The sequence below is a fragment of the Pantherophis guttatus genome, chromosome 2, assembly GCF_059756535.1.
Source record: "Pantherophis guttatus breed Tessera chromosome 2, ASM5975653v1, whole genome shotgun sequence".
Classification (NCBI taxonomy): Eukaryota; Metazoa; Chordata; class Lepidosauria; order Squamata; family Colubridae; genus Pantherophis; species Pantherophis guttatus.
Genome location: NC_142064.1, coordinates 30,264,501 through 30,386,396, shown reverse-complemented (window position 1 = coordinate 30,386,396; position 121,896 = coordinate 30,264,501). Strand labels below are relative to the sequence as shown.

The 121,896-nt window shown below is 38.5% G+C and overlaps 4 protein-coding genes across 10 annotated transcripts; 2 read left to right on the top strand and 2 right to left on the bottom strand.

The window, feature by feature from the left end:
- The first annotated feature begins 338 nt into the window (after window positions 1-338).
- SMIM15 (small integral membrane protein 15) lies at window positions 339-8,282 on the top strand. Of its 6 annotated transcripts, none has more exons than XR_015732085.1 (4): window positions 339-425; window positions 1,550-1,604; window positions 4,428-4,490; window positions 6,613-7,028. XR_015732085.1 is itself a non-coding variant. In XM_034440959.3 (3 exons), exon 3 carries the CDS (start codon window positions 6,641-6,643, stop codon window positions 6,866-6,868), a length of 228 nt encoding a protein of 75 aa, XP_034296850.1. In that variant the 5' UTR covers window positions 403-425; window positions 4,428-4,490; window positions 6,613-6,640; the 3' UTR covers window positions 6,869-8,282. The 6 variants fall into 6 exon arrangements, 4 of the variants coding, with proteins under 4 accessions (XP_034296850.1, XP_034296848.1, XP_034296849.1 ...); XR_015732084.1 differs by lacking the exon at window positions 339-425 and adding an exon at window positions 1,079-1,283; XM_034440959.3 differs by lacking the exon at window positions 1,550-1,604 and having other exon boundaries at window positions 403-425; window positions 6,613-8,282.
- Window positions 8,283-8,662: 380 nt separating this feature from the next.
- Window positions 8,663-66,394, bottom strand: NDUFAF2 (NADH:ubiquinone oxidoreductase complex assembly factor 2). Of its 2 annotated transcripts, XM_087885715.1 has the most exons (5): window positions 66,127-66,353; window positions 36,350-36,439; window positions 27,726-27,766; window positions 8,962-9,185; window positions 8,663-8,920 (listed from the first exon to the last, which is right to left on the bottom strand). In XM_087885715.1, the coding sequence occupies exons 1-5, from the start codon at window positions 66,251-66,253 to the stop codon at window positions 8,863-8,865; spliced, it is 540 nt and encodes a 179-aa protein (XP_087741841.1). In that variant the 5' UTR covers window positions 66,254-66,353; the 3' UTR covers window positions 8,663-8,862. The 2 variants fall into 2 exon arrangements, with proteins under 2 accessions (XP_087741841.1, XP_034296846.2); XM_034440955.3 differs by having other exon boundaries at window positions 8,663-9,185; window positions 66,127-66,394.
- LOC148115061 (uncharacterized) lies at window positions 19,497-22,950 on the bottom strand. The gene has a single exon (XM_087885714.1). It carries the CDS (start codon window positions 22,265-22,267, stop codon window positions 20,528-20,530), a length of 1,740 nt encoding a protein of 579 aa, XP_087741840.1. The 5' UTR covers window positions 22,268-22,950; the 3' UTR covers window positions 19,497-20,527.
- Window positions 66,395-66,740: 346 nt separating the features above from the next.
- On the top strand, window positions 66,741-101,751 carry ERCC8 (ERCC excision repair 8, CSA ubiquitin ligase complex subunit). The gene is made up of 12 exons (XM_060690682.2): window positions 66,741-66,896; window positions 72,183-72,278; window positions 73,934-74,035; window positions 75,437-75,560; window positions 79,246-79,327; window positions 80,282-80,350; window positions 81,634-81,700; window positions 85,369-85,472; window positions 87,021-87,145; window positions 96,930-97,127; window positions 100,271-100,360; window positions 100,994-101,751. The coding sequence occupies exons 1-12, from the start codon at window positions 66,820-66,822 to the stop codon at window positions 101,063-101,065; spliced, it is 1,206 nt and encodes a 401-aa protein (XP_060546665.2). The 5' UTR covers window positions 66,741-66,819; the 3' UTR covers window positions 101,066-101,751.
- The last annotated feature ends 20,145 nt before the right edge of the window (window positions 101,752-121,896 follow it).

Sequence of the window (121,896 nt, the reverse complement as noted above, 5' to 3'; positions counted from 1 at the left end):
TCCCACCAAAAGTTGCATTATACTGGGTGGGACATCACCCACCATATCCCCACAGCCAACTCGCTGCAGGACAAGAGTTATACACACTAATATCCACGAAATGGTGGGAGACAATCATTAAAGAAAGGATGCAAAAGGAGGGACAGAATGAAATGCGAATGGCAAAAATTAAGATATTTTTTTAAAAAATAATGAAATAGAATTGTTAAATTATCCCGCAGCAAGTCGGCCGTGGAAAATTGACTCACGGCGAGTTGTCCCGTTTCGCCAGGAATACTACAAGCTCTTTTCAGGGTGCCTTCTGCTTTAAATAGTCCCACGTGCTCGCCGCCCCCTTCACGCCCCCTCCCTCCACCCAGCGCTCGTGGCTCGGCGCCCTCCGGAGAGACTGCCGCTTGGGCCTACAGAGGTAGAAAAGATTAGAGGTAGAAAACGGCAGCTCACTTCTTGGTTCAATTTGTCTTTTTTTTCCCCCCAGCCGGCCGAATGCAAGAAAAGTGTGTGTGAGGGGGGGATGCTTATAGAAACAACGAGACATTTATTTTCCTGATCTGAGAGTGGTTCAGGCCAGGGGTCTCCAACCTTGGTAACTTTAAGACTTGTGGACTTCAACTCCCAGAGTTCCTCAGCCAGGTTTGCTGAGTTGTGTGTGTGTTTTCTCCTCTTGTCCCAAGAAAGCCCCCGTTCCCTTAAAGGCAGAGAGGCGGGGTTTCCTATCCGGAAAGGAATGACGTAATTCCTCTCTTACGTCCACTCGGGAATACCGGTGAAGGGGGGGCTCCAGTCGGAAGTTGGCTTCCTTTTACTTCCTCTTTCCGGTTGGCCGGTGAGCGAACCCTCGAGCCAAGATCTTGGGGAAGGGGGAGCGAAGAAGAGAAGGGGGGTGGGGGTCAGGCGTCCCGCATCAGGAGAGGGAGGGAGGGAGGGAGGGAGGGAAGGTGGCCGCGCGCGCTACGTCGGGCCGAGCCGCGGGGGTGGGGGTGGCGCACCCGCGTCCCATCCTTGCTCTCTCCTCGCCTGCGCGAACCGGAGCCTTTCCTCGGCTTACCGTCCGAGGGGGAGGGGAGGGGGGAGGAAGGAGGGAGGGCCGGCCGCTGGGCTTATTAAAAGAGTCTCAGGCGACCTTCTCGTGCGCCTTGGTTAAGGTTGCCTATGTTTTGTGGTCGCGCATCCCACTCCTCTGCAGACATTCAACAGGTGAAGCCCTCCGCACGCAGGCGCAGTACGGAGCAGAAACCTGTGGGGCAAACGCCCGGGAACTCCCGGGCCGCTCTACTCTTTGGGTCAGTCTTTCTCAGCCCCGCCCAAGTTAACTCTGTGTGTGTGTGTGTGTGTGTGTGTGTGTGTGTAAGACAAGAGTATTAAGGTGTGTTCCTCGCCTGGATGGATAATAAAATTCAGGTTTGTCAATTGCCTCACTTTCTGAGGCTTCGCGTTAGGACTCGCGGTCTTAAATTTACATTGTAAGATAACTTTTATTGTTTTGGTTTTTTTTACTGCGACCACACGGACCCACATTAAAAATGAAATTCTGTTGCCTGCTCTCCAGAGAAAGCGTATATCTTACCCAAAAGTAGGCGAAGATACTACGTGGCTGCGTTCAGGTAGCTGCCTGCAAATCCTTCTAAATTCCGGGAATGTCAGCTGAGTCCGAGAGGGCTTCCCAAGAACCAGCCTTTCCGTCGCCCAAAACGGGTTGCCAACCTTGGCAACTTTAAGACTTGTGGACTTCAACTCTCAGAGTTCTTAAAGTTGCCAAGGTTGGAGACCCAGTCTGGCCTGAACCACTCTCAGATCAGCTTTGCTGGCTTTGTGGACTTCCAACTCTCCTCTGGGAGTTGAAGTCCACAAGTCTTAAAGTTGCCAAGGTTGGAGACCCCTGGCCCAAAAGACCCGATTTCAGAATGAAAAGAAAACAGGGAGTGACGGTTGTTCATGTTGCTCAGTAGGCACTAGATGCAGGGAGACTGAGGCAGCGTTGTTCAATCTTGGCAACTTTTAAAGATCTTGGCAACTTTTAAGACTCCAACCTAGCACTATGGATGTTTATTAGAAATAATTCCCACTGCAATCCATGGGACTGTTGAAGTGTATACAGTATTGATTTGCAGCCCCTTTGGGAAAGGGTTGCCTTCAAGTTTCTCTTCATTCTTGGAGATTGCCTGCACTAGTCTGCTGTTTTCTTTACTGCCTCCTTCCTAGAACTGAGATCACTAGCCCAACACAGTTGGGTTTGTACCTAAGGCCCAAAAGTGCTTTTTCAAGAGGCAACTGGACTTTCTGGTTTTTCTTTGATGACAAAGATGATGAAAGTCCAGTTTTCTCTTGAAAAAGCACCTTCGGGACAACCATGACCTGGATGACTGAGAATCTCCATAGACGGTTGTACCTAAGGCAGGAATAGAACTCAACAACTCTCCTGGTTTCTAGATAGATGCTTTAACCATTACACCAAACAGGCTCTTGATATATATAGAATACAGATAGAGCAGTGTAAAAATATAACCTCATGATCATCATTATCATCTCTCCTCATCTGGAAAATATCAGTGAGAGAATTCTGTCAGAGTTCAAAGAGCAGGAATCCACATATAGAAATGCAGGCCATTTAACAGAACAGAATAACAGAATTGGGAGGGACCTTGGAGGTCCTCTAGTCCGACCCCCTGCTCAAGCAGGAGACCCTATACCATTTATTAGAATGAATGTGTAAATCTCAATCCTGATTGTTCCTTTGGGAGTGATATTCTAGCGCCAGGCATTTCCATTTGAGTTTTTGCTCATTTAAATGATGCTCTTTAGTTTGTTTGGGCAGTTATAGCCTCATTGTTCTTTAGAATGTAGTCAGTAGTTGTAAACGTATTAACTCTACAATGGATTATAAATTATTATACTTGATTACCCAAGTCCACACACACAACTTTTGAATGGACAGAGATTACAGTGGGCCCAATGACTGATACAATGTAGGTTGGGAAGGTTGAATTTTTGGAAGATTCATGGGTTCTTTTTAAACTCTGGTAAATTTTCAAGATTGAGCTACAGACTAAGGATTTACCATCTTGAATGACAGGAAAATATGCCACCACTTTTCAGTAATTGTGATCACTTACTTAAGTGGCCTCAGACTAATTTCCGTACCCTGTCTGCCCCCTGGCCTGCTTCTAGTAGAGCAATAGGAGTAACTACAATTTGTAGAGAAACAGTGATGACTGCAAAATAGGGTATTTTTAGTGGCTACTCCTATTAGCTCTGGAAAATAGATTCAATAGAATTTGAGCATGGATCTGAGAATTTTGATATTAATGATTATTGCTACTTTTATGAGTCTGAACAGAAATAAAGAGGTAGCAGGTATTTTTTTCTCCCAAATATGAGAACAGATACTAGGTTTAGAATTAAAAAAATAGCTTGTTTATAAGCTTTAATACAAAGTGCATGAGAGGAGAACATTTTAATAGTAGGCAATTGCCATCTTTAACAAATGGAAATTATTGGGTTTGCTTATCATCTCATAGTTTTCAGCATAGATGTATGTCAAAGGCCATTTCACATGAAGACGTACCAGATATATAAATGATATAGAAGCTGTATTGTTATTAAAATGGAAACATGATTGAGATAGAAATGAGAATTTCAAAAATCATTTTGCATGCAGCTTGATGTACCGTAAACAAGTCTTAACATTTGATTCAATTCACTGCCTTAATGCAGACTTGCTTACGCAAAAATCTATTTAGAATTGCTTTTAAATGTTTTCCTCAAAAAAGGATAAAGAAAACAAGTTGCTATAGTCCTTTTGTGTTAAATTATCATTTTACTAAGAAAATATGCAAATTTGCCTGAAGGGAAAATGTTTATTTTCCTGTTTCACTGGATCTATTTTTTCTTTTTTAATTTATTTAAGTTTAATAGATGGAACACTGATGGAAGTTGTCATTTTTGTGAAAAGTTTAGCAAATTACTATATTAATCAGTTCCACATTTTTAAGTAGTACTTAAAATATTTTAGAATTTATCAGAAACTTAGCAACTGAACCTTTGATATGTTGATATATTAGCAACTGAACTTTTGATATATTGATTTAAAACAGTTCATTTAGTGACCATTCAAAGTTACAATGGCACTGAAAAAAATAACTGACCATTTTTCATACTTATGATTGTTGTAGCATCTCCGTGGTCATATGATCAAAATTCAGATGCTTTACTTAACAACTGTGGCAAGAAATTGTAAAATGAGGCAAAATTCACTTAACAACCCTCTCGCTCGGCAACAGAAATTTTGGGCTCAATTGTAGTTATAAGTCAAGGACTACCTGTACAGTATGCAGTATTATTTAATACCACAATCTGAACTGTTTTTATTACTGTACAACTTCTACAATCAAAAGCTGCTTTAAATGTCTCAATGTTTTTTCTTGTAGTTTTTTATGACAACGATAACCAGAGTTGCTGTGTTGCTACACTGGAGTTGCTTGACCTCTTGGGTAAGTTGTGACATCTTTTACATTGCTGGAAGAATTCTAAACATATTTCTGATGATTAAAATTATAATATACAGGGTGTCAACTCACGAAGCATTCCTGACCTGCTCTCGAGTTGCCATAGACAGGGGGATGGGGAACCGAGCTCACAGCTGCAGTGAGGGAATTGCACTTCAGTCAAAACAATAGCACATTCCAGCCATCTCTATGTCAAGGCCATCTCCAGGGAATCCCACAGTGGCTGGAGGGAGGGACTTCTACGACCCACAAAATTGCTTCGTTGGGGAATGTAACTGATGACACACCTTGGGGAGGGGGGAGAACAGAGTCAGAGCCAGGGCGTGAATTAAGTGAGGTCAGAGTTGGCTTCACTTGAAATGTGCCGATATGAAACTCCTAATAATTAACTGGATTTTTTTTTTTAAGCTTGGCTCAAGGCTTATGATTTAATTAGGGCATTGGTCAGGACCCTGACAGTGGGTTCTTTTTATCCTAGTAGTGTCGGGCACAAAAGATCAGGACCATACATTAAGTTGCAGTTTAGAAGATTTATTGCGCAAGTCTATGCATAAGAATCTAATCAACTAACAGTCAATACAAAATTGGTGCTAGATAAGAGTTGATGGAATGGGGTGGGGGGGAGAGAGAGACTTAGATCACTTATGGCAAGGAATGAGTCCAGACTGATCACTCTTAATTCTGCCCCTGGCTCTGTCTCTTCTTTTACAACTAAAAGGATTTGAAAATAGTGGTAATAGTCATGCTAGTTGAAGAGGTACCTGATTTAGCAATGTCTATCTTTCTACGATGAAGAGAAAATGGTGGTGAAATGTCTGAAATCATCCCAATCCCCATTTATGATGTGGTTCCAACCTCTTAAAGACCATTTTAAAAATGGTTGATTTTTGGCCATCAAAGGGTTCTTAAAAACTGGTGGGGGTTTTGGTTATATCTATATTGTAACAGTCTTTGTTTTGTAGAAGATTCTGTTCTTTTATTGCAATATGAAGTTTTTGTTAATGTTTGTATCAAAGTAGTTTTTCCTCACCAATTGGAATCTGTGTTGTTTAATATAGTACAATGTGGTGCTGCTTTGCAGAGCTGCCTTGACTCAAAACACAATTGCTGGAACGAAGTGACCAGTCAACATTTTGCCTAGTCATTTTGCTTTAGTGGAAACCTTTTGCACAGAGGTGCCTATAGGTAGAATCCCGAATCCCACTGATGTGATGCTTTGAAGCCTCAACTGAAACAAAGCCTCAACTGAAACAAAGTCCTTCAAGGCTCCATACAAGCTGAATCTATTGATTTGCGACATCTTCTCAAGAGATACAGCAATCCTGCCTAACATTTTGGAGTGCTGTGACATTAGAACTACTGACAAGGCCAAAGATCTACTGGGGCAGACCTGCAAAATGGAGGGAAGGGAATAATTTCTTACACCTGTTTCCTCCTCCAAATGAGGGTATTCTGTCCCAGTGAAATCAAGCCAGGGTTAGCAAAGATTAGAAACTGATTTGGAAACATATCATGGAAGCTTTGGATTCCCACTGATGTATTATTTTCCTACCTGGGTACAACATAATGGATCAATTCACAACATATTCCTGCAGTGGTTCAGGAATGCCATTGTAGTCTAAACATAAAATTAAAGATGTATTAAATTTATATTTCACATACTAAAGTAGGGGTATACCTTGTCTTGAATGAAACAAAGAACTAAAGGTGACATGACAGCAGTGTTCCTGTATCTAAGGGGTTACCACAGAGAAGAGTAAGTCAACCTATTCTCCAAAGCACCTGAAGGCAGAATAAGAAGCAATAAATGGAAACTAATCAAGGAAAAGACCAGCCTAGAACTAAGGAGAAATTTCCTGACAGAACAATAAATCAGTGGAATGACTTGCCTCCAGAGATTGTGGGTGCTCTAACACTGGAGGATTTTAAGAAGAGATTGGACAGCCATTTGTCTGAAATGGTATAGGGTTTCCTGCCCGAGCAGAGGGTTGGACTAGAAGACCTCTCCAAGGCCCCTTTCAATGCTGTTATTCTGATTTTCTTTCTGCATTATTCAGTAGGTGTCTGTTTAATTTTCTGTGAAATAATAGTATCACTTTTTTTTTAGGATTTTCCCCTATTAGGTAGCAAGAAGGATGTTTGAAAATATCAAATCTTGGGCTGAGTATGTTGTGGAATGGGCTGCAAAAGATCCATATGGATTCCTTACAACAGTGATCCTTGCTCTAACACCTCTATTCTTGGCAAGTGCGGTGCTGTCGTGGAAACTGGCAAAAATGATTGAAGCTAAGGAACGGGAACAAAAAAAGAAACAAAAACGCCAAGAAAACATTACAAAAGCTAAACGAACAAAGAAGGACTAAGACTTCAATTTCACTGGGCCAAATTTTTCTGGCAATGCACTGTTACTGTATGTGTACCTTTTTTTGTTGTATCCTTACAGAAATGAGACATGACAGATTTTTTCCTGGAATAATGTATACTTAATTTGTGCTATTAAACTTCTGTAGTCATGAACTTTAATTGCTTTTTTAAGAACTCTGATTTTTTTTCTAACCTGGGATATAAGCAAAATATAAGTTTATAATACATGTGTAATAATTATATAGATATGAATTATTATTTTCATTACAATCTGTCTTATGATTTTATACCATGGAAAATAATTGTTTAATAATTTGCATATTATTTTGTTGTATTGTAAAATTTCCCTACATTGTGAAGAATCCCAATTTCATACTGAAAACCAGTATTTTCACTATTTCCCCGGCATAATGGTTTGTAAGAACCAGATTGTCTCAATTATACAATCCATGATAGCTTAAATTATCATTCGAGAGATTCTCCTTGTTAAATGTAAATGATAGCAACCTTATCTACAATGTGCTTGGGGAAAAAAGAACATAAAATATGATTAGTGGAATAGTCTGTGGATAAGCCATAGCTGTTGGATAATAGTTTCTTATTTGTGTTGCAGTATATTCTTGGTGGCAACACTCTGAGCACAAAGCAATAGTGAATGTTTCCAGCTGAATGTAGACAACCACTAAGTTTGGTAACAACCAGAATCAATGGTTACAAATGCTCTCACATGTTTATTAGTTCAGCTAAAGCAGACTGAAGGCAAATTTTAGGAATCTTGGCCAGTTCAGGCCAAATGACAAGCATCATTCTCCCTGTAGCAAGCCTCTTTGGCTGCTGTCACAAAGTTGCTATAGAGGCGCCCTGAAATTCCTTTTATATATTTCTAGTCAAGCCTTCCTGTTTCAACTCTTCAAAAACCAAGGCTTCTTAGGATCATCTTTGAAAATCTTGTACCATTTTGAAGCCTATTTACATCTAGTTAACTTATAACATAAAAGAGGTATCTTACCTATAACATTGGTTTGGTGAAATTATGACTACTAAACCAACATTGGTTTACTGATCTAAAAATAAAGTTAGGGATTATGTACCCTGTTTCCCCCAAAATAAGACCTCCTCTGATAATAAGCCCAATCGGGCTTTTGCGCGCATGGCAATAAGGCCAAGCGCTTATTTCAGGGTTCAAAAAAATATAAGACGGTCTTATTTTCAGGAAAACACTGTAGTAAGATAGAAAGCTAATAATTCATCTAGTAGTGACTGCATCTCCTGATGCAAAGGACGCCAAGCACAAATATGCATTTTAAACAAAATGTATAGGACATTTAAATATGCTCATGATTGCACATTGTTACTGATTTGTTAAGCTATGAAACATTAAATTTCTACTTTAAATAAACAATGTTTAAATTAGCTTTGTTAACTTGCACAAGTCCTGACATTTATTTACAATGGGAAATTTTTAACTGTAATGTGCCCCGTCCTAAATAATTAATTATTGTGTTTAGCGACATTTAGAGCCTTGTCAAAATCTTATTAGACAAAATTAGCAAATAAACATAGCTTTTCATAAGCAACATTTTGGGTCCACTTCCATAAACAAATCATTTTTTAATATGTTAGGAGAAGCTGTGAACTGATATGACTAAATTTCATTAAGCAGTTTGGAATATGAGAAGTTATAATAGTTTGACAGGTTTAAAGAAAATATCTGCATACATTGGATATGCCATACACTCTCTTTAACATTAATTAACAGCCAAAATATATACAGTCATGTAGGACACCATCTGTAATGATTACAGCAGCATTAAATTTTATTGAAGCATAACTTCACTGAAAACATTGTCAAATGATTTAAGAGGCAAAAGAATTAGAGATGGGACATTTTATAAAAAGCAATTAAACATTTCCACAAGAAACAGCAGAATCTAAGCATTTTGAAAATGCTGCTAAGCTTTTAAGTATAACCTGGAATTTTAAAAAAGTATCTTCATTCATGTTGCTCATTAACCAAATGGTGCCTCTTTCCTGATGCTTTGCATGGGGTGGGGGTGGGGGGGTAGAGAGGCTTGGCTTTTATTTTTTACGGTCAGGAGGCATCCAGGCTCCAGGCTGAAATGTATTTGCTGTACTAACAGGGTCTTCTGAGCGTTCGGGCTTTCCGTAGCTGGAAGCAGATGCATGTCCTGTAATCTGTGTTTGAAGTGGTCCTACCTCAAGACCCTCTTTGTCCTGAAGGAGTTTGGTTTTTTCACCCAAATCTTCAACTTTAGCTCTCATTTCTTTTCTGTAGTTCATATTCTGGATACATTCCTGGGGAAAAAAAGTAACGCATTGAACTGACTGAAAGAAACAATGAATGCTAAGGAGATGCACTTTGCTTGAGTGGGTAGGTTGTGTTGCTTTCACTTTTCACAATAGAAGAGCTTGCCTCATTCAGCAAGTAGCATTTGAAGAGGCCAGGGAAGGCAGCCCCCAGCCCAGCATAGGCGACTTCATCCAGATTCAACTCATTGGAGTTTAGGATGCTAATTTTCACTTTTCCGGGCATGCTCCTACCTTGAATTGCTGGAGATCCCTCTAAAACAGGGGTCTCCAACCTTGGCAACTTTATGCCTCAGCGCATTATGGCTGAGGAATTCTGAGAGTTGAAGTCCACAAGTCGTAAAGTTGCCAAGGTTGGAGACCCCTATTCTAGAAGGGCGTGGCAGACTTGCCCCAAAATTTCATACCCATTCCCATTCCATTGATGAGCTAATCATGGATTAAAACCCTTCTATCAGTAAATACCAATTAAGAATAAACTATATACATAAATTTTTAATGAAAATTTTAAACACCAGGATGGGAGTACTACAAACTAAAATACTATAGGGTCAAAGGAATAAAGAAAAAACTAAAGATGCAAAAAGAAAACATAGCACAAAAATAGAAAAAGTGATACAAGGAAGTGGCTTCTGATTTTCTCTACAGCAGCAACTATGATTTTAAACTGACCTCTCTCTCGAAAGTTGTATCGTAACTCTCCTTTCATGATCTATCCTAGCTAATCATCAAAACCATAAATCACAATTTCATTTATCCTCTTTTAGACAAAAAGTCCATAGAGTTTCTAATCGCCAATAAACATAGCGATTCAGAGGATTTTAAACATTTCAGTGAAACCATGAATGAACTTGTTTAATTATGAAGATTAGTTTGAAGTAACTACATTTTATATTTGTCAGAAATGTTTAAAATTTTCTTGTTTCATCAACACAACAGTCCCAGTTGTCTTAACTACAGCTTGGAAAATATCTCAACCCATGCTCGAGCTTGATTTTAATTTGGGCACCTTTCCATCTAAATCTATGGCTGGATTCACAAATTATACTAAGTTATAGCATGTTTATTTTTAGGTTAGCACAGCATACAGACCTAATCACTGGATGTAAGTCATGGTTTATTGCTAGCACCATGTGAGAAGCAGCCTACTATACGTTGTTCAATCTACTGCTTAAAATGCATGCTTCAGAATGATGAGTTACCTCATATGATTTTGAATGTAGACTTAAACATCTCTTCCCCCAGCTTTTTTGTTGTGAACTTCATCCACCCTTCTTGAGAACTCAAAAGTATACTCATTTGTATTCCTGAATTGGCTTAATAAAATACTTTGTCCTAATACAGTTGTCAGAATTTTGCTACGGCTAACTTAGATTCCTTTGCTTTTTGTTTTAGATGTGTGTCCAAGATTATCAAACTCTGCATGCTAGAGGCTGTCAATCACCATAATTTCTCTTAGAAGCACGCAGCACATTACTTTTTCTTGGTCACTATTCTTTCACGAGCGCATTCAAGGTACATTCAAGGTAACCTAAGGATTCCTAAGTAGGTCCCCATCTAGGCCCTTAACAAAATCAGAAGATATCCTATATCCCGTGTCTTCAAGTTACATTATTCAAATATATGGACTATGCAGAATCTATGTGGCAGTATAAATAATGTATCAAAATGCTGCAATACTTTTTCAAAACAAGGACTTAAAATATTGTCTGCCCATCATTTAAATTTATAACCATGTATTTCTTTAAAAAAAAATAATGGAAAAAACACAGAGCAAATGTATCAAATAATTTTACAAAGATATGCAACAAGATATAATTCATTATCCATGTATAATCAAAGGACTATTTGCAAAACACAAGCTGAAAAGGAAACCAAATTCCCATATCAAAATGAAACTGAGATTGGACAATAATGAATCTCTATAATCACAATGTAATAAACCTACTGAGTCTCTAATGCTAGCTGAAAACAATTCAACTGACTTCAATTAACTTTCTAATTTTTCTGGCATTCAAAGGTCAGACCCACAAGGAGTACATATAAATTTAACAAAGGCTCCTCCCCCCTAACATTTGGCCTCCAAGGGAAAGATGACATTGACCAGATATTACAGAGGAGCAGCACAACAGCACAGCATGAGATTCTATTGCATTTCATCTGTACAGCTTATATAATTATTTCCTATTCCTTTTCACGGGAAGGGCAAAAATGCTGCAAGGTGGATTATTGGGAAAATTAGCTTGTAATGGCTGCTATTCCCCTAGCAAAAAATCTTATCTAATTTACTGGGGACGCAGAGGCTCAGTGGCTAAGACGCTGAGCTTGTTGATCGAAAGGTCGGCAGTTCAGCAGTTCAAATTCCTAGTGCTGCATAACGGGGTGAGCTCCTGTTACTTGTCCCAGCTTCTGTCAACCTACCAGTTCAAAAGCACGTAAAAATGCAAGTAGAAAAATAGGGACCACCTTTGGTGGGAAGGTAACAATGTTCTGTACGCCTTTGGCATTTAGTCATGCCGGCCACATGACCACGGAGACGTCTTCAGACAGTGCTGGCTCTTCGGCTTTGAAACGGAGATGAGCACCGCCTCCTAGAGTTGGGAACAACTAGCACATATGTGCAAGGGGAACCTTTACCTTTACTAATTTACTGGTTCTGAGATACAGAGCATAATCACAGTATAGAACCCAATCCACATATAACACTTGGAGCAGTCTGGAGGTGATTTGCTATTGTCACTGCCTTCTTGTCAAAAAGTATTGTTAACTTGCTCATCTAGCGTACAACCATGCCTCTTGGTCATCCATTCAAGTATTTATCAGGTCCAAACCTCCTTAGTTTTTTTTCCAGATTAACCAGGGTTGGCTAAGTGTTGCTATCTGCTGCAGAAATTACTTTTACAGAAAAAATTATACAACATAAGATGAGGCCATTCCCTGACAAAACATCTGTCGCTATCTAGGCTTGTACTCTCACCAGCGTTATTGTCATAGCTTAGGAGTCACTTTCATGCAGAGCGTTCTTTTCCTGCTTTTCTTCAGTGATGACTGGAGAAATCCCAGTTCCCTAACCGATGGTTCCCAATCAATATGGGAGGCAGCCATGGCAAGCTATTTCCCCCTGCATTTCTCCCTTGGTTAAATCCTACTAGATGTGGGAGTCACATTTGAGTATTGCTTCTGTACAGAACATATCCATGTGTGCATAGGACATGATAGCCGGGATGGCAGTTGATACCCCCAGACTTATGGTTATGGGGGATTTCAACCTGCCATCTGTCGATGAAACGTCTATGGTGGCTCGGGAGTTCATGGCTTCCATGACGGCCTTGGACCTGACCCAGTTAGTTCAAGACACTATTCACATTGGGGGACACACTCTGGATCTGATTTTTGTCTCTGGTCAGTGGCAGAGTGATCTGGAAATAGGGGATCTAGTCATTAAACAGTCATTAACTAGTCATTAACTAGTCATTAACCACCCAACAGCCCTGTTTAGGGTGACCCGCTCCCTCCTTCATTTGGGAGCGAGGGAAGACTCCTTACAGGGAAGGGCTGAGGATTTTGTGCAATTCCTGCATGACAAAGTCACTCAGATTTGGGAAGGCCTGGACTCTGATTGGGTAGATTCGGATGGGGTGACAGAGGTGGGTCTTGAGAATGTTATCTGGGAGGGGTTTGACCCTGTGACTCCCGAGGACGTGGACAGGATTCTGGGTAGGCTTAGCGCTGCCACATGTTTATTGGACCTGTGTCCCTCCTGGTTGGTGCTGGCCTCCCGGGTGGTTACACAAGGCTGGCTCCAGGGGATTATTAATGCTTCTTTGAGTGAGGGTTTCTTCCCTCCCTCGCTGAAAGAGGCGGTGGTGAAGCCCCTCCTCAAGAAGCCTTCCCTGGACACGGCTATATTAGCGAACTATCATCCAGTCTCCAACCCTCGCTTTGTTGCGAAGGTTGTTGAGAGTGTGGTGGTGCAACAACTTCCTCAGTACCTGGATGAAGCTGATTATCTAGACCCGTGATGGCGAATCTATGGCACGCGTGCCACAGGTGGCACGCAGAGCCATATTAGTGGGCACGCCAGCTCAGCTCTTGGGTACATGCGCGCGCCGGCCAGCTGATTTTCAGGCCTTCTGGGCCCACCAGAAGTAGGGAAACAGGCTGTTTCCTGCCTCTGGAGGGCCTGGTGGCGGGGTGGGGAAGGCCCGTTTTTCTTTCTTACCTGGCTCCAGATCCTTTCTGTGTATCTGGGAACGGTGAAAACAGCCTTTCCCACTCCCTTGGAGGCCCTACGGAGGCTGAAAGGGCCCATTTCCCCACTCCCGGTGGGACAGGAAGTGACTTTTTTCCTGTCCCCAGCCTCCAGAGACTCCTAGAGAGGCTCCTACAGACTCCTAGAGAGGCTCCTACAGACTCCTAGAGAGGTTCTGGAGGCTGGGGACAGCAAAAAATGTCACTTCCTGTCCCACCGGGAGTTGGGAAATGGGCCCTTTCAGCCTCCGTAGGGCCTCCAAGGGAGTGGGAAAGGCTGTTTTCACCGTTCCCAGATACACAGAGAGGATCTGGAACCAGGTAAGAAAGAGAAACGGGCCTACCAGGCCATCATATGCCAGGAGCGGGGGGGAGGGGGGAGGGGGTTGCGCACACATGCACGTGGGCACGTGCGCATGCGACCCGCCCCCGCCCCCCTCTCCTGGCACGCGATGGCAAAAAGGTTAGTCATCACTGATCTAGACCCATTCCAGTCGGGCTTCAGGCCGGGGTACAGCACGGAAACGGCATTGGTCGCATTGGTTGATGATTGCTGGAGGGCTCAGGACAGGGGTTGTTCCTCTGTCCTGGTCCTATTAGACCTCTCAGCGGCTTTTGATACCATCGACCATGGTATCATGCTGTGACGATTGGAAGGGTTGGGAGTGGGGGGCACCGTGTTGCGGTGGTTCTCCTTCCTCTCCGACCGTACACAGTTTGTGTTGGCAGGGGGACAGATGTTGACCTCAAGGCGCCTTGTTTGTGGGGTGCCTCAAGGGTCGGTCCTCTCGCCCCTTCTGTTCAACATTTATGTGAAGCCGCTGGGCGAGATCATCTGTGGTTTTGGAGTGAAGTTCCATCAGTACGCTGACAACACTCAGCTGTACCTCTCCACCCCAGACCATCCAAATGATGCCCTTGACATGATGTCCCGGTGCCTGGAGGCCGTGCGGATCTGGATGGGGAGGAACAGGCTTAGACTTAACCCTTCCAAGACCGAGTGGCTGTGGTTCCCGGCGTCCCGGTATAGTCAGCTGGTTCCATTGCTGACTATTGGGGGTGAGATCCTGGCCCCCTCAGAGAGGGCTTGCAACTTGGGTGTTCTCCTGGATGCACGGCTGTCTTTGGAAGATCATATGATGGCCGTGGCCAGGGGAGCTTTTTATCAGGTTCACCTGATACGCCAGTTGCGTTCCTTTCTGGACCGGGATGCCCTGCGCACGGTCACTCATGCCCTCGTCACGTCCCATCTGGACTACTGTAATGCTCTCTACATGGGGCTCCCCTTGAAGAGCACTCGGAGGCTCCAACTGGTCCAGAATGCAGCCGCGCGGGTGATTATGGGGGCGATTCGTCACACCCATGTGACACCTCTCCTGCACGAGCTGCACTGGCTCCCAGTGATCTTCCGGGTGCGATTCAAGATGTTGGTTTAAAGCGCTCCATGGCTTAGGACCGGGATATATACGAGACCGCCTTCTGCCATTGACAGCCTCCCACTGGCCAATATGCTCCCACAGAGAGGGACTCCTCAGGGTGCCGTCGGCCAAGCAATGTTGACTGGCGACGCCCAGGGGGACAGCCTTCTCTGTGGGGGCACCAGCCCTCTGGAATGAGCTGCCCCTAGATATGCGTATGATCCCCGACCTGCGCACCTTTCGCCACGCCCTGAAGACCGTCTTGTTTCAACAAGCCAGGCTGGCCTAACACGAATATGAATTTTAATGGGTGTATGTTAGTTTTTAATTTGTGGGCCAAATTTTTGTATATTTGATTTTAATGGTTTTTAAATTTTGTAAATTTTATGTTTTTTAATATGGCTGTACACCGCTCTGAGTCCTTCGGGAGAAGGGCGGTATAGAAGTCTAATAAAAGTAAAGTAAAGTAAAGCATATACATTCTCCAAACATCTCTAAGTGTAATTGCCCACAAACAGCCAAGCTTAGTTCCTTCTGAGATGAAACATTTTATAGATACCTTCAGAAATTCATACTGGATGACTTCAAAGACTTTAAACTGCCTGGGTTATAGTTAAGTGTAGTGGAAGCTACATTAACATTTGTTCATTGTATGAAAGCTGGCAACTACTTTTTAATATAACTGGCCTATTGCAATAACAAGTGGCATGTTGGCCTAGTGGTGAAGATGTTTGTCTCTCACTTGGAAGGCTGAGAGTTCAATCCTAGTAGTGACAGATGTTTCCTATGAAAAAAATATCTGCTGTGAACTCCATGTAGGTGTCAGGGAGGGCATGCCACCAGTAAATGCTCAGCATTATCCAGTCGCCCTGATTCTACACCAAATAGGGATTCTAAGATTGTAAAAAGGGAGTTTGGGCTATTGCAATAATATGTACAGAATAATTATCTTGCAAAATACACTAAACGATATTTCTGATTTGGAAAAAGAGACATTAAGCAAGCCAACATGGTTGAAAGTGAGGAAGCATGAAATAAAGCAAATCAAGGAAAAAGATGACAGATGCATACTGATGAGCTTGCAGCAAGAACCTGAATATGAACAATTTCATATATGATATGATCATTGTTATATTAAAAAATGAGTATTATAGAGGTGGAAAAGGTTGAGCCAAATAAGGCACTTACAAGAAAAAATACAATCATCTGAGTCATTTTGATTAAATAATCAGGTAGTCGATGATGGTGGGAAAATGCTAAAGACATACCAAATTATGTGCCCCGTTGGCTATATGAATAAAGTTTTTTTTTTATTCTTATCTTTACAAGCAAGGGCTAAACCACTGAAGACTCAAGATGGATGAAGTAATTCTTAACATCGAGCATTTTGAGTATAATGGATGTTAGTGACCAACTTAGCCAGCTTTAAAGGATGATACTGTATGAAAAATTCATGTGAGATAAGATTATTTGCATCTAATCAGGTATACAATAAATTACACTTAATATCAAAAGCCATATGCCTCTGTATGGTGATTGCTGAACAATGTTTCTGCCTTCCCATCATGTTTTAAGCCTCCCCAAAGTAACTGATCAACATTTTTTTTAAAAAAAAAGGATTTGGCTTGCTTGTGTCTTGCAGAGCTTGTATATTCTTAAGTGATAATACATTAGAAAGACATTTTAATATGCCCACACAAAAAAGCATTTGCACAGCAAACATTGCCACCATGTCCAATACCAGGTAAAAGGACTTAAGAGACAAAAGGACTTATCCAAGACTTAATTTCAAAGTTAAAAGGCACTAAACATAGCTTATTTGTACCAAGAAAAAAACCTCTGACCTAGCCTTCTATTAGATTAAAATACTATTGGCAGTTTATTCTTTAACATGTAGAAACTCAGACAATTATTATTTAATAAACAAATAGTTAAACAAACTATAACTTAGTGTAGTATTTGTACCATTTCATACAGTTCAGAAAGATAAAAAACCTTTCATTTTAATAAGAAAGGTAAGTTATATGCTCTGGGCACCATCTTACAAAGGCACAATTTCTTCATGCGTCTGCCATTCTCATAGGTGATTTACTGGAAGTAAGAAAATACGCCTGCTGTTTTAATTATAGAGAAATTAATTAAAAGCTTTTAATTGACTAGTCTAGTCAATTAATCTACAAAAACGTTGCAGCCTACATTTAAGAAACAGAATATATAAACAGGCAAGCATAAATAAAGTATGCAGGCAAAGTGTCACTGAAAATATAATTCTTAAACCATCCTGCAGTTGGATGATAGGAACTTAGAATTCAATGAAAATGAATCACCGTGATTGGAGTTAGTTTCTCTCATGCTATTCCTGAAATGGGCGTTGTCTTACCTGAACGCCCCTTCTGGGGACCGGGAAGACAGCGGTCAGGAAAGGGTTATCTGCTCCTAATCCAGCGAAGATCGGGTCAGGAAGTTGATAAGCTCCTCCTCCTTTGCTTCTCCAGCTTTCGGACGAGGATGTGATGCCTTCCTGACGACGCACTAGCCCACCTAGAGGAATTGAGAAAGAAGTGGCCCGGCCGAAACGAACCGGCGGGGAAAAGGGGTGGGGCTGACCGCTGTCTTCCCGGTCCCCAGAAGGGGCGTTCAGGTAAGACAACGCCCATTCTAGGGAAGCGGGGAAGACAGCGGTCAGGAAAGGGACATGCCAAAGCCCGAGCACTATAGGGTGGGACCCGCCCGGGACGTGGAGGCCTGGTCCACACACACCTGTTGGAGAACTCGACGGCCGAATGCCGCCTCAGCCGAAGCGAATGTATCAATTCTATAGTGGCGGATAAAGGGAGTAGGGGATGCCCAAGTGGCGGCCCGGCAGATGTCTAACAGGGAAGCTTGAGTTGCCCAAGCTGCTGAAGTGGCGGCACTGCGGGTGGAGTGAGCAGTGACACGCCTAGGGGTCGGAGTGGAAGAAGCCTCGTAGCATGAAGCAATGGTGGCACGGAGCCAACGACCCACAGTGTGAGAGGAGACCTTAAGACCCAGAGTGGACGGTTGGAAGGAGACGAAAAGTGCCTCCGACCTGCGGAACGAGGAAGTCTGCCTAAGGTAGATGCGGAGCGCACGGCGAACATCTAGGGAATGCCAAACCCGTTCCCTAGGGTGGGAAGGGTGGGGGCAAAAATCGGGAAGAATTAATTCCTGGGACCGGTGAAACGGGGAATTGACTTTTGGCAAAAAGGTAGGATCCAGGCGAAGGACCACCCTGTCCGGGTGAAAAACGCAGAGATCAGCCCTCATGGAGAGGGCAGCCAACTCTGAAATCCGCCTGGCAGAGGTGATTGCAACCAAGAAGGATACCTTATAGGAGAGAAAACGTAAAGACACAGTACGAATAGGCTCAAAGGGTTCCCGCGTGAGGGCGTTTAACACCTTTGGGAGGTCCCAGGTAGGGTAACGGTGCACTGGAGGGGGCCGAAGATTCGAAGCCCCCCTGAGGAACAAACGAATCAGTGGACGATGAGCCAGGGAGTTACGGGACCCCAAACAGAGAATGGAAGACAGAGCGGCTACTTGCCTGCGTAACGTGTTTGGCGCCAGGCCGGCGGCTAACCCCTTCTGAAGGAAGATGAGTACCTGGTTAGTAGAAGCCTGCTTCGGATCGATCCCGTGAGGCATACACCATTCCGCGAAGGAGCGCCATGTAGCTGCGTAGATGCGTACCGTGGCCGGACGGCGCGCCGCCAAGATGGTGTCTATCACGTCGTCGGGCAGGAGAGACTCTGTCAGGAGCTGGCGCTCAACCGCCATGCGGTTAGTTGTAGCCAGGAGGCGTCCGGATGGCGGAGCGATCCCTGGCGAAGGACGACGTCGGCGGAGGGAAGACGCCACGGAGGACGAATCGATAGAGCCTGAAGGTCGGCAAACCAAGGCCGACGGGGCCAGTAAGGAGCGATGAGGATTAGCTCTGCCCGTTCCTCCAGAAGTTTTCGGACGACCCTGGATAGGAGGGGGAGGGGGGGGAAGGCATAAAGTAGACCCTTGGGCCACGTGCTCAGGAGCGCGTCCGTGGCCTCTGCCATCAGGTCCGGAAATCTGGAGACAAACCGAGGTGTCTGGCGATTGTCCCTTGTCGCGAACAAGTCCACCACCGGTTCCCCGAAGCGACGTGTGATCCGTTGGAAAAGGATCGGGTCGAGGCGCCACTCGCCGTGATCCAGCATGGAGCGGCTCAGCCAGTCGGCCTGGGTGTTGACTAGGCCGGAGATATGGACTGCTCGCAGGGAGCGCAGGTTGGCCTCCGCCCAGGTCCCCAGTCGCTCCGCTTCGTCCATGAGGGAGCGGGAGCGGGTCCCCCCCAGGCGATTGACATTGGCCTTGGCTGCCACGTTGTCCGTCCGGACAATTACGTGTCGGTCCTTGACGATGTCCTTGAAAACCCTGAGGGCCAGGAAGATGGCCCGGAGCTCCAGCCAGTTTATGTTGTGCGATCTGTCCTCCGAGGTCCAAGAGCCCTGGGCCATGCGTGAGTGAACGTGGGCCCCCCAGCCCAGAAGGCTGGCGTCCGTTGTTAGGACGACCGGGTTGGGCTCCCTGAACTCCCTCCCCTTGAACAGGGACCTGGAGGACCACCAATGGAGGGACTGAAGGACAGAGGGGTTAAGGTGAACAATTTGATTAGAAGCCGAATTGTGGGACTTCTGATACGGGAGAAGAAACCACTGCAGAGGCCTGCAGTGGAGACGGGCCCATGGCACGATGCCGATGCACGAGACCATCTTCCCGAGGAGTTGAGAAAGGGTCGCCAAGGAAACAGGGGATCCCTGGGCGACCGAGCTGACCAGAGACCGCAGGCTGGACAGCCGCTCCTCGGAAAGGAAGACCCTGCTCTCGACCGTATCGATGACAGCCCCTAGGTGTTGAATGCGGGTCGTGGGTACCAGGTGGCTCTTGGCCCTATTGATGGAGAAACCGTGAGCCGTCAGGATCTGGAGGGTGGTGTCCAAATCCTGATGCGCCCGATCCTCCGAGCTCGATAGAATGAGAAGGTCGTCTAGATAACAAAGGATCCGAATTGGTAGAGCTCGAAGGTGAGCCGCAATAGCGGCCATCAATTTAGTGAACACTCGGGGGGCCGAGGAAAGGCCGAATGGAAGGGCGCGGTACTGGTAGTGGCGACCCGCATGGCAAAACCGGAGGAATTTGACATACGCCGGATGAATAGGGACATGAAGGTAGGCCTCAGTCAGGTCAATTGACGTGAGGAAGTCCCCGACCCTGATGCTATCCAGAATCGAGGAAAGGGACTGCATCTTGAACCGCCGGTAGGGAACCCAGCGGTTCAAGGACTTAAGGTCTAGAATTGCCCTCCAACCTCCCGAAGATTTCTGAACGAGGAACAGGCGGGAATAAAAGCCCTGTCCCTGCTGCTCCTGTGGCACCGGCTCGATGGCCCGAATGTCAAGTAGATGTTTGATAGCAGAGGCCAGCAGGAGCCGTTTATCGCGATCCCGAGAAAGAGGGCATCGCAGAAACCGGTCGGGAGGAGTGGAGGGAAATTCGAGGGAGAGGCCCCACCTAACCGTCTCCCGGACCCAAGCATCAGAGGAAGAACTCTCCCACTGGCTGGCAAAAAGAGCCAGGCGGCCCCCAATGGGAGGAGAGGGGAGAGGGCTATCTGGACCTGCGGAAGGGACGACCCCGGGAACCCCGGGGAGGACGTCTGGAGAATCCCCTTTGATTTTGATATCCCTGGTGTTCCGGAATTCTGGAACGGGGAAAGGAGGCCCTGGGGAACCTACCCCCCGAATAGGGAAACTCCGGCTGACGAAAGGAACGAAAATTAGCCGGGGAAGGGCGATGCTCAGAACGCCTAGAGACAGGTGGAAGGATACGTTTCTTGTCTTTTGTTTCAATTAAGAGAGGTTCTAATGGTGCCCCGAAAAGGAGGGGGCCCTCAAAGGCTGCGGAGGCGAGGCGCCACTTTGATTTGGCGTCCGCCTGCCAATTCCGTAGCCAGAGCAACCGCCGGGAAGTTATGGCTGATCCAATTGCCTTAGCTGAGAAACGGGACGCATTAAGCGTCGCGTCGGCGGAAAATTCCAGGGCAGCTAAAATTTTGTTAAGGTCCTGATGGGTCCTGGAATCCGACACTGGAAGCCTGTCCTGCAGTTGTCGAATCCATAAAATGCACGCCCTATTAAAAAAGGACGAGGCCATAGCAGATTTAGCTGCCCAGGACGAAGCCAAATGAGATTTAACTAGCGACTGCTCCAGTCGTTTGTCCTCCGGCCGGAGGTTTTCCTCAGGAGGGCCAGTAGCATTAGAGGGCGCCGGAAGGGCTGCTACCGGAGGATCCACAGTCGGGAGCTGGAGCAGGGAGCCCAACTCAGGGGCCATGTTGTAAAAGCGCCTGTCAAGCTGGTTAGGGTTAGGCCCCGAAGCAGGCGCCGACCACTGTTTCTTAAGAACGTCTCTAAAAAGCTTGGGACCCGGAATCTCCTCGGTTTCAATCTCTGGGACCTCAAAGAGGGGAATAGAGCTCTGATTGTCCCCGCTGGAAGAAGGGACGGCCTGAGGGGTACCCAGGCGGGTAGTCAACTTGGCTTTGTGTAAGAGGGACCTAAAAAGGTGGGGTTTAAATAAGCCTATGAAGGATGGCTGATCAGGGGCAAGGTCCTCATCGTCTGAGAGCTCCCTTTCCCTAGCATCCTCATCATGGTAAGATGGATGCTCGGATGGTGCCCCCGAAGAGGCAGCAATCGCAGGGGTGGCCTGAGCCTCTTGCAAAAGGGAACCCTCCATTTCCAGATTCGAGCAGGCAGATTCAGCCACCCAGGAGGATGTTCTGCGCTGCTTCATTAATTCTGCTTGAACTCCTTTTTGAATAGCAGATTGAATGAACGCCAGGATTTCAGGGGTAACAGAGGGCCCCGGGGGTACATTACTCCCCAAATTAGAAGGTGCCGTTTCTAAAGGGGTAGAAGAGGCGGGAGCCTGGTCTTGGGGAGGAGTATCGGGCTGTGCCCCGAAAAGGGCTTCACAAATCCCCTTTTGTGGAGGGGCAGGTAACTGACCCCCATCCGGAGATAAAGGGCGTGATTCCTGGGCCTGCAATTCCGTTGGCCCAGGTGGAGTGGCCACAGAGGCCTGGGGGGCCAGTGGGGCTAGAGTGACAATACCCCCTTGAAGGCTTGGGGCCTCCCTAACAGAGGCCTCCTTGATGGCTTTCTGAATGGAGCGCTCAATGGCCTGGTGCAGGCGAAGCTCCTCTTTAGCCTTGGCCGCCGCCTTCTTCTCCTCCCTAGAGGCCTGAGATTTTTTTGATTTTTTTGGTGGCTCAGCTGATGAAGAGCCCGGAGCCGGGTCCTCAGAGGCATGGCGTTTATTAGCCCTAGGAGGACGCGATGCCATGCTGTTTAGAATTAGGCCTCTAATGCCACGAGGTGAGGCAAAATGGCGTCCGTTAAATTCAAGCGCTCAGTGGTGGCCTAGGGCGACAAAATGGCGGCCGGTATAAGATTACTCTCCAGACGCCGTCGAAGCCAGGAGGAAAAGCCCCAAATAATAGCCCCGGCGTGAAAACGCCTTCTTTACAATACCGCTTCTTCGCTCCGTTGATTTGGAGCCGGGGAAGGTCTGGCGGCGAGCGCAAGCGATGGCGAAGCGATTGGACGCTGAGCGGCTCAGGGGCGGCGGCAGGCACGAAGCGGCTGCTAGCGGCAGCAATTTAAGCCGCCGAGAGGTGCCTTCGGCGAGGGAGAGATCGTCTCGCCGGAATACAAGGGCAGCCGCTATGAAGAGACAGAGAGCCTCAACTCCACGAGGAGGCTCTCAGCGGCGGAATCCGGCGTGAACCGTTCCCACCGAGCGGGAGAGACCCAGCAAGGGGCCTCAATCCACAAAGACCGCAAGCGGTCGCAGCGGAGTTGGACCGAAGCAGCCCTTCTCGCTGTGCACCTCAGCAAGCGATTTGAAGAAATTTAGAAACAAAAGGACCAAATTAGAGTTAGATATCAAGACTGCAAGGCAGGAGAAAGGCTATGTGCGTTCGATCCAGCACAGATCGAGTCAGAAAGCTGGAGAAGCAAAGGAGGAGGAGCTTATCAACTTCCTGACCCGATCTTCGCTGGATTAGGAGCAGATAACCCTTTCCTGACCGCTGTCTTCCCCGCTTCCCTAGAATAAATAATATTCTTACAATCAAATAAGGAAGATGAGCATACACTATGATAACTAAATATAATGTAATTTTCAATTTAATTATTCTCTTCTAGGGATGATGGTGGGGAGATAATAATTGAAACTTTATGCTTATTACTACTCAGTAAAGTACATTTTCCTTCCTTGACAAGAAGGCTGTCAAAACAAATAATTATGGAAATGCTCGAAATAGTTTGGAAGAAGACAGGAGCTGTCATGAAAAGTTTCTCTTCTCTTTAACATTTCACCTTGTATCCAACTGTGCAATTCAAAAGCCACTTAGTTTTTATTACTGCATAGCAAACACATAGCACATTAGAAATGAAAAATAGTTCTTTACCATACTTTTTATTTTTAACCATTTTCAGACCTCCCATACCAGCTAAGAAACACATTAATGAATTCAATTTCATATTAAAACCTATCTCCTCATAAAAAAAAACTGTTGGGGAAAATCAAGAGAGTATTTTTACTCTAATAAGATCAGTAGTCTTTAACTCACCCAGCTTACAGCATTCCAATGAAAAACAGGGAGTCTAACTGAATGTAACAGTCCAGCAGACTATTATTTAAACTGGGTTTAAGGCTCAAGATGCATGGAAAGAGAAGAATAAAGACATGAAAAAAGACATTGAATGCAAAATCATTTGCCTCTGTCCATTTCTCAACTCCAAATATTACCTCAAGCCACTGGTACTTACAGGGATAACATGAATTCCTGGCATTCCAGGGAAATATTAAGATGTTTGGTAGCACAGTCTGCCAGATTTTTAAGCTGGATTTGGCATTTTTATCCACTACTGAATCCTTCCCAAGAACCTGTGGTAGGAAGTTATTGTTTTAAGGTGGTAAAGATAACCTCACAGGATGGAAGCTGTTTCAAAATCTGCCTTTTGCAATAGTTTATTATTAGCATTCAATGGAGCCCATTTGATCAATTGTTTCTGAACCTTGTTTGAAAAAACAGATCCAAAGAAAAAAGGTATGTTTTGTCTTAAAATTAATAGCTCATGAAAAGATATTTTGTAATAGCCAGCCCAAATCTGGCAACCCTCTCAATGTGTTGGACAATTCTTCCTACCTCTCCTAGCTCTTATAATCATTGCTTACAGGGAGAGGACATGCTGGAAGCAGGAGACCAATAAATCTAGAGTCCATGGTAGAGGAAGACATTTATGCGACCAGAAAAATCTGGAACTGAACACACTCAAAACCGTAGAAATGGTGGTGGACTTCAGGAGAAACCCTTCCATACTACCACCTCTTACAATACTAGACAACACAGTATCAACAGTAGAGACCTTCAAATTTCTAGGTTCTACCATATGTCAAGACTTAAAATGGACATCTAACATCAAAAACGTCATCAAAAAAACACAACGAAGAATGTTCTTTCTGCACCAACTCAGAAAGCTCAAACTGCCCAAGGAGCTGCTGATCCAGTTCCACAGAGGAATTATTGAGTCTGTCATCTGCACCTCTATAAGTGTCTGGTTTGCCTCTGCAACCCAACAAGACAGACACAGACTTCAGAGGATAATTAGAACTGCAGAAAAAAGAATTGCTACCAACCTGCCTTCCACTGAGGACCTGTATACAGCACGAGTCAAAAAGAGGGCTGTGAAAATATTTAGACCCCTCGCATCCTGGACATAAACTGTTTCAACTCCAACCCCCAAAACTACGCTATACAGAACAACTAGACACAAGAACAGTTTTTCTCCGAACGCCATCACTCTGCTAAACAAACAATTCCTTCAACACTGTCAAACTAGTTATTAAGTCTGCATTACTATTAATCTTCTCATCGTTCCTATCACCATCTCCTCTCACTTATGACTGTATGACTGTAACCTTGGTCTGGTATCCTTACGATTTATATTGACTGTTTCCTAATATGATTTGATTGCTTATTTGTTCCCTATGACTATTATTAAGTGTTGTACTTTATTATTCTTGACGAATGTATCTTTTATGTACACTGAGCGCATATGCACCAAGACAAATTCCTTGTGTGTCCAATCACACTTGGTCAATAAAGAATTCTATTCTATTCTATTCTAAAACACAGAAGAAAATTAAAATTGAACACATCTGATTTTTTTTAATCGTACTGAAATAGAATTACCGCTAGTTGCACAAACTTTTCTTTTTCTTACAATTTTCCCTTCTTTCTTTTAATTCTTCTGTTTTTTCTCTTCGGCTTTTCTTAATTTAATAGCATTGCTATTTTTAATGTGGCAGGTATCAGGAGAGTCTCCAAATGTCACTACCAGAGCTTTCTTCAACTCAACCAACTAAGTGTCACAATCACACTAAGCTATATTCATTCATCTTATCTACTTGCTTATTTTTGGCTTAGCATAATGTATGAACACTCATTCATTCGTTCGTTCTTTCATTCTAACTGTATTCTGCTAAGTCAACAGACTCATCCCATTTTACAGCAATCCAATAAAAAGCATACAGCTAATTAAAACATCCACAGTAAGCATCACTTAAAATCAAAATTGTAGCAAGAGTAGAATAACAATAGTTGTAAGAAAAAAAATATCACAACCAAAGTGCAAGACAAATAAATAAAACAGTTACATTTAAAATTCAAACATGCTGACAATCAAGTAGTCATCACGTATACTGAAGAGTAGCTTCTGAAACATTAACAGAAGTGGCTTGAGTTTTAATTGCAAGGAAAGGCTATCTCCTATTCCTTGTGGAGAAACCAAGAAACCGCATCTCCTAGTCTCCATTTTCCCTTTCCTTGCAAAAGTACATAAAAAATAACCAGAAGCTTCCAAGAACCTACCAGAAAGGCTATTTCTAATAGATGAAGGCAATCCTGAAGATACCTTAGCACCAAGCTGTATAGCACTTTAGAGACAAATATTTTGAATTACACCTGGAAACCTGCTGGAAAGTAACGCAGGGCTCAAAGTGCAGTTGCAAAATTCTCTTGGCAGGTAATCCCCACCAACAATTTATACCAACTGCAGTTTCCGATCGTCTTCAGAGGCATCCAATGAGTTGAGTTGAGGAAGCAATATGAGGAAGTGATTAGGGCATAAGTCACTGTGAGTGTAATGTGTAAGGAAAGCCACTACAGCTTGCTAATAAGTAAATGTAATTTCATACAGTCAAGTATTTTAAAATATGTTAATGATGAAGCAACCTGAAGAATGCCAGATTTGGGAAGTATGCTGTAATGGATCCAGTACTCATCCATTAAGAGGGAGATTCTAATGTATTTTGGCGTCATCCTTTCCCATTCAAAACCTTTGCCACTTTTACAGGGTTTTATTTTGTTGTTTCATAGCCTGATTACATGATAAGGAGTTCCTGCGGATTTTACTCCACTAGTCGTTGCTGACAAGAGGGGGCAGGTGCTCATCTCCATCTCAAGGTCATTGAACCAGAGCTGTCTGAAGACATTTCTGTGCTCATGTGGCCAGCATGATGTCACAGAGCGCTGTTACCTTCCCACCAAAGTGGTACCTATTTATCTACTTGCATTTGCATGCTTTCCAGCTGCTAGGCTGGCAGGAGCTGCGGTGAGAACATTGCATGGCGCTCGGGTCTCAATCCAGGGCTGCCGGCTTTCCAGTCAACAAGCCTAGCGCTTTACATGATGCAGATTACATAATGATTATTACATAGTGCATGATTACATGGTGCAGATATAGGATTGCAAAGATACCAACAGAAGAAAGCAGGAAAAGAGGAAATTCTGTTTGTCAGTTCAGAGAGTAATGTTCCCAGAAAAACAGTGTTAAGTATAGTGGCAAGATTTGGGAATGAATCTGTTGGGGCAATAAGTGAGACAATAGAATAGAGGCTCAGTAAAATACAATAACTGACATTTCAAATTCTTTCCACATCTCCCAAAAAGTGGGATCTGGGGGAGGATAATTTGTCACTTGCCTCAGTGAAAGATGTGGGCAGGGAGATTTGCTATAGAACAATTTCAACAAGAAATATGGTCACAAGCATCCCTCCCTTCAATAGCTGTCAAAGAGCATTTACTGTATCAGCAGGTGTTGTCAGAGGCTGTCTAATACAGAAACCAAATCAATCTATCTGGCAGCCATTTTAGAAAAAAAAATGTCTTAATAATAATATCAAGATACAAATGACCTGCCACACAGATTTACACATGCCTTAGAGAAGGAGGCAGGGAAAGGAATAGGTAATTTCTTTGGACTAGGTTCACCGTTCAGATTTTAAGATCACTTATCCTTTAAATTCAACAACACACACACACGCGCGCACACACACACACATTAACACGCTTCCTATATATTCCAGCACCACCTTTCTCCAAGTTTTTTGGGACAAATGTATCTAGTAAAAAAGATGTAGTGTTGCCGTTAGCTGTAAAATGGAAAAAATATCACTTAATTATTCCAGCCATTCTTGAAGAACCTGGGAAAATTCAGCAAAAAAACCCCCAGAATTATAGGCAATACTAGAGGATCTTTTGGGGGCCCTGAAGAGACAGAGATAGGTATAAAAGCCAGGGAATTATCTTTATTGAGCCAGTTAAAAATTAACAACCACACTGGGATGATAGTAGTAGACAAAAGATTGAGTGAAAAGTCTGGATGTTCAGCCCGGGACATAATAAAAATACAGTTGAAACAATTGATACAGTGTATGTAATAGCACACCTTACCTCAAGTGTAGGTGGATTGTTTCTTCTTTTTTTCATCCATGCTAAGAAAATTAAAAACAAAAAATATCAAATATTTCCCATTCTTTTATTTCTTTTGACACCTACTGTATATCAACAATATTTTATGAACTTATAAGCTTCCTTTCTATATAACTTTTTTAAAAAGTAATTTAATTTATTTTTAACTTTTACAAGTAATCCTCGACTTAAGGCCACAATTAGGACCAGAATTTCCATTGCTAAGCAAGGTGGTTGATGAATTGTGGTTGATTTTACAATCTCTTATGCCATGGTTCTTAAGCGAGTCATTGCAGTTGGTAAGTAAATCATGTGATTGTTATGCGAATTCAGCTTCCTCCATTGACTTTGCTTGTTGGAAGCTGGCTGGAAAAGTCGCAAATTATCATTAAATTTGTTTGCCACCCATCTCAGGACAATCACATGACCCTAGAATGCAGCAACTCTCATAAATACATGCAGGAGTTTAAGTGCTTGAAATTTGATACTGTGATGGTCGTAAGTGCGAGAACAGGTCATAAGTCACTTTTTTCACAGCTGTTGTATCTTCAAATGGTCACTAAATGAATGGTTGTAAATTGAAGACTACCTGTATACAAAATTATGGTGAAAAAATCAACAAACAATAATATCCTTCCATTATTACCAGTGAATTTAGCACTAATTTTAAAACAGCCACAGAAGCAACATTATAAAATCCTAAATTAAAAAATGAACTTTTTTTAAAATCCAGAACAAATCAGCCCTATCAGAAATATTCCATCAGAAAAGAGCCGAGGTGGCGCAGTGGTTAGAGTGCAGTACTGCAGCTACTTCAGCTGACTGCTAGTTCAGCAGATCAGCGGATCAAATCTCACCGGCTCAGGGTTGACTCAGCCTTCCATCCTTCTGAGGTGGGTAAAATGAGGACCCAGACTGTTGGGGGAATATGCTATTTAGTATACTGCCTTTGGTGTAAGCCGCCCAGAGTCCTCAGAGAGTGGGTGGCATAGAAATATGAATAAAATAAAAATAAATAAATATAACAAATGTTTTTTTTCATTACCAAAGATTAAAACTCAAAACTTTGACCAACTTTACTATAGGTTTCATGATAAGCAGCACTCAATATGAACTGTTCCACATGATAACATTTTTTTGGGATCTAGGACAACAACATCAACAAAAAAAGAATCTGAGTTTGTTTCAAGTTCCTCATAGCTCTTTCTAACGGAAAAGTTAAAGTAGGCTCTCCCAGGATAACCATTCAATTTTCACACCCCTTTGCAGCAGGCAGTACTTGCCTTTAAAGCTGGAGAAATATAAATATTTTTTTTTTAACCTCTGAGAGTGAAAGGCATTTATAGCCATTGTTTCTTCTTTATAAGATTAACAGATAAACATCCTAGATAAGCTATCTCATTAGAAAGCTAGGACATCCTGATATGAGATAAGGAATTATGTATGTATTACTATACATAGTAGGTAAAAGAGGTAAAAAGTGGTGAAGTCTGTGTTGGAGCTCTAATAACAGTAAAAAGACAAGCAGGAAAAAATATCTTTGGGTCTGTTTTATTAATTTTCTGGTACTAAACTAGATTGCTAAACTGAGCCTTCCTCTTCTACTCAAGATAATGGAATTGGACACCAACGGAAGGGATCAATCTGATCTTTTCATTTCAGGATTATTCTGGAAAATATGCTTCAACTTTTCGTTAAACAAGAAAACAGATATTCTTTGCTTTCCTAAGATTATGGTTAAAAACTGATGTGGATGAATTTGCTTATCAGATCATAATTATAACTAATGTTGTAGCAAAACTAGTATTAAAAAACCAAAGTGGTGCAGTGGCTAGAGTGCAGTACTGCAGGCAACTTCAGCTGACTGCTAGCTGCAGTTCAGCAGATCGAATCTCACCGGCTCAAGGTTGACTCAGCCTTCCATCCTTCCGAGGTGGGTTAAATGAGGACCCAGATTGTTGGGGCAATATGCTAACTCTGTAAACCACTTAGAGAGGGCTGTAAAAGCACTATGAACCTGTATATAAGTCTAAGTGCTATTGCTATTGGACTTTTAGAGAGTTATTTCTTTTTATTATAATATGTTTCCAAACATTTAACTATTCCTGTCCCACCTCCTAACTCCACTTTGCTTTATTTTTACAGCCTTAAAAAAGTATTGATAAGATTACCATCTTTATGATCATAATCTATTAGATTTATTATGGCCATGGACTCCAAATTAATTATGTTCCTCCTGTATATAGTTTTAGTTCAACATTTGTATCCTGTCTTTGAGAGACAATTCGGTCTAGCAGTTAAGACATCAGACTAGAAACCAGGAGACTAGGAATTCTAGTTCCATCTTAGGTATGAAAGCCAGTCAGGTGACCTTTAAGTTTATCCAGCTGGCTTTCATACCTAAGTTCAACAACAACTTGGGCCAGTCACTGTTTCTTAGTCTGTGACGTTGGGCAATTCCTGTTGCAATCAATACTTGGTTGATCTAAAAAAAGAAGACCCTAAATTTGTGGGAAAATGCTAAGACAAAAGAACATACATTGTCTTTTTCTGAAATATCATTCTTAGAGTGCAGTATGGCAGGCTACTCTGCCAACTGCCAGGAGTTCGATCCTGACTGGCTCAAAGTTGACTCAGCCTTCCATCTTTCCGAGGTCGGTAAAATGAGGACCCAGATTGCTGGGGGCAATATGCTTACAAATTGCTTAGAGAGGGCTGTAAAGCACTATGAAGCAGTATATAAGCGTAAGTGCTATTGCTATTATGAAGTAAAATGAAGCATCTCTACATTAAACAATCATCATAACTGTTAAAAAACAATACATTATAAAACAATTGTCTTCAGAATGATTTTAAGCTGGGCAGGATATGTGCAGACCAGATTTTATTTTATTTTTTTTAACAGGTCACTGAAAAATCTATGAACATGAGAAAATTTATTGTATATTTAATTTAGATAAAATATATATTAAGGTAAATTCTATGAATGAGGAGGTGAGAGAGTGAATTTACCTGACAAAAAAGGAGGTAAGAAACAGATAAAAAGACAATGTGTGATAATCGTTTCCTTCTTTTGTCTCTTATCTAGTGGGCGAAAAGGCTCACTGGTACAAAGATGATGTAATCTCCAACAAAGGAAGGTGGGAGAACATAGTCTATCGCAAGGAATGAATCTCAGTTGAAAGAAGTGAAAATAGTTGTGTACAAGAATGTACTTTTGCCCGCTTTGATATATGGATATGAAAACAGGGTGCTGTTAGAAGAAACACTGAAGATGAATGTTGTGGGAATTGATTTCTTAAGAAGCAAATGTGATAAAACAAGAAGAAATAGGGTCAAGAATGATTGGAAGAAGAATTGGATAGCAAAGCGAGTGATTGTTATAAAAGTACTGTAGTACGCTGAGATGGTTTGATCACAGAGAGTGAAAGACAATTAACTCAGACAAGACACACAGGAAAGAAGTATGAATGAGTCAAGAGAAAGAGGAAGAAAGAACACGATGTGGTTTCTAAAAAAAGGGATAAATGAGAAGGCAATGTATGAAGTACGTTTACTTACAGTAAACAAAGAGTTTGTAAGGACCGAAAGATATAGAGAAATATGGTGAACAGCACTGAAGTAGTATTTCTTTTGTTTTCCTAACTACAATATGTATGTAAGTAAAGTAGTGTGCAATATTTGGATCCAAACATGCTCAGATACTTTGGAGTTGGCAGGGAGACCTTCACGGTACTTATCAGCAGCTCTTTAAATAAGCTGTGCCTTTTCCTCTCACAGTAACTATACAGGCTTAGGAAAACATGTTTTGATTTTTAAAAAGTTTATATAACTTGAGCAAATGCTGATAGGTATTGTGAAGTGCCAATGCCAGACCTAAATTATCTCTGCTCACCCTGAAACTGAACACGGTACATCTTTGTATGCTGAATATTTTCATTTTTAATATTTTTCTATTTTTTGCATTAAAGATCAAGCTGCTTTAATTAAAAGACTGAGTATATAAGCTGAACTAATAAATATCTTAATCAACACTTTATTTCTATCCTAGACTTTTTAAACTGCAATATCTAGTTGTAAATATATCAGGAAGCTATCCTGTTTCCCCAAAATAAGACATCCCCTGATAATAAGTCCAATCGGGCTTTTGAGCGCATGGCAATAAGGCCAAGCGCTTATTTCAGGGTTTAAAAAAATATAAGACAGAGTCTTATTTTCGGGGAAACACAGTATGTTTTTTAAGTTGTTTTTTTAAGCAGGATATAAAGCAATCCTAAAAAGTGACAATTATCTGCTTAAGAAGTGATGACGTTGTTTAAAAAGGCCAGAACTGAAGCACCGAAGCAGAGCTTTGCAAGAAATTATATGCATAATTGTCTTCCATTTTAAAAAAATATAAAAATGTATTTTATTCATCCAAATTATTTTAATTTGTTCTGACTTAAAAATGCCAACCTGAATAAGATAGGCTTATTTAAAAGAAAGCAAATAATTCACAAGAAACTCCTCCAATAAAATAGTGTATAGTTCAGATCATTTTCTTTTCTATCCCCATATACAGTTCTGCTGGGAAAGAGACAGTGAGACTGAAGATCAGCATAAAATGAGAAAGAAATGGTTTTCATACTAGATTCAATACCAGACCAATATGGGTGGCTATTTTTACTGTTGATTTCTCTGATATTAATTCACACATCTTTCACAATCAGCTACGAATGAACTTAAAAATGAGTAATAATGCAATATCATTATAATAAGAAGCAACCTCACAGATTTCGTTGCTTCCTTATTCTTCAAAAACATAGTATCCCAATATATACTACTCAGTATACTCAAACATGGCTACTATTGATTGATTATCTGTCATCAAGTCATTTTTACTCCTAGCGATCGCATAGACAGATTTTCTCCGTCCTTAACTTGATCGTTCATGTCTTCCAACAGTGCTGATTGTGAAGGATGTTAGTCTATATAATCCACTAAAATAATAAATCTCCCCGCCCACATGAATAAATCCAATGCTTTTATTAGAAGTTAGTAATTTTCAAAGAATTTCTGCTACAGTATGTGAATTGCACAAGAAATCTCTAATTCAGTTTAGGAAAAAAAATGGTGAAATAAAACCAGACCCAATTTTAGTAATTGTTAGTAGAACTGTCCCTTGTTCTTCAAATTTTGAAACACAGCCAATGTGTCATCTGTTTTTAGAAAAAACTTTGTAAGTTCTATCCTAACAAAACAAAGCACTTTCATGGAACTGCAGCCAAAATAATTTCTAAGTGGAACAATACCCTCCCACCCAAACTGAACAAAGAAAGTGTAGAAATGTATAGACAGAGTCCAATTTTGCAACATGCTCTTCCAGTTTTGTAAATCCACTGTAGTTCAAATCATTTAATTAAACAATTGTCTTTAATTACAAATATGGTATAGCATTATCTGCAGCATGTGTTCATGATAATGCTACCATTTTCGAAGCAGAATGTAAGCAAGATAAACTGGACATTTCCAATCTTGAGATCTTGGCATGCTTTCATTTCAGTGCTCATCTGCATTCTCATTAGTATGCATGAGATTTTCATTGAACTTTAAGACTCCTAGTGGCATATAGCGCATTGTAATAAGCGTAAAAGTGGGCATGCAAATTAAAACTCCCATTAATCACTAAATGTTACCCATTAAACAAAGAGGGACCAACTTGAACACACAGACTGTAAAATACAGCATGAAAAACACAAATGCTGACGTCTCCAAAGACACTGAAAGTGACTATATTTTTCACGAAGATTAACAATATGGAAAACGGAAATAGCACCTTCTATCTTCGGATACAATCAGTGTCCACTGAGAATTAAAAGCCATAAAGGTTATGACCATTTTCTGCACTGAAAAAATAATGCTTTGCATTTTCTCTTAAAAAGAATCCTAGGCAAAGTAAATATGGATGTTCCCTAGATATGTCAATAAAAGCATTCCTAATCCTCTATTATTATGTTCCTGGTTTGAACAAGGAACACTCATGTTCAAGCTTCCGATGGGAGTTGGGAGTTTTGTGGGAGTTTGGTAAAAATCATCAGCTTACTTTTATTTGAAAGGATTGTAAGTAAAATGTACCCAGATTTTATGACACAAAATATTTTATAGCACATATACAAAGGAAATACAATAATAATAATAAATTGAAGTCAGGGTGGATTTGATTTAAATCGAGTTGATTTAAATCACTAGTAAAAAGGCTTGATTTAAATCAACTCAATTTAAATCATAATTTTTAAAGAGAAACTGTCATCTCTGCTACTCCTTTGACCCACTGTTGACTCACCGATAGTCCCAGTGTTGCAGAATATACAGCCTCAGGCTACATAACTAAGCTCCATTTCATGCTGAATAAACTAAATTATTTATGTATCTTAAATAGAAAACTATCTTACGATAGATTTTTACCCCAAAAGTTTTTTATTAAAATAAATTCGATAAAAATCAAAAAAATCCGATTTAAAATAAAAAAAAATCTGATTTAAATAAAAAAAATCTGATTTTTTTGATTTTTTTAAAAAAAATCATTGATTTTTATCCACCCTGATTGAAGTAAACATCCTATGTTAATTTCTATTCATCTCGAGCAGAAAGATGAATTGTACACTCTTTGAAGAATTCAGTACTGTAGTTGACTATTATCTATCAAGAATATCTTGCTATGTATGAGCAATAATGTAGTCCTATAGTTTAGATGTACTCTTTGCTTATCTTTACAGAGTATGAATAAGGAGAAGGAAAACAGTTTCTAATGTTATTTTATTTCAAGCTTTATTGGGCAAAATGAGCATGAAGAAATCTGTAAAACAGTTATAAGTGCTACTTCATTTTGAGAAACATAGAAACCCATGCGTTCTGTATCAAGTATCAAGTCTAACCTGTGAACTATTGAGAGTCTTACTATTCTATGGTTATTGTATTTTATTTTATGGTACGTTATATGTTATGAGTTGTGATTACAGTACAACTATAAACTTAGTTATTTACTTAGTAATGGGAATCCTCTGGCCCGTGAATTAAATGCAGCTTAAGAGGTATATATAATAATTAATAATAATTAATTATAATAATTAAGCTTGAGAAAAGCTTGTTTGTGCATGTTTCTGCACCAGATATAAAATATGCCCACACCTTCAATTCACAGTTTGCTTTTCTGTTCATTAAATTCTCAAGATGCTTACTCCATTAAAGAAATGCAAAAAAAAATAAAAAGAATTTCATCCACAAACATGTGCAACAACAGGTTCCTGTAATGTATGTTATATGCAAAAAGGCACAAACTCTGTAATGCATGTAAACTATAATGGACACTCCACATTAGCAAGAATGGGAAAAGATAAATTTCCACAGCTTCATATAGGGAAAAATTTTAAAAACTGGAATAAATGTCTTCATTCATTGGAACTGATGTAGTGAAATAATGTTTTGAACACTAAGTTATATAAATGCTGCAGCTGTTAAAACCAACCCAACCAAAAAGCAAAACGTGGCCTGCAATTTTTTTACATCACAGTCTCTAAATGGAAACATTTAGCAGTTGAAATGCTAAGTAAAAAATCCAGTTAATGTTGCTCTTCGTGTTTAAGCACCTGGGTTCTTATCTGTTCTCTGTCACAAACAAAAATACATTGCATACCTTCTTTGCCTAAATAATGGATAAGAAAACAAAGCACTCTGAACGTTTTCTCCACTTTCCCTAAAAGGAGCTGAGTTTAAAGAAGAAGAAAAAAGACTATTCATAACACTTTATTTCTATGCTCTTCAAAAATCCTTTCAATTCAGTGCCGCAATAATCACAAAGGGGAGAAAATGCTATAGTAATTATAAGGATGTTTAAGTGTTGTGTTAAAAAAGCAAATGCAACTAAAAGTGTATCTTGCCACACATGGCTTATTTCCTAGGTAATAAGAATCTTAGATGTGCAAATTTACCCTAATCTTGGGGAAACCATCTAAAAAGTTTAGCTTACATGCATACTTGTCAAGGGTCATTCGATCAAAACTGCTTTTCTTACTTCAAAATGCATTCAGAGCTGAGTCTTGCATTTTTCTATCCAACTTTCAGACATTATATTAACTTGCCCAGTTTGTTCTTTTTTTAAAATTTATTTAATTTGATTTATATGCCGCCCTTCTCCGGAGACTCAGGGCGGCTTACAATGCGTTAAGCAATAGCCTTCATACTTTTGTATATTTATACAAAGTCAGCTTATTGCCCCCACAAACTGGGTCCTTTTTTAAAGTTAATACTTTAGAACTGAGTTTTGGAATCTAGGTTTATGTATCTAAGGCTATGGATCAAGTTTATACCAATCTGCAAGTTCCATTTTTCGGGGGAGGGGGGAAGGGGGTTGTATCTATTAAAATGGAACAGCACTGTACAAGAGAAAATGATGTCTGGACAAACTGAAGAGATAAAATGTCAAGAAAGACAAACTTGTGCCTTCTTAAGTATTCTTACATTACTAAGGGTTAGGCTGAAAATCTTGTCTTGTGTCTTTTCTATACGGCTTGGGAGAGGTGGGCGTCAGTAAGTCATGCTTTTCCCCAACAATGCCAATAAAGTCTTACCTTCCCACTCTGTTGGAATGGCTCCAGATTCATACTGGTGTTCTTTTAGATTGAGAGCTTTCACAATTCTTCTCTCTTTAATGTTCTGACCTGTTTCATGGGGGAGAAATTGTGGACGATTAAGAATGATTCCATAACCAGTGGTGGGCTGCTGCATGGTCGCCCTTAGCTCTGATCGCTGGCTGGGCTTTTCTATGCTATCCATTTATAACTTACTTTCTAGCTCGTTGGCCCAGCTGCGTTCCGTGCCGCCCCTGCTGTTCATACAGGAGCTGATTAGGAGCCTGTTTGAAGCTCCGCTTCTCCCCCAAAGGGGCGCATGCAAGTGAAGTGAGTGTGCGTGCATGCGCGCTCACAACCAGTGAACCCTTTGTTAAAGAAAGTGCAGCCCACCTCTGTCCATAACTGATATAGAAATACTTTTATTGTATTTTTCCAATAACTTGAGAATTGTAGTATGAAATAGTATATACATATAGTATACACTGTACATGGTACAATGGTACTTCGATATTCAACTGCTTTGAAACTCATCAATTTTGGTATTTAGTGCATTTTTTGCAAAAGGTTTGTCCTGGTACTCATTGTTCATTTGGTGCTCAACGTACAAGAACTTATCTAATGTTTTTATTTATGATCTAGACCAGGAGTGGGCAAATGTGGCTCATTTACAACCTGTGGACTTCAACTCCCAGAATTCCTGAGACAGCCAAGGTCCCAGCCAAGCTGACTCAGGAATTCTGGGAGTTGAAGTCCACAGGTTGTAAAAGAGCCACATTTGCCCACCCCTGACCTAGATAATAGAACGGATGGGCTGCTTATCAAATTATGATGACAAGAATTGTCCAGGCCATCCAACACCAAGACTGCAAACCAGGGGTGAAATCCAGCAGGTTCTAGAGAACCGGTAGCGGAAATTTTGAGCAGTTCAGAGGACCGGTAGCAGAAATTTTGAATAGTTTGGAGAACTGGCAAATACCACCTCTAGCTAGACCCAGAGTGGGGTGGGAATGGAGATTTTGCAATATCCTTCCCCCAAGAGTGGGGAGGGAATTGGGATTTTGCAGTGTCCTGGCCCTGGAGTGGAGTGGGAATGAAGATTTTGCAATATACTTCCCCCAGGAGCGGGAAGGGAATGGAGATTTTGCAGTATCCTTCCCCTGTGACACCCACCAAGCCACATCACACCCACCAAGCCACGCCCACAGAACCAGTGGTAAAAAAAATGGATTTCACCACTGCTGCAAACTAATGTGATTGAGAAACTGGTCTGAAATGAATAAAATATCCTTTGGCAGGGAGAAAGTAAGGTATTAAAATCAGGAAAAACAAAGTATATAAGAACCACATACAAGAAGCAGGATCCACGGTTTGGAAGCATTACGCTGGAGGACTTGAGTATGGCCTTGACAAGCTGCTATGGGAATTAACACATTTCTAGATTGCACCAGAAGAAACACTGTTTCAAAGACATACGAAGCCCTTACTGCCTTCTAATACTGCATTGGTGAGATCACACCTGGAATGCTGTGTCTGATTCTGGACATCGTATTTTAAAAAAGGATATTGAGGGGTTAGAACAAGATGGTAACACAGGAACAAAGACTTGAAGACATGCCTTTTGAGGACAGTCTGAAGAAACTTGGTATATTCAGTTTGGAGAAAAGAGATGGTATCAGTTACATAAGAGGGTGCCATAAAAAAGATGGTCGGAAACTGATTTCCAGTGCCACAGAAAGCAGAATCAGAAAAAAAAAAAATGGCTATTTAAGTTTCAGCTACCAAGATTTCAACCAAGTGTGTAAGAAAACATCTTGACAATCATACAAACTACTCTATGGAAGTGTGGGGTTTTCCCTCTCTGGCGAGGTTTTTAGGAAGAGACTGGTCAGGCAAGTCTCAAAGACAGCTTAATTGATTTACCTGTACATTGCAGAGGTTGGATTAGACATTCCTTGTGTTCCCTTCCAACTCCACAATGAATGTGGCCAATGGTAAACTTTACTGGTTCCTTAGTCAAACAATTTAGAAGGCTAACTGAGGTAAGTTCCCTTCCCATTAATCTTGAAACATTCCACTGCTTCTTGCTAAAGCACAGCCAGCACAATTTGAAAATGATGCTTAAGCAATTTAGCCAGCTAAGGTTATTTGGGTATTTATCTTTCTCTTTTTTCCCCGATAGCTTTCCTGCAGTAAAAATTAGGAGTGGTACTGAGGGCTTGATCGCTTGGGAGATCAAACCTTGTTGGGAGTGGTTTTTTAATACAGCACCCCCTCATTACCAAAACTGTCCTCTGAACAATATACCATTGAAAACTGTAGGATATAGGATTTGCCACTTAATGGCACAACCCAATGCTCAATTGAAAGGGAAAATTTTTCAGAAATAATTACCTATGCTGCTCTTGGCTACTACAATTTTAAGGAATGTCATTTTAATTCAGTTATCTGCATATTTAAAATTAACAATTTTCTTCATATGCAAATACTTTTAAGTTTCTTGTTCAGTTCTTAGGTGTTCTAGGCCTTAACATTGTTAGGCCTAGAGAGAGCATATATGAACATTCAAAGCACCGTAAATATATTTTGGTATTTTGAAAAACTGGACATGTTTACCCATGACCATTACGTTTTGGCTAGCGTAGCAACTAGATAGAAACCTGTGTTCACTTCAATCCTTGTGTCTTCTCATTTGTAAATTAAGTCACTTTCAGATGTAGACAGAGTGGCATTCAAAGACTCCACAGACTCTTTCCTTTGTACTTTCCTGAAATTAGATTTTATTTCATATTTTAAGTTTTGAAATTTAAACTATAAGATGGAATTTTGCAAAATTCCAATTTATAACATAGTCTTATTTATTGAAACATTCTAGATATAGGACTATATATATATTTGAAAATAAAAACATCAGGTAGCTGCAATTATTTGATTGAAAATGTAGAAGCTAGCTCAGAAAAAGTATAAGGTAGGCATCTGGGAAGAAATACTCTACTGCTAAAATCCTGGTGCCCACTAGATGGGAGCAAAGAAAATAGTTGTGTTTATTTACCATCTTTGTATCTCTCATGTGGTAGCTTTAATGGGTTTCTAGAAGGTGTCTGCTTGTAATATATTTGTATATATATGTGTGTGTGCCGTGCACAGTCCATATGAAAACTATTTTATAAGGACATCTACAACACATCTCAAATTTATCCACTACTAAAGGTTTGCTTTTCTGACTTGGAAGGGCGCTCTGAGCATCAATGAAATCCAGCGTAAGGAGGAATTCTGCATCCATTAGAAAAAGTGTGGGTGTTTGGTTCAAGACACACTGAAAGAAAAATTCTGATTTGGCAACTATCTGCATATTCATTAACGATACAGGTTCTCTTTGTCACACATATCAATATCATTACTGAGAACTAAAGGCAGAAGGAAATGCTGTAATAGAAACAGAAATGATGGCTGATGGGCTCAAGTTGCAGCTGTAGCACCAAATGGGTTCAAATGAAATTAGATTTTTAAACTGAAGTCTGTCTGCACTGACAATAGTTTGCATCCAGACACTGCAAACCTTAGAAGTATTTAAATTGATGGGACCTGTTACTTTAACCTTCTTTAATTTGAATTGGGTCTATAATAATACTTTCAGTCAACAGTGTCTTTATTAAAGCTGTTCATGAAGATCTCATTCATTGCAGTCAGTGCTAATCACTTAGTAGCAAGAAGAGGAAATCATTACCCCATCTTCCAAACAGGTACAGTTACTGTCAATACATTTCAAGCAGTGCACATATAGCATAGATATGTAACAAATTTTTTTATCAAAGGTTGAAAGAAAACCTGGAGGAAATGCAATTGGGTCAAAAGGAGGGAAGTATAACAAATACAGCAAATCATCTTGCTAAATCATCTTGCTAAAGATGATTGGTTGACTTCACTAAACAAAAAGAAAAGCCAAAAAAGAAGGGAAACAATAAGTTGGAAAAAGATCATGTGACCACATATCTACAGAGTGCCAAAAATATTCTTAATATCTTAGACTATTTAGAACATCTTAATGAAAAAAACAAGCCATGTCTATTTTTTCGATGTGGAGAAGGCTTTTGACAATTTGAACTGAACTTTCTTATTTTAAATTTTGAAAAATATGACAATTTGGAGAAAACTTTATTAAATTGAAAGATTTAATACAGGTAAAAAGCATGAACAACATAACATTAAATATGAAACTGAATTATGTACACATAATAAACATATAATTGAAAATATATATAAACTTTATATATATACATACATATACATATACATATACATGTGTGTGTGTGTGTAGGTCTTTGGTTATTCGGGTTTTCTCCCGCGTAAAATTGGAGGAGTCTTGGCAACGTTTTGACGAAGTCTCATTCGTCATCTTCAGGCTGGTGTTCTCGGCTTTGTGCTTCTAGGAGCAATGTGTGTGATCACAGCTGTTTCCTCCTTTTAACTGCCAGTGGGGGTGTGAACTGATTGGGTGGGAGCTTGGCTGTGTTCTGATTGGGTGGAGGTGTATTCTGATTAGGTGGGGGTTTGGCTGTGCTCTGATTGGATGGGGGGTTGGCTGTGCTCTGATTGGATGGGTGTGTGTTCTGTTTAGGTGGGGGCTTGGTTGTGCTCGGGTTAGTCTAAGTAGCAGGGGGATTTGAGCTGGTGAGCTGTGTTGCTGTTGTTTGGCTTCGTGTTCATGGCCGTGCCATCTCTTCATGTTGGGTGTCAGTCTGCTTCATGTATGGATTGGAGGGGTTTAAAGTGGCTAATGATGCAGCTGTGGTCTGGCTTCTGGTCCATGGTCGTGCCTGATCACCAGTGTGGGTTTGAGTCTGCTTTCTGCGTGGATGTGTGGTGGTTACATCCTGTGTGGCTCTCGTGAGTGTGGATGTGGGTGTGGCCTATTGATGAAAGCAAACGAGCTGGAAATAGATCTATATAGGTCTCCCACCTAGCAGGAAGAGCTTGCTGGCTGCTAGAAAAGAAAAAAGCCCAGAATCGAGTGGATGTGATTCTACTGAGCTGGGGCTGCAGAAAAACCTTGGTTACGTAGGGAAAACCTGGCTAGAGGAAACACACACACATATATATATAAACGCTGAGATTTGAAATGGAAGAACAAGTTAATGTTTGCATGGTAAAATGGGCTAAGAACTTTGGTTATAACATGCAGGCAGAGCAATGGAAATAAAATGGATTGAAATTTACATTGTGTAATCATTTAAGAGAGCATTTTTATAAAATGATATATTGTTGCTGTATGTTATGAGAGAAATAATTTAAGATTAGAGAGATAAATCTGGTCAATGCTGGAAATGTAAAACACATTATTTATTTAATGTATGACATAGAGTATGTGGCTAATATCCTGTTTGCCCCAAAATAAGACATCCCCTGATAATAAGACCAATCAGGCTTTTGAGAGCATGGCAATAAGGCCAAGCGCTTATTTCAGGGTTCAAAAAAATATAAGACAGGGTCTTATTTTGGGGGAAACACGGTACTATGGCACATGTATGATAGAAACAGGTAGTCCATTTTGTAAGGTTTGAGGAATTCAAGAAATTATGTATTAGTTATAGATTACATTTCAAAATACTTTGACTCATAAGAATAGAATAAGTGTTCTATATATTTTATATATGGTAATTGCAGCAAGTTGGAGAACAACGCTATATAATAGAGGAATGAATTGTAAAGATGGCAGAATTAGCAGAAATGGCAAAACTGCCCTCTCTGGTCAGGGATAAAACAATAAGTACTTTTATAAAAGACATAAAGAAATCTTTTATTGGCCTTTAATTGAAATTGAAAAAAACTGAAATCGTAATTTCTATATTTACTGATTGGAAAAAAGGTTGAATATAGGACATAAGGAGTCTTTGTAATGTAATCTTAAAGAGGGATAATAAGCTTGTTTGTAGCTGTTGCAAAGATTAGAAGTTGCTTCTTCATTTTTTCTTTTTGTAATCGAAAAAGACCTTTTCTTTTACTTTCTTTTTCTAACTAACCTCTTTAATCATAAATAAAAAATCATCATTTTTACATAGATAAATATTAATATGTATCTACTTGTTATGCATAAATATACAAGAACTTTTGGTAAAGAATAAAATCTAATTCCCAATTCCTAAAATGTCTTGAGATACATAGTTTTTGAAAAGTTTGAAATTAAGGAAATTAAGGAAGTATTAATTATTACAATATTATAGCCATAATAATGCCTAATGCCTAATAAACCACTTACAAACATTTTCCCTTTTCCTTTATAGGAACAGAGTTTGTAAATGCCCCATTTAATATTACAAAGTATGAATAAATCTTGTTTTAGTTTACTAATTTTTTTATTAGTATTAGAACATCAAAGTAATCTCTTTTTTGTTTACAGGTTTTAAATAAGCTTTTCCCCTGCTTCCCTGAAAACCAATTTCAGAGCTGAAAGGGAAAGAAAAGGCAGATGATGGGGGGCACGGGGGGGGGATTTCTATGAAGATGGCCTACTTTTGTGAGTATAACATTCATCTTCAAACGCAGGACATTACTATAAAATAAGATTATCTGTATGACAAATTCTCTATAATTACCTGCAAATCCTTCCTTTTTTTTTTTTCTAAGGTGAGAACATTTCTGATTTGTGGCTGCATTTAGCATATCCTGCAGATGACTAAACATATATTTAGATATCAGCTCTAGATGGTTTTAGTTCAAATCAATGGGGGAGTGGGGGGAGGAAAGAAATAATTCCCTTCTGGCTGCCTATATTTTTCGTTTAATCCTGGTCAGTGTAAGACCTTATTACAAGTAATTTGTCATTATAACTCTGAAGAAAAATGCTAGCCTCACATTTTTTGTCATTTCCCCCCAACACTTCCCTTCAGGCTGCTACTGTTGATGGGCTTTATGGAAATATAAATTCAATCAGCAGCTGCAAATTTCATGAGACGTCCATCTTCATGCTGAATTTGTAACTGGATGTCAAAACAATCTGTGAATTCCTCCCTGATGAAACACACATTGAATTGTAAATTTCTGCAATTTTCTCATGTTTGAATTTAAAGGGCACTAAAATAGAAGTAGCTCATAGAAAGCATCTATCAGTTTAAGACAGGTAATTTCTTTCATTACTTCTTCATAGCTTTCAAGGAGTTAAATCATAAGAACCAGTGAACGTGACAAAATTGAACTATATAGTATTTTTAATATATGCAGAAATGAAATAATACATTAAAAAGCTTTCAAATAAGCTTTTTAATCTATCCTAGGTTTTTTCATTTTACACAATCCTGCAACAATAATAATTGAAGAATTAAAAGATTCAGTAATGCCAACACGATCCAATATTTGGGTTTAAAAATTCTAGTAAAGTTACTAATAGCAGCTATCTCTAGCCCCTTGATATGAATTTTATTCTTATTAAATATTGGTAGAAAAGAAAATAATACATAATGGTTTAAATTCCTAAAAGAAAAGGACAATTGGCTCAAAGTTGTAATTCAGACAGTTTTCTATTCATTTGCAGTTTTCTATGCATCTTCTTACACTAGCTTATAAAAATGTGCAAGAGACACAGAATACTACATTAACTGAAGTATTTTATTTTATAAATGAATTTTCCTTTATAGAAATTAATGCCAATATTCAGTCCCATTTTTCATTCTTTCTTCTCATTACTTTCTACTCCAACCACCATGCATTCCTCTAAATGTAGTTTCAATAACGCTACTTCATTCTCTCCCCGCCCTGCCTCCGATTTTTCTCCACCCAAACCACTCAACTTTTAGTTTTTAACACAAGGTGGAATGCTATTCTGATGGCTCCCAAATGGCACACCTGCACATCCTTTATTTGCAGAAAATCTCTGCAAATAATACTGTGCTATTTCATAGCCTGCACTGTAATAAAAATAATACTCCCTATCTTACCTTCATTGAAAACATTAAAACACATTGGGCATTCTTCGTCACTACAAAATATCTCATAAATAGGGGAATACCACAATTCTATATTTCTTTTGTATTAATATCTGGATACTATCATATCACAGTGTGTTTATTTGACTTGAGCTTTATGAACACTATCTGAAACTCTCAGGTTTTTGCGGGATAGTTTCCTTTGAAAAGGAGAAAATTAAACTTGAAGATTTTGAAATGATGCAGTTTTTTTACATGCAAAAGATTCATTGAATGGCAGCACTGGTTGGAAAAATACCTCGACGATCATCTAGTTCACCCTCTGCCTACATCAGGGATGTCAAACTCAAGGCCCGAGGGCCGAATCCTGCCCGCAGGGTACTTAGATCTGGCCCGTGGGGGCCACCCTGGAAACAGTGAAAGACCAGCCCGCAGTGCTTCTGCCAGTGAAAATGGAGCTCAGGAGGGCCGCCGTGGCAGCTGAAAATGGAGCTCAGGAGCCCATTTTCACTGGCAGAGCACTTGGGCCACCACAGGTGCCCCTGACACGAATGATGTCAAGCTGGCCATGCCTACCCTGGGCACGCCCAGCCCAGCCCCGAGGTCAAACACAACCCTGATGTGGCCCTCAACGAAATTAAATTTGACACCCCTGGCCTGTATAGTAATCCATTATTACAGCACACACAGAGATTATCATCCTCTTCAGTCAAAAAGAATCCCCACTTAGAGAGAAAATTTGTTTCACTGCTGAATAGCAAAATTACTATAACATAATGTCTCATGTCCAACTGAAATCTATTTCCTTGTTTTTTTAAACTATTGCTTCTTATTCCATTTTCTGGAACAACTATGAACATTTCTCCCCATCTTCTACATAACACTTCTTCAGATACTTGGAGACAGATATAAAATCTTTGGAAATTCTTCTTTAGACTTAAATGTGCCCATTGCCTCCAACTGTTCCTTATGAGTTTTTTTTTTTCTTCCAAAGTTCCTTAGCTTGGTTGTTCTGCTTTGGACTTGATCCAATTTAGCAGTGTCCTTCCAAAACTGTTCTCTGAGCTGAGTAGATATTCTTGATGAGGTATGGCCAACCAAAAATCAATGTCAGTTCTTAGTTCTTCAAAGACAGGTCTAATTTCAATAAATGAACTTAGAATGTAGATCTATATTAACATGGTCCTTGTTACAAGCAGTGCACAAAATGAATAAGTAGACAGCTTTATAAGAGACTTGAAACTTTTGTGGACTTTCTATGTGCTAAATATAATAGATGGTTAACAGAGGGATTTGAAGATTAGTGTAAAAAAACCTGCTCTTTCTTTTTTCATTTATCTATCTATCTATCTATCAAAGGGGAGGAGAATTTTTCTTTTCTTTCAGCATCCAGCCATGGTGGATCTTATATGTTAAATGTTAAATTTAATTGATCACTTTTTTACTTTTTTTGCACACTTTTTTGTCACTGTTAGGATTGAATGTATGCTTTTGTTTCATTTTGTTTTACTGTTTTGTATTTTATTTTTTATGATAAAATATTAAAAAATGAATAAATCCTTGAAGTATTAAAAATCAAATTATATACATCCCACTGTCATATACTATAGTTTTCATATCTCAACAACATAAAATGGATGGCCTTGATATGAATTTAATAACACCTATTGCATTACAATCCTGGGTAGCAGACTGCATTAACACGAGAAACCAAAAATTTGAAATTCTTTTCTGTTGAATTATCCAGTAATCAGCATATATAAAACGTGTACACAATAATACCTCTCCCTCATTTCACCCCTTGATCAGAAAAATTCTAATTTGGCAAAGATCACTTTTCAAAACTGGCACAGGGGCAGGGATGATAGCTTTTGTATAACTGTATGCAGAAATATTTTGAGATAAGATGAAAACTATTAGTGACCATTCTAATCCAAGTATGGTTTAGTGAAGAGAATGCCAACATAAGGCAAAACATCTATTATATTTATTAGGTGCCTTTCATCTAGTCATTATGTAAAGTTCTCTACATGGTTACTATCATAGAAGAACATGGAAGAGGAACAAGATGAAATTAAATGCAGTACTTTTTAAACCAGTCACTGAAATCATTCTTAACTAATAAATTCAAGTACTTTTTTCATTAAGATCTTTTTGGCCTTGCATGCCCCTTTATAGAACAATTTGCATCTATTTAGTCATCAATTCTGGTAAAAGAATGAAGAAGTTAAGTGGCTACAAAACACCTTTAATTTTTGGTCATGTCCTCTGTTGGAGCTGAATGGTGATGTTAGATCAACACTAACTTATCCACAGAACCTACTATCTGTATCACAGATCATCAAGTCCCTGCACTTGGTCACACATGCTCTGGTCATCTCATGTTTGGATGACTGCAATCACTCTACATGGGACTGCCCTGAACAGTATTCAGAATGCCAGGAGGACAGTTCTAGAGGCTCCTATCCAGGCCATATAAGATTGCTGTTGCATAAGCTACACTGATTGCTGGCCTGCTTTCAGGTCCAATTCAAGATGTTATAAACTTTACAGCCATTTATTGATGGGCCCAAGCGACCTGAGGAACTAAATCACCCCAATGGGATTGGCCCACCCCACTCATTCCAGCAAAGGGGCACACTATGGACCCTGATGGTCAAGGAATTCCAGTTAGCAGGGTCCAGGACAACGGCCTTTTCTGCTGTGGCTCCCACTCTCAGGAACATCGTGCCCCTTGAGGGAGAGATCCACCCCCACCTTCTTGGCCTTTCATAAGAGCCTCAAACCCGGCTCTGCTGACTTGCCTGGGGCCCCATCGGAAGAATTCCATGATAGAGGTGTTTATTGGACTGGGAAGAAGATCCCATTCCACCCTGTAATAGTCTATATATAGATATATATAGGTGTGTGTGGATGTGGGTGTGGGTGTGGGTGTGTACACACACACACACAAACATACATACATAAACACACACACACACACAAACACACACACACACACACATATATATATAGGGAGAGAGAGAGAGAAAAGTATAAAGGTTTCACTGTCCAGTCGTGTCCGACTCAAGGGTGTGGTGCTCATCTCTGTTTCTTGGCTGAGGGTTCATTCATTCATCATATATTCATTCATTTTAAATGCATTTAAGGATACTATTTGTGCACTTACTGTAAATGCTCACTTGCAAAATAGAAACAGATAAATCATAATGTAAAAAATAGAATAGATCACACAGGGAGGAACTTGACAGTTCATTATTTCTTTCCCAACTCAATATTGACACTTTCTTCACACTAAGCACACAGCTTTTTTCTCCTCTTGAAACTGATGCAAGCCAGCCTTGCCTTATTTTATATATTTTTTCTATCCAAGCCACTGCCAATACATTTTAATTTTGTTTTATAAGTCACTTTATTAAAAAAAACCTATTTGCTCATATCCTACAATTCAAGCTAATTTTCATATATCGTGAATATATAGAGTACCTTATACTCAGTTTACATGTAGACTTAATATAGAGTTTATACTCAGGCATGCAGCTTTGTCGCTTTCATTGGGCTCCTCTGGCCAAATTCAGGGTAAATGAAATATTCTTTTTTCCTGCTTGTACAGCAACATTTTTCATTTTGGTGGTATTACCTAGTCTAATATATCTTTCATTGTGAAAAAAGATACATAGCCAGAAAGAAATAATAAATAGAAGCATGGTGCTTACATTACAAACTTTTCATTGAAACTCAAACTAATTAACTGTTTTCTACTATAATTTATTTCTGTAATTTCTTAACTCTGATAAGCCTGGGACTGTCAGATACATATAAATGACTTTTTCTATATTAAGTTTCCACTTAATTCAAGCAATCTTTGAAGATCCCTTTAAATTTTTTATGCAAGAGAGTTTGGAAAACCCAGTACAATCTTGGTGGATCAGAGGTGTCCTTAACATAGTAAAAATATGGCTTTTCTAATCATCATCTAGCTTTAAATTTAACTGTAAACCAAACACATTTCTTTTCTATCCACATCTTGACTACAGCAAAAATCACTGACTCTCTCTCTAAAGTGAGCAGAAGAGAATATATTATGGTTTATTCAACATTACAGCAGCCTGTATATCTATAGATCCAGAACTAGTGAAAGAATCCATGGCAGTACTACTACACCACACACCCACCTAGCCAAGTACACTAAGATAGAGAAATACAGAATAATGGACCTCATCAACCTCTGCCTCACTACTTTCAGTTTGATGGACAAATATACCAACGAATCAGAGGAACACACATGGGATCATCACTCTCAGGGCTCATAGCAAAGACTGTAATGCAGCTTCTAGAAACTATAGCATTCCCATGCATACAACCAAAAGTATAGATCCAGTACGAAGACAACACCTTTGTCATAATAAAAAAGGGAAAACTGGAGAAAGCATATGAAACAATCTACATCATATTCAAATGAATGAAATTCACAAAGGAAGGAGAAAACAACAATACACTACCTTCCTGGATATCCTATCAACGGAGGAAATGGTGGCAAATTAGAAATTTCTATTGAAAACCATGCAAATTAACCAAGTGCTCCATTACTAAAATAACAACCCAACCTCCCTCAAAAAGAGCTGTGTAAGAACATTATTCAGATGAACAGAAATGCACTGCAGCAACACAATACACCAGAATAAGGAAATAGACCACTTATGCAAATACTCACACTTTATCCAAAAGTACCTGACCACTTAACCCAGTACAGCATAATTAACATATGCCATGAAAAGGCTAACACTACATCAAAAATATTTCAGGAACAACCAAGAAACTATTACAACCACACAGCATTACCATAGCACATACGCCTTCCAAGTCATCTTAAGAAAACTGAAAAACCCAATAGCCCAAGAAGAAAAAATAGAAGTTATCTACAACTTATAGTATAAGAACCTTGACAGCCACAATGTGGGTTAGACAAGTAGAAGATTAGCAGAGCACATCTATGAACAACTAACAATCAGAAGACATTCCCCCCCGCCATGTCAGAAATGCTTTCAAAATTTATTCAAAAAAAAAAAAATGCTTCCATGTTGAAAGGATTTGCCAGTGGTATCACTGTTGCCTGGGAAGCGCCCAGTTGGGGGATCCTTTTGTGTCCCCTTGAAGTTGCCCCCTGAAGTGGTAGCCATTAATCTACTCACAGTCGTCCACTTTAAAACTGCTGGGTGAGCTGGAGCGTGTGATGGGAACTCACTCTGCCCCCCAGCAGCAACGTCTTGAACATGAGCCTGACAATCGGCAGCCCAGCATTCTAAACTCTTGAGCCACTGCACTCCTTAGAAGACATGATGAAAACAAAAAAAATACAACACCTGCGCCAGCCAACACTCAAATAAGCAGGGATTAACACAAACAAACCATTAAGCAGAGAACTATCTTAATCAAGGAACTACCAAGGGGTTACCAACACTGGCAGGGCAAGCTGTTGTATACAAAGTTGGATAATGAAACATCTGCAAACAACCAAGCTCAAAGATCACCAAGGACTCCACAGTCTCTCTGAAGTCTTCAATACCTCTTGAGTGTGTGTACACAGTGACTTCTAATACAGAATTTTTTTCTCCAGGGGACTTCTCTCAGACAGATTAGAGTTTCATTCACACACATTTTTCTTGATTTCTATTTAACTTCTTCCACTCTAGTGCTTTGCTCAGGATTGTAGAACCAGAGGCCATTGTCATCTTACGCCCCTTGTTAAACATCCACTAAGACTTTTAGCGATGATATGGCACAGTACTGCTCAGTACACTGTAAGTCAAATCCTCCTGTCTAGAATACTGAAAAGCTTTTCCTTCTAAGCATGCATTCAGAATCTTGGCAATTACTCTTACCAGGCCTCTGCGAATCACAGGGAGCAGTGTTTCACACTGGATTATGTAAATATTTATAGCCTGTTGGCCCTAATTCCAGTATTGTACTCCCCCAAAAAGTGAGTGCTGGAATTACTTCCAACTTCCTGCCAGCTTCCCCTTGGAGCTCGCTTGTGGGAAGCTGTCAGGGAGCATTAGAAATCAACCTTCTCTCCCATCCCTTCCTGTCACTCTGTTCCCCCAGCCACCCTTCCTCCCTCCCTGGAATTTCTGCTGGCTTCCCAATTTACTTTGCTTGTGGGAAGCTTACAGGGAGAAAGTCAATAGGGAAACCAGCAGGAAGTTGCCAAGTTGAAGGCCAGCAGGCAAGTAAATGGGAGAGGGAGCCAGAGGGTGTAGGTCAGGAACCATAAGTGGGGATGCATGAGAGATGCTGCATGGGTTGGAAAGGGTGTTGAGTGACTCAGAGAAATGCTGCGCAGGTCAAGCAGGGTATGCTGGTGGGCAACATAAGTCAGCAAGGATGTCCAGACTGCTGTATCACTCAGGTCAGGAATTTGGGATGGGGGGGAAAGTAAAGAATGATGCATGGGGGTCACAGGAGTGTGTGTGAGGTGCCACATTGATCAGGGATGGTGCACAAGGTGGTGTGGGTGGGAAGGGGTGAAGGAAAGTGTACAAGAAATACTATGCAGGACAGGGAAGGTACACAGAGAATAGAGTGGCTTGAGAAGGGTGCATGGCAGGAGTGGGATCCTACCGGTTTAACAACTTTTTGATACCATCGACCATGGTATTATGCTGCGCCGACTGGAGGGGTTGGGGATAGGGGGCACCGTGCTGCGGTGGTTCTCCTCCTTCCTCTCCGACCGGTCGCAGTTCGTGTTGATGGGGGGACAGAGATCGACCTCGAGGCACCTTGTGTGTGGGGTGCCACAAGGGTCGGTTCTCTCGCCCCTTCTGTTCAACATTTATGTGAAGCCGCTGGGTGAGATCATCTGTGGTTTCGGGATGAAGTGTCATCTGTACGCTGATGATACTCAGCTGTACATTTCCACCCCGGACCACCCCAACGATGCCCTTGATGTGATGTCCCAGTGCCTGGAGGCCGTGCGGATCTGGATGGGGAGAAACAGGCTCAGGCTCAACCCATCCAAGACCGAGTGGCTGTGGCTTCCGGCATCCCAATATATTCAGTTGGTAACCATTGCTGACTTTTGGGGGCGAGTCGTTGGCCCCCACAGAGAGGGCTTGGGTGTCCTCCTGGATACATGGCTGTCTTTGGAAGAGCATATGACGGCTGTGGCCAGGGGGGCTTTTTATCAGGTTTGCCTGATCCACCAGTTGCGTCCCTTTCTGGATCGGGATGCCTTACCCACGGTCACTCATGCCCTCGTCACGACCCGCTTGGACTACTGTAATGCTCTCTACATGGGGCTCCCCTTGAGGAGCACCCGGAGGTTCCAACTGGTCAAGAATGCGGCCGCCCGGGTAGTTATGGGGGCGACTCGGCGCTCCCATGTAACACCTCTCCTGCACGAGCTGCACTGGCTCCCAGTGGTCTTCCAGGTGCGCTTCAAGGTATTGGTTACCACCTTTAGAGCGCTCCATGGCTTAGGACCCGGGTATTTACGAAACCGCCTTCTGCCGCCAGTAGCCTCCCACCGACCAGTACGCTCCCACAGAGAGGGGCTCCTCAGGGTGCCGTTGGCCAAACAATGGCGGCCCCCAGGGGGAGAGCCTTCTCTGTGGGGGCACCTACCCTCTGGAATGAGCTGCCCCCGGAGATATGGCGGATCCCTGATCTGCGCACTTTCCGCCATGCCCTAAAGACGTTTCTGTTTCATCAAGCTGGGCTGACCTGACTTAACTTCTTTAAATTATTTTAATTTTAAATTGTTAAATTATGGGTTTTAATATAGGGGTGTTTTAACTGTGGACCAAATTAATTTAATTGGATTTTAATATTGTTTTAAATTTTGTATTTTTTGTATTTTATCTGCTGGCTGTTCACCGCCCCGAGTCCTTCGGGAGAAGGGCGGTATACAAATATAATAAACATAAACAACAAACATAAACATAAACTGGTTCGTTGCGCGCGCATACGCAATTTGAAGAAAACTCACCTTCCGCATTGGTGCCGGCAAGAAAAACAGCTGAGGTGCGGCAATCCACTCTGCCACGCTGATCAGCTGGGCTTCAGGAATGGAAATATAGGTGAGTATAACCCAGGGGCAGCTGGGCAGGCCCACTTCAAAATTGGAGTGAACCAGTTCGCTCACGGCTGAAAGTCGGAGCTAACGGTTCACCCGAACCAGTCCAAACCGGTAAAATCCCATCACTGGTGCATGGTTGCTATACAGATCAGAGAAGGTATACAGGGGCTAGCATAGGTCAGGGAGTGTCATGGAGGTGCACAAGAGGTGCTTCATGAGTCAGGGAAAGCACACAGTGATTAGTACAGGGTAGGGAAGGCAAGCAGGTGGCACAGGTTGGGGAAATGCATGGAGGGGTGGCATGGGCTATAAGGGTGTGTAAGAGTTTCTTTTTCCCAGTTCCTCTCCTCTCCTCTCCCCTTCCCTTTCCAATGGGCAGGTAAGTGCTCAATCTCAAAGTGCTTGTTATTTTCAAGGGTTTTATATCTCAATCATTTTTAACAATACATTACTCCTCCACTCTGAGCAATTCCAAAGATCAGCATTGTATCTTTCCTTTTCCCTATCTTTATTGCATTATGCTTGAACAAAAGGCACAATGAAGGAAAAGAGGGCGGCTGTCAATATTCTTTGCATTATTTTGCCCATTTGGTTTATGACAGCATTTACCAGGTGAATGGCTTCATTATATTGTATGCCTACCTGTGTGAATCAGAATTACGTAGATCCATTGTCAATCTATTAAGTAAAAAGGTTTTCCCATTTGAAATATCCTATATATCATTTTATTTAGTGTCCTCTAACATAATTTTAAAGATGCTGATATTGTTTCCATTGTATTAATTTTACTGCCTAGGGTTTTTTTACTTTATTTATTGCTGTAAGCCATCCTGAACACTTACATAAGCAGAAAGCAGTAATAATTCTAACATTGGATGATCCTTTCAGCAGTTATGTATTAAAATTTTTGTCTAATTTCTTATGAAAAATGTTTTACGTCTCTCATCTCATGATGACCTTATGGCCCTTTTAACTTTATTTTTAAAACTTTGATTGAGTTTGACCACCTTTCACTTATGCATCCTGCCTTATTTTTCTATACATTTGATCTTTCTAAACTAGAACAGTATCCCTGCCAACATCAGGCTTCAGTAGCCAATTTGCAACAAGCCATTATAAAAATGTTCGAGATTACAATTGAAGTTTGTTTCAGAGATTTATAATTGTTACAATTATATTCGTCTTACTTCAAACTAGAAACATTACTCAAATTATTCCATTTAGATGATGCAAATATAAATTTTCAATTAAAAGAATTTCCGTGTGAAAATGAATTTTAGAAAAATTAGAAAGGTACAACATTCAGAGTGTGGAGTATTTACTTCTTTGAGAAATCAGCCTCAACAACAAAGTTAATAATCAAATTTAGCTGCTGCATTACAAAAGAAGGCATGGAATCATGTACAGAATGTTCAATAGCTGTCCATGTTTTGCTGAGCTAGTAAATTGTCAGGAGCAAACAACCAGACCAACACGTATAGAGTTCAAACTAGCTACTTTATTGTTCTCTGTTTATAATACAGGAATTTTCCCAGATGACAGCTGTCACCTGGGAAAGACTAGATAACGTTCAAGGCATTCAGATGGGTGGTCAGACCTTGTTCCTCATTTGTGTACATAGTGAGTCCATGCCAATTTCCCACTTGATTCTCCTCCTGACTGGGACAGTTGCTCTCTAACATGGAAGGCAATAAGAAAAGTGCTAACTAAATGAAAAAATGCTATTTTAAGCAATATAAAGGATTTTTATTTCCTAATAATATGAATTGCATTCCCAAGTTCTTTCCCCCAAAATACATAAGGTGAGAGAAACAGTCAAGCTGTTAATTTAAAATACACATACAAAAGCAGTTTCATTGCTAAAATGTGCATCTCTGTGAACAGATGGAATTGTGTTTTTTTTTTTTTTTTGTTGAAAAATGGGCCAACGCCTAAATGAAAATACAACTTAAGGAACAACTTTCTTATTTCTAGGAAGAAATGTTGGAAGTTTTATATAAACATAGGCACAAAATGGCTGCCGAGGACAACAGCAAACAATACATGACACTCATCTCACAGGCTCCCTTAACTTCCTGGCCCATATGCCCAAGAATCCAGTCATGTTTTCTTTCTAGAATGCCAACAGCGTCGGAGCCAGCTGGATCTCAATGGCTATGTTATTCCAGCAGCAGGCACACCAATAGAATAATAGGCATTGTAGCCAAAACAGAATGATTATATTGGAAAGGGTAATTTTTCAGGATTATGACACCTTCACTGAGTCTCTGGCATCAGCAATTCCCCTCCATTCCTAAACAATTCCAGGTCCCTTCTTTTAAATGTTGTCATCTTGTCGGGCCAAGGAAATGTGCCTTCTCCCCCATCGTATTCCCAAATGGCATGTTCCCCATTATTTTTCATTGTTGTCTGAAGGCATTGTTTGAATCTTTGCTTAGTACAGAACCTTATTCTCCTGAGATTATAAAATTCAAATACACCTTAAATTTCTTGTCTTAGTTTGGTCAGTTGATCTGCTCCTTCATAGATCAATAACTATATTGAGCATTCTCAGGCAGTGCTTTGAAAGAATCATGCAGGAACTTACCAAAACATCATCAAGAAAGTAATTTCCTGAAGCAATGGAGTGCAAAAATTAAACTACTAATTAGGAATTTAATACAGTATTAACTTGAATGGTTAATCAATTTATAAGAGTCAGATTAAAAGAAAATTCCAGAACAAAAACTACTTTGTGATTCTGTATTATACCACTGTAATATAATTCTGAAATCTGGAAATACAATTAACTGGAACAATGACATTTGTGGGTCAAGAATTTGTATCATGTACATGACCACTTCTAGAACCTAATGCTTTAAAATTAAAATGACATTGGTTGTGTTAAGAAACCATTGCACTTAATCATGGAGAACTTTAACAACAAAACAGGGCAAATAACTTTGCTTACAGCACGTTTAGCACCATGTAAAGTATCAGAATTGTCAGAAATTAGAGGCAAATTACAGAAAAGAACTTCCAGCAAGTGTTCCTTTGCATCTATCACTTGTAAAGAGAAAAGGCAATTCCTTTCCTATTTGCAAACAGTTAGTTCCCAAACTTTTTTTTAATGATTCACCTGGAGAAGATAGGGAAAAGAATCATCATCCATTGACATTAGAATAGCAAAGTTGAGATACTATATTTTCACTAGCATTTAAAATTTATTTTAAATGATATGTAGTTTTTCTGAACATAAATACTGATGCTAACCCATATTTTTTCAATACTATATGCAAGAATACTCCACAAAGTAGCTGATTTTCAGTGACACAATTTTTATTTTTTGTCCTTTAAAAGTTTGTAGTAGGTGTAGAAACTGAAAACCATTTCATAATTTACTAAAAAGAAAAAGAAAAATAAGACAACAATATTTGCCAATTAGAAGAGCTAAAGGACCAGGTTAGGGACAGATCATCATGGAGAAAATCTATGTTGCAAGATCCACTCTGGGTCAGTCAACGAGACAAGAGATTTAGTCTTCTGAGCTTTTGGATTCGTGCTAGAGCCTATCCTCAGGGAACTTCTCTCTACCAGAATATGTGCTTTGGGCTATTCTATGCGTCCTATTTCTATGGTGCCTTCCTATTGATTGATTGGTTGGTGGTTAGCTTCCTCCCTGTCTGTGCTACATAGTCACGGGGGCAATCCATGCAGGAGATCCAGTAGATATGTAAATAAAAATTTATGTTGTCCATAAGAGTAAACAATGAGTTAATGGCACATAATCATCATCAACATCATGTGATGTCATCATGAAACTGTACAAAGCTCTCTGTGGCCATCAGAAGACTAAATAGCAAGAACTAATGATATGTGAACCAGAGGTGGTATTCAGCCGGTTCGTACCAGTTCAGCCCACCCGCCCAGGCTCTATGCCATCCTATTTAGGCATGTTTTCGAGATCCAGGTGCGTGCGCAAAAGACGCACAAGCGAGCAAAGCGCATGTGCGAAAGGCCGGGCGCATGCATGGAAGGGGCGCGTATGAAGCAAGTGTGCGTGCGGGGGGGCGAACCAGTGGTAAGAATATTGGAAACCCACCGCTGATGTGAACATTGACCAAACCAACTCATCTCCATTACATCTTATAACATTACAAACTTGTAGTTATTTTATCATGGCAAAAATATTACCATTGTTGGTAAATAGGAATAATTATTACAGATCAAATGAAACTGTCAAATTTTCTTCATATTTCAGAGGCCAACAAAGTTGCCAACAAAGAATTTTTATGAATTCATGGTTATACTTAGTAGCTATTAGCATAGATTTGTCCACAGAAAAAGCAATATAAGGACATAGCAATTCAAATTATGTTTTATTTAAGATAAAAAAATGGGAGAATGAAGACATTTGACCCCAACATGAGATTAAAATAATTTATTTTTAAAAAGCTAGCTGAAATTTTGAAATCACAAGTTTTTAATGTTCCTGCCTGAAGTTCTAAAGACTTGGAATCCTTGTAATGTCACATTTTGGATGGGCACATGCAACTCACATAAACTATATATAAACCAAATTTAAGGACAATGAGTTATCCTATAGCAGCTTACAAATGAGAATAATGATGCTGAGATAAAAAATAAAAAAAAATGAACTGCAATTCAGCTAAACTGTCAGTTTGTTTTGACCCATGAATAAGTTATCAACATTTGTTAGACATCAAAATTAACAGTATATCAAAATGACTGGCAGCAGTTCATATTCTAAGAGCTATGTTTAAGATTCCCTGTGCATTCTTATGAGTGATTTGAAAGAGTTTTTGTTCCCAACTTTGAATTTTAAGCTTCCATGACAACTCTTACTTTTTTAAAAAAATAAAAGACATCAAAAGGAAGAACAGAGGGTTTTTTATAAGGAGGTAAATGTTTCTTTGTTCCTACTCAAAAAACAATGAAATTTCTATTTTTTAAAAAGTTCTACAGATATAAACCACATGTCCATACAAATTGATCTGTAAATGAATAAGAACAAGAGTATAGCATTAATATACTGTGCAATTATGGATTTTCACTGTTTTTATTAACATCTCTCTAAATTAGTAAGAAAGAGAGTTTGATTCTCCAACTAAGATAAGCTTATTTTCATTTTTAAAAAAAAATTGAAATAAGGATCAGAACATCTACTTGTTGTGTACACCTTTTAGTTGGTGAGATGTTGTCCACACTATTTTGATTTACAAGGTGGTTAGGAGTCTACCTTGCCTAGAATAGCATTAGCATACGAGAAGTAAAACTGGGATTTGATTGTAGTTGTCAAGACATACTGCCCAAAAGTGCCCAAACTGTCTAGTACAGCCTTTACCATTAGCAGGGTAGCATTTGGTATGGATACAATGAACTCTAGTAACTTAGTCAACACTTTTTCTTTCTTACTAAAAAGCATTATGTAAAAACCTTGACTGATCAAAGCTATGATGGTAACAACAATGGTATACAGCAAACTGTGACTTGGAATCTAAGAGCAAATAAAATGACATAACATGTTGTGTAGCAGTGAGGAAGGATATAACAGAACTCAATGAATTCTGTCTGTTCAACCATGAATAAAAAAATTCAGTGAGCTTTGTGCTTCTTTACCTTTCTTGACACAGTTGTTAAGTGAATCACTGCAGTTGTTAAATTAGTAACACGGTTGTGAGGTGAATCTTGCTTCCCTATTAACTTTGCTTGTCAGAAGGTTGCAAAAGGTGCTCATATGACCTTGGGCACTGCAACCGTCACAAATACGAGTTAGTTGTCAAGTGACTGACTTTTGATCATGTGATCCTGGGGATGTTGCAACAGTTGTAAGTGTGAAAAATGGTCATAAGTCACTTTTTCAGTGCTGTTGTAACTTGAACGATCACTAAATGAAGTGTTGTAAGTAGAGGACTTAAACTGTATATAATTGGGAGTTGGGCATTAAAAGGATAATTTTTAAAAAATTGTCGTCGTCATTGGAATATCTGCAAGAAATAGAAAGAATTGGAAAGACCACAAATTAAATCAAGTAATAGAAAATGAAGAAGCTCTGGGATTTTAGAATCCCAGACAAGCAGACAAGCACCTCCACATATCCTAGATTTAACAACTGTTGATAAGAAAGACAAAAAAAAGGCTGGATAGTGGATATTGCAGCACACGGAAACAACAAAACAAAAAGAACTTTGGGGGGTGGGGGGAATCACAAAACACAAAGACCAGCAGATAGGAGTACAATAACTTGACGAGAGAAAGCAAAGTGAATACCAATACTAATATTAATAATAAAATAGTAACAATAGTAATAGTAATACTATTATACTATCTATACTAATAGTAACAGTAATAATAAAATAGTAATAATACTAGTAATAACAATAGTAATAATAAAAATGCTCAATTCAATCTACACATTTTGGCTAACTGTGCAATCAACCATAATAAGCATAATAAGCACAAATGGTGACAATAGAAGGACCAGAGCTGAGTTTTAAGAAAAATTGTGCAATGTTCCGAATGGATATTATTCAAGGAAATATTTTTTTTCCAATTTATTGACAAGAATAGATAGGTAAGAACAAGAAAATTGAAGAGAAAAAAATGTCTGGATCAGATACTAAAAAAAAAACAAAAAACCCAATGATAACAGATGAATCTTTAGAAAAAGGTCAATATCAAATACATGGTTTAAGCATAGATCTATTCAGATATAAAAATGACAAAGAAATAAATATAAACCTTAAAAGCAAGATTGGTTTGATTGCTCATGAAGCACTGAGAAAAATGGCGATGAAGATATGGATGATGAAAGACTGTGATTGTGAGGCAGATCATTACTTGGTGATAAAGAGTGATAAAGAGTGGATCTTGGGAGAAAAATGAGAGTGAATGAAAAGAAGTGAAAGATATTAGCCTGAAGGAATCATTTGTAACAAATATTGGAGTAAACTGTACTGTGCCATAAGAACTAAAGAAATGAAATTCCAAGTAATGTAGACCAAAGTAGTTGGGTTTGACAGGAAGAAATACAATGAGAAATTGCAAATAATACAATGGAAGAAAAAATAGAGCAAGTAAAACAAATCTGAGTTCCTTCATCTTTGACATCTTCACCTTTGACATCTTGCTTTGGTACCTATGAAGTGTTCCTGGAACAAACTTTGTCCCCAGCCCCCAGATATGAGGGGCCCAAACTCTGCATGCTTTTAGAAAAACTGTTAAAAACTGTTAAAATATTTTTCTCCAGGCCTGTGTGTCCCCATTTCATTGTCTAATTATCCTGTTTGGTTGCCATTTTATATGTTATATATTTTTAATATTGCATGGTATTTTTCTTTTGTTATTAACTGCTCCTATTGTACACCACCAAAAGTCACACTGAATTGAGAGGCTCTATATATCCATTTACTAGACAAATGCTTATTGAAGATGAAGAAATGTTAAAAAAACCAAATCCACGTGCGTGGTCTGCTGAAAGGACAGTTTATCAAATAAAGTAGAAACGGTTATGCTATGAGAACTTGTTTCTGTTCATTTTGTTATATGCAAGTGAGAGTTGCATAGCAATATTTCATAAGATGCTATGAAATGGAATTTATTTATTCTTCATACTTCTAGATCAGGGTTGTCAAATTCGCAACATCATGGCGGTGTCACGTGACGTATCGGCACTTTTCCCCCTTTGCTAAACAGGGCGGGGGCAGAACCAGCATGTGACGCATCCGTTCCACCAGCCACAAATTTGACACCCCTGTTCTAGACCATCTCATCTAAGTGGCTCCAGGTGGGTTTAGAATAGAAAGTATGTACAATGAAAGAATAAATGTTTGATTAGTTAATATGGATTGAATACAAAAGTGAATAATCTGTACAACAGTTGTATATTGAGAGAGGTTAAGATTAGGATTTAAAAAAGGAAAGGTAGTGTATGGATCGGTGTACTGATATGGTAGAAGCAAGTATTGTTTCCAAGGAGAAAATGACAGAGAAATATAGTGAATAGTGTTAGTATAAATTAGATCTAGCTATGTTCCTTTTCCCCTCCCCCCACACCATTATCTCAGGCCTTTAATTTTTTACTTAGCATTCCTTATTCCTTAGTCTACACTCTCCCTAATGTTGTTTACTCAATGTTCCTTACTTTCATATATATGAAAGATAGGGATAAATTACAGGAAGAAAATCTGTAGTGAGAGAAGAGTTACAGAAAACTGTGATTTACTGAAATACTATTATTCAATAACTTTTCCCCAGCAGACTATCGAAAGAGTATTATTTGTCACTGAGATCATACTCTATGCATGCCCTCTTTTATTATGTTTAATTATTGGATTACATCTACTTCATGCTATAATTCTAGCTAAATTTAGTTACCATCCTCATGCAGCCTGGCAGCTTAACCATTCTAATTTTACAAGCTCAGAGTTTCTTGAACCACAAGATGGGCGGCAAATAAATTTGACGAATAAAGAAATAAAAATATTACTTGTCATAAATAACATGGGATAGTTTAATCATATATATCAGACTTTTTCTTTCTTCCAATTTTTTCATGTTATTAAAAAAAATGAAAACAAAAAATGGAACTGTAGCAGCTATGATTCAATGTAGTGTTTGAACAAAACTACTTTAAAAAGAAAAAAATGTGTGAAACAATAATATAGACTTTTCCCCAAAAAAACTATTCTCCACAAAAGCTTACCAGCATAACCTGTGAAGAAACTACAGCCTGTCCTTTGCACAATGCAGGGTATATAAATATGCTGCTGATAAAAATCTTTTTCAAGCCACACTGCCGCCTTCTGGACACAAATAGTACACAAATTTTGAAAGAACAAATTGTAAATTGCAGAAGCATATCACCAGTTACCAGGAGACAAGTTTAATGTGGAAAAAAAATCACTTTACTATAAAAAATAAATTAATCTAACATTTATAAATTGTATACAATATATCAGATTGTGCAGTAATTTGGTACTACAATTCACAGATTACAATATACAGTTTTGGAATTCTTTACTTCCTTTTTACCACTTTGGATGTCGAGGGATACAATTCTGGAATACTAAAGCAATATAATAAAATAATGGCAAGCACAATGAACTTATATAATTGAGGAATGGTAGGAGGGAGAAATAAAAAGTGGTTAATCAGTGATCAACAAATGAATTGACTAATATCATAACTTAGTAAAATTATATACCTAAAATTGGCTAACATGTTTATATACAATATTCCCTTTAATCCGTCTCTATAAACATCTTATTCCAATAATCATTCAAATAGATTGTGCACCAATATTTATGTATCTTGTAGCTGGTAAAGAAAAAGTCAATTCATGTTACCTATGTCCTTTTTCATATTTTGTGTAATTCCTTTTATAGAGTGAAAACTGCTTTCCAAATGTATCTAGTTGGGAAACGTGTATGAAAATAAATGTTAATATTAATGTCTTTCTTTAAACTGCAGGCTGATTTTGCAATTAGATGATAGTTTTGTGATTTGTAACCATTGCCCATAATCTGCAGTCCTAGGACTGCCCTTGAATTGTCCTTTAATATAATAAGGGACTTTATCAAATACATGACAAAATAATCTTATAGACTGTATTTAAGTAATGTTCCTTACAAATAAATCAATTTAATTTGCATTCCGCCCCTATTTGTTCTTAATAGAAGTACAGAGCAGTCACAATTTTGTCAGATATTTTTTTTGAATACACATATTATGCAAAGTGTGGTTGGTTTGAGTTGAGGTTTATATGGTTGTATTTTAAAAACAAAATCATTATGAACCACAGTATACAACTTGATGTACCATCTCAACTCAACCTTTGGCTATTACGGTTATTTACTGTATTCACTGTATTTATTTCTGGTAACGAAAGAGAAGGGCACCAAATGGAAAAGTGATTAACTCTACACTTGGTCAGAAAAAGTCAATATATAACAACTTAACATGATGCAATGATTGATAATTTACTATTATCAATGAATACTATACTGCCAAAATTAAGAATATAAATAATTGTATACTTCACTTTCCTTTCCATTAATAAATCTTAAGTCAAGGCACGTCTATTACTATTTCAAATACCAGATATTTACAAGACCAAAGTGACAGCAGATTTTTAGCCAGAATTTAATCTTAAAATCAATCTATTTTATAGCAAAAACATTGTAGAAAATGATTAATAACCTGATTAAAACCCAGGTAGTTCTCGATTTACAACAGTTCATTTAGTGACTGATCAGTTACAAAGGCATTGACTTACGACTATTTTTCACACTTATGAACATTGCAGCATCCCTACAGTCATGTGACCAAAATTCAGATGCTTGGCAACTGACTCAAATTTATGACAGTTGCAGTGTCCCAGGGTCATGATCACCTTTGGTGATCTTCTGAGAACAAAGTCAATGGGGAAGCCAGATTCACTTTACAACCATGTTACTAACTTAACAACTGCAATGATTCACTTAACAACTGTGGCAAGAAAGGTCATAAAATGGGGCAAGGTACTACAGTACCTTGGTACTACAGTGGTTTAAAGCACCCTGTTATTAACACAGCTGCCTGCAATTTACTGCTGGTTCGAATCTCTCCAAGGCTCAAGGTTGACTCAGCCTTCCATCCTTTCTAAGGTAGGTTAAATGAGGACCCAGTTTGTGGGGGCAATAAGCTGACTTTGTATAAATATACAAAAGTATGAAGGCTATTGCTGAACGCACTGTAAGCCGCCCTGAGTCTTGGGAGAAGGGCGGCATATAAATCAAATTTAAAAAAAAAATCACTTAACTAATGTTTTGCTTAGCAACAGAAATGTTGGGCTCAATTGTGATCATAAGTTGAGAACTACCTGTACTCATTAGCTTAATAAACACTTAGGAATTTAGCATAAACAGCAGAACACAGATTTCAGGTGAGTCTTAACTTAGCCCAGAGGCCCCAACTATTTTATTATGCTGTTTATCAATCTGGCTCTTTAATTTTTCTTTTGCTTATAGTTAAATTCTATAGATTTGACTTTATTTCACGTATCACTGTGACTTTTTCTGATGTACAGAGCAACAGATTCCAAATATTACTCTTGTTCTTTATCCATAAACTCACATTTCTCAAAAATTTAACTCAACATTTGAATTGTGACCATGGCATATTAAAATCAGCAGTGATATTCTATTTGGATTTTACCACTGTTAATTCCTTGGGGATGACAGACGCCGCTCCTCTGCTTCAGCATTAGAAAATAAACAGAGGTAAGAAAGTAAAAAGAATGGATAATACCTTGGTCTTTAATGCCAAGTATCATGGGGGTATATGAAAGGAGTTCAATACAAATCCTTTTTTCTTCCCATTTTCTCCCTTACAGTTTTTCAGAAATGCTGTAAAAGAAACAAATCTTCTGTCCTTCCATAAAGCCTTGAAAACCTCATTCTTTCCCCTGCAATTTGGCCAGCATGTAGGATAAGCACTTCTATAATAAAAGATCTTGGTTGAGATATGTGTAGTTAACTTTGGTCAATTCTGTTTTTATAACTATTCCTGTTATTCTGTTACTCTGTTGGGTATTGTATTCCAAATATTTATTATTTTAAATTCCTTGAGCTCATGTTTCTACAAATTATAAATGGTCGTCTCACTCAGTGAATACAGTGGCCATATATATCTAAAACTATATCTTGCAACAGCATTGATAGCTTAATATAGCAGTTTACTATTATGTTCATAAGGAGTGAACATTCTGTTTTGCCACATAAATCTCCCCCCGCCACCCCCAAAAGGCTAGGAAATATGAAGCTTCCATTCATCTGCAGTTTACTATTTGTGATAAACAAATGTATTGGGTAAACCACAATTGGCTGAATATGTTGTGTAAATTGGATTATTTATTGGGTAAACGACAATTGGCTGAATATGTTGTATAAATTTGACCAATTGTGGTTTACCTGGCAAACAAAATCAAATGAGTCTATTATAGCAAAGTATATTGAAATCCAGCAACAATTCTGAATCACTTTAAGTAGTTCACAACCAGAATATTAATATGGTTAATATGGTTAAAAGTAACAGAAATTGGAAATAAAAACTTTTTCTCTTCAACATGCAAAAGGCAAAAAAGAAGAACAAACCATGCATGCCTGAAATTCAGGTATTCCCTATTTTTATGATATAAATAAAACTACATGCCATTTCTGACCATATAAATCTAAAAAACAATTGGGAAAGATTGTTCTTATATTGGCATCTATTTTTATACTGGGAAGATAGGAACTGAATTCTTGTAAGATTAAGGGATTGATACATGAGATAAATTGATTTATAAATGTTAAGACATATAAAGTATCTTTATACATTATATAATTAAGATATATTTAAGTTGTAAGATATATATATAATTTTGCTTCATGCTGTTGACTGAATCGTGCAAATCACGTTTGTTCAAATTGTACGATCTCATCCTTGTCTGTTATTTAACAACTAATCCCAAGATTGATTAGTTGTGGATTGCCCAGAATATTTCACTTTGGACTGCAGAACTAGCAGGGGAGTTGGACTCAAGTTTCAACTCTCAGTGTTGGGAGAAAACTGGCCAAGGTGCTGTCCAGATGTGCATATATTTTAAGAGCTAACTTTATTTATGCCACTTTTAATTGGGCTGCGGCTCAAATAAAATAACAGAGTTGGAAGGGACCTTGGATGTCTTCTAGTCCAACCCCGTGCTCAGGCAGGAAACCCTACAATATTTCAGACACATGGTTCTCCAATCTCTTCAAAACTTCCAGTGTTGGAGCATTCACAACTTCTGGAGGCAAGTTGTTCCACTGATTAATTGTTCCAACTGTCAGGAAATTTCTCCTTAGTTCTAGGTTGCTTCTCTCCTTGATTAATTTCCACCCGCTGCTTCTTGTCCTACCCTCAGGTCAGTGGTGGGTTTCACTTACCTTTGCTACCGGTTCGCTCACTTGCACGTGCATGCGCTACGAGTTTGCCCGAACCGGTGCGAACCGGTAGCAACCCACCACTGCCTCAGGTGCTTTGGAGAATAGCTTGGCTCCCTCTTCTTTGTGGCAGCCCCTGAGATATTGGAACACTGCTATCATGCCACCCCCTAGTCCTTCTTTTCATTAAACTAGACATACCCAATTCCTGCAACCGTTTTTTATATGTTTTGGCCTCCAGTCCCCTAATCATCTTCATTGCTCTTCTCTGCACCATTTCTAGAGTCTCCACATCCTTTTTATATTCTGGCGACCAAAACTGGATGCAATATTCGATGTGTGGCCTTAGCAAGGCGTTATAAAGTGGTATTAACACTTCATGTGATCTTGATTCTGCCCCTCTGTTTATGCAGCCTGGAACTGTGTTGGCTTTTCTGGCAGCTGCAGCAACAAGGCTCGTTCATATTTAAATGATTGTCCACTAGGACTCCAAGATCCCTCTCAGAGTTTTCACTTAGTATATATATCCGATATAGCTATTGTAATTCACGAACTATAGTTTATTACAGGGGTCCCCAAACTTGGCAGCTTTAAGACTTGTGGATTTAAACTACTTCAGCTCAACTACTTCAGCTGGAGAATTCTGGGAGTTGAAGTCCACAAGTCTTAAAGCTGCCAAGTTTGAAGACCTCTGGTTTATTGCCTAGACAGCTGCAAGGTGCCAGCCAATGACAGTTTAGTTTATAAACCACGATTAAGGAAATCCCGATTTGGATAAACCCAGAGAAGTGGAGCGTAAATACGACCAACCTCGGGCGACCATTTCGTCTCGCTCACCTGCCCAAGTTTTGTGCTGCGGGATCCGATAATACTTGTTTCCAAAGTGGTCGATGCCCACGTACTCGCTCCCTGGCCCGATAAAGCGCTGCTTTAGCAAGCGCAGAAACCGCCCGACGCCGCTCATGCCAGGCGAAGGGCGTTGCGAAGCCGCAAACCCCAACCGCCGCTTCCCCCTCCCCCCAAACGGGACCGGCACGTGAGGCGCCCCAAAACGCGCTGAGATAAATCCTCTCCCGCCCCTTTCCGTCGGAAGCCACGCCCACATATGCCCTCAGGCCTGTTAGAGATAATAAAATTGAAGAAAACACATCCGGCATTTCCTCACACACGCACACACACACATGTATTTTATGAAAAACCTCCAATTTACTAACGGCTGAACGGCTCTCTGTTAATAATATTACTTTTAAAAATTATCTTCTGGACAGTATTTTGGGAGAATGGAAATATTTAGAATTAGAAAGTGCAAAGGAGAAGCCGCTTTTTCGAATCTTTCCTTATACATTTCTCTATATTCTCCTGAATCTGAGGCGTCCGAACGCTGAGGCATTTTGAGCCGGTTCTTTCCCGACCGATGACGTTTCAATACCAAGGTTTTTTATTGGCTAAGAGAGCGACGCTTTGAGCCAATGGGCGTGAGATAATTTCGCGACTGATGGCGTCGCCGGCGCGGGTTCTTCCTTTTCGGATATGCTGGGTTTTCTTTTCGCTCGTCAGGCAGGTGTAGATGACCCGCTGAGGCTCCGACGGGCGGAGGCTACGAGGAGGTAAAGCCGCGTTCCTACTACCCGGATCGCGTTTAGTCTCCTCAGGCCACACGTGAGCGGGGGGGGGGGGACGGTTTGGACTAGATGACCTATAAGGTCCCTTCCAACTCTTGTTAATCTGTTAAAAAAAAGTGTCCTGCATAGCCTCAGCGTCAGAACAAACGCCTCAGAGTCGGGTTCGTGAGGTGGCTCTCTGGGTAGATGATCGTGGCTTTCAAGTCAGTGTTGATTCCTGGCGACTCCCTGGGCAGATCCCTGCAGTTTTCTTGGGAAGATTTCAGAAGCGGTTTGCCAGCCTCCTTCCTAGGGCTGAGAGAGAGACTGGTCCAAGGCCACCCGGCTAGCTTTGGGCTTACTGTGGGAATAGAACTCATAACATTCCAATTTCTACTTCAAGTGTCTATGGAGATTCTCAGTCATCCAGGTCATGGTTGCCTCAAAGGCGCTTTTTTTTTTTCAAAAGGCAACTGGACTTTCTGGTTTTTCTTTGAAGCTTCTCATCCAAGAAGCTTCTTCAGCTCTGACTGCAAGGAATATAAAGCGCTTCCATTCCCCACCATCCAGTCAGAGCTGAAGAAGCTTCTTGGATTGAGAAGAGAAACGGCTTCAAAGAAAAGCCAGAAAGTCCAGTTGCCTCTTGGAAAAAAAAGCGCCTTTGGGACACTACTTTAAAGTAGTTCTCTTTGCTGGTAGGTCCTGATAACAACAACAATAATACTACCTTACTAATAAGTCTGAAAGGCGTCATGTGGGAGAGAATTGCAGGAAAGGAAATAGCATCGACTAACCCTCCTTTGCAAGTATATGAATTAACAAGCAAGACTGATTCACTGTGTAGAGGGGAGCCAAAATGCCCTTTTCTAGTGACATTCTTAGAAAGTGGAAGAATTATATGGGCACAATATGCAAGAAAGCTTCATCTGTATGAACGTGCCCTTCATACAGACATACAAAGAGTATGTATGTACAACCAATCTTTGGTTGTACATATACTTAGCCTGTAAACTCATTTTCAGTAGGTTCATTTTCTGCTTTATTTCGGGGAGGGAGGGGGTGGGATTTTGTTTTATTTATTTTATTAAATTTCTATACCGCCCTTCTCCCTAAGGACTCAGGGCGGTGAACAGCCAAAAGATAAAACACAGAGATACAAAATTTAAAATAGATAAAAACAGATTAAACAATTTGGCTAAATTTTAAAATATCCCATAATTAAACAAATTAAAATTAGTGTTTAAAATTTAAATTTTAAAATTTTAAAAGGGAGAAGATTTAGGCCAGGCCAGCTTGATGAAATAAAAACGTTTTAAGCGCGCGACGGAAGATGCGCAGATCCGGGATCCTCCGTATCTCCGGGGGGAGCTCGTTCCAGATCGTAGGTGCCCCCACAGAGAAGGCTCTCCCCCTAGGGGCCGCCAGTCGACATTGTTTGGCCGACGGCACCCGGAGGAGCCCCTCTCTATGGGAGCGTACTGGCCGGTGGGAGGCTATTGATGGTAGCAGGCGGTCCCGTAGATAACCAGATCCTAAGCCATGGAGCGCTTTAAAGGTGGTAACCAGAACCTTGAAGCGCACTCGGAAGACCACCGGGAGCCAGTGCAGCTCGCGCAGGAGAGGTGTTACATGGGAGCTCCACGTTGCTCCCATAACCACCCGCGCGGCCGCACTCTGCGCCAGTTGGAGCCTCCGAGTGCACCTCAAGGGGAGCCCCATGTAGAGAACGTTACAATAGTCCAGACGAGAGGTGACGAGGGCATGAGTGACCGTGTGTAGGGAGTCCCAATCTAGAAAGGGACGCAACTTGCGGATCAGGCGAACCTGATGAAAAATCTCCCGGTCACAGCCGTCAAGTGCTCTTCTAAAGAGAGCCGTGAATCCAGGAGGACGCCCAAGTTGCGAGCCCTTTCCATGAGGGCCAATGATTCGCCCCCAATAGTCAGCGATGGCACTAGCTGACTATATCGGGACGTCAGAAACCACAGCCACTCAGTCTTGGATGGGTTGAGCCTGAGCCTGTTCCTCCCCATCCAGATCCGTACGGCCTCCAGGCACCGGGACATCACTTCAAGGGCATCGTTGGGGTGGTTTTATTCTGCAATTAGGAACTGATGCCCCTAGTTCCATCAATCTAACTGCAGATTCAAGAATGGCATTTGGATGGGAAAGGGTACATAAGGCGACCTATGATTACAGCCTTATAATGAAATGTTAAAAACCTGGTACCATTATATTTCCCCCATGCACTATGCATGCAGTTTTTAAATGTTTGGGGGAGAAACATTTGTGTGATTCACAACTTTCTTTCTAAGGTTATTTGGTAAATAAGTCTCAAAAATACTGTTCTTAATGTAATTAATTGATTAAAGAAAAATTGTGTGAATAATTACGTGAATAAAATGTAAGCTACAATTTGATGATGCAGCTCACAGAAGTAGAAACATAATATGCTAGTAATTCCTTTAGAAGGAAATCTGTCTTAATGGGTCAATGAATGACCACAACTAGCAAATGTATGGATTGCAATTTACTTTGAAAGAAATTGACATTGTAGTTACTGAGAACTATTTTCTAAGTAATGTATTCTGTAAAATAGCAATAGGAATGACAGTCCAAGCACCCTTTGAAATTGTAGGGTTTTCGTGTAAGTGTGAATTTCTAGCTATACTAAAGAAATTGTCAAAAAATAGTGAAGACATTGACCAAGGTTCTATCTGTATTGATGGAGGAAATAGCACATTACACAAATTAATATGTATTTGAAATTTAGATGAGTTAAACAGTTAAATATTTGTCATTTTAATACTTGTAAATCAAATGTGGAAATAACAGACAAAAAAAGAATAAAGATTATATTTTATAATTATGTCAATTTCATTTGAGGAATGAATGAATAATAAGTAATATTATGCCATTATATGTGAAATGGCTATCAACATGCACAGTGTAATATGCAATACGTTTATGGAATTACATGTCCAGAAATGAATTTCTAATGTCTGTTCAATTCAGAATTTGCCACATAAAATGAGATTATACCATTTTTAAGAAAAGAGCATCCAACAGTTACCTGAATGATTCCAGCAAAATTTGGTTCACCATATCCCAAGGCACTCAGTTCTACTGATAGAGTTTATGTTTACTTTCTCCTAATGTTCAGGAGAAATTTATGGCTCATTATTTTCCACCCTTTAGTTCTAATCGTGCTTCTGGAAAAAGAGTATGTTGTATTTAATAGATAGAATTCAATAATCAATTTTATATGTACAGATGAAACTCGAAAAATTAGAATATCGTGCAAAAGTTCATTTATTTCAGTAATGCAATTTAAAAGGTGAAACTAATATATGAGATAGACTCATTACATGCAAAGCGAGATAGTTCAAGCCTTGATTTGTCATACTTTTGATGATTATGGCTTACAGCTCATGAAAACCCCAAATTCACAATCTCAGAAAATTAGAATATTGTGAAAAGGTTCAATATTCTAGGCTCAAAGTGTCCCACTCTAATCAGCTAATTAAGCCATAACGCCTGCAAAGGGTTCCGGAGCCTTTAAATGGTCTCTCAGTCTGGTTGAGTAGGAATCACAATCATGGGAAAGACTGCTGACCCGACAGTTGTGCAGAAAACCATCATTGACACCCTCCATAAGGAGGGAAAGCCTCAAACGGTAATTGCAAAAGAAGTTGGATGTTCCCAAAGTGCTGTATCAAAGCACATTAATAGAAAGTTATGTGGAAGGGAAAAGTGTGGAAGAAAAAGGTGCACAAGCAGCAGGGATGACCACAGTCTGGAGAGGATTGTCAGGAAAAGGCCATTCAAAAGTGTTAGGGACTTTCACAAGGAGTGGACTGAGGCTGGAGTCAGTGCATCAAGAGCCACCACACACAGACGGATCCTGGACATGGGCTTCAAATGTCGTATTCCTCTTGTCAACTCTTGCCGCTCCTGAACACAAACGTCAGAAACATCTTACCTGGGCTAAAGAAAAAAAGAACTGGTCTGTTGCTCAGTGGTCCAAAGTCCTCTTTTCTGATGAGAGCAACTTTTGCATCTCATTTGGAAACCAAGGACCCAGAGTCTGGAAGAAGAATGGAGAGGCACACATTGCAAGATGCTTGAAGTCCAGTGTGAAGTTTCCACACTCTGTGTTGATTTGGGGAGCCATGTCATCTGCTGGTGTTGGTCCATTGTGCTTCATTAAGTCCAGGGTCAACGCAACCGTCTACCAGGAGATCTTGGAGCACTTCATGCTTCCTTCCGCAGACAAGCTTTATGGGGATGCTGACTTCATTTTCCAACAGGACTTGGCACCTGCCCACACTGCCAAAAGTACCAAAACCTGGTTCAATGACCATGGGATTACTGTGCTTGATTGGCCAGCAAACTCGCCTGACCTGAACCCCATAAAGAATCTATGGGGCATTGCCAAGAGAAAGATGAGAGACGAGACCGAACAATGCAGAAGAGCTGAAGGCCGCTATTCAAGCATCCTGGTCTTCCATAACACCTCAGCAGTGCCACAGGCTGATAGCATCCATGCCATGCCGCATTGAGGCAGTAATTGATGCAAAAGGGGCCCAGACCAAGTACTGAGTACATATGCATGCTTATACGTTTCAGAGGTCCAATATTGTTCTATGTACAATCCTTGTTTTATTGATTTCATGTAATATTCTAATTTTCTGAGATTGTGAATTTGGAGTTTTCATGAGCTGTGAGCCATAATCATCAAAATCATGACAAATCAAGGCTTGAACTATCTCGCTTTGCATGTAATGAGTCTATCTCATATATTAGTTTCACCTTTTAAGTTGCATTACTGAAATAAATAAACTTTTGCACGATATTCTCCTGATTTTTAACTTAAATGTTTTAAATTAAAAATCTAAATTCTACTTTTGCCAAATCAGTAGGATTTTTTAAAAAGATTCATTTTTATTTATAACTTACAAAGCTTACATAGAATAGAGGCAATGAAGTAATTCACTTAACAAAATTGAAATGCTGTTTAATAGATAGAAATACAATACATAAATACTGTTTATTTGTTTGGATTGAAGTGTTATTTACCTATCTGTGCTTATGTTTGATTACATAATTTAGATACAAACAACTTACGCTATTGACATGTAGTATGTCAGCTTTCCAAATTTTGAAATTGACTACAAAACATATTGTAAGTGGTAAATGTAGTGGGTTGAAGAATTTAATGGCATTTCAGTAACAAAATATTATATCATTTTAATTTTGTTTATAATTTAAAAAAAGCTTCCTTTTTTAAAGGGTATTAAGCTTGGAGTTAAATAAGAACAAAGATGTTGAAAGAATTCACGGAAGTGGAATTAATACCTTGGATATTGAACCTGTTGAAAATCGATAGTATGTATATTTTATTATGCTTTGTTATGAAATATATTTTACTGAACCGATTTTAAAATATTTGCATTTTTAAATTCATGGTAACTTTTTTTTTCATAGAAGCATTTTCTCAAATTTCATGAATCCATGAAATTTCAGAAAATTATACATACATATACACACATACACACTCAAGGTTGACTCAGTCTTCCATCCTTCTGAGGTCAATAAAAATGACCCAGATTATTGGGGGCAATACGCTGACTCTGTAAACCACTTAGAGAGGATTGTAAAACATTATGAAGTGGTGTGTAAGTCTAAGTGTTATTGCTACTGTTTTGTTCAGAAGTCCTTTTGATTAATCCCATATGTTCCCCTCCAACAGCCCTGGGTGCATTTTCTAAGAATTCTTGTGTTGGTAGCTTATTTATTACTTACTGTATAATTAACCTGTGGCTTCTACTGTGTTTCCCTGAAAATAAGACCTGGTCTTATTTTCTTTTGGGGTCCAAAATAAGTACTAGGGCTTATTTTCAGGGATGTCTTATTTCTTGAGAACTGCCGACGTGAGTCCAGGGGGGTTAGAGTTACCCCACACACCCCGCACCGGCTTACCTCAGGGCCCCAGCAGCCAGCCCATCCATGCTCTGATCCTTACTTCGCCCCATGGCAGCAACTCCAATAGCCCCATCCAGCAAGACCCTGCGTGGCCGCCTGCCCATTTCTTCCAGCAACTTACCTGTCTACAGGGGCCCTGAAGTAAGCCAGTGTGCGCATGGGACAGCTCCACCACCCTCCTTGTCTCACCTCACCTCATATTGGCAGCACCATGAGCAGTCAGATGGAATGGATGGGCAGCCAGATGAGCAGGCACTTAAGTCGGGCTTATTTTGGGGGTAGGGCTTATTTTGGATGCATGAGCAGAAAACATGCTAGGTCTTGTTTTCTGGATAGGTCTTATTTTTGGGAAAACATAGTATGTGCCATCACCTAGAGGGATCAATACAAAATTAGATGTCTGTTAGTTTTTTTGTCTGGCTAGTGAAAATGGAATCTGGGCATTAACCAAGCCATTTCCAAACCAGAGACAGACGGTCAACTTAATGGAAATAATTGCTACTCCATATTTAGACAGAACATCAAGGCTTAGGTAAACCTGAAACTAAGATAAAGGTCTGCATAGGATTGGAACTCGAGCAGTTGTGGGCAGGGAGGTAGTACACCCATGCTTTTTTTACCAGGTTTACTGTCTTAGCATGTCATGTGAACATGAATAGTGTGAAGAATTATAGTGTGCCTTAAAATATTTGCAGATATGCCGATAAAAAATTCAAAGAAAATTGTTTCATTTAGGACAACTTTTAAACTATATCAAGAACACTTTATTATAAAATCATCATTCAGATATTTCAGTCTTATATATATATTTTTTTTGGAGGGGAGATGATATAGCACATGAAATGGTATTCTAAAAGAAGAAATCAATTTGAAATTAATATATATTATTATATAACAAAATATAATATATATTAATTTTTATATTAATTAAAATGTTCTAGTATTTTTAGATTAAAACTAATTTTCAAGTATTTTTAAAAGATAAAAATTACATGTTTGGTGGGGGGGGGACTAAAGCTTACAACATCTCAATTGATTCATAACTTGTTTTCTTGCAGTATGTTATCAGGTGGTTCTGATGGTACTATCGTATTGTATGACCTTGAGAACTTTAGCAGAACGCCATGCTATACCTGTAAAGTGATTTGTTCTGTGGGAAGGTGTGTATACTTAAAAACATTTTATGAATATGTTACCTACATTTCATGTTTATAGTTCACTGCTAAGTCATATTTTGTCAACAAAATAAATGAAACATTAATTAAGAAACTATTGTTAACACAGTTTGTGCTATAGCATAGTTAGCACATATTTCTAATAGTATGATCTTGTACCAAGGTCAACAAGATTGATCTTCAGCTATCCTTTAGGGATTGTTTGACAGACCAAATGTACAGTTTTGTATCTCATTTTTTTCAACCCTGCTTAAACATTTAGGGAAACAAACTTAATTTCTTTGTAGTTGGCATTAAGTTCATATATATGTACTGTATAATTAAAATGTAAGGAAGTGATTATTGTAATAGAAAATATTAAACAAATACTTCCCACATGTCACCATTACAGGTAGTCCTCAAGTTATGGCCATAATTGAGCCCAAAATTTATGTTCCTAAGTGAAACATTTGTTAAGTGTGTTTTCCCCCATTTTACAACATCTCTTGCCACAGTTGATAAGTGAATCACTGCAGTTAAGTTAGTAATATGGTTGTTAAGTGAACCCCATTGACTTTGCTTGTCAGACGGTCACAAAAGGTGATCACATGATCCAGGACACTGCAACCATCATAAATAACAGTCAGTTGCCAAGCATCGGAATTTTGATCATGTGACCATGGGGATGCTGCAATGGTCACAAGTGTGAAAATTGGTCATAAGTCACTTTTTTCAGTGGCGTTGTAACTTTGAATGGTTAACCTAATTTTGCTTCAGAGCTATTGCTCTATTCAGAGCAATAAACTTTGGTCTCCTCTTCATTGGTCCATTGTTTCCAAGTTTGCCGTAATGGCTCCTAATTTTGTACACTTTGATTTAGAGCAAAGTTTGGTTATCAACCATTGTACTGCAGCACTTTGGTGTGCCACAATAGGTTTGCAAGTATGCTGCCTCAGCCAGAAACCTACTTCTATGACCTCACCAGGTGGACTGCCTCCATTCTTTTTGTGATCCCATAGGATTTCCTGTTTCAAGACCTGGAAGTCCCACCTTTGTAATGTGTGCTATGAATTGAAACAGATTGAAAACTGCTGGTTAAGAGAGATGGCCTTGTAGATCTTCTTTGGAAGGCTTTTGTATTTTTGATTTTTGTTTTTTTAAATTGTGTGATTAAATATTTATCCAGTAGGTGGCAGAGCCAGCTTAAGATCTTTTCTGTTACATTAAACCAAGGTAAAATTGCAGTTAGTATAGTATTTGAGCTATTTTAATCTTTCCTTCCTGTTTGAACTAATCTTAGCTCTTCCTGCAAGGGGTTTGCTACTTAGGTCTTGAAAAAATTTACATATTCAGATTTGTTGAGCATTATTACAGCAAATCATCCCTGTCAATTTTACTTTATTACAGGAACCATCCTGGTGTTCATAAATACAGCGTAGAGACTGTTCAGTGGTATCCTCATGATACTGGCATGTTTACCTCAAGTTCATTTGATAAAACACTGAAAATATGGGATACAAATACTTTACAGGTAAGTTTTCTAGTATTTCAACACATCCTTGTTTTTATAAGGGATTGGCTAATTTTTGTAAAGCAACTTAAATGAATACACAATATAATCAAGCCTAATGTATGATTGGTCTCAAGAGTTGATGTGGGATCACAGACCAGCAAAGAGTCTGTACTTGGTACGGAAAGTTAAATAGTTGATCATGGAAAAGTAGCCTTTAAATCACTTGGTTACATTACTTGTAAATGTCAGACAGTCTTATACATTGCGGTAAACCATAGATTATATAACCATTGTTTATTAAAGCAGAGTTCGTCATATTAAATTGTAGTTTACAAATCATAGTAGCTAAGATAACAAACATGCTAAGTTAAAACCACAAGCTACATTTTGGCCCTGTTATGTTGAATGAGCTTAAAGTTAGAGAAAATGTCCACATAACATGCCACGTTTGGTGTAATTGTGAATAATTTACTCAGTATTATATATGATTCTGCAAACAAAGGACAGACCAGGTTCTGTGGAGCAGACATGATATCCCAGTCAACTTTGTAGTAGTCAGCTAAAATTTTTCCTGCTTTTTAAAAAATATTATTTTTTAAAAGTAATTTAAAATAAATTATCATATTTTTTGCACTATAAGACGCACGTCAGTGGTGAGTTCCTCCCGGTTCGGCTGAGCCGGTAGCGGTGACGATATGATGTCACCAAACTGGTTCTCTTTGTCCGGGAGCTGGGCCCTCCTGCCCGCCCCCACATTATTCCTACCTTTTATTTCTTCTTTTTTAGCCCAGCTGATAGGTGCTGCAGAGTGGATTGCCGCACCTCAGCTGGATAGATTCATAACGCGCTTCTTGCGGCGATTGCACGCGAAGCGTGTGCACAAAGAGAACCAGTAGTAAAGCCGGTTAGAACCCACCACTGACGCACATGACCATAAGATGCACCTAAGTTTAGAGGAGGAAATCAAGAAAAAATATATCAGGTGGAGCCTGAGAGGACCACAGATAGGTGTCGTCTCCTGTGCCAGCCCTGCCTATTGACTCCTGCACTGCAGAAAAGAGACAGAAGAGATGGGCAATGACAAAGACAGAAGAGGCGGGGTTCAGCACTGTAAAAGGACCCCTCGCCGCTGCAGCCCAGCTGCTATTCACCAAAGAACTGGCACCACTTTGGGGGGGGGGTAAGTGCATCTTATGGTACTTTTAAAAAATAATATTCTCAATAACCTACTTGCCATCAAATCAGCCTCTTGGCTATCCCTAACGCTTTACTATCATTCTGGTGCCCAAGAAACCCTCCATCAAGGAGTTGAATGACTACAGACTGGTGGCTCTGGCATCCATAGTTTTGAAAACCTTTGAAAGGTCTGAAACATATGAAAGCCATCACATATCTGCTGCTAGACCCCTTGCAATTTGCCTACCATGCAAATAGATCAAGCAGATGATGCTATCAATATGACACTGCACTACATCTTACTATATCTTGAATCACCAAAGAATTATGTAAGAGTCCTTTTTGTACTTCAGCTCAGCATTCAACATCATTATTCTTGAAATCCTCTTCTATTAACTGACTCAGCTAGTTGTGCCTGATGGTCCTGACCACACTTGTAGATGGATTATAAGATTTCTAATGAATTGGAAGCAGCAGGTGAAACTAGGGGAAATCACCTAGAACACTGGAGATATATATCAACTGGCTCTGTGGTGCAACCAGAACAATCTGGAGCTGAAGACTCTTAAAACTATAGAGATGATAGTAGATTTTAGAAGAAGCTCTCCTATTCTACCACCTCTTACAATATTAGGCAACACAATATCAACTGTAGAGACTTTAAGTTTCTAGGTTCTATTATCTCCAAGGACTTGAAATGGACACCTAACATTAGAAACATTAAAAGGTATAACCAAGAATGTTTTTCTTGCGTCAACTCAGAAACAGTTTTACAGAAATTATTGAGTCTTATCAATAACTCTGGTTTGGCACAGCATGTTTAGTATGTCATCTAAACATGATCATAGTTTGTAGTTTGACATAATCTTGCCAATTAGGTATTAGTAGTTGGAACCTACAAGCCAAGTAAGAGAAACAGCACATTTTAGAGATGCAGGTGTATATTTTTAGAATTTATGTTTTACAAGATTCATAGAATTGTTTGATGTTGCTAGTATAACCTAGGGATATGCAAATAGAGTGGGTTGTTCTTAGAATTTTTTGTTTTTCTGCTAGAGTTGGTTAATCCATGCATTCTTGGAATGGTTCATGCTATTTCAAAGACAGATTATATCTAGAAGACCCCAGATACTTTCCTCATCTAGGAGTCATACATTATACAATAAATTTGGGCATGTGTATCTGTGTATGTATTATATATATTTACACGCATAGTATGTATCTAAGAAATCACATTCCAAAAAGGCACAAGATGGCTGAAAATATAGATTACATATATATTCTGTACATATATATATATATATATATATATATATATATATATATATATATATACTATTACATATATATTCTATTATATACAGATTATATTCTGTATATAATCTACAGAAATGTATATAATCTATAGAAATGTAGATTATAGAAAATATAGATTACATTGAATTTATAACTCCTAATTAACTAAATCTAATTTACTAAATTGCCACATTAACCATGTAACTCAATCTCAACATGTACAAACTATACACACTCATCTTCCTCTTTGCAAAAATACCATAAAAGGAGGAAACAAAAAAGGATGGAATTACTTTGAGAAGTATTGTGGGAAAAAGGGAGGGGGGAGAGAGACAGACAGACAGAGACAGAGAAATGGGATACATGATGAATCCATACAAAGTAAATGTATATAATGTAGAAATTATAAATTAAAGGGAAATTTTGGAATTATGTTACAATGACAATTCAAAGCAGATCTTAATCAAGGTAGATATTTTAAACTTCAGAGACCATGAAGATGTCCTCTACCTCTTCAAAATTGTGGAGAAAATGTTACTGCATTTTCAGTGTTGCATCAAGTTGAACCAAATCTCAGTGCAGCCACTGTTTTCTCACAAAAGCAAGAAATCACTTGGGTTTTCATTTGTACCTATCAACTTTAAAGCCAGATAAATAAATATATCTATGGTTAAAGGGCACCACATTCAAAGGTTGCATTAAAATGATAATAAAAAGTAATAAATTATTTTACTACAATGTTATTTTATGCACAAGTTTGTATAAATAAGGAATAAATGTTCTTTAATATCTTATGGAAAATAACGTGTTTAAAATTTAAAGTTCAATTTTACAGATATTAATAGTACTGAAATTTAATCATTTTATAACTGACAATTGTGAATAATATATATAAAAATTATAAAATGTAAAAATTTGTGGACATATATAAAAATAGGAAAAGCAACTGTAAGATGTAGGTGGGGCTAAACGTAATATAAATGTAGAATGGTATGAGATTTTTTTTCTCTTGTAGTTGAAAACAGGATTAAAAACGTTAAGTAAAAGCTGTTTAATTTTGTAATTATAAGTACATGTATCTTTGTATTATGTTGATGGTATATGGAGGATTAAAATGTGACACTATTTTATATTTGCTACTGTGTTATAAATAATATCTATGGTCTATTGCTTCTGGTTAAGATTTGAATTGGTCCAAGTATTTAATAATGTATTGTTTTTCAATTAACAGCCTGCTGATGAATTTCATTTTGATGAGACAGTATATAGCCATCATATGTCTCCTGTTGCTACAAGACATTGCTTAATTGCAGGTTTGCATTAATTTTAAATATATTTTGAACATAATAATCATATTTTAACTTTCATTTTTTTAAATAATTATTTTCTATATTTAAGATTGCAAAATAACATAATTTAGAGTTACAAATGTGGCATAATTTCAGTAGGGCTGCTGTTGGTTTCTGTTTATAATTATTGGTCTCTACAAACCTTTGCTTTTGAGAAAGAATACTTGAATAATACATAATCTTATTGTGTAACGTATTTTCTAGATATTTACCATGCTTTTGTGAACACATTGGGGCTTTTTTAATAAACATGCACAAATTGTACTATTAAAATATTTCTTGGCCAGTCTGATACTTAGGCATAGCAAATAATAATCTTAAAATAAAAAAATCAGTCATATTTGTTACATGATGGGGCCACATATCTGACTCATCTATCATTTCTCTCTCCCCCACGACCATATTTTTAAGGATATTCATGGTTCACATTACTTACTTAGTCAAAATGAGGTGATCTGAATTATATTTCAATGAACATATGCCACTAATTAAATGTAGCATAATGGTTTACCAGGCATTTTGACTATATTTTGAGTTGTTAGAAAACAAGAGCATCTCATGAACAAGAAGAGTATTAGTCAGCATTAAGGGCAATCCAATTGAAACTCTGTATAGGGTGAAGTATATAAAGTTTTGCTCTACACATACACATAAATGTTTCCTTTATTATAATATACTCCTTTTTTATAAAAGAAAATATATAATATCTTCTTTCTTGTTCTTGTTTATGAAAAAGATGCTGTGTGCTAATGAGAAATGTAATTATCAGAAAAGTAATTCTCTAATGAACCTATGCAAAGTTTAAAGATATTAAAACTGCTATCTATTTTTATAGCAGCATTTTGTATATTTTTTTATATCAACATGCAGAGCTTGTGTTTGTTTTCTGTAATGTGTTTTTGTCTTTTTCTGTTACAGTTGGTACCAAAAACTCCAAAGTACAACTTTGTGACTTCAAGTCTGGATCTTGTTCTCACATTCTGCAGGGTATTTCTTACTCTGAAACATAAATGTTAGACAATAACTACTTTGAGTATACCACACTGTGTAAAGAACTGCACTGAACAATATTTTCTTTGTAAGTAATAGGACAGATGTGTTTAGTGCCAGTTGTCAAAGAAACACAGTGAGAAGGGCTTTCTTACTTAACATTTTTCTGATCCTGTTGGCCTAAAGATATATTATTGATAATTATAAAAAATGCTGATGTCTACTTAAGCTGGACTCCTTGAGTTTTATATCATTGAGATGTAAAATTGTAGTTTTCTAAGCAAGTTGAGAAACACTCTTGGTAATATTTGTCCAAGTGTTTTAGATTACACCTGGTTAATTAAAATTATATTTGTAATTGTAAACTAATTCAGGTAAGCCATGAAACAATGTTCTTATTCCAGAAAACAAGTAATGAACAGGGAATGATTTCTCTTGTAGGGCACTCTCCTTTTTCATTCTTTCTGCCCTTTGTATTGCCCTGTTCCCATTCACCATTGCCAAGGAGTTTACAGTTATTAGTTGGTGACCTTCCTCTATTATCTCAGGTATCGTATCTGGTATCTACCTTCTGGTATCAGCTCAGAATCTGTGGTGTGAAAAGTGACAGCTTAATAGCTGACAAGAATTCAGACTTAATACATTATGGAATAGATTTAGAATCCTGAGCTATATAATTTACCTGTATTGTTTCAGGATGTAAATAAGGAATGCCATTTTGGATGCAAATCTTATAAAATCCTGTTAACATTGAAAATTATTGCATCTTCATTCTGTAATGGCATAGTTCTTTTCTTACAACTATACCCTTGAATTCTGCTGTACTTATACATGTTATCACAAATTCTACTTTTCCTCCATTACCAGAATTACATCTGAATTTATGTTGATATATAAAATGACATGATGTTTCGCTCTGCATATTCTATGGTCCTCAATAGTGCCTTCAGAAAATTATTATTCATATAAAGAATTATTCATATAAACTGAGTGACACATGATGCTGGATTTCTATAAGAATTAGTGTTTATATAATTAGTTTATACATGTTAATTTAAAATTGAAAAGTTATTTCTATTTGCATGAGCCTTGCAATTTACAAAGTTTTCATTTTGTAACAAAAATGCAAATTTAGATTACTATTCTTTTTTAAAATATACAGTAGTATTAAAGTCTGTACAAAAATTTTCAATATGATCTATGTAAGAGGAGAATAATAGAAAACAATGTTAAACCTGTCTTAATAAACCAAAAATATTATTATGCTTTTGTATTTTTAGGTCATACTCAAGAAATTCTAGCAGTATCTTGGTCACCCCGTTATGAATTTATTTTAGCAACTGGAAGGTAAAAGAAACCAATAAAATAAAGCAATGTTTATTAAAGTCAATCAGTGTTTTAAAAAACCTATTCTAAATTTCTTTGACAGTGGCATCCATACAAAGTGCAATGACGTAAAAATTATATCTTGCACAAATTACACAGTGACAATATCTGCCATGATTACATACTCCCTTAAGTCACCTGATCCAAGTATATAAGTCATGGTATTTATGTAATTATCACTTAATGCCACCATGTCCCCTACTTCTGACCTTAAATGCCCAGGTTGGCAGCATTTCCTAAGTTGATTTTTCTAAAAAAAAAATTAAATTTAAAAGCAGATAAATATTTTAAACCATGAATATAAATCTTGGCATTGAAATGTAAAATTAGAGTTAAGTCAAAGATTTACTATATTATTGCTGAATGAATATTTTAATAGCCTCTGTGTTCTTTTCAAACTTAACTTTTTTGATACCTACATCAGCAATATTCATTAAATAATGACAAATTTATGATCAAGGGTATTTTTATTCATTTATTCATTTACTTAATTTGATAATAAATGTCCCATTAGAGTACTTCTAGGAAAAGAAATAAAAGCAATAAGCTGCTGCTTTCCAAAATTCATCACATTTTGTACCCTGTACAGTTCCTGAGCATTTTTAATTTCATTTTTTTTAATCCCTTCAATAAGGATCTAATTTTCTGTTCATCTGTTTTTGGAATCACAGTTCTTTCAAAACTTTAACACTGTTATTTTGTATAATAAAAAAGATCTATTTCCTAGTTTAATACTTGTACATATCAATTATGGAATAAGTCATCCATCAGTTCCACTTGTATGTCTCTATCTTTCTCCATATTCTTATTGCTTATATTTAAATCCTCTTTCTAGATAATTTCAAAATTATTCATTGTACTTGTTCTACAGCTTCATTACAGCATGCTGCATCCATTTTATCAAGAAATTTATTTGTTTTAGCAAAAGGTTTGGCAGAGAAATATCTGCCCATTCTTTTTTTACCCTTTAGTTCCCTCTAGCGCCCAATCTTCAAGGTCCCCTTATCATAAAAACTGTAAACAATGACCATTTTTCCATGATAAAATTTATTCTAATGAAATCAGATTCCAAATCTAACTGGACCCTTAAACTGCTAATGATCCAAAATTCATATTCTAAGCACCCTTTTGCTGCATAATCCAAAACGTATATTCAAAAGCTTTTAAAATCAAATTTACATCATATTTCTCTAAAGAAATGAGGACTCGCCTAATTTATTTATTTATTTATTTATTTATTTATTTATTTATTTATTTATTTAAATTTTTGTAGCGCCCTTCTCCCGAGGGACTCAGGGCGGTGCACAGCCAACAATAAAACACATATATCCACAAAATTTAAAAAACAATTTAAAAACATATTAAATAATTTGGCCCCAATATTATTAAAAACTAAAACAAACCATTAAAATTCATGTCAGAATACAAAACTTTGCCAAACAGGTTTTCTCTCCAGTACAGAAAAAAAATCCAAAAAATTATTAAGAAATTGATCAAGATTCATGTCCATCAAATGCGGTTTTATGAGTGTGAGCTTGATAGAATCACAGCTCCTAGCCACTGATCTCATAAACTGACTGCAAAACAGCAGCTTTTGTGATCTACTCATGAAGACTGGCTGTTGGATAATCTCAACAATCTCTCCTTCCTTCAGAGTGATTTTAACAGCCTGGCTCCTGCATCTAGCAACAATTCTTGCAAATGTGGTCTTGCTACTAGAAGGATATCAGTCACACATGGCATTCACGGGAAGTCCCCACATTCTTTTCTAATCACTTTTGGAAATTGTTAACTGCTTTTCAACTATTAGGAATCTTTGGAACTTCAAGGTTTAGAGCACCAGTGACTTTCCTAGCAAAAGAAATAGGTACAAAAAAAGGGTTTTAGTATTAATTATGAGAACCCTCTGGGAAAATACTTTTATTTTGAGTTCTTTAAAAAATACAGAACAGAGAAGACATTGAAGGTTGGACACTAGAGGGAATTAAAAGTGTCTAAAGATCACAGTTAAAGGGAGATAACACTTAACTGTGACTTATTAATATAGAATGTAGCAAAATATCTTAATATTGGGCATATTGGAGGATATTTTTGAATAATGGACCCAGAAGTTGATTTTAAGAGTGTCTGCCTCTATAGATAGACTTTGTTTAAAAGATGATATGGAAGTGGAACAAGACAAATTGAGACAGATTTGAAAATGGAATTAATGAAAAGCTCCAAGAATGATATGGAAAAAGATGGTTCATAACAAAAGAAACTGACATATCTTAATAATTAAAATAACTTTAAAATAAATAACAAACCAAGTAAGTTACCTGAATAATCTTCTTATATTGGATTCACAAAAGAGGCTGATTAAAGCTTTGAAGAATTTCATAGGAGACAAAGAAAAAAACCAAAGAGAAATGTATTTTAGGACATTTTTTGAAGGAACTAAAGTTTAAGATAAAGGAAGGAATATAAAGGTGATTTATTTGATCAAGGTTAAAGTAGGTATGTTATCTCTGGTAACCCTTAATTGACTTTTGCTGCCTAGGACTGGACAACAAGGGGTAAGGATTCATTTATAGATGAGATATGAAATATGGGAAGCAAAGATGATTTCTGTTTTAAGACATAAGTTACTAAAATAATCAAGTATTATACTTATGATGAAGGGAAAGTCATTTCTTTATATATTTCTTTTCTTTTTCTTCATTAGTTTTCTTTTCAGTAATTTCTATTGTCTTACTTTATCTTCTACTTTTTACTTTTTATAGTTTATATTCTTTATCATTATAGTTATAATTTTTAATAAAATTACTACTTTAAAAAAGCACATTTAGGAATATCTTAAAAGTCCTGAAGTAAACCAAAGCCTTCCTCACACCTAATTTGATGGTTTTGGTAGGTACTTAGATTTTTAAAAAGCCTTTAAGAAGACAAGTCTTATCTTTCACAATAACTGATTTTTGCTGATTTTCATAAGAGTTTAAAATACACAAAGTCCTTGAATTATGACAGGGGTGTCAAACTCATATCGTCATGGTGGCATCACATGACATATGGGGACTTTTTCCCCCTTTGCTAAACTGGGCATGGGCATGGCCAGCACATGACACATGCAGCCCATGGGCCAAGAGTTTGACAGCCCTGACTTATTACCACCATTGGGATTGGAATTTCAGTTGTACATCATTATGATCATAAACAGAGATACCCACATAACCAGACCCAATTCTTCAACCATTTTATAGTGGTTGTTAAGCAAATCATGTGGTTATAAGACTGAATAATCGGTGGTCATTAAGCAAATCATGTGACTGAAATTGGTTATAATGCAAACCGGTTGCCAAATTATTGAAATATGGACATGTGATCATGTCCATATGATGTTAACTGGATGAAGATTATCTGGAGTCAGCAGTGCTTTTGAGGTTTAGAGTTTGTTTTCAGAATATTTTGGGAAGGGGTGGGGATAATTAGAATATCGTTCCAAAAGAAACTCTCAGAGATCATTTTCTGCATTTATAAAAGAACACATAAATATATCCCAGTTAAAATAATTGAAAATAAAATAATTATAAAACTGTTGAAAGTTCATTTGTATTGCTCATAAATCACCTCAAAGTTTGTTTTTCCTTTAGTGCTGACAGTAGAGTAAAATTGTGGGATGTAAGGAGAGCATCTGCCTGTCTACTCACTCTTGATCAACATAATGGGGAGAAGTCAAAAGCAGCTTCTGAAGCAAGTAATATATTTCATACATCAATATTATAGTTTTATTCTAATTATTATTTTTTAATTCTAATTATTTTATTCTAATTATTCTAATATAAGTTCATATTAAAAGGGAACCATGCTATTATATAGCCTAGGATAGATGACAGTGTCAGTACTAAATGCTATATGAAAGGTTCCATGACCTTTTTAAAAATACTAGCTTTTGTCTTATTCATGGTTAGCATATGACACCAATATATTATATAGTCCCCCAAGGGACTACAACTCTCAACCAAAAAAATGTTTTTTTCTTAGTTGTTTTAAATCTGTAATTATGATTCCTAGTAATTTAGAATGATTCAGACAATAATTAAATATGATTTCAATGTGTTGAAATGGATGATCTGTTGAAATCTCCCATACTGAAACTTGAGAATTTTAAAGGGATTAACTAGCTGGTTTAAGCCCATGTGTCTATTTTTACCTACAAAAATAATCCAGGATTATACGAATCCTGTTCATCTTCATATCTTTTCTAGGATGCAAGTAGCTTTCCCAAGTCTTAACTCATTAATTTTAATTGGGGAATAATATGGAAATGTCTGTCTGCTTTTTTTTCTTCTCTTCTATGGTGTGTCATTCTAGTAAAAATGCCAGTAGAATATATAAATGATTCTATGAAATTAAGGTGGTATAACATCATCTTACTTCAGAAAAAATATTCAAGCATTAACAAGTGTTGTTAATGAGCAAGGGAACAATAAGCTGCCCTTAGTTTTGTTGTAGAGAATTATTGCATTGGGCAGGGAGTTAAAACAGATGATCTCCAAAATGCCTCCCCCGGCATTCCACGATTCCACACGTTGCAACTACTCTAGCAAGGAGTCAATGCAAATATCAATGACCTAGGCCACAAGACATCTACAAATGTCCCTCCCTTAAGCTCCATAGAGCCTTATCTGTCTGTTCCCAGGTGAAGGCTGGTAGTCTGAAGGAACTCCTATATAATAGGCAGAATATAATAAAGTAGTTGGCTTGAAGCTTACACCTGTGGATCTGGTTGCTGGCACCTGACACCAGCCATTACTCCATTTTTACTGCAAGTGCACACAAGTGGAATTCTTTTAGGCACAAATCTAGCTAAAGAATAGCCATTAAAAATGGTATTAGCAGAAGAAAAATAACATGATACTCTTGACAGTAAAAATTTGGACAGCCACATTCCATAATAAAACAAATGAAATTAAAAATATTGGATACTATTTAATAAATTGCTCAATCATATATTTCATCTAGTATTGCTATTTTTTTTAGTTGATCCTTCTCCCTTTTCCTTTAAAAAATAAAAATAAAATGACATTGGTGTCTTGATGCAGATATTATTCTAATAATGCTACCAGTACATCCTTAAATACAGTACTTACCTTTCCATAATAAATGTTATGTAACAGGATATTTTATATAATTTTTAAAATTTCAAAACACAATGTTTTCATGATATAATAATTATTTTTTGCAATACCAAGCTATATATATTGCTGTGCAGAATTTCAAATTGTGCATATTTTCCTTATAGTAAATACTGCCCATAACGGAAGAGTCAATGGCTTATGTTTTACCAGTGATGGGCTTTACCTTTTGACAATTGGTACAGATGATCGCATGAGACTCTGGAATAGTTCAACTGGAGAGAACACACTGGTAAGAAATATGTGGTTAGAAATGTGGAATTGTTTATATCTCCAGTCTTTTAAAACAATATTGGTGCTTTGTCTCCATCAAGATAGGAGGATAAATAGGAAGAGGAAGATGTGTTGCATGTGTTCACTGCCTTGAGTTATTTGTAAGAATTATAAAGGTGAGATATAAATAAATAAAATAAAAACTTGAAATAAGAATAGGAAGTATTGATTGATTATGACGACAGAAAAGACAGCTCAGGTTTTGGATTAAAATTATATGCCACTGATCATCCATACATATTAGGCGTGCACAGTTTTTTTTAGAAATCCTGTGTATTGAAATTCTGTTATCAAGGTAATATTTTTGCTTCTTTCTTCCTTTCTTTCAGAATATCTCAGCTTATAAATTATGAGATTGTGTGGGAAGATGGGTATTTCTTACATAATGGATATAAATGTATCTTTTAATGTTAAAGAATTGGACACAAGATAGTGAAGCTTACACTGAGAATAGAAAAAGTGTAATGTGAATTTGAGGAAGAGAACACTAGGGAAATAATGGAACGTAAACATGAGATTTTAAAAAGAACCCAGCATAATTAGACCTCTTTCTTGCGGTAATTAACGGGCTTCCACATGTTGAATGTTGGCCATAAAATTCAAATTAAAAACTATTACCTTACTAGCCTGCACTTATAATCTTATAGGCTCTCCCTTTTCAGCCTCCTTGAGGTATTTATAAGAGAGCTTGCTCTACAGTAGGAATCTGTAATTTGCATGGCCTATGACTGTAAGCGTTTATTTTGAAAATAGAAATAAACTTATTCATAATATCATGCATTAGTTAACCAGTTTATGAAAGCGCTTTGCAAAAGTATATTAAGAAGTAATGTCTGAACAGGTTTTGGGGAGGAATATGGACACTTAGGGATATATCCTGACTGTGTTCCCTATCTTGAGTCTTATTTGAAGGATTGGTGTTCAGCCAATATATATGAGGCAAATACTATAGAGTATTACATATAGGAGAAGAGGAAAAGGTTATAGTGGAGAATATATCAACTGTTGGATTCACCATAGTCAAACTATATATAGTTAAGGCTTTTTCTCAGCTATGCAGCTTCTTAATAATGCAAAGTATGGTAGACGTCTGTTGTGTGGAAAGTGCTGTAGAAATAAAACAAGTTGCTTCCTTTAAGCAGAGTATTTCTAATCCAGAAGCATATATGCCTTGAAAGCTTATATATAAATTCATAAACTATGAGGGCTGGAAAGTAACTTGGAGCTCTTTTAGCCCAACCCCCTGTCCATTCCAGTTGGCCATTCACCTTCTGTTTAAACAGTTTCCACAAAGGAGAGACTGTCACCTTTTCATATAATCTATTGACTAATTTATTATTAGAACTCTTTTCCTTAGTCCAATTAAACATCTTGATTTAATTGCACAGTTTCTTTTCCTATCTTCTGGAAGAACTCTGAACAATTCTGCCCCATCTTCTACATGACAGTCCTTCAGACCCTGGAAGACAGCTATCATGTCTCCCACAGACTTTTTATCTCCATACTAAGCATTTTATCCTCCAGTAGTTTGTAACTATATCTCTTCATGTTCCTCATCTTAGTTGTTTTCCTCCAGGCATGCTCCAGTTTCTCAATGTCTTTCCTAAAATATGATCAGAACTGGATAAAGTATTTTAGGTGCAGTTGACCAATATAGAATAGAAAGGAACTGTTTGCTCTTGATCTTGACTCTACTCTTGATACGATACAGCCTGGAAACCATAATTTCTTCTTTATGCAGCTACCTCAAACCATGAATTCATTATCATCTTGTGAATCACCAAAAAGCTCAAATCTCTTTTTCATGTGTACCCAGTACATCAGCTCTATCTTATATTGTCTTCTTTTCCTACCCAAATATAAAACTTGAGTTACGCAGTGTCGGCCACATTTAGTCAGCTAAACTAGTCAATTTATTGAAAAAGGAGATTCTGTTGTTTTGATATGGTTTACTTTCGATAAACCCATGTTGGCTTTTGCCATGTTTTACCCATTTCTTTGAAATCCAGTTGGTAGGACTGTAGTTTTCCAGTTCTTTTTCTTTCTCCTTTTTGAGAGCAAGAACAACATTTGCCCTCCTATAATACTATACTAATTTCTGAAACAGGACAGAAAAAACTTCAAGATGACATCAACAAGCTCTAGATTTGGTCCTGGAGATTTAAACTTGTTCATAGTAGTTGGTGCTCCTTAACCATCTCTTTACTTGCATTAGGTTATCACACACTCCCCTTGCCCATTTTTCTACTTCAGTCTATTTCATTATGTTTTCCCTCAGGGTAGAAGGATATGAGAAGTTCTGCCTTACCTTAATAACATGTTATCATCCTGAATCATTCCTAAGCAGCAAGTCCACCTATTGCCTTTTCCTCTTATTAGTAAAAGCCCCAAAAAGCCTTTTTTGTTCATTTTAGTTTTTGTTCTATGCATTAGAAGATTCAAACTTGTTCCTTCTAACTCTCTGCAGATATTATCAACTTGCAAGTATACCTACTTAATGATCTTATTTATCTTACATTTCTTATATACTGTAGGTCCCTTTTAGCAGTTAATTCAATTAAGGGCTACTATATTTCCACAGTGATTCTCTATATTGCAGTGGTATGTAGCTAACTTCCAGCAACCTATTTTGAGAAATTTCTAACTCTCCTGTATTTCTTTCTATAAGATCTGACATAGTATATGTATAAAGTTTTTGACTCGTTTATTTAATAAGGTTCTCTATTGTACGATATCTAGTTTTCAGACGTGTGTAGAATATATCATATTTTGTCTTATTTGTGCAGAAATATTGAAAATCCAAAAGAATTCACCAACTTTTAAGCAACACTATAGATCTATCTTTCTATCTAAATTAATCCAATCTTACAATCATAAGGCACAGGTCCGATATTCTTTAGAACATGAGATGACGGATTTTGTAAAATAAGATATTGAAAATTTGTTTCAAAGTTGCTGTAATTTGTCAGTGTTTATTTTAGTAACACTCTTTAATTGTTTGTACTCAATGAGTTGTAAGTTTAAGCTCCACCAAAATATTTTCTAATACCGTATCCCCCAAAATAAGACATCCCCTGATAATAAGCCCAATTGGGCTTTTGAGCGCATGGCAATAAGGCCAAGCGCTTATTTCAGGGTTCAAAAAAAATATAAGATGGTCTTATTTTCGGGAAAACACGGAATAACCCAGGGATCTTACAGTATTGACCAAGTTGTTTTTTTAGGGGTGCATAATTTTGGGGAGGGGGGCTAAGGGCTGAATTTGATTTTCCAATAAACGTTTGCTGGCCACACTTCAAGAAATGAACAGGTCCTGGATATGGACTAACTTTACATTTTAACTTTGAATTAGTTAAATACAGTTAAGGTTTCATCATATATTTCATTCAATAACATTCAAACGAATTAATTTTTGGAAAGCTTAGGGATCACTGTCCAAGGCTATGGAAAGCCACAAGTAGCCTTGGGACATCTGGTTGGACAACTCTCTGTGTTTTGTAATTAAAAAAAAATTGTAGTTGAATAACGCTCTATATTTAAAAAGCAGTATTATTTTGATGCAATATGTTAATGTCTATACTAATATAGTTTTTTTATCCATAGCAATTAATGTGATACTGCTTATTATGTAAATGATATTTGGAGATAAACTTCTGTTTTGCAATTTAGTAAAACTTTTTCCCATTGCCACACCTTAGAAGCTGCCAGAAGGTTGGTTTTCAATCACAAAATGAAATAGTTAAAAAGATACCTTCAGCCAGTTGTTGGATAATTGTCTCAATCACAACAATATGGCAATTATACTTGTCATAACTTGCCATATCGTCTAGTACATGTATATTCAGTGTAAGTATTCAGTTGACTTTGATATCCTACTGAAAACAAAGTCCAGTTGCTTTTTTGAAAAAGCACCTTTAGGACAAGAAAAATGTGACTAAATAAAACTTTGTCAAGGTGGACAGAAAGCGCACTAAGTGCAACCATTGGCTTTTCAAGCTAGTTATACTACTAATTATCCCTTTTTGAAATCTTCCCTAAGAGTCACTACTCAATAGAAGAGTGCTGACTAGATTATCTAAGTCTATCTAAGGCAAGTTTTAATAGACATGAATCTTTGAAATTCAGAGTCAACCAGTCACTGCAAGAGCAATCAGCATAGAACACAGGAAGGGAGCCTAGTTAAAATGTGGTACTCCGTTATCCTCCCAATTCACTATGCTCTGAACTTTTTTCTATTAATTCTCAGCTGGCAGATAGAATACAAGTAGTCCTTGATTTACAGCTGTTCATTTAACAATGGTCTGGAATGATGATGGCTTTGGAATGCATACTTCCAACTATTCTAAATGTCGCACCACCCTGCAATTACATGATCATGATCTGAATGCTGGGCATTCTGTTTGCCCTTACAGCCAGTTGCCAAGTGCCTTGAATTTGTGTGACTGCCATTTGCAAACAACTCTGCAGATTCCCTAGAAACCCAACGGGAAAGCCAGCTACAAGCTGCTGCCACTTGCCAGGAGGATTCCCTCTCATCTCTAGGGACTGACTGAAAAAGCTGCTTACTGAGAGGCAAGAATTCAGCTGTGTTCTTGTAGCCATCCAAAGGAATAACTTTCCATGCATGGAGGGGAACTGAACTCCTTTTGCAGAGTAGAGAAACAAAGATTTCAGCTCTGTTCTTACACCAAAGCAAAACAATTGCCTTCCATGCATGGAGGAGAGCTGAACTTCTTCAACAGAGTGCAGAAATGGAACTGAAATCCTGACAATTTCAGCTCCATTTCTGCATCCCGTTGAAGGAGTTCCTTTCCATACCCAATGGGGAGATGAAATATTTTGACAGCAGTTCTTCCAGTCAGCTCCCAGAGAAGAGAGGGAGTTGAAATACAAGCAGAGAAGCAGCAAGGTGAGAAAAGGAGTGTGGGATGCCTCAGGTGGGTAGGGGAGGCTCTGGGAAGATAGACACATGCAGTGCATGAGCGACTCTTTACTTAAGGGCTGTATTAGATTTCATTAAGAATGATTTTCAGCTCCTTAATGGAGCCTCCCACTGTTTCCCCCACCCTCCTGAGGCAACCTATGCTTCCTATGTGGGAAGCTGCTATTTCTGCTATTAAAGTAGCAACAGAATGGTAGATGTGCAACAGAATATATTTCCTAATTTTCCAGATATTTTGAATAATACTTTCCATCAGTCCTAAAATAGTCAGAAATTATATCAATTGTAATCCACAATAGTTAGGTGATTTACACTGGGCATTGATATCCTGCAGTGGATATCGACAAGATAAAATAGTACCCTATACCATTTCTAGCCCTCATAGTATCTCATCCACTAAGATCATTTCACTAAACAGTCATGGCAAAATGGCAAATTTTTAATTATTAGAAAACTCTCAACATCTACCCTTAACATCTCCCCCCAAACAACTCTTTCAAATAGCTTCAAATCACTGGTTTGAGGCAAATTTCAGCTTATTTTTTCCTTTTTCAATGTTCTAAGGGTAGGGATAAGAGACAAAAATTCAAATCCCCTTCCTTAGCCTACCAACTCAGTGAAAAACAGCCTGACAGTGTTAAGAAAAATAGTACTTTGAGGCATTTTAGGTTTAGAGAAGGGGAGCAGTTTGCCTCACAAAGGCCTTCCTAAAACCAAGCAAACTGCAGATAACACACATAAACACATACACTACAGTACATGCTGAAAAATTTTGATCCCTTTCTGGTTACACTGCCACATTACCAGATGACTTCCTGTGACTTTCCTGAAGGTTAGGAAGCTGAATTGAACCTCTGTTCTGTCAAATGCCTCCGTATCATGAGACATTAGATCAGTGGTGGGTTCCTCCCGGTTCGGTCCGGTTCGGCTGAGCCGGTAGCGGTGACGATATGACATCACCGAACCGGTCCTCCCCCCCGCCCTCCCCCCCCACGCACGCACGTTATTCTTACCTTTTATTTGATCCCACCCCCAGTCTATTGCTGCCTCCTGAGTCCCAGCTGATGACTAGAGGGAAAAACACTGTTTAAACTCTTGCCGCGGGGCTTCAAAAGGCCATCCTACAGCTGATCAGTGTTAAAAGCAAACAAATGAGTCAGGTCGTAAGTGCGAGGACTGGTCGTAAGTGTGAGGACCTTCCAGAAATGACTCTGACCAGCTAGACATGCCCACCTAGTCACATGACCTCCAAGCCACACCCACAAAATAAGCCACGCCCACAGAACTGGTAGTAAAAAAATTTAGAACCCACCCTTGCATTAGATAATAGTTTTTCAGTATTTCCTAGCATAACATTCACTTGCACTCAGGAGGAAAATAGTATCAGGACAGTAAGATGAAAGTAGTTTTCTACTGCCAGACTTACTTTTGCACAAACTTGCATTCAAGGTTGATATTGAAATGGATATCATATTTAAAGTAATAAAGTCCATGATAGCCACATTTTATTTTACTCTCCCTTCATTCTGCTAAATATATAGACTAAAGTATTCTTTATTTAAATTTGATAGTTCAGGCTATTTGCTTACCAAGGCACTTATCAGTTCATTAATCTTTTCATTCCCCTCCAGTTTTACATTCTTAAAATATTTTTGTTGTACATAAAAGAGAACTACTTGCAGAATTATCTCTTCTGTGTGCCTTAGTCCACACTTTTTAGTGTGATGGTAAATTATTAAGCTTTAGTAAACTCTCTGACTAATGGCGTTCTTTTCTTAGCTATTACTTATAGAAAAAGCAGTTGCATTTTAACCTTCCTTTGTATTGCCAGTGTGTTCTAAGTTGATGTGCATTATAAAAACCCTTCCCCCCCAATTCATTTAATGAAAATATGCATTTCATTTTAAATTGTCTTTAAAAACTTCAGCTACATAAAAAGATTTATAAACTGGTGAATAGTTTTTATGCCTGAAAACTATCTGCAAGGCTTCACAAGGAAAAACATTTATTTCTTCATGCCAACTTTCACTTAGTTTTTTAATTAAGGCTCTGCATGTTAGTTCAGTCCTAAAAAGGTCACTTGTTATGAAGTGAGTAGTGCAGTCTGTTTGTTTTCTTCACCCATGGACATCTCTCGGTTTACTAACAGTTGTAATGTAAAAACTTCTTTTTTGTCAGCTGATGAGAATGTATTATTTTGAAATTATCTTTTTTTTAATGTAATTACAAATGAATGTAGACAAGGAAGTAATAGCTCTCCTTCACTTTTCATTTTGAACATTGTGTCCATTTTTAGCTCTGACACTTTCAGAAGCTAAAAAAAAGTTAATGAGGGTGATCAGGGAAGTTGGATAAGTCTTATGAGAAAGCTTGAAATAATTGAGATTGTTTAGCTTTGGAAAGAAAAGATTGAGGTAGGCATATAAAAACAGACTTCAAGTTATGGGAGGGGTGCCTGATAGAAGAAGATGAAAATGTATCCTGTTCTCTGTCATCCCAGTATATAAAATAAGCATAATTTTCTTAAGAAACAAGAAGACCAATTTCAATTGATGTTAAGAAAAAAAATCTAAAAGATTTATGCCAAATCTGGGCATTTATCCGAATTAAAACGGATTTAGGTAATCAGCTTCATCCAAGAAAATCTGAGATTTTGATGTCACCACATAGTCTAAGATTTGATTCAAAAAGATTTGATTTGAGACTGGTCAGAAATGTGCAGTGATGATAGTTAATGACCATTGTTTGAACAAAAGTCTTATTCTTACCTTCTTAAAGGGGCTGAAACATGTTCCTCTGACAAAGAAAAATTTCTAATATGCATTTAGGCAAATGTTCTCTAGTATCCCAAGATGGGTGTTTATCCAACAAAGTTATAAATCTCCAAGCTACTTATTTACATCATTGGAATTGGAAACAAATTTATTTTCTCAATCCTTCCCACTGGTATTATCCAATGTTGAGTTTAGATCTAAGCAGATCTGAATTGCTTTATCAGGAAAAAAAATACCCTGCAAACATATCCTTATAAGACGTCAAAAGGTTCCACACTATAGGGGTTTACGTATAATAGATGATATAACCCAACGCTTAAACATTTCTGATTTGTCTTTCCCACATTAATGTATCTGCTGTTGGTTCCAAAAGTTAACATTCAAAACTTCCAAATAAACATATATAGAATGCACCCTCAAAATAATTATTAATGTTTATATTTTGAGCCTATCAGTATCTACTTAGTAGTAAGCGCCATTGACTTAAGCGGGAATTTTCAGGTAACCATATATATGATAACAGCCTTATTTGTGTTTTGTGCCTTTTAAATGTAGTTAACTTTAGTCTCTTGGGATACTGGGGGAAAACGTTAAAATAGACACCAAATATTTTGATTAAACCAAATGTAATTATGCCATCATATTACCAGCAGATTTAGATATTAAACATCTTCATGCCAAACATGCTTAACAACATAGCATACATACAAGTTATAGGAAATCATTATCATATCTTCCTCCTACATATTATGAATAAGTAAGTTATACCATAAAGGACATTCTAGTCATTCCAATATTCATAATATTTCATATATATTTATTCAAACACATATTTTATTACATTCTATTTGCAGAGAAAAAGAATTCCTGAATGTCACAGATGTGGTAATAAGAGGGAATAATATTCTTAAAAATATAAACTGTAATGCAACTGTAATGAATTGCTATTTTAAAAAACGAAGCCACATGCTGCCTATAATACTATAACTTTTTATCAGATGTAATCTCCAATATTTGAAACTTTTAGACAATCCTACTGCAAGTGATATAATAATCCTCCATACATAATAACATTAATGCAAGTTTTTATACTGGGTGACAAGTTTTAAAACTAGGAGAACCATTGGTATCCAAGTTCCTATAGATTCAAAATTGGGTTTGCTGAATATTGCTGAGAATCATCATGCATAAGAGATGTTACATCAGCATTAGAGAATACTAGTGTAACTTTCGTTTACAAGATCAGGTGAGTTAATAAATTGTAACATATATGTTTCATAAGTCCAAGAATAATTAACAGAGAAAATTGTGAAATGGTCCCTGCCACAAAAAAGAGGGCAGGGAGATTCCCCCCCCCCCCCAAAGACACAAAATTATCTATTTGATTCTTCTTCCTGCTCTATCACTTTTATCCATTGTAGCCTTCAGTTACCAAAAGACTACCCCTCTCTTTTAAAGAGTTCTGAGTTATACAAGTCTAAAATTGGATAAATGCTATTGTGGAGTAGGAAAGGACTGTATTCTTTCCAGTACTATACAGTAGTGGACAAAATTGTGGAAACCTTTTGGGAAAAGTGTATTTTCTAAAACTAGCTAATAACACTACTTTTTTTGGAATAGTACCATAGAATTACATATCAATGGAAAAATAATTTAATCAAGAATGTAATGCAATAACTTTTATGAAGGATTTGCTATTAAAATAGCAGTTACAATACAAAGAAGAAAAGTGAAACACGTAGAAAAAATGAGATATACAAAAATTATCACCATAGAAAAAATGAGATAAACAAAAATTATCATGTCAGTTAATACTTAGCAGTGGAATATGATTATCTTGAAACTCCAAAAAAAGTGGTGTTATTAGCCCTCAAACCTCAAAAATACACTTTTCCCAAAAGGTTTCCAGAATTTTGGCCACTATTGTACATTCAATGGGAAATAACCTCTTTTAAAATTTAACAAACCATTGCACATTTGCTTTGTGAAATTGGGCAGGCTAAATTTTTTATCTTATATCTTTACAGGTAAATTATGGGAAGGTGAGCAATGAAAGTAAAAAAGGACTCAGGTTTACTGTATCACATGGCTGCAGTTCTGAATTTGCATTTGTGCCATGCGATAGCACTGTTGCTGTTTACACAATTTATTCAGGAGACCTAATAACTACACTTAGGGGACATTACAGTTCAGTTGACTGTTGTGTCTTTCAACCTAATTTTCAGGTAAGTGAAGCCATCTGGAGAATTTTAGGTTATTTAAGCATGACACCAAACAGGTTTTCCTTAAAACACTGAACTATATTGAGTACATGGTCCCTATAAGGATTATATGCAGTAGAGTTCAAGTGAATTTCAGTTTAAGAAGGCAGAGCCTTTTGACATTTCACTTTGAGGTTGAATATGATGTATTGTCTCTATGACAGTCTCTCCATGTGTTTCTCTAGCATTTAAAGTATAGTAAGAGAATGACTATTTCTATACATTGGATTTCAGTTGAGCGATTATGGTTAATAGACAAATCATGACGTATTTCTTTAAGATTATCTCTTCCCATTAGGAGCAGGTCTCATTTGTGCAAGGTTTTTTCTGCTATGTATTTAAGAGAGTATATTGGGGGATTCAACTGAGAGCAGTGTGGCGCCCTGAGTGCCTACCACTCAGAAGGTTGAGAGTTCAATCCTAGGTAGTTGCAGGTGTTTTTCTCCTAGGGTGCAAAGAAAAATTATTTGCTGCAAACTCCACGTGGCATCAGGAAGGGCATCGGCTAGTAAACTCTCAGCTTCATCTAGTCGCCCAAACTCTATCCCAAATTAAGGGATTACAGGATCTTTATGATTTTAAACTAAACATATTGAAGGACCCAGATTCTACCTTTGAAATTTCAAAACAACAAAAGACTTATGCTTGCTATCCTATTTAGTGCCTAATCAGATTGACTAATACTGAATTAGATGGCCTAACAGCCTGATACGATTTAAAGCAGCTTCCTGTCTTTAGAGCAGTCTATCATATCAGCATTACAATAATGCTAGTACACAAATTAAGGTGAGGTTCTCGGTTAGGCAAATGTATAATGAAAAATTATAAGCTTTGGTTTTATAGCCATTTGGTCTAGACAATTGAATTTTTGAATATGCTTTAAATAAACCTAATGACACTTGACTTATTATAATAAGTGCCTTATGAAAATTAACATCATTCATGAAATCTTTAGAAATGTTAAATTGTGTTTTTGCATTACATTGAGATGACATTAACTTTGCAAGTCATTGGAGATCAACATCTCAAGCTTATTTATTATTCATGTAGATTAGAAAATGTTGGTAGGAGGAGTTATTTCTAAAAACTTTGTATCGAATGCAAACTCTATATAATGCACTTTCTGGCTACACATTTTAAACATTCTTGAAGTTGAAAGACAGTTAATTCAAGATGGGGATCAATTTTATGCTGTGGCTTTTCATGCATCTATTTCCCCAATTGAAATTTTAGTTTATGCAGTGTTTCAGGTTTTTTTCAGGATCCACAAAATGTATTTTTAGATTATTATATGAAAAGTGGGATAAAGATGCTAATTTAGAAATAAATGTGACCTGTCATAGGATGCCTTTTTTGGAAGTGTCTTATCCCAAACTTCTACAGCCAAGAACAGTCCTTAAGAAAACATGTTTAAAAACTGTTGCAACTCCTCTGTTGAAATGGTAGAGGCATAGCCAAAGGAGTGGACAGATAAAGAGACAGCATAGCCCACAGCTGGATAGAGGGCAGGGCAAAGGGCTCAGAGGAGACACTCCTAAGTAAAGGAGATAATGGGAGGAAGGGAAGACAAATTGTAATTTAAATTCTTTGTAATATTGATTATGACTCCTGCATGGCTTATCCTTCAAGGCCAACAACTATGGAACATGAGAAATAATATTCTGAAGTTGTTTTGTGGGCATAGCTTGAAAGGTCTGTCCCATTAGTCATTAAAAAGTTCTTTCTTTAAATGGAATGACCATTTCCCCTTAGCTTAGGTCCTTCAGTAACGAACTACATATTTTATAATTCTAGAAGTGATTGAAGTTGTAATCCACTATAACCAGGGGGTCTCTGCTACCTCAAGACAGAAATGAATAAATGACCATGTTTATTTTAATTTATTTTAATTCATTACAAATATATTTCAAATTTATTAGCTTTAGGTATAATCTTTTCACCAACAAATACCACAAGATAGCTAATAATAATATAATAATATTTAAAAAACAATTATCAGAGTTTAAACATTGATTTAAAAAAATATATATAACTGATTACCCAACCTAGCATTCAAGCCATTTTATATACTGATAGCAATAGCACTTAGACTTATATACCGCTTCACAGTGCTTTACAGCCCTCTGTAAGCGTTTTACAGAATCGGCATATTGCCCTCAACTATCTGGGTTCTCATTTTACCGATCTCAGAAGGATGGAAGGCTGAGTCAACCTTGAGCCTGGTGAGATTTGAACTGCCAAATTATAGGCAGCCGGCAGTCGCTCCCACAAAGAGGGCCTCCTCAGGGTGCCGTCAGCCAGACAATGTCGGCTGGCGACCCCCAGGGGGAGAGCCTTCTCTGTGGTGGCACCTACCCTCTGGAACGATCTATCCCCAGAAATACGAGTGACCCCAGACCTCCGGACTTTTCGTCGGGCCCTGAAAACTTACTTTTTTCAGTTAGCCGGGCTGGCCTGATTCCATGTTGGTTTTAAAGTTTGATACTGATTTTTAATTGAAATGTTTTAAATTATGGGCCAAATTTCATTTAATTATTTTTAAAATTATTTTAACTTTTGTGTACAAATGTTTTTATTTTGGCTGTTCACCACCCTGAGTCCGAAAGGAGAAGGGCGGTATACAAATCTAATAAAAGATAAAGTCAGCAGAAGTAGCCTGCAGTACTGTCTACAGCAGGATAACAGAGAAGAAGTTAGCTGTACTTTCCTTAGCCAAGTGTTTCAAAGCCTGGAAGAAGGTACCAAAAGGCCATTGCTCCTATTTCTATTAAACAGTGGTGAGATAAGAAAATTGTTTAGCCATATATGTTACAATTTTTAAGATAGCCTATTCTTGGTTTATACAGGCCTTTATATATTTCTGGATCAAACCAATTCTCTTAGTTCTTTTTTGCTTTGTACAATTGTAACTTAGAAAAACACAAAATCTGCTTATTATGAAGGAATTCTTATTGAGCTTATTGGAAGTTATTTCTGAATAATATTTCCCTGTCAGCCCAATTGATGTCTCGGCATGCTAAAGTAGCATGCTGAGGTGCCCAGATGCAAGGATCCTCTTTCCTTATTCAGCATTACTCAACATTATTTTGTTTGTTTCTTAATGACAGGAACTTTATAGCAGTGGCAGAGATGGCAATATTCTTGCCTGGGTGCCATATTTGAGGGAACCAGAACCTGATGATACTCATTCTGAAAAGGTAAACAACTTTAACTGTAGCAAAGTTGGAACTGGAGAATTTATAGATAAGGACATGAAAGGAAGAAATGCTTGTCTGCTTTTTTAGTAAGCAACAAGGACTTGTCACTAATGGGATGATAGCTAATTATAGCTCCTTATGGCAAGTTATTGCCATATCTTGTACTGATTTGAGGTGTGATTTGATTGATTCTATAGGTTCATTATATTTGTACTAAGGCAAGGGTGACAGGCTCAATATTTAGAAATGTGTGTCCTTTACATTCCAGACAAGGGCATGGCTTCTATTTCTTATCCTTTCAGTATGCAGAAAAAGTTAAGGAATGGGATAAAAACACATGCAGAATGGAAAATATTGGCTGAAGCATGACTTGTTTGTAGCTTGTTAGCTGCAGTTCTTAAGGAAAGGACTTTAAAGCAAACAAGAAGGATTTTACTTTCAGCTAACTCACATGAGTAGTTCCTAGCAATCTTGGTCATAAGCCTGCCTTTACCTATATATAATTATTTCCATATATAACAATAATATAGCAGAATTATTTCCAGTGATGGTAGTGATGGGGATTTATAGAGACAGAATCCATTCACAAGTTAATTTTCCATAATTGTAATCCCTTTTTCCTTTATTTTTTAGTTGCCTTCTAAGCAGTGCTTAAATTCTGCATATGAAGATGCATGGAGCAGCAGTGATAGTGAGGCTGGATGAATTCTTAAATGACTATTAACATAAAGATGATAAATAATCACGCCAATAGACGTGCCTATCAGGACCAGATGCAGCTATGGCTTTCAGGTTCTTAACATAAGATTTCATGAATAATTTCCTTTTTTCTCTTTTGTCATTGGCAAATTTTACCCAACCAACATGTTTACATTTTCATTTACAATGAAGTAAGAATGCATTTCTTTGTATGCATTTGCTCTCTTCTGTAAAAATACAATCAACCTGCTCATATTTTGTTCTTCATTGATACCCAATGTACCCATTGGGTTACATTGATACCCATTCATATGACAAAATCTTTGTCTTAGAATTTCTTATAAAGAGTTGCACTTTGTATAGGTGTAATATTTTCATGGTTGGAAAAATAGGATATGAATAAAAGCTGAACATCTTTAAGACTCAATTAATTGTCAAATTAAGAATGACAAAAATATATAAGAAATTGCTTATAAAAATGTAACTATTTGCCTCTCTCTTAAGAGCAATCCAATAAATCCACTTGGTCTCCAATTCACAATTCACAGAGTCTTTAGATAGAAAAGTTTCTAAGAGGACCCCAGCCTCTCAATCTAGTCAGATAGTTGAAAAAATGGATAAAACAGCTTTTTTGCACTGAACTTGACATCATACATTGCAGAGTTACTGACATAATAAAGCTGTTACCATTAGTTTGGTTTTCAGATTTTTTTTTTTTTTTTTAAATTTGATTTATATGCCGCCCTTCTCCGGAGACTCAGGGCGGCTTACAATGCGTTAAGCAATAGCCTTCATTCTTTTGTATGTTTTATACAAAGTCAGCTTATTGCCCCCACAAACTGGGTTCTCATTTCACCTACCTTAGAAAGGATGGAAGGCTGAGTCAACCTTGAGCCTTCGAGATTCGAATGGAGAGATGCATTGATATGCAAGATGTCGCTTTCAAGATGCTATTGAACTACAATTTCCAAGACAGTATAATAAATATAGTAAAATACGTTTACTACTCAGATTTTTTTTGAATGAATATCTTGGTTAACTATTGTTGTATCTTAGTAGCTTACCGTGTTCTGTAAGTTCTTTCTTTTCCTACTTCAAACCTGAATGTTAGGTGCTATACACGTATTCAGTTCCCATGGGATCTAATACCTTAAATGTTTCTGCCTTACATAGTTCTCCGTCTTACAGCATGTTTTAAAATCAATTGGAATGTTTCAAAATAAGATTAAAATACATGTCTCTGAGATAATTTCATGATTTAATATTGTCAGGACATGTTTTATCCACTAGAAACACTGTGCAAAAGTGCTACTACTGACTGTCCCAAAGGTGCTTTTTCAAGAGGCAACTGGACTTTCTGGAAAGTCTAGTTGCCTCTTGAAAAAGCACCTTTAGGATAACCATGACCTGGATGACTGAGAATCTCCATAAACATACTCCTGACTGACAACATGAAAAATGAGTACCTCTGTCTGCTGGTGGGGCAAACGAGAAAGGCAGAGCTAGTATTTTTGTTCGTTTCCTTTACTGGAACTTGCTTACATTAAATATCTAGTACACATTTGCTTCTTCTTGAGGGCTTCCTTATGTCAGAAGTTGCAGAGAGTATGGGAAATGACCTTGACAGTGATAAGCAGGAACCGTTGCCCAGGCAAAAGGGCCTGAAGTGTTTTTTAAGTCCAGAACAAGGAGTTAATATTTAGGATTAAGTCAGGTAAATGCTTCCCTAATTCACTGAACTATAAGAAAGAGAAGTAATTAGAGCATAATAAGATTTGCAAGTTTTTATCATTATAGTCAATCTCAATCAAAGTAATTTTAGTCTTCTTGTGGATTGATTTCCTGATCTGGTCTATCTAATGAGACTAACAGAACTACATATAGTAAATATGTATTAAGACAAGGAAAATGGTTTAGTCACATATATAAAGGATAAAAATATTTTCAACTCAGAGATTAAATTGGCTTTGACAAGTATTTTAGAGATGTCTCTACTGCTGATATACAGCTTCCATTGACATGTTTCCCCATCACACATCTTGTTACTGTAGTATACTTAATTTTACACTTACAACTTTATCACTAGAACTGCAAATCAACTCCACATCCTTGCTATGGTTCTGAGAGCTTCTATAATACTCTGCCAATATTGATGCCAATGGGTTTCTGGAAGACCAAAGGATAACTTGGTTGGAAGAAGCAAAATTATGGTCAACAGCAACTGGTACAAATGAATCTGTAGGTATTCTCTTGTTTTGGGAGTGAGACACATCCCTAAAGGTGGATGAACCAACCTGATTTGGTCAACAGTGTAACATGGAAGAGCTCAGGGCACCATCAGGGCACATCTATCTATCTTACAGTTAATCAAAACAAACACAGTGAAAACTCATGTCAAAATCCCGGAAGATAGAGAGATACTTTGCAGTGTTAGAAACAGTAGTTTCCCAATAAAGCAGCCTTCTTTTCACTCCTTTCTCTACAAGAAATCTAAGAATATGACAGTCTCTTTAAAGTAGGACAGGTCATGAAACAGATAATAGGGATTCCAGGATTGCTACTTCATTATAATAGGGCATTAATAGCCTTATCTTGAATGCCTATCCAAGTTCCTGTTTGTTTCATCTAGTACCAAACAAATCAAAGTGGGGTTATTTTGAGATTCTATTCCACACTTGCTTCAGTCTCTGGTGGGCAATTAATTTTCCCAAGGGACCACATGAGAAACTGGGACTGTGGTGGATGGCCAAATCAATGTAACCTGATTTGATGTCCTTAAACTCTGTCACTTCAACTTCTCAGGTTCCTAGGAATGAGCGCTGCACAGGCGCAGAAAAGCACTTTCTCTCCTTACCCTCCTGCGGCCACCAGCCAACTGAAGGAGTACACAACAATTGCACAGAGCTGGACCTGACTCAATTTCTTTTCCCACCCCCTTGCTGTGCAGTTATTTACAGTTGATTTCTAATTTCCAATTGACCCCACACAGGCCAGACAAGCATAGCCAAAGGGCTGATTGTGGCGTGGGGGCTGTAAAATGCCCAGGTCTGCTGTGGAGTATGTAATCTCTTCTTCAAGTCCAGTGGGTTCCTCCAGGTTCTTTAGAGCTGAACAGAGGGTCAAGTAACAAGTGACAAAAAAAAAACATTCTCAGACGTTATCCTGTTCAACACTTTAACTGGATCATGGATGAGGTTTTGTGTGTCATAACCACATAACCATCAATTGTTTTGGTTTAACATTAAACCAAGCTCTCAATCAGTTGTGTCCTGCAACTAGAGATAACAGAATCAACAGAATGTTCTTTTTCCAGCAAAATAAAATTTCAGTTCAATTGCATCAAAATTATTTTTTAACAAGAGACTTGAAATGGGCAGAGAAAGTGGGAATAGATTACCTTCCTCTTACAGTAAATAGTAGTTCTAATCACAGCTGTCTGCTACTATTAGAATTATTGAATTTGAATACGGCTAAAGTATCTATGATCATACCATTTTCTCCTCAATGTCTTACTGGTGCAGTTCTGTTGTGTGTGAGCAGAACCTCTACCTGTGGGGGAAATGGCTCGTCTATGAGAAAAATTGGGGAACTGATAAATAAGAGGTGTCTTAGGAACAACATGAAAGGCTGGGAAACCATACTTGACTCTCATGTAAAAATTTTCTGTCTCTAGAGGTTTTCTATATGCAAAGTACATTGGAAATTACTGATAATTTATAATCTAATCTCCTGCAACCTAGCTGAATGAAGAATTAGTTTGGAGAGAGATGGATATGAGAAACTGCCAAAGCAAAATAAAAACAATTTTCAAAAAGAAAACGAACATAAATGAAATTTTCACAGAGGAAATTTGTCCTATTCCAGGCTGAATTCACACATTAATTTTCAAGCAGTTTACTTTGGTTTTGTGAATAACTGCAAGAAACAACAGGGAGAATATGCATCAGTAACATTTACAAAAATATACAGGCTTGTATAAGAAAGAGGCCAAAATCAAAGCAGCACAGGCCACCATAGTCCAGTCATGGTACAAGTATGAAAGGTGGGTCTGCCAGTCTGGAGTCAGATTGCAAAGGTTCAGGATATTCAGAAGGCTTGAACACATGTAATTGAAGTTGGAGCAGTTATTCCAGGGGTGAAATGCTCCCGACTCGGACCGGATCACCCGATCAGGTAGCGATGGAGGCGGGTGGTTCGGAGAACCGATAGCAAAAATCCCTGCCCCCCCCATGCCCAGCTCAGCCCCACAATCATCAAAATGCTTTTAAAAGTAAAAAAAAGCCTCTGCTGCGCAATCTGCTGAGCCGCACAATCTCTGCGCGGCTCAGCTGGGATTGTCAAAGTCTTTTAAAAGAAAAAACCCTTTTAAAAAGCCTCTGTTGATCAGGCAACTCAGCTTGGATCGTCAGAGGCATTTAAAAGAAAAAAAACTTTTTTTCTTTTAAATGCCTCTGACGATCCAAGCTGAGTTTTTTAAAAAGCTTCTGCCGATCAGGCAACTCAGCTTGGAGGCATTTAAAAGAAAAAAGCCTTTCAGCTGGGATCGTCAGAGCCTTTTGAAAGCATTTTTTACAACCTCTTCGTCGAAGAGGTTATAGAAAAAATGGTTTTAAAAGTAAAAAAAAAAAAAATTGGCCATGCCCACCCAGTCACATTACCCCCCCACACACACACACACACCAAGCCACAACCACAGAACAAATTTTAGATTTCATCACTCAGTTATTCCTAACATAAGATTGACACTAGTTCCAATATGGGCTGACCACCGGGTAGCCAGTTACAAATGTTGCCACCACTGTTTTGCGAGAGGCTATGCAGAGTATTGTTCAGCTCTAGAATATGCAGTGAATTCTTAGATTGGTGGTGATTCAGGGATGGGACTTCCATCATCTGATTCTTGGTGCAACTACTTCAGATGGCCACTGGTAGAATCTCTCAAGTAATTAACAGGAATGGAATTGTTTGTATTTACATTCATTGGAGAGGAAGGGATTGCAAGAGAGTACACAAATGGTAAATGAAAGCAATGGACTGGTGCCAGCAGCCGTGAGTACGCTATACAAACAGCACAGTGTATTCCCCACTATGTGCCTGTTTATTCTCTTGTAATCCCTTCCTCTAACCTCTCTGCTCTGCAAGGAGAAGGAAACGGATCAGTCACAGGAGAGATTGCCTACAGAAATCACTTGGAGTCTTGACAAGTATGGGCACTGGCTTTCCATTGCTAGAAATCCTGTTAGTGCGCAGGCAGAGTTGGGTGCGTTCCTGTAGTATGGCCAAGCAGGCAGTTTGGGCCCTTTCATTGAGTAGTCATCAGCAAGTCTTCCTGGAATTTGTCAAACGGCATCACTTCATTCCAGGCCAAATTCTGAGTAAGTCTGCCATTTGGAACACCCCAAAATCAAACTGGCCCTGACCCTGCCGGCTTCCATAAAGTGCTGAAAACCTGATGTTTTCCAGATTGGAGGTTGGGAGATTAGCTGGCCTGGTGAGTGACATCTGTTGATTGTCTTGAGCTAAAAGTTGGGAGCAAACGTATTCACCTAAAGGATGCTATCCTGAGCAGTTCTTGCATAAATCAGTTGACAGTCTAGTCCAGGTGTCGACAACCCGCAGCTCCTGAGCCACAGGTGGCACTTTGACCCCTCTCCTATGGCTCCCTCCCGACCTAGTTGTGCGACCTGCTCTCCGCCGTGAGACACTGGCCCAAGCCAGCCGTGGGCAACAGAAACCTCGCTAACGTGAGGGCTGGTGGGGTGGGAATGGGATCTGAGAGGAAGGTACAACGGAAAGGGGGACCGGCCCGCAGCTGAGGAGTGATAATGAGCCACGGTAGTGGCTTTGCTGAATATGACCTCCTCACGTGACCCCCTGGCCAACTGTTGTGGGCCAGGAGGGCGCACACAAGTGGGTATACCCTTCTCAAGTGAGCAGCTGGTCTTGGCCAAAGCACAGCGACGGCGTTCAGAGCGGGGGGGTTGACCAGCTGACAGGCGAGCGTCTTCAGCAAGGATGCTCCAGCTTTCTCGGAGCCTGATCCCCAGGGTGGGCATATGAGATTCAGTGGGGCCAGCCCCCTTTTCCTGTTGCCCTGAGCTGCTTTACTCCTCCAGCAGAGTTGATTGAAAAGTGTCCTCTGGGCAGTGAAAGTCCCCCGTGTGAGATTTAAAGCCGCCTGGAGGACGCTTTTAAATAGGCATGGCTGGAGGGTCATGTGATTGGATGTGAGTGAAGTTAAGTTGCTCATGCCCACTCAGGTTTTGTGGCTTCCAGTGTTTTCTGTGGCAAACGGGTCCAAATGGCTCTTTGAGTGTTTAAGGTTGCAGACCCCTGGTCTATTCTTTCACTCGGTCCTCAAACGTGGTTTGAAAATAGGGACCACCTTTGGTGGGAAGGTAACAGCGCTCCGTGTGCCTTTGGTGTTTAGTCATGCCAGCCACATGACCACAGAGACATCTTTGGACAGTGCTGGCTCTTCGGCTTAGAAACGGAGATAAGCACCACCCCTAGAGCCGGAAACAACTAGCACACATGTGTGAGGGAAACTTTACCTTTACCTTTACCTTATCAAGGAATAGCAAGGGTGTGCAACCACCTGAATACACATCAGCAATATTTGCAAAAGCATGAGAATTTGTCTGAGAAAGAATCCAAAGCTGAATCAGCACATAGATAGTAGCTCAGTCACCAACCTAGGAACAGATGCCATGAAAACGTACTCAGATGATCTAAGCTCAATGAACTGACTGCACAATTACCCCAATTACACATGAGATTCAGCACATGAGTACAAGGAACCCAGGTCCTTGACTTCCAACCATTCATTTAGTGAGTATGCAAAGTTACAATGACACTGAAAAATGTGACATATGACCGTTTTTCACATGGCTATTGCAGCAACCTTATAGTCATGTGATCAAAATTCAGATGCTTGGCAACCAGCACGTATTTATGATGGTTGCAGTGTCCCAGAGTCACGTGATTACTTCTTGCAACCTTCTGACAAGTATAGTCAATGGATAAGCTAGATTCACTTAACCCAGGGGTGAAATGGTCCCAGATCGGACCGGATCGCCTGGTCCAGTAGCGATCTTGGCCGTTGGTTTGGCGATCTGGTAGCGATGGCGGAGCAAAGCTCCGCCCATCCACCCGGGTGTCATTAGTGATTTTTACCTTCTGTGCATGCGCAGAAGGTTTTGCACATGTGCAGAAAGTCTGCGCACGCATGTGACACGCACGTATACGCACGAGCGCTTCCGAACAGTAAGGAAGGTAAGTAGATTTCACCCCTGACTTAACCATGTTACTAGCTTAACTGCAGTGATTCACTTAACAACTATCGCAAGAAAGGTCATGAAATTGGGCAAAACTCACTTAACAACTGTCTTGCTTAACAACAGAAAATTTGGACTCAATTGTGGTCATACGCTGAGGACTACCTGTAGTGAGCTGAAGGCCTGTGTTTCTAATATGGGCTGCTGGATTCCAGTTAATGGCATTGCTGTCTCTTTCTTTTTTTGCAAAAAGTTGTACAGAGCACCTTTGCTCAAATCTTGAGAGTACACAGCACATTCTCAGCCATCCACAATCAAAAGCTCCAACATTATCAGCCTCAGGTGCTAATTACTCCTTCCCGAGGCTGATTTTTCCATATATGCATATGTATTCATTTCCCCCACTGTTGAAGTGCAAGAATTTATTTTCTGTTCAGGTTTATTAGCATAAGTATTGATGTGAAACGTTCCTGTTGTTTGTCTTGTCCTTTCATCTTTTGTTAATTATAGAGGTAAAAGAGTTACACAATTATTCACTGCTTACTAATTTTCACGCTCAAGGAATGAGGCTCAATTCCCACCATCTCAAATTAGAGGTGGGAGTACTGCCTTACTGCCAATGATTGTGTTTTCATGACATCCTTAGTCATTATTTATTTTAGTTAATATATCTTTCTCTGTTTGCATCAAATACCAAACCATAAATTAATTACATGAGATTCACATTTTTTTAAATTTATTTTTATATGCCGCCCTTCTCCAGAGACTCAGGGCAGCCTACAATGTGTTAAGCAATAGCCTTCATACTTTTGTATATTTTATACAAAGTCAGCTTATTGCCCCCACAAACCGGGTCCTCATTTTACCCACCTTAGAAAGGATGGAAGGCTGAGTCGACCTTGAGCCTGGTGAGAATTGAACTCACAGTAATTGCAGGCAGCTGGATGTTAAATGCTGCCTTAGTAGGAGGCATTAGCCTCCTACGCCACTCAGGCTCCTATAATATATCCACATGATATATTAGGCTAAAAAATGGTTCACTGACTTGTGCTTCAGTGTGCCATGCCAGCACAAACTAATACTCTTCTTATGCAATGGATTTTAATCCCCGTTGCTAATTTAATTCCCAGCATTTATTTATTTTATTGTGGTAAAGTAATCCACAAAAGAAATGTTTGTGCATGCATTGAATGGATTAACACAACCCCATAATTCACAAGCATAATTCAAAAGGAGAAAAAAAAATAAATTATATGTAGAAATTCTAAAACTTTGACCATATTACTCGAAAGTTGGGAGACAGAGAGAGTTGGGAGACATTCCTTTTTGCAAAGGAATGCAAAAAAAAAAAACATTAAAAGGAAATAGAGACAGGAAATTAAAATCTTGGAGCTGGGAAAATTCTTGGATCTGGGAAAGAAGCAACCATAAGAAAATGGCTCAAAGTAAATTCACCTTGATTCTACCTGGTTTAAAAGAGTGGCAAGTTTGAGATATGTGGACTCCCAGAATTCTCCAGCCAGTTGAAGTACTATTATCTTAAAGTTGCCACTGAAGAAGACAAGAAACTTGTAGTTGATCACTGGTATAAAATTAAAGAAGCAACCTGTTGCAGATAGGCTCTTGCCTGACTTGTCTTGAAGAAGCTGACAAAACTTTCCCTTGGCTCCTTGTCAAGAAAGGATTAATTCAATCAATATTCATAATCCATTGCTGTAGTAGATCAAACGTTAACTCTTTTCTGGTATTCTATAAATATTTTTAGCCAACTCTACAATCAAATCTACAATTCTTATTATCTTGATAGATTCTAAACATCAGAGGTATAATTAAGAATATATTCCACTGTGATTAATTTATTACGTATATTAAGTCATTTTTTACTCCCAGTGACCACATAGGATAGAACTTCTCCATGACCATCTATCTCTAACCTGTTCTTTCATGTCTCCCAACAGGGCACTCTTTTCCACTATAACTGAGCCCATCCTTCTTGCTGCTGGTCATCCTCTTCTCTTTCTTTCCATCTTTTTCAGAAAGTTAAGTTGTTGCATTATGTGTCCAAAGTAGAATAATGAGACATTTGTGTCTCAAGTGAGAACTTTGGATTAATTTGTTTATAATCCATTTTTTTGTTTTCTTGGCAGTCTATGACAGTTTCAGGAGTCTTCTCTAATACCAAAGTTCAAAGGCATCTTTCTATCTTGCTTGAATTTTACAACTGTCCAACTTTCACCTCCATAAAGTGTCACAAGAGATACCATAGTGTGCACAACTCTGATCTTAGGTATAGATCCCTCACAGCATCTGAATATATGAGCAACCTAAGTGGGACTGACAGAGACTTGTTACCATCGAGAAATTCTCAGATGTGGCCTACTGTTAAGAGAATAAAGTAGTGATGATGCTAGAAACTACTTACCAGTCTTGCAAGAGACATATATCCAAAGTGGGAACGAGCGAACAGTTCTTTTGTGATCCCTGTTATAAATTCATGAGTGAGAATCTTGAACAAGATCCAAGAGAGCTGGGATCCAGCCAAAAACATATCTCTTGGTAGAGGAAAGCTAGATGTCAAAGTGACTTTCGCTGTGAAACTTGACAAACTGTTTGACATCCTTAACTGCAAGTGTCAAATTGTTCTGTGTGCAGAATTTAGTGGTCCTGCTGGCTGCAAAAAAGAAGCTCACATTAACTATACCTGCCTAAGGAGATGAAGATACCATTGAAGGTACTTGTTTTCATTAAAAGTCAGAGAGACAAGATTGGTTCTTTTGGATCACACCAGATTGGTTTGCCAGATGTGCCCAAGCAGAAATTATTAGTCAAAAGATAAAAACGGCAACACGATGAGAGACAAAGGCTCACTAAATATAAGCAGAGAAATATTCCAGACATTTTGATACTGACAAATGAAGTAATTAACTCTTATAATGAAAATGAAGGGCAGACGACTGATTATGAAGATGAAGAGGAATGTGATGGAAGTTATGAAGAGGTCTTAGACCAAACATACACGCCCTCTACTTCAAAAGAAAAGACGGAATACAATACATTAGAAATAACAAATGTTGCTATGCAGAGCATAAGATACAGTGTTGGTCTACATGCCACTGCTGCCATTACCACAGCTGCCTTCATAGATGCTGGCTTGATCACTGAAGAAGACAAGAAACTTGCAGTTGATCACAGTACAGTCAAGAGAGCCCAGGAAAAAATTATGAAGTCCCTAGATCAAGAATTTGATGAGCGCTGTAAGGATAAAATAGAATGCATTTTCTTTGACAGCCGTATAGATGCAACTAAAGTTATCCTGAAAGCAAACAATTCAGACCAGCAATTCCCCAGTACCATCAAAGAAGAACATTATTCTGTGTGCAATGAGCTGGGTGGAAGATATCTTTATCATTTTACTCCAGAGAAAGACTTAAAAACAGGAACCCTGCTCAAGTGATTGAAGATAATCTGGTGTATTTTATGAAGAAGAAAGGCATTGACAAAAGCTTGAAGGACATTGGAGGAGATTCTACAAATGTTAATACTGGCTATGAAGATGGTGCCATGCATTGGGTAGAGGTCAAACTTGACTGGAAGTTGATCTGGTTGGCATGTGCACTCCATATGAATGAGTTAACCCTATGACTTTTAATCACAAAACTGGATGGGAAGACCTTGTCTAACAACAAATGGGCAGGTAAAATTGGCAACATGCTAGACACCGCAAGAGAACATGACATTGATCCCAGAGTTTTAATTGGTGAGCCTCTCATTTAATTGAATGACAGTGTTCTAAAGGATCTCACTATCTTGTCAAATATGGGTTTCAAAACATGGCTTTAAAGACAAAACTCTCCAAAACTTAAGAATGATAGTAGAATGCATCACTGGTGTGTACTATCCTTGCTGGTTCAACACCAAAGTAAAACATTCCTGGATTGATGGCCTGCGTCATATGTTGTTCCAGCTGCAGCAAATCAGACTGCGAAAGAAGGCAGTAGATGCTGTTTTGCCAACCATTCAGTGCTCAGCATGGTATGCTTACTGAAATGATAATCCAGACACTCTTGTGTTCAGATGATATTCAAGAGAGGAGAGCAGGTGTGCAAAAAATCATTGACTTGAGGGGTGCAGACCAATGACATGCTGGGAGATTTTTCTGTATGTGCAAGAAAAACACTTTTAATCAATGCGATAGCATCCACTCTGCTGGAGCTGATTGACTGGTCTGGTGGTGAGCCACTTTTGACGTGCAAACTGACTACAGTGGAAATAAAGAAATTCATTGATGAACCAATGCAAATGGCCCACAGTGGCCCTGTGATACTTGCATTGGTTCATTGTGCCCAATCAATAGAGACATATGTGAAACAGGTCACAGAGGCAGCAAGCAGAGTGGACAATATACACATGAGAAACATGAGGGTTATATCAGAGACTAAGAAGCAAGTCGGTGGCTGATGTCGAATAATGAATCAAAACAAAACTTGATGAAACATTTTTGTAACTCAGATAATTGCTTTCTGATGTTTATGATTGCATGGATTATTTTGCTTAGCTAGATAAGATTCATGAAGAAAAATACTTTAGTTTTTGTAACACAAGGTGTAATTTTGAGAAGATGAAGTTAACAGTATTTGGGTTACAAGAGACTTTTGTGGGTATATGATCAGATGTAGATTCACCATATCAAGCTACATAGCAATTTGCCATACCATCAGTGGTGGGATTCAAGTAATTTAACAACTGGTTCTCTGCCCTAATGATTTCTTCCAACAACCCGTTTGCCAAACTGCTCAGAAAGTTAACAACCAGTTCTCCCGAAGTGGTGTGAACTGGCTGAATCCCACCACTGCATACCATACCAATTGTGCAATTGCAAAAATAACAGCAGATTTGAATTCTTGGTGTAAAAACACATATTTTTAGAACCCCTCGCTGAAAAAAAAATTGCAAAAATTAATTTTCACCCCATTAAATGTCACACCCTACTAGGACTTAAATATTTTAAGTATACTTAGGCTTTCTCAGTTGTACAGCATGTATCAGCAATACTATTTTGTGTTCCTCAGCCTTTTCTAAAGCCAGCTTGAAGATGTGGCAACTTTTTTCCATGTACATCATCTACATTAGATGATCCTAAGCATTATTTTCCTAGCGTGTGAAATTAAGAATTACAATTGTAAAATGATGGGTTGGGATGAAAATGTAGGCCAAAGGGACCATTTTGTAAAGCAATGGTATAGACCAGGGGTCAGCAACTTGCGGCTCTGGAGCCGCATGTGGCTCCTTCACCCCTCTGCTGCGGCTCCTTGTCACTCAAAATATGAGTCACAATCGCCAATGTGCGACACCCGCTGGCACACAATTTATTGAGCTTTTTAACCCTGGGTATGCCAACCATGGATAAATCCAAGAAAATAAACATTTCAGAAGAAAACAGAACATTTAATTCAACTACATATGCTAGTTTTGTGGCTGCTCAAGAATTAGTCAGGCACGGGAAGGTTTTGTGGCTCCCGGTGTTTTCTTTTCTGTGGGAAACGGATCTAAATGGCTCTTTGAGTGTATATATACTTGGTACATATATGTATACGGTATATACTTGTTTATTTAGAATATCCACTTTGGTTTCTTCTTAAATCTCAAGTTCCATCCTAGAATATGCAAAATACATATGCTTAAAGTATACTTAACCTATAAGTTTGACATGAATGGAATAAATCCTCAGGATTTATTATTTATTACTACTATAATTTAAAGTAGTTGCTTAGTATTCATTTCACCACTATAATTTAGAATTAAGTAAAGCTTAATTCTTGATGGTTCCATTCATGTTGTTTCCTTGCAGTACTGCAGAAATGTTTTTTCACTATTGTTTTCTAGGATTCCCCCTTCCAACTTTTTTTTTCCCAACTGTCTAAGCTTATCCACCACTTTGGAGTTCTTTTTTTATTTATTTGTAAAATTTGTTGGCTGCCCATTTTACCACAGGGGCAGCTCTGGGCAGCTTGCAATCTTAAAAAATAAAACTGTACGAAAGCTTAAAAACATAAATAAAATACTGGGAAAATCCAAATACTGCACCCCAATTAAAAGATGGGGAGGGTGGGAGTAGGATACCGGGAGGGGGGTGGGATCTTGTTAATCTATCAACCACTCCCCAAGGAAAAGCCCCCATTGGAGCCCCCAAGCCAACTGGCAGAGCCAGTGCTTTAAGCCCTCATGAAAGGTCAGGAGGGTTCTTAGGGGGTCTTTCATCCGAATATTAATCAGGTCAGGGGCAGGTTCCAAATCCTGTCACTACTGGTTCGCTCGTGCATATGTGCAGAAGGGTCCAGATGGGTGGGCGGAGCCTCCTGCCGCCACCGCTACCAGTTCGCCCGATCCGGTGCAAACCGGTAGCAACCCACCACTGAATCAGTCCAATGTTGCTTAGCTTTTGAGATGAGCCAAGAGAGGGCTGCACAAAGTTTAGATTACAAAATTTTATTTGAAAGCAAGTCAGCTCAGCTGTGCCTTTGAATTGTAATTTTGAATTTAATCACTACATCAGTTCCATGTTTCAAATTGAATTAAATGTCTTCAAATCAACTTGGCGATTCAATGAATTGTCATGTTTGTGTACTCACACAGTTTATCTAATTGACTGTCCAAACAACTCAATTCAACAGTTTAAATAATCCAATTGAATCAACTGTTTAAATCAGCAGCTTGACCAAATTGATTTCTATCCAATGTTAGGTGATATATAGCAGTGAGCACATCTAATTCTTACGCAGTAAAGACTACAGGTAGTCTTCAACTTATGACCACAAATGACTCTAACATTTCCATTGCTGAGCAAAACAATTGTTAAGTGAGTTTTGACTCATTTTACGATCTTCCTTGCCACATTTTTAAGAGAATCACTGCAGTTGTTAAGTTAGTATCACAATTGTTAAGTGAATCTGGCTTCCCCATTGACTTTGCTTGTCAGAAGGTCGCAAAAGATCACAACATGACCCCGAGACACTGCAATCATCATAAATACATGCCACTTGTCAAATGTCAGAATTTTTATCACATGACCATGGAGATGCTGTAACAGTCATAAGTGTGAAAACAGTCATAAGTCATTTTTTTCAGGGGCATTGTAACTTTGAATGGTAACTATATGAATGGTTGCAAGTCGAGCGCTAGCTGTACAAGAAATTCAGAAATATATCAGTTGATCCCATATGTCAGAGGTCTTCAAACTTGACAGCTTTAAGACTTGTGGACTTCAACTCCCAGAATTCTTCAGCCAGCTACTCAACATATTTTGTAGGGGGCTGACTACTATGAGTATCCCAATTGTATCCCCAAGATATATTGCTTCATCTGGCATGTGACAGAAAGAAAAAATAGAAGTAAGAATACAAGCAGTCATTTAAACTGTAGATATATATTTATTACAGTGACTAACAATACAAAAATATTTAGCAAGCTTCCTGTTTTAATATCTTTGCTAGTTAAATCTTCAGACCTACTCAGATTAAGCAGCAAGTACTGAATTGTATCACCCAACAGCTTCTTCAGCTCACACCCTTTTATATCCAAGTCCTACATTATCTGTATTTATCTAATATAATGATTTCTATAAAATGAGCAGGACGAGGAGAAACATAATATATTGGGAACAGAATACTCTTCCCAAGTATTGATTGGATGCAATGTCTATTTGGTCATTGGTCAGTGATGCAATGAAATCAATTTTACCGGTGAATGGCTTCATTATATTGTATGCCTACCTGTGTGAATCAGAATCCTTTCTGATAGAACCTCTATCAGTAACCTTTCTGATAGAAAGTACCCATAGGATGCAAGGCATTTCAAGAAGAAAGAGTGTACTGACTCTGCATTCCCTAAAAGGTTACTTTTTACTTTGCTAGTATGATTGTGTGTTGTCAGAACTGTCTGTGTGGAGTATTGACTAGGTTAGTAGCTGACTAAACAAGGTCATTGTGGGATTAGAGCCGTAAGAAAGTTTACATGATTATTTTTTTTTAAATTTGATTTATATGCTGCCCTTCTTTGGAGACTCAGGGCGGCTTACAATGCGTTAAGCAATAGCCTTCATACTTTTGTATATTTATACAAAGTCAGCTTATTGCCCCCACAAACTGGGTCCTCATTTCACCTACCTTAGAAAGGATGGAAGGCTGAGTCAACCTTGAGCCTTGGAGAGATTCGAACCAGCAGTAATTGCAGGCAGCTGTGTTAATAACAGGGTGCTTAGACCACTGTACTATCAAGGCTCTTGATTTGGGTTCATATATTGATGAGTTCATTTATATATGTTAGGAATCCTATTATTTTTTAATAAATCATGATTCATGGCTTGACAGTTGTTTTTCATTCGTTAAAACTTATATGAATGTCATATATGTTATTTATATGTATGCAAGGTCAGTCTGTAATAAGGCCTCCCACATCTGTAATCTAATTATCAATGAAAGGGCCAATTTGGCATGTATTACCAAGACCTGGTTGGGTCCAGATTCAGAAGGGGGAGACGACCCATTCTGAGCTATGCCCAGGTGGGTACTGAGTATGGCACAGTCAAGACTCTAGACCAGAGGTAGAGGTGTGGCGATGATCATTCACCACCATTTGAATAATTTATGGCTTTCAGGGGTGCTGTTCCATAGGTCGCTGGATGTGAGACCCTGTTCATTAAGTTGGGTTCTAGGAATCAGTTGCAACTGTTGCTGTTGTGCCAGTCTCCCTGCTTCATAGAAACTGCCCTGCCTGAGCTCCTTGAATCTGTTTCTAGATTGGCAGTGGAGTTCTCTAGACTTATGGTCTTGGGGGATGTCAATTTGCCTTTTCTAGGGTTTGTCTGTGAGAAAGCTTGGGGGTTCATGGTCACCATGATGGTCATGGACCTATAACAGATCATGTAGCACCTCACATGGACAGTAGTCACACACCTGATCTGATGTTCCTGTTGGAGGAGTGGCTGTGTGATCTGAAACTGGGGGAGCTCTCAGTGTCTCTCTTATCCATGTCAAATCACACTCTGATTACCATGGGATTATTTAGCACCACTATTCATTGCGTGGTGGCTAGATATAACAGATTGGCCATCTCCCAGCAACTGATGGACCTAGATGTGTTTTGGAGAGAGTTGGGAGTTGTTCCTGCTGGACTGCTGTGTCTAATCTGAAATCTTGGTTGCCACTTGGAATAGGTGGCACCAGGAAGGATAGTGACTGTGGCTTTGATTGGATCATTCCTATAGGACCTGTCTCCTTTCATGATTCATGGAGGAGCTGCGGGAGATAAACAAAAGATGTCTAGAGCATCATTGTTACTCAGCAAAGGACAAACATGATTGAACATGGATTAGAACTGCTACTAAGGCCTAACTTGTGGCAATAACAGTGGCAAAGCATCAGAACTTCTCTTCCCTTACTGCATCAATGGACTGCTGTCCTGTGGCCTTGTTTAGCATGGCATGGGTACTCTTAGTTAGAGGGAATTTGGAGAAGTATATGCAGGGATGTGTGGAAGAATTTGTTCAATATCTAACAAAGAAATTAGTTTGACCTTTTTTTGGAATTGGACTCCAGCCTTGCAGATCCAGATCAGATACCTGGGGAGGAGTCTTGCCTGGTTATTAGGGATCATTTTAACTTGTTGGACCTGAATAAGTAGACAGGGGCTTTAGGACTATAAACTCAGCCATGTGCTCTGTAGATCCAAGCCTCTCCTAGCTTGTTAAAGTGGCACAGGTGTGATAGAATGCACACCTAAAAATCAGTGGAGAGGACTCTTAGCAACAGAGAGTTTTTCCAGAGAGGAGGCAGTAAAATCTCATTAGAATGAGGCCCAGATTAAGAGTCCCAAAATGGATGGGGGGAGGGGCAGAGAGGTTCAGGGTAACCACACCCTAGAATCTCAGAATATATCCAGTAGGTTAGATGGTTACAGCTTTATTTTGGCAAGATTCTGTCCACTAGGAATAAAATAAATGATTAACTTCACTGGATTTTGTTCTGTACCCTGACCCTACCAATCAATTCGCTGGGTCTACTTCAAGGTGCTCATTTTGACCTTTAAACTCCTTCAAGACATGGGGCTTGGTTATTTGAAGTGCCATCTCTCTGGATTATGTCTTCTTATTCCATCAGATCTGGGAAGAGAGGAATGTGACGAGTCCCCTCTCTGAGGAAACTATACTTAGCAGGCTTTCTCTGCCATGGCACCTGCCTTGTAGAATATTCTCCGCCCTGAAGTGAGGTCAATTCCATTTCTCCTTATTTTTTAGAAGTCCCTCAAGATCTCACTTTGTCATCAGACTTGTCATCTTTGTCATCAGACTTGGGAGCCTTAGAAGACCGGTGAGATCTTGAGGTGGCTCTGTTGCTGATCAAATATTTTGTGGTGTGTGGACTGTGTATGTGTATGTTTAAATATGACTGTGTTTGACTGTATTCTTTTTATACTTTCTTTTGCTGTATGCTGCTCAGAGTCACTTCTTGTGAGATGGGTGGCCGTGTAAAGTTGATAAAGAAATGTTTTTTAATAGGTATCATAGCTCAGCCAACTCAAAAGACTTTGTATCAAATTAAAATTACATGCTCGATGAAAAATAAAGCACATTCATAAAAATGACAAGTTAATCATAAATAATAAACTATTATATAATGTAAATAAGACAAAATACAGAAGTATAACATCTAAGGGAGAGCAGCATTTAGTCCATTGTTTTGCAACTTCAGCAAATTTTAAGATGTTTGGATATCAACTGGCTGTGTAAATTCTGGGAGTTGAAGTCTACACGTAAAGTTGCTGAGATTGAGAAACACTGATCTAATTAATTCTCTTCCCAGTAGAAAAGCCTACATGGAATATCCTCAGGAGAGTGCCATCCAGCTTCTCTTTACAAAGGAATAACTACAACTGAACAGCTTCTATCATTGGAAAATGTTCCTGGTGTCCAACTACAACTTACTTATCATTTAAACTTGTTTGTTTGCTTTTCTAGAACTACCTGAGGAATTCAGTCCCACCTTCTTCATGACAGTCTTTCAGGTGACTTTCAGGAGCCTGGATAGCTCTGCAGACTAAGCACTGTAATTTAACACCAGGTGTCTGCAATTAAAGTAAGTTCGAATCTTGCCAGGCTCAAGGCCTGGCATCCTTGCCTTCCATCCTTTCTAAGATAGGTAAATTGAGGACCCAGTTTGTGGGGGCAATAAGCTGACTTTCTTTAAAATATACAAAAGTATGAAGGCTATTGCTTAACGCACTGTAAGCCGCCCTGAGTCTCCGGAGAAGGGCGGCATATAAATCAAATTAAAAAAAAAAATTGAAAACAGCTCTTGTATTTCTATGTAGCCTTCTTCTTGCTAAGCATACCTTGTTCCTCCAATCATTCCTCTTTAACTTTGCCTGTCAGGTTTCTTATCATCTTGGTTGCTCTTCTGAACATACTCCAGTTTATCAATTTCCTTCTTAAAATACGATGCCTCAAATTCAATTCGGTATTCCTAAGTGAAACAGAATAGACACAAAGAAGTACTTCTTTTGATCTTGATACTATTTATTTATTTATTATTTAATTTATAGGTCACTCTATTACAGATAACTCTAGAAATAAAATAATATTACTTTACAAAACAACTACAGTAATAAAAAGAGGGGCATGGATCTAGAGAGCCTGTATTTCTCACCATTCACTGAGCCCATCTAACTCTCTACTCCAAGCTTGCAGGTACAAATATATATTTTATAGACTGCTTAAAAATGGACAGCTCTGGTCAGCAGCAGTGAATTTATAGAGGTATAAAAACACATGTGAAAAAGGCTTTTCACTTAAACCCATGCACACAACGTGGGAATCAACTCTCCTCCTCTTTGTGTTTCATGTTATGGAGATCATGGGGGAACCTCCCCTAGCTCCACAAGTGAGGACAGCTGAGAAGAAAAGATGATCAGTCCAATATACAGGTGGGAACATATCAATGGAAGATGGACAATCAGTGAGAAGCAGACAAAATGGAAGATGGACAATCAGTGAGAAGAGAAGACAAAAAAGCAGACAAAAATTACCATTCTGTTAGCCCCTTTTCTATTTTTACACACACACACACACACACACACACACACACACACACACACACACACACACACTTAAATCAGCTCTCAAATCCTTCAATCCCTGCTAGTTGTTCTTGCACAGTCAGGTAAGAAGGAACCTGTGATTTGTTGTTCAATTGTAATGTCCTTGGATTTAGATTCACAGCCTTGAACTTGTTCCTGCAAAATTCCACTGGAATTTCCCACCACCTAAATCCCAATCAAACATCTCCAAGGAGATTTGTTTGGGTAAAGGAGACACAGTGTCAGGCGCAAGAAATCAGGAATCAAGGCTGTTTAAATGAATGCAGGTTTATTGCATGCTAACACTCTCTACAAGAATCTGAACTACTAACGGTCAAGGCAAATTAGTGGTAGATAAGAATTAAGATAAGACAAGTCAACAGAATTCAAGGTGGGGTGGACATAGGTCTCTTGTGGGTGTGAAGGGACTTCAGACTAATGTGCTTGATGCCTCCCACAGACTCATTCTGGTCATCTTCTACCTAAAGGCAAGAACCATGGACCTCCAAAAGTGACAGGGGTGTACCAAACATAGTGACCTGCCGTAACCCTGATCCTGCCAACTACACCTGATTTTTGTGGTAAAAAATGCCAATTGACATACACAACTGCAGTGATCACTGAGCTCCTCAGAAGAGTCCCAAAGCCCATAATGTTACAGATTATATACTCTGTACATGGTATCTAGACTTAGAAAAACTATAAATTATGACACAACCTTTACTACAGGAATGTAGTAACTGACAACAACATGAATTACCTTGCTTTGGTCTGTCTAGATACCTCTATATTCAAATCTTCTAAAGAGATTCCACCTGGAGATAGCCTTGAAAATGACTTGTGGCAGCATGAACCTAGCTCACAAAAGTAGGCAGGGGTTGAGAATAAATTTAAAATAGCTTTCCCAGAAAGACGATGAGATGTTCTGGAATTTCCATTTTACTAAGCACATTTCATATCTCGACACAATAGTACAATCAAAGGCCTTTTTATAATCAGTGATATGCATATTAATTTCTCTTTGGCATTCCTTGGTGTTCTCAATTATCTTGCATGTGATCATCAGTGATGTTTCCTGCTCCTTGGTCTTATCTAAAGCCATTTTGAACATCTGGCATTTCCCTTTTTATGGAGGCCTCTGATCTGCATTGAATAATTTTGCTAGTATGTAAAATTAAGAATATTTCAAAATAGTTTTCACACCATGTAAAATGTCATACCTTGTAAAATTTACTCTTACTCTTCCTGGTGATGTTCATGTATTGGCAACCCTAACCCACTTCTGAATTTAGCCTTTTTTCATATTTAAGGCATCTTATTTACTTACTAAAGTAAATATTTAATTAAGGTGTTTAATTACTAAACTAAACTGAAATCAGGTCATTATAGCATAGTTCCACAATTGCCTTCAGACTCACCACAGTTGGACAA

Coding starts and splice junctions, on each gene's coding strand:
- SMIM15 (XM_034440959.3), top strand. CDS start 6,641: ATGTTTGAAAATATCAAATCTTGGGCTGAGTATGTTGTGGAATGGGCT.
- LOC148115061 (XM_087885714.1), bottom strand. CDS start 22,267: ATGGCATCGCGTCCTCCTAGGGCTAATAAACGCCATGCCTCTGAGGAC.
- NDUFAF2 (XM_034440955.3), bottom strand. CDS start 66,394: ATGTGGGCGTGGCTTCCGACGGAAAGGGGCGGGAGAGGATTTATCTCA. Junction 36,440..66,126: donor GCAGCACAAAACTTGGGCAG/GTGAGCGAGACG, acceptor CCCATGAAACAG/GTCAGAACATTAAAGAGAGA. Junction 27,767..36,349: donor CATTCCAACAGAGTGGGAAG/GTAAGACTTTAT, acceptor TAATTTTCTTAG/CATGGATGAAAAAAAGAAGA.
- ERCC8 (XM_060690682.2), top strand. CDS start 66,820: ATGCTGGGTTTTCTTTTCGCTCGTCAGGCAGGTGTAGATGACCCGCTG. Junction 66,897..72,182: donor CGGGCGGAGGCTACGAGGAG/GTAAAGCCGCGT, acceptor CCTTTTTTAAAG/GGTATTAAGCTTGGAGTTAA. Junction 100,361..100,993: donor ATGATACTCATTCTGAAAAG/GTAAACAACTTT, acceptor TTTATTTTTTAG/TTGCCTTCTAAGCAGTGCTT.